Here is a 112,653-nt window from a genome sequence, read left to right as displayed (position 1 = left end):
TACCTTACCTCACATGTGTAAAAAGACATTTTTGGCAGCCACTCTTTGTTGATTTTCTAACTTTTATTAGAGGTTATATGAAATTCCAGATTACTGCCCAAAGCAGAGTTCGAGTATCGCTGGATCTTGTTCCAGGATCTTTGCTGGAACTACAGTAATGTGTGTGTTACACTGGACTGTTGTGATGGTCCTGGAAGTGAATCCTAAAATTTACCAAAGGAGCTATGTTCTAACCCTCATCGTGAGCTCAGGGTGGAAGAATGAGGTCAATGAGTTTCCTCTGTGGGGTGGCTGAGTTTAGAGACTCTGATATTTGGAGGGAGCTTGGGGTAAAGATGCTGCTCCTTTGCATCCAGCTGAGGTGGTTGTAGTTTCTGATTGGGGTTCCTCTTCAGTGCCTTCTTTGGAAAGCTTTCAGGAAAAGCCCAATTGGATAGAGACCACCCCAGATAGACCCAGAATTCCCTGAAGATAGCGGACCTGCCTGCACAACCTAACTTGGAAGAGGGTGGATGGATGGATAGATGGAAATAGTAGATTATCGACTCCAACATTAAAGCCGTGGTTTGATGAAGTTGCAGAAATTGATCATCTGATGTTACAGTGAATTTCAATGTGCAGAGGTGCTTACTAATCACAGCCTGAATATTCCCCTGTTGGAATATTACAGAGACCCAGTGACTTTGACCCAGGGTCCTAGCTCCCCTGATCCTAATTTAATCAAACCTCCATCCACTTGGAATACACCAGAACAAGTCTATCCATCTCCATGACTCATAGACAGAGATGGGCAGTAACGCGTTACTTGTAACGCGTTACTGTAATCTGATTACTTTTTTCAAGTAACGAGTAATGTAAGGGATTACTATTGCAAAAACGGTAATTAGATTACCGTTACTTTCATGTAGGAACGCTGCGTTACTGCGTTACTAACACCGTGATTTTTTGCGAGAACGTCTCATGACAGTGACGTAAGTGTGTGCGACGTTCGTGGCAACAGCTGTGTGCAGATCATAATATATCGAGTGCGGGACAGAGTGTAGCATGCAGCGTTTAAAGCGTGGAAGTACTGACCTTATTTTGAGTTTGATTCCATAAAACGTGACAAAAACATTAGTGTCCGTTGTGCGTGGGAAGAAAACTTCTTTTTACAGCGAAAAAACCCCTAAACTTCCAAGCAAGCACCGAGTGTACTATGACGTAATGTGAAATTCACTGAGAAACTCGCGGATTCTTCCACTGACCGCTGCAGCACACCTGCACCAGGGTAAACCTCCGCCTACCCCAGTCCTGCTGTACAGGTGAAAATAGAGCAACAGGACAGCTGAGTCTTTGATTTTATTTATTTTCTGCTGTGTTTTACTTGCATCTATTTGAAAGAGTGAGTGTAAACACAAAAAAATATTTTATTTTATGTGCTGGAATGTGCAGAAAATAGGTTTAAATGTTAAACAAATTTCTTCCAGTCAGAGAATGTTGCATATAATTAAGTTTTTGCTTGATGCATAAAGTTAAAAGATTTAAAGTTTAAAGTTTTAAAAAGAGACTTTTCCATTTGATTACATTTTGTATGATGGATTATGCAGAAAAAGTAGAATTGGGCTGAAAGATCTATCGCTTTATCACCTATTCAGGCTGTAAATCGTGTTTTTAAAAAGTAACTAAGTAACTAAGTAATTAATTACTTTTGAAAATAAGTAATCAGTAAAGTAACAGGATTACTTTTGGGGGGAAGTAATCAGTAATTAGTAACTGATTACTTTTTTCAAGTAACTTGACCAACACTGCTCATAGAAGCTTTTGGCAACATCCTCATGCCAGTCAGCACATGACACCCTTAGAGGTACTGTACCCATTCTCCAACAGCCCAGAGAGAGCACAATATTCAGTAGGTGGATTTCAGGTTTTGGCTTTAACAGCATCCATCCATTTTCCTAAATGAGCTTCATTAAGCTGATTTCTAATAACATAGTAGTTTCACAACATTCCCAATCCAAATGAACGATTATGTTCATAATACTGGGTCTGGGCAGTTGATCTTATGTCCGACTCAAGGGATTTATCTCCTCTTCTTTTACCCAGTAGCTCTCAACTGCTGGGTGGGCCATAGGGATGTGGATGCTCAGGGGAAACATATGAAGGAAAACTAAACTGAAATGCCCACTGATTAAAAGTTGTGGTGAGTAGGGTGTGGCATTTGAAATGGAGCTTGAAAAGCTTGCTTTAAGCTATCTTGCTTGTGATTGGCTGCCTCTGATAAACAGAAGGTTTGATTAGGAGGTGGGTCGGGCATTCAATGCTCACATATTATCATAACATATTAGCTCTCACTGACATCACACAGATCTAATTAAAGAAAAGAAAACAGCTTCTGGCTCAGAGTAAGTATTTGTACACACTTAATCTCTGACATGTTTAATATCAGCATCCATCATTGTACCAATAAAAATCATAAAATATACACTTAAACTGCTTCTCTACCAATTAGAATTTGGCAGCAAATGGAGAGAAGAGGAGGCAGTACTGGGGGGACATGGAGGTTATGATGTAGGGCAGCTGCCGTGTTAGTGCCCATATGTGGCGAGCCGGTCGAGAAGTAAAAATTTGGCAAACAGCAGATTTCTGCAGTAATAACTGAACAATACAACAAAACCAGTCCAGCAAACACTGAAACTCTGCAGCAACATAAACTGTTGACTCCAGTAACTTCATAAGTCACAAACCATGGCAACAACAGCCGTATCCCAGTCGTGTCCAGGCACTCCCTAGTTTCCCCTGGAAACAGCCGTTATTTTCTCCTCTGTGCAGGATTTTTAGTAAATGCCATGCAGGTGAAAAGATGGTTTTCTTTCTGGTTTGCCACTGTTTTTACTTTGTGTTCTCTTATAAGTTGCAGTTCTTGGAAATTTCAAGGCCACTGTAAGTTTTAATATTTAGTCAAACTGACATCTTTAACAAGCATCGCAGGAACTGTTTCACAAGTTTCCAGAACTAAACCTTGAATCCAAAACTGAACTCTCCAAAAGAAGTCAAGGTAGAGAGAGCTGAGGAAGCAGAGACAGACACTGAGAGAGAGGGAGAGAGAGACCTGTGTGTTTCTTTTCTCAGGCTCAATGTTTTATTGAAAGGAGAGTCTAACTAGGTCAGCCTGTTCAAACCAAGCTCTCTCTTCCGGCCTCTCTCCCTCCATCTCTGTCCTCAGTTCACTCTGGTCTGCTGTCAGAGCAGAGAGACGAGAGAGGGAAGAAGAAGGGATCACAGAGATGTGCAGGAGGACACACAGCGATGGAGAGAAATACAATGATTCAGTTAAAAGACAAAGCGGTGGATCAGGGGAAAGGTGGGAAAAGAACAGAGTGGAAGTGAAAGTTTAAAAAATGGGAGGGAAGGAGGGAAGTTTAAAGGTGTGGGGGAATGAAAAGATGTGGTTAAAATAAAGAGAGAATTTAAAAATAAAGAACAAAGGTGGATTGGTGTGGTACTGCTTCCAGGAAATAGCCCAAGTGTCTAGCACTGAGCAAGCTTCTCCCTCCTCGTGATGTCTGTGGAGGCGAGGAAAGCAAACCGAAATGACTGACAGCTCAAGGGGAGATCAACAAGATGTTTTTGGTGTCTTAAACTTCATAAAAAAGGTCATGTTCAAATTCTACCATGCAACTCTGAGCTAATGGGGTCTTTATACTAATACACCAGCATGCATTTAAGGTTTATAAGCTCTATTTCTGCTACTGTTTTCGATATTTTTTAAGTTTTCACTCTTCTGCCACAAGGTAGCACAGGGCTATGCAACACTTTCAGCATAGCCCAGTGCCCAAACAGCATTACAATTTCCATCGTTCATCATGTGACTCACACTGGCCACAGTGAGCATTGCCAAACCTGATTATTCCTAATTCCTGTTATTCCACTGCCCAGGAAGCCTATTGCTCCAAAGCTGGCTGTAGTTCATCTAAAGCTGAGTTTAGTTTTCACAAATACAGCATTGATTATTTTACAAATAATAAATAAATAGTGCTTTTCCTAATCCAAGTGTTTAATCTATAATTTCAAACCTATGAAACAACTAAGGAAAAGAGAAATTAACAATTAAGCTAAATATTCATACCAAACATGAATGTATTTTCTGAACTTTTAGTGTAATGAATGATTCATCCAAATATCCTTAGAACCAGTGTTTAGAGAGGCTGTCGCAATCCACCCCCACCCTTCATATCAGCCCAGATGCATTCAAAGGATGAGTTAGAATGAAATCTGTTTCCATAGGATGTAAAGTTTGTGTTTGCAGTAATTTTGTTTCTACTTTTTCTTCTCAGATTGGATTGAAAATGAGTTGTCAGTCATTTTATTTGAGTCCAGTAGTTTTTATAAGATAAGAGGTTTAATGCATTTGAAATCATGCAGGTAAGTAGAGGATGCATGTAGGACTCAAACTGGTACTCTGGTGCTGGCAATGAAATGCCCCCTTCAGCCTCCAAATGTGGCCCTGACTGCCTTTCAAAAAAGAAAAATGTACATATCAGTGTGTACATGGACACTGTTTTTTTGTTTTTTACATATGAGACCAATCTGATGAAAGCAGTGTCCAGAAACACATTTTAATAAAATAAAAGTCATGAATATTTTACAAACTGTTGCCAAAATACAGAAGAAAATACGTTAAATATTAAATCCTCCTGTCAGCAGATTTGTCTCTTGCTATTTCCCACTTATTTTCCAGCAAACATAATATACCTGTACTGTAGAATATCCAGAAACCACATATACAAGTTTTAATGCAAGCCTGCTCAACTTTGTGCTTACATAAATGCATTTAGACTCTTCTCAATTATAAATTTATATACAGAGAGAGCCTTAAAAAAATGTACAGCACTAGACAGCAGAAACATGATGAGCAACAGCTGTAAAAAGTGGTGCTCCTCCCAAGCCAACCCAGCATGCCATATCAGGTGTGGATAATTGGTGACTAAGGAATTAAGCCCATGCAACAACCACAGATTCTTGCAACTGCAAGGCAAGTAGAGGCTAAACAAAGAGCCGATATCCCACAGCATCTACTTGAGATGAGCTATAGGTCATTTATTTTAGCAGCCATCCTCTAAAATGACACTTGTCAAGCCTTGTCTTTTTGCCTCTTTGATGCACCAGGGAAGCAGTTCCACTGGACAGTCTGAGTGCTCATCCTCTGGAAAAGCTGCAACACATCTGTACCAAATAAAAGCTGGAGGAGGAGAAAAGGACACTTTCACAATGTGACACCCCAAAAGTTGTGTTAATGAACATTTTACTCTCAAAATAAAACTGCAGTGTGAGTAGTGGCCTACTCCAGCTACTACTAATGAAGAGAGTCTAACCTCTTTGTTCACACGGAGCTGAACAAAGGGAATTACACACTGACACATTTCAACGCCTATGGAGAGACTTTTGTCTGTGTGTGTGTGTGTGTGTGTGTGTGTCTGCAGGGTGCAAAAACAACACACACACACGCGCTCTCAGAGTCTACAGGCTTGAAATTAATTCAGAAAAAAAGCGAGTGAGAAGGAGGGATGAGGAGGTGGAGCGGTGGTGGTGAATGCATCGCTATCCTTGGAGCCTGCACGCGCGCGTGCACACATCATCGGGAGCGTCGCTGGGCTTGCGTGCGCGTCCTCGAGAAATAAAGAAAGGATCAGGAAGAAGGTGAGAGAGAGAGAGAGAGAGAGAGGTAAAGGCGCCGTCTTCTTCTTCTTCGCTCTCTGCTGCAGTGTCTGATTCTCCCTCCACCATCTTCATCAACATCATCATCCTCTTCTCCCTCCTCTCTGTCTGTCTGGCCCCCCCTTCTCCTCCTCCCCCTCCTCCTCTTCCACCCCCTCCTCCCCCTCCTGTGAAGGCATGGCCAGATATCACAGCGACAAAAGAGAGAGACAGTGGTAGAGAGACCTTTTGAGAGAGAGAGAGTGAGAGTGAGGGAAGAAGGCTGCAGACTTTCAGACCTGAGAGGAAGAGGAGAGGAGGAAGAAGAGATAGAGGAGTCTCCATCTTCGCCATTTCAGTATGTTTTCCTTCTCTGAGGTTTCTCTCATTCTCGCTCTTTCTGCGGCTCCGGTTACGTTGAGCACACTGCTGTAATTTTCCTATAGTGTCACGCTCGCGTTGTTTCACAGCTCAGTTGTGTTGACAGTCCTCTTATTATTCCCGTTAGAGCGCGAGGCTGTGGAGTGTGTCTGTGCCGCTCTCCGTGCGCCTTCGCGGGGACATTGTTTCGCTGTGGCACCTCTGTAATCTCCCTGTAGTGAGTCAGTCATGCTTCTGTTGTTCCCATGATATTTTGCACATGTTTGTCATGTTGTGCGCTGTTTCTATGGTGCCGTGGCGCTTTGCCTCACTGTGCCTTTTGTCACGCGTTGTACTGACTTTAATATTCCTGTGATATTCCCATCGCAGCGCCACAGTGTGCTGTTTGAGCCGCTCAGCCTGTGGTGACCTTATGCCACCTCTTTGATTATGTTTATGCTCATTGTCGTGCTCGTTTATGATTTCACTTTTATTGCTTAGAGATGTGAGTGAACAGACCCGGGGCTCCGTAACATCCCTGTAATATTTATGTAATGTTCCTACTGGGTGCCATGAAGCCTGTATTGTTCTGTATGGTGAGTGTATAGGATACCTCTGTAGGATATAATAATCTGGGTTGAGACCACTGTGTGTAATGTTGTTTATTCCTACTGGGTGACCAAGTGATCCTGTAATTTTCCTGTAATGATTCATGCAGAGCTGAAGTGAAGTCTGCGTTGACCTTTTGGAACCTTTAACATCTCTTTTTTCAATTTGACATGTTTGAACAATCTGCTTTTCCTCTCCATAAAATTAAGGTAAATTGCTTAAATCCTTAAGAGATTATTGACTTCTACGGTAAAAATAAAAAAGTAGTTACATTTTTAACACTTAAAGCAACTTAATGCTGCATTTTCATTGTTAACTTTTAACAGCAGGCAAGAATGCAAAAAAGTCATACAATAACATAAAATACATGCTAAAATTGACTAATTTAGATTATGCGACAGCATCACATGAAACCTGGATTACTTTTACACTTCATCATCCAACCCAACCATCAGTGGATTATATAGGAAAATCTGCCCTGGCTTATCTTCAGTCTGCTAGCTGTGCAGGAGCCTATGCTGAGGTTATTGTACATATTCATGTCGAACCCAGTGTGCAAATTAAAGTTGCTTAATTTTGAAAAAAGTGTTAGTACAGCCGTGGGAAATTACATCACTGAAACTCTTGAATAAGAACCACCTGATTTCCCTGCAGGGGGAAATTTTGGGGGGATTGGAAGCTCTGAAGCAAAATCAGGGCATCTTTAACATTTATGACTCGTGTCTTTACTCAGATATTAACTCTTTTTGTTCTTCACCTAAAGTTTCAGGAACTTTCCCAGAATTAAGGTTCCTTGAGTGCATTTCCACACAAGGGTCAAATCCACATCAACATCACAGATTTCAAAGGTCTTTGCAAATCTGGACAGCAAAGCCAGTTCTTCATTGGTATGAACCCTCCCGTGCTTCCTGATTATCATCTGCTACAAACTACAAATAACAAAGAACCGGTATGCAGTTGAAAGTTTTCCAAAAAAACTGGGTGAATAAAATTGCTGTTAAAGGCGCTAACACAATCAGTCCATTCCCGACAGGTACAGTACACGTTTATGTTTCCCCTAGGACCAATTACTGGACCCCGAAGTAACCATGTGTTTCTTCTTAAGGTCCTCAAAATGCACATAGAACCTCTCAAGCAATAATATTTGTGCAGCTGTTTGGCGAAACAGAAAAAAGAAATATTATGATATAAAGTATTAACTTTATTGTTTCATTAAAATCAATATATATCCTTACAAGCTTCCTTCTTTTTCGTCTTGCATATCAGCAGCAGAGGTTTGCACACAAGAAGGTCCTGGACTTTGAATCTTCTGGAGGTCTTTGTGATTCTAAATTGGCCAAAGATGTTAAAAAGATAAAGAGTTGTGAGGTGAGCAAGGCTAGAAAAGTGCCTCACAAATGTCATTTCCACATGTATGAATGAATAATAAAAAATAAACTTGTAAAAGCCCCTAGGTCTAATTTTTCCTTTTTTAAAGGGTCCGTTTCTGTGCCGTCACATTAACGTGCAGAGTTCTTACCAGAAGTTCAACACCGGCCTCTGTAGGGAACCAACCCTGAGGGTGCAAATAAATACCCCCACTCCAGGGTACAAAGGCAGGTTGTTAATTAGGAAGTTCATAAGAAGGTTTTGTTGCCGTCATGAGCATCCGATCAGAATGCATTTAATTAATAAGCTATTAGATTATTATCCAGTGAACAAAGGTTTATTATCTGACTTAAAGTTAATTGCAGCCACGACGAGAAATGTGAGAAAGATGCACACTGACTGCTAAATTGGAACCGCCGACGGTGTGAAGGTGAAAAAAGTGAGTGCCCTCAAATAAGGTGTGACAGGTGAATTCAATCAGGAAATGAGCAGGTGACAAAGGAACAGGAGAGCGAGTTAGTGATGAGGAAAGGATGCGAGGTGAAGAAAGTAAAGAAACATTAAAGCCTTTACTCAATTAGATAAATATAATATTCTACAAAAAAAACATGCACTAGCATAATGGAATTTAATTTAACAGATTATGTTTGTTTGTTCTTCTTCTGTAGTTTTCTTTGTTCTTATATGGATCTTATAGTTGGGGCTAAAGAAGCTAGAAATCTTCCCTGCAGCAGCACCTTAAAAAGTACTGCTCAATGTTGTTGTAACTACTGGGGAATCATTCTGGGGGTTAAATCAGTCTCACTGGAAATGGATTTAGACCTGGCTTCAGGTGGACTTGACCCTTGAAACTGGACAGGTGGCCTGCTGTCTGGACGTACAGTGTAGTCAGAGTCAGGGACAACATTCAAGCGTTTCCATGAATGAGTTCCGATTTAATGCAGGATTTCTTTAAACTGTCTGAGGTGTCCACCAGTGAATATAAAAGAGAGCTTCTGAGGTCAAAGGCAGGCCGTCTTAGCGTAGGATGAGTGTTTTCATAGACATCCTTTATATATAAAATATACTTTATTCCTTGTGTTTGTCTGGTCCCATTCAAAGCAGAAGCTCATAGTTTTGCATGGATAGCAAAGTGTCGAGACTGTAGTCTCGATCAGGCGTGAGGATTTTTGTCCAGTTTCCAGTGGCTTTATTCCCTAAACGTGTATTAAAAAAGAGAGACTCTCAGATGCTTCTATAGATGACGAAAGATTTTATAAATTTCATGTGAATGCGCTCTGCAAAGTAATGAAGTATTCTAGCTCAGGTGTTTGTTAAAGTTTATATTGTGCTTTTAAGTGAATCATTCGCTGCGTTAGCATCCGTTCCTGTGGAAGGTCCACCGCATGCTTTTTCTCCACTAACCGACCTTAAGTGGATTTAGGTTATAAAGCCCTCCAACAGCAAGTCGGCACACTATTCATGACAGTTTGTGACGATACAACTGTTTATGTCAAATATCAGGGAAACTCCACCTACTTATGAATTATGAGTCATTAGATTTTTGTGAAAAATGTCTTCGTTTTTAGATGATTTTGTGGCCTTTTTTAATGCATTTTTTGATTTTGTGTTTGAAGAGTGTTTTAAGTGTTGTTGCAGATGCTGAAAGTCGATAGTTTTCTAAAACTTGCTGCTGTCCTACCTGCTAATTTAGAGCGTGAGGTTGTGTAGGGTGAAAGGCCCAAAACTTTATTCACTTTTTCATCCTAAGACAGTATGCCTATGTCTGTATTCAGACATTTATGTCTATAGATGTCTGTATTTTCACCTTTTGTCCTCATTACTGGGTGATCACAGTGTTCTTGGCTGAGCGAGCTTTGATCTTTGACCACGTCGCTGTTGTTTGTCGTATCGCTGTTGTCGGAGGGAATGAAGTGGACTTTAGTTCAGTGATGTCAAACTCGTGCTCCAACCCGGACAGACGGGAAATTTTCCGTCAAAAGGTTTAGGATCACGCTTCTCGTTGATCTCAGCATGTGGTTTTGCGTAAACGGTCTTCTTCTCTGCTGCGATGAAGAATGAGAAAAGACCTGATGAAATATAATCTTCCTGTCAGACCGGGTGTTGTGGCTCTGCATGAACCGTAGGAGATTTCTCTCCTGGCTGTTTTGCTGTGTAAACAAAGACACCAGGTGAACTCAGTTGAGAAGTAATGAAAGAAAAACTCCTTTATTTCCTGTCGGCTCTCTGCAGAGTCTGAGTCAGAGACAGGCCAGAGCCCGGCGATCGTTCATAACTGCAGAGGAAAATAAACCTGCCTCATCTCCGCAGCCCAGCACCACCTGTGTGTGACAGAGGATATTAAACACAGGTTCAGCTTACACTTGACCAGTCATAGCAGACTGCTGGTCACAGATAAATTCTCCATTCACACCTGTGGGTCTCTTCACATCACAGATAAAATCATTCCTGCTGCTGCTCTCCGTGCTCAACGAGCTGTTGTGTTTCAATTTGCAGCATTTGGGAAAGTTCAGCTCAGTTTCTTTACAGCCGGGATGAGGATGTCACTTTGAAGATCAGGCTGCCATTCACATTTGTTATGCTAAGCTTTTACTCAACAACTGACTTGCAAATCAGTGGTTGAATGCAGATTTACAGCAGTAAGGTGGGGGAAGTTGGAGGAATTTTGATTTTTGCAAACTACAGTTTACAACGTAGTGGTTTACACATTCATCTGACACATGAGAGATCTCGGGTTCAAGTCTTGGAGGAGACAAAAATGCCTGGGAGGGTTGTTTCGGTAAAAATCTGCCAAATCAAATATGTGGGTCCATCTGCTGTGGGATCCCCTCGTGAATAAGGGAGCAGCCAAAAGAAGTTTTAAACGATAGTTTGCAACATGAGAAAGTTTGGAACATTTCACCAAACAAACCAAAGCTATACTGGTTACCCAGACACGAAAGAGCCCAGTCATTTAAGAAACAAAGCATAATACTGTCACAAACTAATTTTTGGTAGTTATGACAACCAAAGGGAAACTTCCTGTGTTGGAAGTACCAAAAACTGCAATTCCTCTAATGGCCACTTGAGGCTTCCTCCAGCAGCTCGTCAGTCTCGCTGACATCTAAATGTCCAACTTTAAAGCAGAAATAGAGGAAAACAGTTCGGAGCTCCTCCTAGTTCCCTGTTCTTAACAGCTGAAACACCTCCTTCATTCATGTGTGTTTAGTTTATTAAGGCTTAATTTAGGGGCATGGATGCTGTAGCTTATTGGTGTATGGGCCTCACTTCCACTAATTTAAGTAAGTGAACTGCCGTGCAGGTAATTGTAATTGTAGCTGTTGCAAGTGAAATCCTGGGATTTAATTAGTCTGTCACTTAGTAATAATTAGCAGGCATTGTTGTATCGCTATGTCATTGTGAAGTTCGGAACTTCTTAAATCAACCCATTATATAATAAAAACTACAACTAATACCGGAACTGAAAAAAACAAAACAAAAAAGAACTTAAATGAGCTGAAATTTGATTTAAAACTAAAACTCTAAAACTGCAGAATTCTTACAGTGGACGCTGCAGGTCAGCAGTCAGACTGCTCTCATTTTGGGAGTGTAAAATAATGCTGTTGTGTAGCAGCTAGTATGCCGTTGGTTATGGTATCAGTAAGATGGTGCAGTCAACCTGCAGTTTTTCAGTGTGAAGGATTACAGGGTGTGTTATAACCCAAACCATGATCTTTCTGCTTTGGCGCTGGTACAATTCCACCCAGAGACTTAAATTCCTATTGGGGTGGGGTCAGGAAAAGCATCCACAGAGCTACCAACTGTGGCAACTCCTTGTGGCAAAGGAGCAGCCGACAGTTGCTTTCTAGTAGCGACTGTGCAGGATTCAGCTGTCGAAAGCAGACATGAAGTCACGTTGCCTTGTGAAAATGTGATAGATGGCAGTACCACTTGGATCTCTGGGGTTCAAAACACTCTGCACCCACAGAGCTGATGAAGACTGGAGGAGAGGCTGAAATTAAATCTCAACAGGCCAAATGTTATAGCAAACTGTTCCCTGGTTATAAAGAACATCACATATCAGAATGTCGGTCGTCATGTCTGCAGACAGCTCAACAAATGAGGAAACACATGAGGTGGTCCAGGGGCAGCGCTTGATGTCATTTTAAGTGGGCCAAAATGGCTTTTCCTTCATAATGTAGGACATAGCGGCACAAAACATGACAAAATGAGCTCTTTTCTTCAAATTTCACTTCTTCCCTTATAGCCATCATGAAAGACTATGCATTCTTAACACATAGACATGCAGTGCCATTTCAGTAATGGTGTATGAACTGTAAACGAGTACAAAAATGACTTTAGCCAGCCTAAAACACCATCAACCCAAAAGATATGTTACAAGGAGCAACCCGATTGCTTTTATTGTTCTATCAGTGGCTCAAATAACGACACTGCTATCGCCATTTTACCTTTTTAGCCTTCGTTCATGTGGTGGATCTCTAAGTCATATCAACTTTGAGAAAAACTGGCCTAAACACAACCAGCAAGAGAAAGTGGGAATATAAGAATCAGCTAGTGGTAAAACCCAACATGTGATGCAAACTAAAGCCTCCTGGCTGGTGAACCTAACACTTCCAGCTCTCCAAAAACAGTTGTAGTATCTCTCCATGGCCAATATTTCTAGTTGGTGCACCAACACCAGAAGACGCCTTGTGTTTAACAAAGACAGAGGAAACATTATGTGATGCTCTGTGATTAGAACGCTCTGGGTCTGTGCTGGAATTATAATTGACATCGTTCCCGGTTTCCAGAAAATTCCAGCTCAGGAAGAAAAGCACCTTACGAGACATTGGCGTGACACCGACATTTGCACGTTTACGTAACATCTGAACATCAGACAGTCTTTCTCTGTGATGTCACACTGTCAAGTCAGACCGACGCGACCTCGTCTGAACTGCCCGCCTGCATGTCTGTCCGTCCGTCTGTCTGTCTGCGGTTTATTAAATCTAAGCTGCTGCCAAGACTGCCATCAATCTGATTACCTCACTCTGATCAATGGAGGTCACACACACACACTCACACACTCACACACACGAACACACAGACACGATGCAGAAGGCTTCATCACAGTCTATTGTGGAGCCTCGAATGACTCATAGTGTAAAAATCACACACGCACACACACACTCTCTGGATAAGGACACACATTTTCGGTGATTCAGTGTGGGTAGATTCTGTTCTCCATGAAGAGTGTGTGTGTGTGTAAAATCATTCATGTTAGCAGACCGACAGCTGGTTTCTGTGGAGTCCGACTCAGAGTGTTGATTACTGGAAAACTTAGTAATATTTTTCCATCTTTTATGACCTCTGACCCCTGAAACATCTGTAATCCTATCTCACAGCTGGAGTCTGTCTGGCTGAAAAACTCAAATATCTTAATTGTTAGGCTTCCTTTCATAAAAAAGGTAAAAATGATTCAGAGAGTCACCTCAGATTCGGTTGGATGTTTTCTGTACCTACACACACACACACACACACACACACACACACACACACACACACACACACACACACACACACACACACACACACACACACACACTAATTCAAGCAGGAGTAATGATTGTGGATCTCTGTAGCCACTCACGACCTGCTTTGTCTGCTTGTTACAGATCATTAAAGCTTCACACATTGACCGCATCCACTCATCATCCTGTCAGTCACTCAGCCCCGCCCCGCTGCTCTTTGCCACAGAGGTGAATGATGGGAGGTGGAGGAGTCGTTAGCGGCCAAATCTGTGTCTACATGATGAAAAATGACAATTCGATTGAGATTTGTCCACGTGAGCTGGTGTCTAACACATCGGTTTGTTGCTTTTAGAAGCAAAGTGTTGTTTTTGCTCCAGTAAACCTGCTGAAGGTTGGATAAGATTTCCTTACTTTTATTCATTTGTAATTTTTATTTACTTTAAACCTTTTGTCCTCTGTTTAGTTTTTGTGGATGGGTTTCTTTGTTTCATTTGAGTGCTTTCTGTTCTAACAAATGTTTAGTTTCACTTCAGTTTGTAATAGTTTTAGTTTTTATATAATTTGCATAGTGTTTGTCAGACACGCCAGTTGTCAAATACCAGTCATGTAGACATCACAGCCTCAATAAACAGAAGCACCAAAACCTCCTCATGCTTGTTTTGTTGAAAGGCATCAGCCCAAACAGTTTTTTCTTCTTTATTTTTTTTTTTAATTTATAAGAATACTATATTATTACATCTGAGTTTTATGTCAGTTAACAGAAACTTTTTTTTAAGGGTCCACCATCCCAACTTTGTCCAGCTCCTCCTAAGTAAAACAAACAAACAAACAAACAAACAAACAAACAAACAAACAAACACTATAATTTGACACTGAGTCACATTGTAATTAACTCTATGGAAATACCCGATCCAATACCAGTGTTTGATCAATAAGCCGAATTCCTCACTCTGTGGAAGAGACTGGGAATCATTCTCTGACGTTTAGGGCAAGGTTATTTTACTACAAGTACAACAGTCGTTTTCCAAGAACAGGGCACCAGTTCAGCTCACTGGGTTAAATGGGCGACCCATACCTGGGTCCAAGTCTGCTTGGATACCATTTACTGAATGTCTTTCTTCCAGCTTTCCCCGTCTTGTCTCCGCTATCCTACCAAACAAAGACTAAAATGGTTGCAGTCATTGGAGCTCTTCAGTCGTGTTGACTTACTTAATCACAGTTTGTGTTTAAGCACAAAAAAATTGCAGACATACAAAGAGAAGCTGTTGGTGTAGCACAGCTGAAACGCCTCCAAACTGCTGCCACTTTGCTGTTAGGCTTCTCGATGATTTCTCTCTGTAGAAATCGCTGCATTGCTTTTGAGGTGCTGCAGTGAAAACAGAACAGCATGAAACTGAATTCGATAGATCGGGACATTGCCACAGATACTCAGCTCATTGGTGCATTGCAACCTATAGTGTAGTTTTATTGAACTACAATAACAGTAGATGTCACAATAAAATTCATTTTCACATATAAACAATTACAATAAACATTTATTTTTAGAAGTTTGGTCAGTCAGTCACTGTAATCAGGCAACTAACATGCGAGCAAGTTTGCATCATCGCTCTCTAGGCTCTGGTCAGTGCCAGTCTTTGATACTTTTTAGATAAAGTCATTAAACTACATTACACTCTGTAATGTACACTCTGTAATTACACTCTGTAATATAGTGTAATATCTCATATAGGGGACATTTTTTAAGCTGGTTCAGCTTTCATAGATTTGTTTCTGTCGCTGCAAGCCTCTTTGCAGCCCACATCAACTCCTCCATTTCATGCTACATTTGACTTAAACATTGTCATATCTATGGTCACTGATGACTGCTCTCTCTTATTTGTTGGTCTTGGTCATGCCTTCCTCACTTTTTCATCTTTTCTTGTCTGAATACGTAAGTACTGGAAGTTTCAAAATAGAGCCAGGCTTTCAAATCCACCTTACTGCAGACAGAACTCCCGTCTTGCATCTTTTGGAGAGCAGTTCCTGCTCTAACATCCAAATTTGTGTTCATCAAAATTGACTTGATGCATGCTCAATCATCCAGGTAAGGAAATCCCAAAAAGTTCATTCTGTTCATCTGGATGTAGGTGAAGAAGTCCCTTGGATGAGTGACGACTTGTTTCTCCCACTGAAAACAGTCCAGATGAACAGAATCAACTTTTTTGGGCATTAAAATGTTTAGCTTTGCTTCCTTTTTTATGTTCTGGAGTGTTCATTGTAAGAAGCACAAGTTACTGTACATGTTCTTTACACTCACGCTTATCTTGTTATTAAGAGCCAAAAAAAGCACAGTTCAAATGTGTACTTTGTTACCAGAAAACACAGCACAGAGTAATGATTCAGACTGACACTGCTGGACTGGGTTTGGAAGTAGTTTTGTTTCAGTAAAGTTGGAAGTTTAATGTCAGGGATCAAAACTTTGTGCTGAGCCTTAGCAGGAAGTAAGAGCCTTCCTTAATTCTTCCATATCCCTAAGTAAGCTTTAGAGAAGACTAAACCTCAAGATAAAGTTATTTGAAAATGAAGATCCTGAATGTCCATCGAGCCAAATCCTTCCCGTTCAGTACATTACCCTGTGGAGTTTTTTCTGCATCCTTCAAGCCTCCTCCTCCACACGAACCTGAAAGAAATCGAGCTCATGTTACTGGAAAAAAAACCAGATATCGAGAAGCACGACTTGTTGCTCACAGTCATCCTGTTAAGGATTCATAGCATGTTAAGATGCTGACTTACATAAGAGTGCTGCGAGTTTCTTTGTGAGATGAAAGCAGGATTATAATATAGTGATCTGATGACTCACTGACACCCATGAATTAATGTTGGCCTTTAGCCTTTTGGCATTTTACGACCTTCTGCTGTATCTCTTTTATCAGTTTTTCAGTTGTCTAACAGAAACAGACACATACCTGCATATCAGTGATTGACAACCGCTGCTGTATGGGATCATTTGAGGCCAAATTCAGCTTTTAAAACTGTGTCCGTGTGTGGATCTTCACAGTTATGAAGTGAATAATGTTTGACAGAAGCTGTTCCGAGGGCTGAGGAGGAGTTTTATCTCCTCTGAAGTGCTGACGTGACACCTCAGACCTGGTCATCTAACTGGAAGAAGGAGGAGGCCAGCGGGGTGTTTGTGTCCAGGCCTGAGGATATGAAACATGGCACTTCAGATTCCCACATTTACAGGAGGGCACATGGAGTGCACCAGGGTTAATTATGGCCAGCACACCCTGCAGGAGAGTCAGGTCTTTGGCAAGCCCATGTGTGAAGTGGGCTCATGTATCCGTACATTTATGGAAAAAATTACGCCGAGGCAGAAAACGGCATTTATTTCCGAGCTGCACTTACCAAGAGCAAGCGTAACAGGCTTTTGTTCATATTTTGCGAGTTATAAAAGTGATTTTACTGAAAAAAAGTAGCTGGGAAATTATGAAAATAATAATGAGCTTCAGTCCTGTAAAAAGTCATTAAAATGACTCCACTGTGAACAGCAGAAACAGCAGAAAATGACTCTCACAGTATTTTTACTTCTTTTAAACTTAATTCTCCTGATTAGCCTCTCATACTTTTACTTAAATATCTCAACAGCTCAACCTCACCTTGCAGCAGAGTGATTTTACGCTGTGATATTTGCCTCTCACGCGGCGCCGAACGCTTCTCGATCGACTCGAGAAGATCGTTTTTTGTTTGTTGTATTTCGCCGTTCGAGCTTTTGGATTCAGCTGTGACTGAACCTGCAGCTTCACAATGAGCTGCTGCTGCTCAGCCTCACTCTGTGATTGGTCAGAGGTTAATTGACGCGGCTAATCACCCGATCAGTCCAGTCTCCATGGAAACCAGAATGGAATGAGGGAGGTGATGAACGAGGAGTCGAGGCCTTCACACCAGGCTTAAATGCTGCAGCTTTTTTTTTTTAATAGTGTCTGTTTACACCACAAACTGTACTGCAGTACTGTTTGTACACCAGTGTAACAGAGTGAGGGTCTGCTCTGTCCTTCGTATCAGCTGTCAGTCCTAATAGCACGAAAATATTTATCTCCAGCAGGCTGTGAGTGCAGAGGTTGAGTAAATGTGGTCGTCTTTTGTAGACACCACTTCACTGTGTTAATATGAACTTAGCCAAAATTCAGAAAATACAATGGTTCAGGCGAATGAGCAGGTGGTTACGATGCAAATGAGAGCAGTGGATCTCTACTTGGCTTCTTGCTATCTTTCCTTTATTCCACTGTCTGTGTCAAAATCAAGACAAAATTCCTCAAAATAAACCTTAAAATAATAGAAATAGCATGGAGTGAAATACCTACACATAATGTAATCTGCTTATGCACAAGATGTTCTTTGACGTTAGCGTCCTAACGCATTGCCTGCTGATAGGAAATGATCCTGTTATTGCAGGTTTGTCAGACTCTGAGATCTTCTCGTTGGGACTTTTGTCTTCTCTGGCCTTTTCTCACTTCTTACAGAGTAACCCTGTTCGCTAACCGTTGCATCAGGGTACAGATGGTAAAGGAAAGCTTATGCATCCATGAGCCACAGAGAGCAGCTTGAACAAATGGCACTATCTGATGCCACAGGAATAATACGGACTGCAAATATAGCCCATTCCAATGCCTGGACGCCCTTTAGATAAGCAGAAGTTTTGGCATCTGTGCCTCGATGAACTGGAAACTCAATGCAGGGACACGACGGCCTCTTTTAACAAGCTACAAAATCCTCATTAGGAGGCTTGAAGTGTGGCGGTGGAGTAGGTTGCAAGTTCTTCACCTTCGACACCTCGGTTCCCGTCTCGTCGTTTTATTTTTCAGTCGCTTTGTTTTTTTCTCTTGATTTCACTCGCTGATGTTTGAAAAAAATAAAAAAAGGGCTGGTCTCGCAAGTGAACTCGTTTTGGCGGATGTCCTGATTATCACAGGTTTAGACACAGAAATAAAAAGATTGTTACAATGAGTTAAGAAACTAATGTGAACACTGGCTTTATGGTACTTGATTATTATTGTTGTTAGACAACTTCTGGGACTGACTCTGACTCTGAGAGACACTGGCCATTATTTTTTATGCCTATGCAGGATTAATATGCTTTTAATTGCTGAGGACTGTCTTGCTGTGGACTACGACTGTATGGCTGCTCAATCAGGCTTTAAAATATGAAAAAAATAGAACAGTTCATTAAGATGTTCTGCAGAACTTTCATGCCAATCCATCAAACAGGTCCACTGATATTTTGGCAAGACCGTAAGTGGTCAAGCAGCTGCCATCGGCTCTAGACTCGCACGGCTCACATAAATAATATTTTATAGGTCACCAATAAAAGCAGTTTACATCTAGAATAATAAAAATATTCTGCCCTGATATGAAGACAAACACGAGGCAGCACTGCACCGCTCTCTCTCTGTTCATTTGTGCTGTTTGGTTTGTGCACTGCAGCATCACATCACACACCAGGTGTTTCTGTTTGTTGGGTTTGATAAAAGTTCTCTGCTGTAATAAAACACAGAGCTGCTGTCTGGCTCTGGCACAAACACACACCTCACCTGGCTGCCTGATCTGTGCGTGTGTGTGTGTGTGTGAGCTTGTTTGGACTCACAAACATTTGCCTGTGAGTGTTTGGATGTGTGCAGCAGATTCTCTGCTCCAGCCTGAAACTGGAGCAATTTTAGGGAGCGATGACAAATGATTTACAATCATTTTTAGGTATGAAAGTGGGTCCTCGGGTTGTTGAGTGATTTCTTGTCCGTCTGTCCATCCATCCATTTTCAGCTGCTTATCTGCAGTCGGGTCAAAGTGGCAGCAGACTAAGCAAATTAGTCCACACGTCCATCTTCCTGGCAATATCTTCCAGCTCCTCCTGGGTGATGTGGGCGGCGTTTCCAGGCCAGATGAGATAAATCATCTCTCCAGCGTGTTCGGGGTTGGTTCTGGAGTCTCCTACCAGTTGGTTGGGTCTGGAAATCCTCCAATGGAAGCCACCTAGGAGGCATCCTGAAACACGTAAATTGGCTCCTTTCTGTAGCTCCTCGCTGTGTGAGTCCAGCCACCCTGTGGAGGAAAATAATTTCAGCTGCTTGTACTTTCTGATCTTTCTTTCAGTCACTACTCAGAGCTCATGACCGTAGCGGAGGACTGAAACATAGATCGAAAAGTTAAGCCCCTCCTTTGACATTTTTGAGCTTGAATTCCTTGTCTTCGGGTTGTTCTGTCGTTTTCTTTAATTGCTGGGATTACTTTATACACTCTATGTGGAAGTAAGGGTGTCATTACAGCAGGAATTTTCCATTACTTGTATCAAAAATCCGTCAGCTTGGAGCAGAACCCTGGACTTCAAACATTTGGCTTCAAAGGTGGTCCCAACTTCAATTTTAAAGCACTTTTTTGTGGTACTGATTGATTTTCAGTCATACGCCAGGCATGTAAAACTCATCAGTTTTCAGCCCACTCCTGTGTACTTGTATATGTAATGAAGCCTCTATGGCTTCATTACATATACTACAGTTATTGTACAAAAACATCAGCTGATTCAGGTAACGTCACAGTCTCTTTACCAGCTCAATCCAGGGTTTCCACCTGATCAGGGGTCTCTGGCTCCTCCCACCAGGGTGCTGAACAAATGCAGTTCATGTTATGGATACAGTAAGCCACATGTTTCCTGCAGTACAAGGTTAGCATGCATACAACCCTCATAAATCTCTTTTGTGTGCATGCATGAATGCCACAACGTGACTGGTTCATGTGTTTCAAGGATCGGTTTTTGATTGGCTCGTTGGGGGACAGGCCATCTGTAAGTGCCATGCCTCTCCTTTTTAATGTCTATGACATTGCACCCCATGGTGTCTCGATATAGAAAGTAAATGATTTGATGGTGCTTGCTCCGCCTCCTTCATGATGTTCTTACATTGTATTGAACTTTGGCACAGTTTTGCTAAAAAAATAAGCCCGTCACAGATATAGTTATTAAGTGCTGCGATGGCTTTGACCTACAGGGCAATCTGCAGCCACCATTTCTTTTTAATGTGGCACCTTTAGATTGTTTTCAGGCAAAAAAAATAGTGTAACAAAAATGAGAACACCGGTACATAATGTACATTTCTGCTGTAACCCAAAAGTGCGTGAAACTCGAATGAATTTGTGTGCATTTGCAAGACTGTGTGTGTGTGTGAGGGTACACGCTTTATATTGAAGTGTGTTCCTCAGTATAGGGGAGCTCTGCATCATATTGTACCAGACAGGCAGAGTGCTGGACTGAATACTAAGCAGCAGGAAGCTCCTCTTCACACAGCGCCAATCCAGCCATATAGGACACAGTGACACATACACTCGCTGGCTGAGAGCTTCTATTTCTTTCCATTTTTCACTTCACTAATTCAGGTTGGTCTTTCATAGCAAAATTAATGAACATCTAAGAGGAGCACCGTATTATTACACGGTAATTACTACTCCATAGCTTAATATTGCTTATTATTAGACAACCAAACACATATGTTTGTATGCTCTTCTTGCAGGGGTTTCATGAACATTATGCATTTTCTAGCTAATAACCTTATTAAAACCACAAAATAGTGAAATGATGAAACTTTTTGTTCCAAAAAGGCTGCTGTTTTAAAATAATATACATTTGCAAACCTACAGTGTATCCCATGAAAACAACACACTCTTCCTTCCAGCTGAGTCTTTTCAAATGCCGTGTGACTTTCAGAAGTTTCTAAGAAAATGCAGCAAGTTCCTCATTTTCTAATGTAATTTGCCAACTTGGTGTCATTGTAAATGTTCCTATTTATACCATAGCTCTCAAAAAATACATTTCTAATGATTTCAAAAATGCCCTTCTTTTTGAAAATGTTTTTCCTCACTCACAAACGTCTATAACAGCCTTTCTTTCTCCGTAATTTTACTCTCTTCACCAAAAATGATGCTATATGAAAAAATCCTGACTGAAATTTTTGAAAATTATCCAACAACATATCAGAATTTCCCCATTTTCCCAGGAAGTCTTTAATATTATCTCTTCTCTCCAAAAATATGATAAAATATAACTAAAAAAATCACAATTCAAATTAATTTTCAAAATGCTGTTCACCAAAATCTGTTTTCTTTCCAAACACAGTCTGTTCTGACTCCAGAATATACTGCAGTATACTCAAAATCTCCCTAATTTTTAGAAATGCTCTCACTTTTCAGAAATAAGAATAATTTATCATAAGTTAACTTAAAACATTCTTCTTTTCCCCCTTTCCTAAAATGTTTTTTAAATGTTCTGATTTTTTCAGAATTAAAAATCAGTTTCTACAAAATCTCCTCAATTCGTTGTTTTCAAAAATATTTTTCTTCTCCCTGTTATAAAGAAGTCCTTCATAAGTGTCCTCACTCAACAGAAGGCTTCTCTTATTTCAATAAGTCCTCTTTCCAACAAAATTTTCATTATCCTTGACTTATAACAATGCCCTTCCCCTTAAAACAAACAAAAAACAAAACAAATTTTAGTTTCCCAAAATTTGACATTTTGTCTCATTCTTTTCTTATTTACCAAAACATGTTCTCGATTAAAAATACAAAAATATTACAACTTTCCTCACATATTTTAAAGTCTCGTCATAGTTTAGCATGTCCTTAATTTCTAAAAAAGCTCACACTTTCCACTTAATGTCTTTCATTCATGTCAATGCCAAAATGTCTTTAATTCCTCTCTTTACAGTATTTCTTTCATTCTTCTCGTTATAAAGACTTGCTGTTTAACAATTCCAGATGTCCTCCCTTTTCAATAATGTTTTCCTTTTCCCAAAAAAAATCACTGACTTCCCCTTCCTCTTATTATTCTATTTCACAAAAGTATTGTTATTTTGTCCCAGTTTTCCTCACTTTTCAAAACTACTTGTTATTTCCCCCTTCATTCTGTCTAAGAATATACCTCTACACAAATCTCCTCACTTTCCAGAAATGTCCTTGCAATCCTGAAAGTCCTCGTGTCCAAAACCTGAGCGCGTTCCTCAGAAAGACAAAGAGAACCAGAAAGAGGACGCAGCCTATAGAAGTGCACATTCATAAAGACACAGTAGTGAGGTTAGCGCACCCTCTGCACGCGCTCAAACTCACATTAATGTGCGCACATTAAGCGTGCAGCCCACTCAGTCGTATAGTTTCCAGGGAGGTGGAGGAATCTTTTTTTTCGGCTCAGCTCTTCACAGCAGAGGGAGGGAAGACTGTGTTTGATGTAGGGCGCGTTGGAGCGCGCTCAGTGAAGTGGCGGCCTTAGATGCACCCAGCCTTGGTATGCTGTGGAAACATAATGGGAGCTGGTTGAGAGTTCAGGCGAGGCTGTCCAGAATTTACATTTATATTAAGGCTGCAAACCCCCCCGAGCTGCACTGCAGCCGAGGAGAGACACGCACTCGGAGCTGCTGTGTTCACGTCTTCATGATCAAACTGTTGTTTCACTCTTGTTTCGCTCCGTCTTATGTTGCTCTTTGCATTGAAAACCTCGCAGCAAGATTCTGTGGAGATTTTTGGGGGGCTCATTTTAGCCCAAGATGTGGTTTTTGCGTTGCTTAAAATGTCGAAAAGATGCAGTGCGTTGGTTTGGTTGGGATTTTACTGATCTCAGCGCTGCATTAATGGTTTTTTAACATTGCATCATATTTCACAGAAGCACATTATGAGAATCTTAAACAGTGCCCTAAATCACTCCCAGTTTCATTTATCATAGTGTGTGCTATAGTCACACTATACTTTCTCTGGCATCTAAGTGGCCCTCAACAATTCCCACAGTGGACAAGTTAGTGTTGATGTCATGCACTCAGCTTTCTACTACCTATTTAAAAATGCAGTACATCATATAAGAGATTTCTTCCTTCGGCTGCTCCCTTTGAGGATCTCCAGAGCAGACCATCAGCCTTCATCTCACCCTGTCACACCAACCTCTGTATGTCCTCCTTCACTACGTCCATGGGTCTTCTCTGTGGTGCTCCTCACAACAAAATAAGATCATTAAAAGGTTTATGGCAAAGAACATCACCTAAAATGAATCTATTCTGATATTTAACTATATTTAACAATATACCTGTGCAATCATTGACCTGCTATGATGCACATGAAGATGAAACTAATGAGGAGAGGTAGTAGTTTTGTTACATAAATGTTTAAAGGGTTCAATTTAATGGATTCTGACCAGATGAAATCTACTCAATTGGTAATAACAAACATATTTTTCTTAATAATTAATAATTTCAATTCAATTTTATTTATTCAGCACGAAATCACAGCAACAGTCACCTCAAGGTGCTTTATAATCTAAGGTAGACCCTACAATAATACATACAGAGGAAAACCCAACAATCATATGACCCTCTATGAGCAAGCACTTTGGCGACAGTGAGAAGGAAAAACTCCCTTTTACCAGGAAGAAACCTCCGGCAGAACCAGGCTCAGGGAGGTGCGGCCATCTGCTGCGACCGTTTGAGGAGAGAGAAGGAAGACATGATAGAAGACATGCTGTGGAAAAGAGACAGAGATTATTAACAAGTATGATTCAGTGCAGAGAGATCTATTAACAGATAGTGACTGAAGAAGAAATACTCAGTGCATCATGGGAATCCCATTATTCCCATTATTTCAATAAAACTATAAAAAAATATATATATTTCAGTTGCATTTTACTAAAAATGTTTTTGCTTCAAGAATATTGTTTTTTCAGTGTGGAACAGGAAGTGGAAACAAGGGGGGCAAGCAAAAGTACCACATGTTCAAAACAGAGGGAGACAAAGTATATAAACATCAGAAACATGAGAAGGAATAACAAATCAAAACAGTGACCAAATTTGGTTTTACTGTCAAACCCTAACAGAATATATTTACTGTGAAAGTGTAAAAATAAAAAATAAATCTGTGGGTTAGTGTAGGACTTGAAACGTGACTCTGGTGTGATCGATCTAATTATTCTTGCCTCTTGCCTCCGAAACGTGGAGTTTTGAGCCCTGCAAACTCTCAGCTTCGTCTACATGTGCAAAACTCAACAGATGTCGACGCGGCCTGATGAGAAATGTGTTGATGGGAAGGAATTCAAGCCTCGAAAACACATAAATACCACGACTGTTTCAGGAACACAAATGTCTGCCTGCAGACGCCGATGCCGACGTGTGCAAAGTCATTAGGAGAAGACCTTTCGTGCGCAGTTTCAAAGTGCTTTTCTTCTGCGGTAAAAACGGGGAGGCTCTGACCCTCTTTTAAAGGTGATCGATGTCGAGGCGTGGGGGAGTTTTGGGTTTTTGTTACTTGCTGACTAAAATGCTGCTTGTGCTCAGATGCTCCTTAGGAGTCATAGTTTTGTTATGCTTTTACATAGACTTGCACCTTTTTTAATCAAACGTGAAGGGAGATGCTCTTCTTTTATGCTGATAATTCAGTCAGGTATGTCTTTGAAGCGCGTTATCCTTCCAGGGGTAAGATTTCTGTGTAGATGGCCTTATTATCCATAATTTGCAGGTCATGCTACGGGTTTCTGAAATGTGTTTAGCAGTGACTTTCAAGGACCTCTCATGAGAAACACCTAATTGACTGGATGAATTAAATCTCACATTTGTAAATATCAGTGAAATGTTTAGACTGTGTTTGGCACCAGTCTCTCAAGTCTTGAAATGTCATTAGGCTTTATAATTATACATTTCACAGAGACAATGAAGTTCCCCACCTTTCCGCACACAGTGTCTCGCTAAAGGAAACTACCTCAGAGCAAACAGCTGCAGACAACAAACTGGCAGCAGAACTGAGAAAGTGGTTTTTTTTTTTTTTTTGCAGATCATGACTCTGGAAGATGGTGTCTGAGATTTGAATTTGAAGTCTAAAGCTACAGAACCAACAGCAGATACAGAGGTGCCACACTGAGCTACAGCCAGGTATTGTCACAACTGACTGGTGTTTCTATTCTTTTTGGCTCACAGTATGGCGGTGGTTGCATTTTTATAGTTGATTTGTTCTGATCCTGGGACAAAAACCTCAAAAATTATAATTCCAGCAGCCATCTGATAATCTGATAATCTGATAATCTGATAATCGCTGCAATTAAACCCTTTTTTGTGCACAAACTCTGGACAATTTCAAGAGAGTCAGGTCAGGTGGGCTTTCTCTCACCTAGTATTCAGCAGGAAACAGGGAGCTCCAGAGCTAACGGGTTAAAGACTGACTGATTAGTAAGTCTACAGGGGGTGTATGGTTGTAATGGCTTCAGTAGTCCATATAAAGAGTTGTTCAGAGTGGTTTCCAAGTGGTGGTTTAAGTGGTTTTATATCAGCCACATGAGAACAAAGAACCTAAACCGAAATCTTAAGATAGAGTAATGCATTAAATCCTTGCTGTAGTCGGTGATATCATTATTTGCAAACTTGTGCACTGGTGTGTTTGGGTTCCTCTGCAATCATAAGAAAAACTAAGCTGAACAACAGCTGCAACACAGGAAGGAGAGAAGAAATCAGGGCCGATTGAGTCTAAATGTTCAGCAGATTGTCACACCGCTGCACTATTACATTTTCTTTCAGGAGGTTTGGTCTTTGTGGTAGTTAATATACCTTAATGTGTTTACACAGACAGACCTATTAGGATTCTTGGGGTGCAGGCCAGGCTACAGTTTAGGCTGGGGTATGGAGCGACGCCGTAGCCTTTATCGCAGGTTTAATGCAGAACTATAAATCACGCATTCAGCTGTTTTACTGCAGAACTGTCTATATAAATTAAATGTTACTTTAACATATCCACATTAGCTTTTTGTTTGCACTATTTAGTCTAAACAGTATCTGTCAGAGCTTCTGGAAACTTGGCTTTCCCGCTTGTAATTAATGACTTTGATGCTGATGTGAATGCTGCAAATGGGAATTAAAGTCCTCATGTCTCCAAGGACAGCTTAAAGCAGAGGTGGCACAGTGCCTCACGGAAATATGAACACAACTACTTCTGCCACTGCAGTTTCAGAAAGCTAACTTGTTTTCCCTCTGCAGATGGAGGTGAATGCAGTTGAAAAACGCCATCGAACACGATCCAAAGGAGTCAGAGGTATGTGTTTGTCCATCTGCCTGTCAGGTTTTACAAGGGTTTTTTTTTTTTGCCAGCGTGGCTCAAGATCGCTGAATGAATCACCATCCATTAGGAAAAAGCCAAATTAGACATCTAATATGTTAGCTGCTCCTGTCCCAAAACCTTTATTCACACAAATTTGAATGTAACAAATCTTTCAACATCTGTTCCTTGTGAAAAGTCTCCATGTCAAAGTGTCCCTGTGCAAGGTATTGAAATCCAAATTGCCTGTGATGCATCCATTGGAGTGTGATTGTGTGCATGATAAAGGACATATAATAAAGAGATGTATGAATGCATGTGTGTGTGTGTAAGCGGGTCAATGTGGCTTGTACCTTAGAAAGATCTCTAAGGGCTCAGTTAAGGTAGAAAAGCACAATGACGCCTGAAAGCAGGACCCAACCTGTTAACCTCTGCACACAGGATTAGGTTTAAATATCATTTTTAGCGTGGGTCGCTTGAAAAGCCTAAGTGACTCTATTATAAGGTTTCTCTTATAATCCTCGGTGACCTGTTGCATTATAAAAGGTGAAGGTAAGTTTGTCTACAAGAGTAAAATTAAAAGATACCATTCTAGTGATGTCCAGTTAGTAAATGTGGAAATTTTAACATATTTTACAGGTTGTATTTCTGCCTCCACTTCATGCTAACAACAGTGGGATCATCTGAAGCACAATTACAGTGGATGTGTTTATTATTGTTGGCTCGTGACTGTTGAAAGCGTTAACATTAATCTTTGTTGTTGTGTCCCTGTCTGCAGCCGCCGTGGAAGCAGTAACACAGGAGTTATTCAGGTAGGTAAACCTCTGCTGATCTCGTGCATCCATCACTGTACTGCTCTATTTTTTCCTTCTTTTTTTTTATTGCATTTTGGCTTTGTATTGAGGCAGCTAGCATTCATCAAAGAAAATATTACTGAGAGACTTTTCCTGTATAATCAGTTATATGTCATTTCGATCCATCATCTCGCAGTTCTTATTCTCAGGCCCACCACGTCTGCTGCTGGGGTCCAGCCTGTGAAATACAGGAATCGGCCTGATGCAGTGCACCAGATTTTTGAGCCTGAGCTGAGCTCGAAGGCGATAAATAAATACCGTCGGTCGCGTGTTAATTTGTCCAACGCTGTGTATTACACGAACAGCTAATTTAAATTAAATGCAGCCAGTAATTCATTAAATTTTGATGACTGACTAGAGAGAATCAGCAGCAGCTCCTGACAGTGAGTGCTGAATACCACTGCTACCTATGTGTGTGTGTAAATGTGTGTGTGTGAGAAGGGCAGGTTTCTGCTTCACTTAATCTCATTTAGTAAAACTGACAAATATTGGTGTGTGCAGCAGATTATGGTCGAACCCGGTTTGATCCAGGTCAGCGCTTTACTGTAAACAACATGTCCTGCCTGTGCCGTGTGAGCCCGGAGCGAAGGAGCAGAAAACTCGGCGTGATTCACCCGGAATTTAAATCTGATGGGTGCTGGTGAGGGCCAGACATGGACAGGGCAAAGTCAGCAGTAAATCGTGGAAATGATTCACAGAGTAAATACTGCAAAATATTATAAGAACATCATGACCAATCACTTAAATGTGTTCGTCGGTTTTATTTTTTCATCACAGTCGCTGACTAATCTGACTAATCTTCGGGGATAAACATGTACAAATAAATTTGTCATTGCAGTGTGATGCGGCAGATTTGGGGGGGGGGGCAAGTGAAATTAAAATTCTACCATGACTTAATTTAAATTGCTAAATAAATACATCACATCTGTCAGCTCAGTGGGAATCAGAGCTGCAGCTAATGCTGCACCACAGCGATGAATTTTAACTTTAGCTGCAGTAATTTCTGGGATGACTAATGAGTACAGCTAATGGTGGACATTTACAGTTCCCTGCGGATGGTGTTTTGGTGGCCCCCTTGAACTCTCTTCTGGTGTAACCATTGGGCTGCAATTTCAGCTTGTACCCAGGAAATGTCAACATTTGATGAGCACGCTGTGGGGACAAACTCTCGTCTAAATCCCGGTGTGCCTGATATGTTTCTGGCTGCAGAAAACAAAAGGAAAAAAGCAAAAATCATACCTGACTGTAATCTAGCTGTTATCCCCTTCAAGGTTGTCTCCTTTTGCAGTCCATTTCTGAGGCGAGAACATGTGCTTTCATGATGTGATTTGGATTTCCTTGTGTGCATAAAAATGACCTTTAATTTTAAATTTAAGTTTGGGGAAGAGGACAAAGGGTGCATAACGTCACATGACCCTGACCTGATGTGTCGGATCAGTTTTGGTGTTTCTTATGCAAATGTCTTAACTTTGTTAGCTTTTTTTGCATTAACTCAGATCACGCTCCTATTCTCATCTTAGAATGATGAAGCATAACTGAAATTTAAATAGGCAATGTCACACCTCTTATTCAGGTGTTTTCAGCCCCATTGCCACACAGGTATAAAATCAAGAATCCAGCCACAGTCTGCGTTTACCAACTGTGAGAGAATGTGTGGTTGAAGTCGAGGGTGGTGCTTTAACATTACGCCAGCTCAATGTTTCATGATCAACTGATTTCTGTGTTATTAGCAAGTGGAAGCATTGCTGTGGCAACTCAGCTACAAAGTTGCAGATAATGTAAAGTTCCAGTGCAGGATTGGGGAGCGCCAACCTGCACAGAGCCTAAAAGTCACCAACGCTCTGCTGACTGAACAACTGCAGAGCTCTGAACCTCCTCTGCCATTAACATCAGCACAAATACTGTGTGCCGGGAGCTCTGTGGCCGAGCAGCTCCCTTGAGAAGAGCCTGCCAAACAGAAGAAGGCTGAATTGGATTGAGGAGATGAGCTGACTGAACTGACAGGATACGTAAAGTACAACTACAAGATAAAGAAGAATAGTTTTGAGGTATGAATCATGCATACTCCAAGAAAAGTATGGAGCTAGTATAACGAGTCCCCTTTATATAATATTATAATGCACGACTGGATGTTTGGTGGAAAAAAAACAGATTGGGTGAACATTTTTCTGTTTGTGTGTCCGCTTATCTGTGACATACTGATAGATGATAGGAGTGGGAAAGCAGTCATTTTCAATCAACTTCAATCAGTAGATTTGAATAATTGCAAACAATAATCAGAGAAACAGAAGATCAGAGGCTGCAGATTTAAAGAAAGCCGTTGTATCGCGTCACATGACTGTGTCTAAACTTTAGCTCCGGGAGGTTTAGCACACAGCAAGCCTTTCAGTCTCACAATGAATCTAAAAAATGCTCTTCAGATGAGAGCGACTTGAAACTGTTTCAATAGTACTGGATGTCACTGTGCTGACATCAGTAAGACTGATTATTGCACTGTGATCGGGAGAATAATGCTGAAGTCAAAGGCATATTCAGCTGCTGTGGAAACAAGTGGAAATATCTCACCGCAAAAGAGAAACAACATTTTGTAATTTCAAACTCGGGCTCGTTAAGGTTAAGGTCTAAAGCGCTGATGCTTTAAAAAAAAAAAAAAGTTTTACCATGTGTGTTTGGCTCTAACCACACACACACACACACACACACACACACACACACACACACACACACACACACACACACAAAGCTGTGCTGGGATCAATAATGCAGTGCTATCAGTCTCAGCTCCCACACCGGTTGATGAGCTGCCTCACCTTGAACAAACCATCTCCTTCTCCTCCTCTCCTCTTTCTCCTTCTGTTCCTCCTCCATTTGGCTTTTTCCCCTTCTTCTTCACCTCTCCGTCACTCTCTTTTTGTCTTCCTACTTCTCATTTTCCCTCTCTTTTACTTCCACTCCTTGTTCCAGTTCCTCTCATTTACCTACCTGCAGTCCTACTCTTCTTCCTCCTCTTTAACCTCCTCCCCTCTGTTCTCCACCTCCTCTGCCTCTCTGCGCTCGTGAGCCTCACCTCTATTTTCGAGCAGCTCTCATTTTAGCCCGAGGTTGCAAAGCATATAGATCAGGTGATGTCGGGTGGGTGGAAGGGTGGGTGGAGCTCTGCGGTGCGGGGTCAGAGGTCGTGCTGGGTGTGGAGTCCCTGAAGGCAGGCGGCGTGATTTGGCTGCACAGTCTGCGTGTCTTCACTGCAAAGAGGTCTGAAAGCGTGACTCAGAGCTCGGGAGAAATCTACAGCCGTGATGCAGAAATAAAAAAAATAAATTAATAAATACATAAAGAGACAAAAACTATTAAAGCTGCTGCTGACAGATGAAAATGTTCCACATCTGTCTTAATGAACCAGAACAAATGCTGATAAAAAAAGATGCAAAACATAATCCAGGAAATCAAAATTGGATCACAGATGTGATTTTTAAGGTTTTGTCCAACAGCCTGTGCTTCACAGGGGTTTATGATGCTGCAAGGGAAGACTGATAATCAGAAAGGGAACAAGTAGAGATGCATGTGTAAAGTAATCTGCAAACAGTGCATGCTTGTGTGTGGGTTTTTTCATGTAATGAGAAGACAAACAAACTAAATCCCTGGGACAAAAACATCATCTCCTCTTGCTGCGCTGCTTTGCTTCCAGCATGACTAACAACTTTACATCGCTCTGTCAAAGGCTGCTCTCTGACCCAAACACTCGCGCTTCTGTGATGTCCGCTGGATCCCTTAAATTTGAATTTCATTTTGGCAAAGAGGACAGTGTTGCACGGAGCCAAGTCTTGCAAAATTTCCTGCAAACTGCACATGAGGTCCATGCTGAAATCGCAGGTGCACGCGTGCAGGCGGTCTGAACGGGATATCCATGAACAAAAACAGCAGCCATAGAAGATGACTCTGAAAGTGATACTGTTAATTTAGATAGGGCACTTTCTTTTCTTTCAATGGGAGGAGTGGTCCAGTGGTTAGCACTGTTGCATCACAGTAACAGGGTCTGAATCCACCACACTGGCTGCATGGAGTTTGCATGTTTCCCTGTGCTTGTGGGTTCTCACCAGCTCCTCTGGTTTTCTGCCCCACTCCAAAGACGCGTGTGTTAAATTAACTGGTGATTCTAAATTTTGTAGGTGTGAACTGTGTTTGTCGTTAAGAGGATGGATGGATCCTTCTGGTGGGACCTTCTAAATAAGCTCATTTTTCAGCAGACAAGTCTGAGTCTGTGGAGTTTTTCTGTATCAAAACAGACCATTAGGTGCCGTGGGTCCCTAAGCATAAAATTTCAAAGTAGACCTATTATGGTTTTCCTTATTTTCTGCTGCTACAATGGAAAACAAATATAGAAACCAAATAACAATCTGTTCAGGACATGAAACCCAAAGAAACTCACACTGTGAAAACAAAAAGTCCACTTCACAAAAACAGACAAATATATCAATCATTAAAAAAATAATCCCATCCCACAAAAAAATCAGCAGAAGGAAGTTTTGACATGATTAGATCTATGAGTTACTTTTCCAAAAAGATTATCTGTTATCTTTTTGGTTCTTAAAGAACTGAGGTTCATTAATGAGGTTCATTTTCCTCTGTAGAAACAGCTTTGGTTCTAGTGGAATTTCCTTTGAGATAATTTTCTCATATGCCATGCTGAACTCTTTCCAAAAATTTTAATCTTTCTGTGAAGCATCTCAGTACAACTGTTATTAGTACATAAATATGTCTTTATTATAACGATTTAACTGGGTAGAAGGTACACTTGTTTGCGATAACCAGTTAAAATGTATTAATCCGTGCAAGCAATGAGCATGAACTGATTTTTGATCTGCTACTGAAATTTCAGTTTCCAAATCTTTTGTTGTAACCTCTCTCGGGAGACAGACACTATCTCTACTTTTAAGATTAGGCTTAAAACTTTACTTTTTGATAAAGCAGTTAGGGCTGGATCAGGTGACCCTGATTCCTCCCTTAGTTAAAGTATGCTGCAGTAGGCCTAGGCTGTGGGGGATTACAATGATGCACTGAGTGTTTCTTTTTCAATCACTATATGTTTATACACCAATCTGCATTTAATTATTGGTTATTATTATCTCTGGCCTCAACCACAACTGGCTGTGGTAGATGGCTTCTCCTCCCTGAGCCTGGTCTGCCGGCTTCTTCCTGTTAAAAGGGAGTTTTTCCTTCCTACTGTCCTCTGGTTGTTGGGGTTTCTCTGTATTATTGTACAGTCCTTATCTTACAGTATAAAATGCCTTGAGGCAACCGTTATTGTGATTTGGTGCTATATAAAAAAATTAATTGAACCTCTTTGATGAGCAGGATGTAAGGTGATAATAAAACTCAAACATTCGTTTGTCATCAGTATTCCAGTCAGTGTTTCTGGGGGCCTAATAAGTGAATTATGCTTTTATGTACAATTGCTTGTATTTGATTGGCCAGCACTGCACAGTTTTGCTGGAAAAGGTCATCATATTGTGCTGAAGGAAAAAAAAATAACTGTTATCCTTGCATTTTTGGCTGAAGCCTTTTGTATTGGTGCCCCTGTGGATTAGAAATGAATGAAGAGGCTGAGTTGAAGCGCTGTTGTCTGTCTGATTGCCGACTGTAGGAATAATTCAATGAAAAGCAGGCAGTGGCCTTGAATTTAGAGGAACTACAATGGAGTCCAAAGGTGAAAAAAAAAAAATCACAGATAGAGAGTCCAGATCACAACAAGCTAAATGTGGACAAATGTGGGATGTTACTAATGCTGAGTTTACACCAGCTTCACACGGTTGTGAGTAGTTTTCCATTTTTACCTTTTCTTTGTGCTAATGTCCACGTTATTCCCTTTAAATCTGTATAAATTGTGACTTTGTGGTAATTCACATTTATTCCCAGTTGGGCTGCTTTTTTCAACGTTCAAAAATAAAACTATGAAGACACTCAAAATACATTTCCTGTGCAACTTTTTCACATTTACAGTTTTGAGGGATATCCCTCTAAAATTTCTCTAACTAGAAATATGTGTAAAAAAAAATCAAAACAATTTTCAATTTTTCATAGTTTATTGCACTTTTTTGCAATTTATGTAGTTACTATAGACTTAATGCATACATATTATTAAAATTTGGGATATAATGGTTGTATTGATGTATAACAACTTGAAATACTCCCCAAAATGGCACTACAGCATGTAAAATTATACAGATGAGCTCTGGCGCACTTGGTTCTATGGTAGGTCTTAAAGGGTTAAAATCCTTCTCTCTCTGTATTTAGTGTCGTTTTATCCCAGCGCTGGTCGGGTTGTCGCTTTCCTTCATTTTTTCACTTCTTTGTTGTAGAGGAACTATTCTCAGAAGACAAACCTTAGCTATGATCCTTCATATCTTGAGTCTGAAGGTGCAGGCAAGAATTAAAATTTTGCCTCCACCACAAATAAAACGCCTACGATTTCTCCTCTCCTACATGTTTTCCGTACTGCATATGTGTCTTTAGCCACATACATAAAATGTGGTCCAACTCGGCCACTGTATTCAACATGGTGGGACAACATGGCAGCTTCCACAAAGTGGTGCCCACACCTATGTGTTTTTAATGTATCAATTCTGAGTTTATGAGAGTGCTTCAGTTTATTACACACAAATCAGTGAATATTTATGTGTACAAGATTTTTTCTATTAAATAACCTCAAAAAATAACTCACTGTACCTTTAAAATGAACAAATTTCATGACCATTAGAGACTGCTTTGTGTACAGAAGTTACTGTCTCAGATTAAAACCCTTGTAAGTGTAGATGTAACAGGTAATACCATGCTTATAGGACCTAATAAGCATCTAATTAACGTGCATTAATCTGACTGTATGGTAACCTTTATGAGGATATTTTCTCTCGATACATCTCATAGATGCAAAAAAACATACTTAACTGTTAAAATGTGCATAACAGTATGTACACAAGGAGAACAGAAATACTAGGAGAAGATAAAAAATTCAGAAAAGCACATGTAAGAGCAAGTCTTAAGAAGATATACAAGCTAAAAAAAAACTACAGCTGGGCATGAATGATAGATATAAATATGCTGAACGTGCAGCCCTGGATGAACCTCAGTTATCATTATATTTTGCGTGCTGGATTGAGATGGTCTGCGTGCGGTACAGGAAAATAAAATCGAGACTTGCTGAAGGACAGATGATGTGCTGCTTGGTTTTTTCTGACGATGTGTGTTTCCTTCTCAGCTGTCCCACCCCCGGCTGTGATGGCAGCGGTCATGTCAGCGGGAAGTACGCCAGACACCGCAGGTACGAGATGCTCGACATATTTTCTACAGTGTAAATGACGCTCTTAGATACTCTTAGAATAATGTTAGGTGTTGTAATATATTGTCATGTCAGTGTCTTTGAGCTGGCGCTGGTCTCTATTTTCCTTGTGCCTGAGCTATGAGGCTGCTTTTAATGAAGCCCGTGCAGCCGAGGTCTGAGGGAGCTCTAAAATCCTGTATATATGAAGGATTGGGATATCGTCCTAATCAGCACACGTCATCGGCTCGGTCCTGCCGACATAATCATCTTTATTTAAGCTCTTAGAAAGGGCTTCACTCTGGACAGCAAATAAAAAAAAAAATCTGTTACAAGGTCCTTTAAATTGAGTATTCAAATAAAATGAAACTGATGACATGAAAAGTTGTAAGCTAAAAGACAATTTAAAGAAGGATATGACCTGAAATAAAGTGGAAAAAAATGAATATAGTCAGGGAAATACTTGCATAAATTTTCAACAGTCCGTTTTAAATAGGGGTTTAGGAGATGTTAATGACACCACCAGCTGGTTTCCTCCGTTTCAGAGCCCCGGAGCCTCGACTTCAAAGACCGCTGAGACAGATAAAACACCTCAGCCTGTGAATTGTAAACGACATACCGAGTTGTCTGGTATTACAAGGTCATGTAGCTGAGAGAGGAGGCTTACTAGTGAGCCATCAACAGGAGCTTAAAGTGAAATCTTAAATGCACTAGTTTACTCAGGAACTAAGATCAATTTAGCAGCAGCTGAGAGAACGAGGAGGAAACATGTAATGGCAATTTTTTTTGACAACTTTTTGACTGCTTGCTTTTGCCAGTAAAGCTCATCAAGAAGTTGTTTTTGGTCCACATAAAACTCAAGGCTATTTTTTTGATTGACAAAGAGTAAACATTCATGTGTAATCAACTTCTTTACTTTTGCACCTCAGATGATTAGAATATACTGATAATTTGTCCAACACAAAAAGCATGAATGTTTTCTATTTTGGGTGCTGACTGGCTCTTAGGGTGTGTCACATCTGACATCTTTAGCATTCAGAATTCTTCCTGTTCAGGATTCTTTTAAAATGTCACTGAAAATCTTAAGCTTGATCACAATTGAAGATTTTTGCATGGTCTCTCACATGACCCAGTTACTAATGGACAGCACTGGCTCATTCTGGAGCCATTTGGGTAAATGTACACATACAGATGTGTGGGCTGTGGCATTTCAGTCTTGTGTGCCGCTATGGCACAATCCTGCCGTAACGATCAGGGTAAAATTGATTGCATTGGAAACAATAGCGCGAAATAACAGACCTTCATTTGGATGGAGTGATCCTGTCTTTCACTGACATGTTTCGGTAATATGGCTTGGCAAAGACAGAGAATTTTTGGAAATATCTACCACTGACAGACTGTATTACCAAAGGCTAATTTATCATGGACAAGAACCCAGTGAGGGAATTTTTTGGATTCTCCTGAGATGGTGCATTAGGCAGCTGTGTTTTCTAAAATATTCAACCAATTTAAAAATGATGCGTTTAATAATCCGATGATCATTTGGCAAAAGGAACATAGATACATTGTAACTATGTATTACATTTTATTTTTTCTCCCTCTAAACTTCATAGTAAATGGACCAGTTCATATGATGCTGTTCTGCTCTACTTGAGCACTTGGATACAACATGCCTCACACAATGGGGAAAACTTGGGGTTTAGTATCTTGCCAGGGATTGAACCACCAATTTTCTGATTAGTAGCTGACCTGCTCTAGCCATAGCTGCCCCCAACCTTACAGCACCTGGTATTTCCCAATGGTGTCCCGTCTGAGATCAGACAAGATCGGGCTTGCTTACACTTGATGTCCAGCGACATATGCTGGAAATGCAAAGCAGATACAGGAATATTTATACATTCCAGTCAATCTTGGCCACATAATGCAACAGTTGGAATTGTTGATCCTATGAGTAAGGAAAGACACATCCTCCTCAAACATAGAAGCTACATTAGAAATTATATTTAATGAAAAAAACATGTTGGCAAGAGATGATAACGGTATTAAAAAGCTCAGCAGATCTTTGGGATGGATTTTTATTGCCGTTTGAAGTTGTAAGACATGGTTGCTGCCTTCTTTGTATCTTTCTGTTTCTATGCCATTCCCCCCTCTTTCTTTCTGTATTCATGTACTTAAGTAAAATAATGGATACAAATTGTGTATTTGTAACAAAATACAGTAAGTTCATCACTTGGGAGGTAAGATAACAGGAAATATGACAATACAGGATTTAAACAGATAAAATGGAGAGAAGAGTGAGAAAGAATAACAAAAAAGTTACAGACTTTTCTTGGCTGTGGCTCACAGGCTTCAAACGTCTCACTCAGCAGCTGAGAAAACGAATCCTACCAACATTAAATGGGCTCATGTCACGGTTTCAGACCTCCTCGATTGGCAGGTCACAGCCTTCATCTCAGTAAATTCGTCCCTCTGTCACAAGGCTGCAGATAGAAAAAAACCCCCAATCTGGTGGAGTGTGGCGCTGCAAAGTCCTCAGGTCACATCGCTCGGGCTGCAGGACAGATGGTTTGTGCCTCAGATCTCTATCACCTCTGGAAATGGTGAATTACCAACAAAATTAGAGGAGCTCTAAAATTTAAAAAAAAGCATTAAAAACTTTTTTTTTCTTGCAAAAAAGACAAAAAAACAAAAACTGAGGAGGTTACGTATCCACAAACATAGAAGTGAAACAACATGAAACCACCAAACTTTTTCTGCACAAATCCTGGTAGAACGCGTATGAATTATAAAAACCAGGTGAAATATATATCAAAGCAAGTCTGCTGTATCTCCATTGAAGTAGACATGGATCACAGAGGTTTTCCCTCAAAGAAAATCTATTTGAAATCTGAATATGAGAATGAATATATATATATATATCTATATATCTATATATATATGTATACATATACATATACATACATTTATTATGAAATCCAAGCACTTGTTCAGATATTTTATGCTTATTTTGGAGTATGTCCAAAATAAGCATAAAATCTCTTTTTTAAGTGTAGGTGGTTGGTCTGTGTGTGCGTGGGGGAGGGTGGCATGCAGAGGGTGCACAGCTAAGGACAGCATTTCTTTAAAGCCTGGGGTAACAAAGAGATAATGAGGAGGGCACGATGGTGAATCGCTGGCAGGGCAGACGGATGGTGCAGCGAAGGGCACAGAGGAAACTTGGGAATTTCAGTGTTGGGCGAAGAAAGAGTCAAACAGGGGGGAGAAAGAGTGTCAGTATAGGAAACACACACCTGTTTTTAAGAGATTTCATGTTGGTGAGATGACAAAGATGGGATTTGCTGTAGTAGTGCCCTTACATCCTTTTTTGTTGCTCTGGTTTTAGTGTTACTCCAAAAGTGTTTATTCAGGCTTAAGGAGTTGCGATGTCGATGCAGTTAAACTAGATTAACTCTATTTTGCTGTTGCTTGTTGGTAGTTCAGCTGCGTTCATAATTGCACAGTGATTCAGGTAGTTCAGTGAAAGGGAAAATATTTATTTATTTTATTTCACTGTTTTTTTTCTCTATGTAATTAAAGACTGTTTTATAACATTGCACAACATTGTAATGATCCTGAGTGTGTGACATGGACCGCAAATGAAGGCTGCATGTAGTTTCTGGGTCTGAAAAGTGAAGTTGGGGCAGAAGTGGCAGTCATGTGTTATCCTTTATTGTTAATTTGACTCTAAATGGGATCGTAATTTACAAAACAACCATCTTTTTAGTTAGAAAATGAGATAATATTCTCATTGTCATCATTATCTTTTTACTGATAATGAAAAACCATTTGAGCATAAGGTTCATTTACCAAAGGTCTGCCTTTTATTTGGAACCAGAAACCTCACTCCCTGCTGGCCACTGGAAAAACTGCAGCTTGTGGTACTGCTATATTATCTTGACTTTGCAGAACCAGAGGATTTGGCCTTCTTTGTATACAGTCTACTTTGTTCTGTCAAGAAAATTAGATTGGATTTTTTTTTGGCAGCAGCAATAAGAAAAGAACCCACATTTTATTAATTAAATCAGTCAATAATATTATATATAATTTTCTTATCTCATGGACAGACTCCAGTACAGTGCTGGACTGCAGCAGGCGATGGCAGTCCTTGTTCTGCTCTGCAGCCTTGCTTAGTTGCAAAGCAGTGGCAGCAGCTCTCCAGCTGCTTCAGGTTTTGGTTAGAGTGGACCTCCAGCTCACAGCGCATCTCAAAAGAACAAGGACTGCTGTTTCCAGCTGCAGTTCAAGATGGTGGGACTCGAGACAGCTGAATGACATTGAATATGAAAAACTCACCAGCGTTCTTGTGCAAGACACGTTGCTGTTTCGTGAGGGACTGAATTTCAAAATAAGAACAATGGTATTGTCCACCAATCCTTCAGTTGTCATAACAGATAAAAATACAAATGAATTGCAAATTTTAATTTGGTGGCTGACAAACCCCCCCCTAAGCAACCTGTCCAAGTACAGTGTGCATTAGAAACCCTGGAGTGTGCATGTATATCACTGTAGAGAATACTACATACCACAATGTGTTACATTAGTGTGCTGTTTATGTGCAGTTTGAGTTTCCCATGTGGAAGATTTTGTGTGTTTATATGGGATTTGTTGGCAGTAAGCTTTATCCCTTTGTCTCGTCTTATTCCCCAAACCCAACCTCCTGCTTTGAGGATCCATTCACAATTTCTCCCTATTTCTCCCTATTGTTCTGCTGGGATCAATAACTCCTTGAGGCAGAGACACAGTTAGTGCTTTCAGTGCTGCTGAATGAGTTTGGGGAGGAGACAGTCAGGTTCAGAGTCACTGTCTCTCTCCCTTTCTCCATGCTTCTGATTCTCCCTCCTTCCCCTACCTCTCTTTCTCTCTCTCTTTACCTCTCTCGCTTTCTCTCTGGAGGATGTCACCATGGCGACAGCACTGTGCGGATGCTGCAGTATGAGGACCAGGAGGGATGCAGCCTGTCTCCCATGGCAACTGCTAGTATACGATGTGAACATTGTGTCGCCCACACCACCTCCCCCCCACCAACTCCTTGTATCACTGTCACCACCCAGTCTCTTATAGATCTCCTCTGTCACCTCTGGCACCAGAGCTGGGGGCACTAATCCCACCGAGCCACACATGCTTGGATATAATTATCACACAGCTGCTGGTGTATTAACATAAGTAATAGCAAATGGAAAGCTGATTTTAATAAACAATAATTTATCCTCTTAATGGGGAAAATATATAAATGTTAGTCTCACCTTAGCAATGTTTAATAATAAATGAACCGCAGTCATGTTATAATGATTTCTGATTTTGCTGACAGGTGTTAATATATACGATTAAACTGAAGCTTGTGCTGATGCTTTAAGCTCAGATAGACTGACTGCAGGGTAAACTGAAATAAACTGACTCTCTTTGTTACTTTGGTAAGTCAGCGTGTTCATGTAGAGACAGTAAATCCCTCACAGGTGTCCTCAATGAAAAAAAAAGTGACTCTTGTACTTGTTTCGCACCAACACTTGGTGTCAATGCTGGTTGGGGCCCAGTTCTTCCTTGGTGCTTTGAGAACCAGCAGGTTTAGTTTGAAGAAAATTATGGCAAGCAGAATCTTGTTGGATCCATCTGTTATTTATCGATGAATTGATTTTGACAGATTCAGCATATTTTTGGCCAGTTTTGTATGAATCCATTTCAAGACTGTTAACGTGCATTACTTTGGTGGATTAGAGGTTTAAGAGCTGAATGAGAATACTCTCTAAATCGAATAATGGAAAATATTTTGGATTTTTAGGCATCTATTCATTGACAGTAGTCGACTTGTATGTTCCCTTAAGGACTCTTGAAAGTCCACTTTGAGGAAAATGGACAAAAATTGGACACTAAGGAAAAAAATCTTCCCAATGGCTTCATAGAGACAGGTATTTCAGGTATCGTGATGTGGATATAAAAATGTGTAAATGCAAGGTGTGCTTAAAGACAGGTATATATACTGCTAGTTGTCACACACAGACAATATAAAGCACTCCAGCTTTTGTTTCAGCCTTCCCATTCTGAGCTTTTTGGCCATTGGCATTTTATTTTACTGCTTTGAAAAAGACACTGCATGTTCATTTGCTATAGCAACTCGATGGCATGAGAGTTAAATCCTAAAGCGAACCCTGCTTTAATGTCTGTTTGACTTTAAATAGGGCAGAAACCTAGACAGTGAACAACATGAGGAATTTAAAAAGACATTAAACTAGAGATTGAGACATAAACTCCTCAGAAAGGTGTTTAATTAAGTACATAATCAAGAGCAAACTATCAATTTTTTCTCACAGACTGCTGCACAATGTTACCTCTATTTGCAAATCGCCCCCTGCTGGCCATTAAAAAGACAATGAGACAAAAAGGAATGTCAGGTGCAACTTTAAGAGACCAGAATACACTGTTCCTTTCCATACAGAAAAATAATGCCCTGTAAACAATTGATAATCTACAGAAGTCCTCATAGAAATGATGACAAATATGTGGGTGTCTTTGTTAGGCACCTCCAGTCGTCCTCATAGCCACAAAAATGGACTGCAGTTTGTGTCACAGAGGCAGTAACGGATTCTGGCTCTCCACAAAAAGAAAATAACAGAGAGTGTCCACTTAGACACAATAATGGATAAGCTGTCATGCAACACTGTCCACTGTTGCGTTGCGTTCTTTATTACAAAAAAAAAAAAAATCTGATGTTGGTTATTCTAAACTGCACCGAGATCCAGATCCTCATATAGATAACCAATAAATTATTAAGTGATTCAGCCCACAGTATGTATTCAATCATAATGCTTCAAGACTGCAGCACACCAGTTTAGAATGAAGAAAAAATGTGGTGTGTAAACCCACCCTCTCTCGTTCCCTCTCTCTCTCTCTCTCTCGCTCTCTTTTCCTCCACGTAATTACCATGCGTAGTCTCTCGCCCTTGTCTGCAGTGTTCCCTCGTTTCTGATCTGCTTTAATTACCACTGGAATTTTAATTGGCGGGAGACAGCAAGGTGGCCGAGGTCACACTTGCACACATGCACAGACAGGAAGGAAAGTTGGCAGCCTGACAGCCTATAAGGTAAAAGACGAAGGGATCATTTGAGGAGAAGCGTGTTTGCATGTGTGCGCGTGTCATCTTGAAGGAATATTTACTGCAGTGGTTTATAGTGAATGAGCAGCTTTTAATCACTGTGCTCGCTCTGTTCTCATTCTACACTCAAATCTGAGTGTTGCTGAAGTATTTATGCAAAGTATTTAGTAAATAAAGAATAAAATAATGGATGTCTTTTGTTTCCCAAACCAGCGATTTTATCATAGAAACATGATAATGCAATTTTATACATAATTTCTTGCAGACTAGACATAGATTCATCTGTATATTAATCTATATTAACTTTTAAGATGGTGGTAATTAAACCATTACTTGAAAAGCTGTCACATGACTCAGGCATCTTAATTAATCTACAGACCTCTGTCTCAAAAAATCTTGAAAAAGCAGTCATACAAGAGCCAACTGATGGCAGTTGATTCAGAATTCATCACAGTTCATGAACAGTCCTAAAAGACCTGAATTCAGTGTTTTATGCTGTTGACCATAATATTTTATTACAGCGATTAGAGCATGCTGTGTGTATTACAGGTACTGTGCTGCAGTGGTTTGCATCATATCTATCCAATAGACTCAATTTTATTCATGTAAATGGAGAGTCCTCTTCAGACACTAAGGTTACTTATGGCATTCCACAGGGTTCACTGCTAGGACCAATTCTGTTTACATTATACATGCTTCCCTTAGATAATAGTATTATAATAGTATACATTTTCATTGCTTTGCAGATGACACCCAACTCTATCTATCCATGAAGCCAGATAACACACACCAGTTAAACTGTAGGAATGGCTTAAAGATATAAAGACCTGGATGACCCTTAATTTCCTGCTTCTAAATTAAAATAAAACTGAGGTTATTGAACTCGGTCCTAAAAATCTTAGAAATATGGTGTCTAACAAGATGCTTGCTCTGGATAACATTACCTCCAGGAACACTGTGAGGAACCTTGAAGTCATTTTTGACCAGGTATGCCCTTCAATGCACATATTAAACAGATATGTAGGACTGCTTTGTTGCATTTCCACAATATCTCTGAAATTAGAAACATCATTTATCTGGGTAACTTTGAAAAACAAGTTTATGGATTTATTAATTCTAGGCTGGACTACTGTAATTCATTACTCCCAGGTTGTTGTAAAAGTTGCCTACAAATTCTAAAACTTTATATTCTAATGGATAAAACAAGGGGGTAGAGAATTTGTGAGAAACAACTGCTAAATATCAAGATATTAAGGGATATAAGTGGGTTAAAGGGAACCTGTCATACAGTGATCTATTGAATATGACCAATACGAAGTCAAGCTCAGGCTTCACTGTTGAACATCAGTTACGGCAGAGGACGCTTTAAAACATGTATTGTTGAAACATTTATTCAAAGTTTCCCTGAATGTAACAAAGGGAAAAAAGGGACAGGTCACATTCTTGTATACTTTCAGAAAGATTGGATTTGGCATTTTCATGGTGCTTTTAAGGACAGGCTGACGGTACACACCTACCTCTGCAGATTTTCCCTCTTTGTCAGTTTTTTGAGAGCAAAAATTGGCTGAAGCTACAGCGGGAGATCCAGATTCAGCTGCCTGCTTTGTTTTTCCACCGTCAGAGTTTGAGTTTCAGACCGTTCTGGCAGCTCATATAAACAAACTGCAGATTGGAGAGCATCGGGTTAAGGTTATGTACACTGGTCTGAGGTCAGTGCATCAGAAACCTGTGCCAGCAGAGACAGAGTGCATCTGTTGTGTTAATGCTAATAAGCATACTACTGATGAGATGTTTCAGAACTAGCATGACTCTGACTCAATTTGGTAGAAAACAGTGTTTGCATGTGGGACTGTTTCAAATGTCTTCATTCATGTAGCCAGATGAAAAGAGACAGAAAAGCAAAGAAGTAAACAAACCCATTTTTTAATAGACTGCTCGTGATAAAATGAGCTCATTATCGCCTAATGAGGCTGATTCCTTCAAAAACTGTCTGACTGACTCTTGGCCCCCTATTTTCATTCAGTTAGGAAGTGTAGCAGACAGAAGCACTATAATGTGCTAAGAGTTTGCAAGCTACAAATGTGTGTCACTACACCAATTATGGATTTTATCTGCTTTAATCAGATGATTGATGTCACTCAGGTCTATTTTCAGCAATTTTGTACACTCATTTGGTCACTTCTGAATGTTTCTTTTAGCATAACAGATTTACTTCTTGGTCTTCAGATTATAAGATAATAGGAAGCTACTTACTCCTGCTTGAGAAACAAAATATATGTAGTCAAATAAAGTCACTTTTATTTGTGCAGCTGTTTGCAAAACAGCAGGAGTTAACCCAAAATGCTTTCCAGCTGATTGTACAAAAGAAGCATACAGAATAGATAGTGACAGCACCGAATAGCTAGTGCTAAAGACTATGAAAGAAACGACAAGAGAAACATGACAACCACAAAATGTAAAAACCACAAAAACATGGTGGCAAATAGCGTAAATAAAAGAATACACTGCAAAACAAATCTGTACAAATATGTCCCGGTAAGTTTCCTTCTTTTCTTTTCTAAACAGTAATGCATTATGTGCATTTCAAAGCAAAAAGGAAAAAAAAGAAATCATTATATGTAACTAAGTGTAAAGTAAAAGAAATCTTTAAAACTACAGATCAGTGAACTGTTTTAAGATAATGAAATTTACAGTATTTGATTTATTTATGTGTTCTTTTATACATTTTAACCACACATTTAATTTTACCGTTTAGGGAAACCTTTGTTAGAAGAAAATTACAAGGACATTTGTTTTTTTTTTAACAGTGTAACTTACTAAATACATAAATAAATGTAAACAGAGTCCAGTAACTTAACAGAATAACATAAACTAAGTAAAAATAGATGGCTTTTAAGACCTAATTTAGTATTTTTAACACCTGGACTGGACTTTATGTGGGATGGCAGACTATTGCAGTGCCTGGGGGCAAGCACAGAGAAAGCATGGCCACTTTGGATACATGAGGACTGAGAAATGTTGGTGGGAGGATGACCTAAGAGACCTGGAAGCAGAACATATAGTCAGTACATCTGTAATATCATCACTGTGTTACTTATCCATGGAAAGCATATAGCAGCATTTTAAAATTATATATAATACAGTTTCATAACATTTTAAAACCATTAGTGTATTTCACTGCCAGCCTATGTAGTTCAGCCAAAACTTTCGGTACAATGTGTGTGTTGTCTTTTCTAAACTCTCAGAAAGTAAAAACTTATTGTATGACTTGTCATTAGTACTTATTTGTACCCGTGTTGTGTACCTGTGGTGACAAATTTTGTACAAACTTAATATTATGGTGCAAAAACTGATATTAAAAAAAAAAAACTTCAAAATTTGACATTTTTGGCAGTGGTAGGGGTGCACCCATTATTATTACTATTAGTATTATTTTTATTTTTATTGTTCACACACTTAGAATTGGCATTTGTGCTGCAATTTTTTAGTCTTACTGTCACCACTTATCCTAACATGCATGTCATTTGACTGTGGGGGGAAACAAGAAGAACGGAAAGAACTGAACCTGGAGCCTATTTGCTGCAATTCTGCACCACCTTGCTGCCAATGTACAAGACTAAAATAGAATTAAACTTAAATAACTTACAGTTTGGTCATGCATGTCTCTTACTGCTTCACCCTAAAATCTAGGATCTATGTACCTTTTACTACATAGAGTACATATTTAGTTACTTGGCCCTCAAAAAAGGTTCATATAGTTAACTTGAGGGCCAATATTTAGCCCTACAGAGTTTGCGTGTTTGTATCTGTAGGGCCAAAATTGGACTTTTACTATACCTATTTTTTTGACAGTACAGTGAAAAGCCTAGCACCTGGTTTTGAACCATTTCAATCAAGAAATTAAAACAGTTTTAGATACTTTGCCTGAATATAATAAACATTACACATATTTAGCGTTATTCTTTGATTCTTTCTTTGTGATCCGCATGTTGCCCAGGTGCCCTTCCCTACCTGACCCTCACCATTTATCCTGGCTTGGGAAGCGACTTGTTGCCCGCTGTGGCTGGGTTGCCGCTTTCTTTAGGGGTCTGTGGTGAACTCTAAAGGGAACCGCCAAGTAGAGGAAGAACATATGAAATGTCACATTTATTGTTGTTTTTATCATTAGGGAGATAAATATGCTTAAGGAGGGGTAGATTTTTGTTGTTGTAGCAGTTGCTGCTTGTTTGCATCACCCACGCTCGATCCCTCATTTCTCAAACTGGGATTTTTTGGCTTCGGTGGCAACAAAACCTAAATTCTAGGCTTCAAATCATCCCTTCGGAAAACGCAGAGGGATCACAGGAACACTATAGACGTGTTCTTTCTAGGTTAAGAAACTCTCTCTTAATGAGCTGCTTGCACTTTACTGCTTTAGGAAGGTTGCAGAATGATCTCTGAAAATTCCTGGGATGGTTTCTTCTTGGGCAATGATTTAGCAGTGAGTTCAGTAATATAGACCAACGCCGACAGGCACTTTCCTACATTGTTGTTGAGCCGGTGAAATTAAAAGAAGAAAGTCTTTTGTGCAGGTTTGTGCAACAAACACGCAGCGGTTTTTGTCAGAAAGACACAGCCACCTCCTCCATCTCGCCCTCCAAACATAAAATAAGCTCTTTCATATGGAAATGGACTAATTGATTTCCTAAAATCCACATTAAAGCCGTGTATAATTGTGCTCACTGTTTTGGAGCAATTAAAGCAGAATTTTCCCAACAGTTAATGACTATTATGGGATTTGCGTAATTGAGGCCCCGCTTGAATAAGCTTTGTTTGGGTTTTTTTTTTCTCGCAGCAGATTCTGGGCCTCAGCGAGAGCGAGTGGAAATCCACTGCAGTGTCTTAACACATGAGCACACAGCAGTGGGAGTCACAGCTCTTTGACCTTTGAACCTGGTGCACACAAAGCCTTTCAAACTCATGACCCTCACGACGTCCACACACATCACACGATTGGTTTATATGTTTCTTTGAGCTAAAAAGAAAGTTTTCAGGACAAATCTGACTTCTCACTGTAATGTCACGTTTGGGGGAGATTTGGTAAAATGAGTGAGATGGCAATACGTTTTTAACAGTGTATATTTATATATATTTTTTAATACTATATCCTTTGAAAAGGTCTTGGAATGCAGTATAAAGCTTTTTGCTCAAATAAGGAATGCCAACGTGTCCAAAAAAGCATTAGATAATGCCAAAAAATCATTATAATATTATTTTTTAGTTGCTGAATTAGAGCAGGGCGATATGGCCCAAAACATTTATCACAATATATATTTGAAAATTTGCGATAACGATGTAACTGATGATATAATTGATGCGAGACAAAATACAACTCCACAGTTTTACTAGTGCAAAAAAAACCCATCCATTAATTTTCACTTAAACAAGCAGCTCTTTTTTATGTGCATTAAAGCTATATAAAAATTTAACAGTGCAAATGCAAATTCCTTGCTGAAAGTTTAACCAAAAGGCATTTCCAGTAGAAATGGGCTGACATATCCTGAGCATAACCATGTATAATATCCACTGAAGTTAAAAAGAGGTGCTTTGCAACATTAAACTGCAGTGTGCCAAATAAAAAAGTCAAATACGTATTTTTCAGACCATAAGGTGCACGGGATTATAAGGCACATTAAGCGAAACAAAGCAGTCAGATAAATCAAACTTTATTCAACTCATTCTTCTTGCTTCCTCCACTTCTGTTTCATTGATTCATTAATGCTGTATTCTATCACAGCTGCTCTATTCCCATGTTGTTGCAGTATATTAATGACTAACCTTCTATTGTGGATGGATTATCTCAGTTGTTCTCCTGACTGAAGTTTGGTTCGTTTACAGCATCCTGCCATGAGATTGCATTTGTCTGTAACCATCGGGAACCTTCACATTAACTTTTATCGAGTGGAAAAGTGTTAGCGTTCATCCTCCAGCTTCACTGTTTATGTTATGCTAACATAGCTGTGTCGCTAGCAATCACATAGCACATCATTATATACCAGCTAGCCCAACTTCAGTAACCTTACAAACTTCACTGCTGTTTAGTTTCCTGGATGTTAAACTTCATAGTTACACCTGGTAAAGCAGCAATGCTGATCGTTTTATTAAAGATGAAAGAATTTAGTTTTTAACTCTCAGGCTACGTTCACACTGCAGGTCTTAATGCTCAATTCCGATTTTTTGATCAAATCCGATTTTTTTGTCTGCTTGTTCACACTACAAATAAAATGCGACAGCAAACGCACTCTAGTGTGAACGCTCAAAGCGGCCCGCATGCGCATAGGAAGATGTCACACACAACGCGCTCTGTTTAGACCCAGAGCAAACAACATTGTTTGACTGATGGCCCTTAATATAAAGACTTCGGACTTTACATTTCCCAATTTTTGCTTTAAGTTCTTTTGTTATTTACATAATAATGTAGATAACCTAATAATTATCCTTATCGCTGTTTTAGAGAGGAGTGGTGATTCAAAGGATAGTTGCAGATTTCTGTCAGAATCTGCAGATTATACAGTACAAATAAAATGTTCACATTGTCTTCCCAACAGTTTCACTAACATCTACACTGGATGGCCAGGAAGCGTTCGCGATGTCTTCTCGGGCGCTTCTCCGGTGCTGATAATTGGCGTCTGTCTTGTGTCAGTGACGTAAAAGACGGATTTAATGCGACATGACCGTTCAAACAGCAGTCGCTTTCTAAAACATCGGATATGTATCAGATTCAGTACCACATACGAAAGTGACCCAGATCGGATTTGAAAATATTGGATTTGTGCCGTTCACACTGTCATACCGTGATCGGATATGGGTCGCATAGGGTCAAAAAAATCGGATTTGATGCGCTTTCGCCTGCAGTGTGAACGTAGCCTCAGTGATGCTTCAGTGTTCGTTTGACTTTGGGACCTGAAGCGGACGGAGTTCAGGAGCCAGATTATTCCCAGATTTATGAGCACCTTAGTCCGACAAATACGGCAATAACGACTGCCCGCTTGCATGTTCTACAAAAAAATGTGCTTTGTTGTGTATCTGACGGACAAACACCAAACCAGTTCCACATCACTGAAGTTGCACCATTTTTACAAACCAATTCTGGTTCATCCGTTTCACTCAACAATCTGCTTTCCCCCTTCTCATTCTCCGTTGCCGCCGTACTTTTTCGGCCATGTGCGTATGAAAACAAAGGCATTGCGCGTTTTACCCATATTCTGTCGCGATATTTCATTTTCTTATCGTTGCCTAACATGTACCGGTAATACCGGCCCAGCCCTATGCTGAATCCAAAGCAAGACTTTGCTTTGTTTAAATGTGTCATTGGTATTGTTTTCTTTCTTTTTTCATGCTTTAATTCCATAAATGCATGAATAAATAAATGTTGCACTGGTGCCTACACAGAGTAAGTAAGTAGTCTGAATACTTACGTGATTAAAAAGTCAAGATGCTGTTCATCTGTGTCCTGTGAGAGTAGACTAGACTTATCCAAGCAGGCCAAGGCTAAATATTCTTCTGACAATGAGACCCAGTGGATGATTCTCAGTCTGAACTGAACATTTCATTCGTAATAAGTTCAAAGATGTATAGAGACACGAGGTATTACAATTTAACATTTTTCCAAGGTAGATTTCTCTTGACTTTTTATATTTATGTTTTTTATATTTATTAAATTTCCAGTAGGATTTATGTGTTTCTGATTAGATTTTGCTGCTGGAGCAGTTTCTGTTACATAAATGTTGGTATGTTGCTCAGTGTGTTAAAACATTCATCTGAAGACTCCTCGTGCTGTTCACCTTACTAACAAACACTAAACATTTTATTAAAATTGTTTTCTACCTTTTTTGAATGTTTTTGTTTGCGCTCACTTGTTATCAATAGCATAATAACTTTTTGTGATAATAGCTTTTCCTAAATGCCGTGCAGACGTGTTCATGCCTACTGTACATGCATGTATAATTTGTCTGTGGAGAGGTTCACAACAAAAAAGCAACGCAGTGTATTGTCAGGAAGGGAATGAAGGAGGTATGTGCTATTGCAGACAGCAACTCTTCAAGGCCAAAACACAAAGAACTCATTCATTCAGTCATATGTTATCTCACGGGAGCAGAGATGTGTGAAAAGCTTCCATCACAGATTTCAGAGAGAGGAGGAAGGATCCAAATGCAAGACACATAAAGCGGAGGAAACTTTACAGTAGACATATAATCAATTTCAATCTAAAAGACAAAGCAGCAATCATCAGTAATAACAACACAAATAAGCAGTTGTTCCTGTTTTTGGAGAGGCTAGAGGAATGTCTCTGTTTTGTTTACAAGCACATTTTCAAAATGAATTAATTGAGACATAAATTTATACCTAAAGTTTCTCAGCACAGTGTGAAAGGTAGGAATATTGCTCATCACAGGTATCTGAGTTGCACTTGCCCATCTTTGAAGCTTGTGCATCAAGCTATATGCTACACATATATAACAGAACATTCCTGATGATGTGACAGAATGAGGGAACAATGTGGTCAAAGCGATCAATATTACAGGACTCTTAGATTTAAACTCAGTGTCACACGTCGACATCCACAACTTGAGCAGCTGCTGCAGCTGCCACTATACGGAGACAAATGAACTAAATCAGCATGCATCATATGATTAATAATGCTCTCTGCATTCATACTTTCAGTATTCTGCTTGTTAATGTTTTTAGAAAGTTTATATACCAACTGAACAGAACAGGTTACAAGGTCCCACCTTTTCAAACCCTGCTCCTTACAGAGTTTGATGTAGATACCGGTGATATTTAACATCCTTTCCAGATATGAGCCCGCGCTCTTGTAACTTAGTCAATAATTTACAATAATTAATATGGTGAAAAGCTTTTGATTTTGAGGAAGCACATAAATATAGTTGTGTTTTGTCTGTTAGACTTGTAAACATCTTATGTGCACAGTTAAACTATCTTTAAGTCAGACAGAGGTCATACTTATAAAACAAACACTTCTGACAAAAAGGCAAGAGGCACAAACAAAAAGAACATTAAGAATTACTCTTAAATTTCTCTAAGAGGAAATCAGGTGGTATTAATTATAAATAACACACCTGCCTCCTGCATCCCTTCACCTTCATTTACAGTATGACTCTTCTGGATTCATATTTCATGGTAAATTTGGAAGTTTACCTGCTTCATCGGTATGAGAGGCCAAATACGAGCGCTCTGTCCGGCCAAACTGAGCTGATTATGGCTAAGTGCCGGTATGTGTTCTGGCTCAGCAGGATCAAATGTGTTTGTCAGATTTGGCTGTTTTTAAACGTATTTATCTTCTGAATCTGTTGCAGTTTACAGCGAAAGGGCAAACAATCAAAGAGTAAATAGGAGAGCAAAGATGGATACTGATCATGTGTGTGCCCTCTGTCCCACCTCAGCATCTACGGCTGCCCGCTGGCCAAGAAGAGGAAGGCTCTGGAAAAACAACCGCTGGAACCGGCTGCCAAGAGGAGGCCCTTCCTCACCTCCTGCCCGGGTGAGTTGGAGGAGGATGCTGGCAGCTATGGCAGCTATGGGAACGAAGCCATGGAGGTGGGGCAAGAGGGGAAGGAGCAAGGGGAGGTAGTTGAAGAGGACGAGGAAGAGGATGAAGGGGAGAGGGAAGGAGATGAAGAAGAAGAAGAAGATGGCGAGGTGGAAGACGAGTTCTCGGAGGACAACGAGGAGCAGGGAGAAGAAGAGGAGGAGGAAGAGGAAGAAGAGGAGATAGAGGTGGAGAGAACAGATACAGGAATGGATGGTGAGCAGGTGGAGGAAGAGGAAGACGGGATGGATGAGGAAGAGGAGGAAGACGGCTATGACGAGGAGGACCAAGATGATGAGGGAGAGGAAGACGAGGAGGAAGAGGAGGAGCAGAGTCGTCAGCAGGGTGAGTGTGCGGTTTGTTACTTTAGTTGCTCGGATGAGAAAAAGATGAAGGACACGAGCCACGTGAGTTTTGCTTTGGTTCAGGCAGATTAAACGAGTTGCTTTTGCAGGAAGAAGAGTTTATCATTTCAGCAACCACGTGGCCTAATGTATGACTTCAGCTGTTCATCAGTTTGAGGCCTTCATTGTTGTGTTTTTCATTTCAAAATCTGCCAAATGTTTTCATTTAGTGACAGGTCGAGACTGCCTAACTGCCAAATGGTCTGACGGTCACGACCATTCAAAAACTACAGCATTGCCACACAGTGATTTTTGATCCTCTGAATCTTTTAACAGTCTTAAGTACGTTATGTGATAAAATTTCCTAAATTCTAGAGAATTTGTTAAAATTTCAGGTAATAGTACAGGACACAATACAGGACACAGACAAAATATGTTTTCATAAAAGTGAACTTTTTTTAGGTTGAATGCAAAAGTCCACAAAAGAACACAGGCTTAAATTCATGAATAGCAAATGTGAACAAAGACTAGATCACGGAACAAACAGACAACTAACAGAGTGTAGACAGGTCTATATATACTCTAAGGGTAATCAGGGAAGTGGGAAGACACAGAGGAGGAGAGAAGAATACTCAAGGAAAAAGTCCATAACAAACACAAACACCTAACACACAGAAAACTAACAAAATCCACAAATAATAAATAACACCTAGGAAACTGTCGAGACTAGTGAAAAAGAAAAATCAAACCTTGAGGAATAGTTAAGCTCAAATACAAATAAAAATTCAAAAATACATGAAAGTCAAGAACCAAACTGATCATAAAAACACAAAAAGAATTCAAAATCCCAAAACTCAAAAAGCCTGCGTCCAAAACCCACAACCGTGATGTGAATTTAATTTTTTTTTTTTAATTGGGTTACTCTTTGTATATCTAATAATGATACTGACATCTTCCTACTTAGTTATGCAATGCACCACCATTTGTTTTTAGTATTACACAGCTTTTCCAGTCCTTTGTTCCAACTTCTATAAAACACATTGCCTGTTTCAAAATGACAAAATGAGTTTATATTTGTAAAAACGCTGTGAAATTTTTCACATTCAACATCTGATGGGTTGTCCTTGTGCTCTTTTCAATTAAATATAGGACTTAAATGATTTTCAAATCACGACTTTCTCTCTTTATTTTAACACAGCGTCCTTACCCCTTTGGAAATAGGGTTGGAGAATAATCAACACTTGAGTCATTTAAAAAAAAAGGAATGTACAGCAGTGCCGTGCTGGCACTTAATTCATAAAGTGAACTGAAAATCAAGGTGGAGTGGCAGGTGGTTAAATGAAAAAGTACTGCAGTGAATAACTGAACCACTGCTGATGCATGGTTTATCAGTATAGCACATTTCAACAACGGTGAAATTCAAATTGCTTTACATAGAATACAAAAGGCCTTGGGGTAAAACAAGCAAAACGAGACAACACAGATAAAAAAAATTAAAAGGAAAAAAATTTGCAGTTTGGAGAAAAGCAACTTTTTGTTTTAATCAAAAACTGCAAGAGTTGATCCAGATGTCGAGTAGACAGAGATTGACAAGCTGCAGACTAAAGACACATACCGGGGAGTGAAAGACAGTAAGACACAGGTGAAGTCAAGATTATAATGATTATAGGAGAAGGAACAAAGGAGAAACCAAACAAGGAGAACCTTTAAAATAAAACAGAAAGTAAGTTAAAAAAGGAGAAAGAACAACCCAGAAAAACACAGAGAGCACATGGAAGGAAAAGACAGGCTCAATATTATAACTAAGCTTAGAACAAAGCGACAGAAAGAACACATGGACTTGCTAAACAAATGCTGTAAACATTTGTTGTTGTTGCACTTTTCATGAAACCGGTGCTTCTGGCCGGGACATGCCTTCAGTGTTGTGTGCCAGATATTCTGCGAGCACTGCAGCTCGATCCGTAACGGGGCCACCGTGTTTGTGCAGATTCGTGGAACTTTTCCAACCTACAACACGTAAAGATGCCAAAAAGCTGTCGAATTAACAGATGGATAAACGCAGCAATGTTGCAGATATTCAGGTCTTGTTCTGTGTCGCGCTGATGTCCACTTTTGCATGCGGTTTGCAGAAGGAGAGGACTAAGTGATGAGCGCTGCTGAGGAGGGTTTGGTAGACCAGATGCTCTGCGCTCTCCCTCCCACTTCGCTTCCTCCTCTCCCCCCAAACACCCCCTGTGTCCTCAATCGCTTCTGACAGTGCCTCACGAATAAATGGGAGAGGAGCTCTGCTGAGTTATTAACTCCCTCCCTCCCCTCCTCGTTTGCCTCCTCGTCTCGGCGGACGTGTCACATGTGCTCTGCCTCGGTTTCTCCTCCTGAGGATATTTATGGCTCCTGAATCGGAGCACCTCACACGCCTCCCTTTTCAATTTCTCTGCTCTCATTCGACGCCTCTGTCCCCAAAATCAACAGCGAGGCTTAGCGGAGAGAGCGACACTGCCGCGCACCGCTCTGGGTTGTATGTTTTTTGTGAGTAAACAGTGGATCATAATTGGGAGGGATGAAGATAATACGGGCGAGAATATAGCAGGAAGAAAAAAAAGAGTTCATCAGCACTGCTGACATGATTAGAGGATAAGGGTTTCATCTCCACTTCATCTGCAGGATTTTGATTCTATAAATGGACTGATAGTTGTGTTACCTGCAAAACAAATCACTTTCCCTCACATTTTTCACAAATTACCTGCTGTTTATGTTGAGTATAGTGTGGGTTATTGCTGGAAACTTTTCTTGGCTGCGTTGTGAGATTCCTAAACAGTATCAAAACAAAGAGATTTGTTTCTTGCTTTCCTGATTGCAGAGAACCACTACAAACCCGGTGGACAATCAAAGCTCATTCCAATTCAGAAGGACGACAACAACAACAGCTGTACCATCAGCGCCGGTAACGGGACCGGAGAGGAGTACGAGAACTACGACGAGCTGGTTGCCAAGTCACTTCTCAACCTTGGCAAGATCGCAGAGGATGCTGCCTACCAGGCCATGACCGAGTCCGAGATGAACAGCAACTCCTCCAACAGCGCCGGGGAAGACGATGACGATGAAGAGGACGACGGCAGCGAGCAGGGCGAGAGGAAGGGTGAGCTGAGCGTGGACTTGGACAGCGACGTGGTCAGGGAGACTGTGGACTCCCTGAAGCTTCTGGCGCAGGGTCACGGCGCCATGCTGCCTGAAGACGGCTACCCTGAAGACACCATGGTGAACGACGGCAGCCACGCAAATGGGCGGCCCGGCGTGGGAGTCAGGGGTCAGACTGAGGAGAGCGAGGAGGAGGTGTGTCTCAGTAGCCTAGAGTGTCTGAGGAATCAGTGCTTTGACCTGGCCCGGAAGCTGAGTGAGACTCAGCCGTCTGATCGTCCTGCCCACCACGTTCTCCACCACCAACTCCAAAACCCAGCAGACCAGCAGGGGGTGCACCTCCTGAACAGGTAGATAATCTCTTAAGAGTTCACAGATATGATTTTAAGATTAAATTAATATGCGCATTACCTCTGCCTGCCTTTGAAATATGTTGACCTCATTATTGAAACCTTTGGTCACGTTTAACATGAGCATCTACAAGTAAACAAGGAAAAACATAGTAGGTAGCCTTTAAAGATTACATAGATGGTCCTGATGGTACTTAAACATTACAGCAGTAATGCAGTAGTTCTTATGGAAGCATGGAAAGGTTAGAGGGCACTCTTCTTCCATAGACAACGGCAAACTAAAATTTGTAGTCCTTCTCATGCGTGTTTCTGTTCATAAATGGTGAGACAGAGATATCACTAGCAAAGAAAGCATAGATAAAAGTGCTTCCATGAATGGGTGAATGAGGCAAGTTGCATAAAGTGCTCTGAGTGCTCACAGTAGAAAAACGCCATAAAAGAACCGGTCCATTAAACATTTACTATCAGTAATGCATGAAGTGTGAGGATTTGCATAAACAGTGCAATGTAAAAACTGTTATGTTTTCAGTTTGGCCTGTCTCCCCCTTCAAGGCTGTCTTCCTGTGCATTTCTGGATCTCTTCCTGTATTCCTTTAATTCTTTGCCCTTGCAGCTGTCATGCTGGATCTCTTCCACTGACTCTAAATGCGAACTTCTAAGTTTAATTCCATTTTGATGCAAAGGACAAACCACAGGGATCTTGTGGGTAGCTTGGGTTTTGGGTGTGTAGGATAAAGCAAACTAAAGCACTACTCCTCAAAAATTTCAGACTATGCTATACTGAAAAATGAAAATTGCTGTTTGCTTTCTGAGCTGTAGCCTCAGACCCGGCTCTCATTTATAATGATGATCCTCAAAATAAAACTCAAGGTGATACAGAAGTCAGACGGTGAAGTATCAAATGTGTATCTGCAGGGGATCGTTCTGAAAATAATGCTCTGCATGGTCCAGAGGTGCACAATGAGACAGCCTTGAAGGGGAGGTCACATTAATCAGTTTTTTGTGGGCATGGTCAGAAGACCTTTGATTTATTTTTATATTAGTCCTCCTTTTTAAATGTGAAAATGTACTTTCACAAACTTATTAAATATTACATTTTTATATTTATTAAACATTCAATTACAGGTTTCATTTGTAAGGTTGCAGGATCTCCTTTTGACTCCTTTTAAAACATAACTTTATCCTTTTTAATATTTGATAACATTTTTTACTTTGACTGTTGAGCATACATTGTATAGGTAGCTTTGCCTCTTAAACCTCAAGGCAGCTCAGTCCAACAACAACAGTTCCTAAATTATTTCAGAAAGTTTTTTTTTATAAAATCAAAACTGTAATAAACTTTTTTGTAGAATACAGCTGAACTGGCAAAATTGTGACCCATCATTCAAGTTCATTTAGTTGAACAAGTTAGAAAGGAGATATAAAACATCCTTTTGATAGCCTTTCCACATATTCGCATCTTTTGTGCAAACGCTCAGGTATGACAGCTGCCAGCAGGGTGCACAAGACGAGCCCCGGTCTCTGGAGCGCAGCTACTCCGACATGGTGAACTTAATGAAGCTGGAGGAGCAGCTAAGCCCGGCGTCCCGAGGCTACCCGACCAGCTGCAGCCAGGAGGGCGACGAGGACACCACATCTGTGGCCTCCGACCGCTCGGACGAGACCTTCGACATGGCTAAGGGAAACCTGTCGCTGCTGGAGAAGGCGATCGCACTGGAATCGGAGAGGGCAAAGGTCATGAGGGACCGGATGGCCTCGGAGCACGCGATGCCCCGTCGGGATCACCACCACCATCATCATCGCGGCCACGGCGAGCACAGCCCAAGGCTGAGTAGCGCTGCAGAGGAGCGCAGGTCCAGGATGCAGCAGGATGGGTTGAAGAGGGCATACTACCCTAAAGGTAGGCAAGAAAAAACCCACACACTGACCCTGTCTGTATTATTATCGATCTGCGCTCGGCAAACTTGGAAAACTATACTGTAGTATATGTTGATTTTCCATGTTCCATGTGTCAGGTCTGTTAAGTAGTTTGGAGCCAACTTAAGGATATCTTTTAGGTGTTACTGCTGTTTCGACTTCCAGCGTAAGATGTTGTGTAACACGTTTAAATTGGAAACATTCCTTCATGTTCACGAGGAGTCTTTTCTTCATTCACACAGTCCTGCATCTGGTTTTTCATGCCAGGACTATTTTTACCACAAAAGCCTGGACACTGAGAAGCGAATTTAGTTCAGTCAGTCCTCTGTAGCTCGACACGATCACGCTGCATCTGATCAAAATAACTTCCTAAAAGAAATGTGGCTTTAATTCAGCAGTAAAGCTTATATGTGATGGTAATGAATAGGATTCATTATGTAGTGGTTTTACTTCCATGTTTCCTCTTTTACTTAAAACTGCTGTTTTGCTCTTTGTTCTACAGTAAGTTTATCTGCTGTGTATGTATGTAAGCACTTTGTGGCTCCTGTCTGAGAAATAGATATTGCTTGCATTCCTGCTTCTTCTAACTTATTACTATATTCACAAAGTTGTCAAATGATCATGCTTCTCTTTAAATTCTGCCAGTTTCCCATCACCTTTTCACATCACATTTAACCATAGCCATATTTAACTCAAAAATGTTGACCCCGGGTCAGCAGAGAGGGAGTTTATCTTGTCTGTCTGACTTATTGAAACCCTCAGTACAGCGGCAGCCAGGGGCTATTAGTGCTGCAGCAGGAAAAAAATAATACATAAAAGTAACTTTAATGTCTTTTCCTCCCTGATTTGAGCATTTCTACGGACACTGTTGGACTGAATGAGTTTTCTGACCTCTGGGCTTGGTTAAAATCCCGCTGTGTTATTTCAGAAATGTTGTACATGGCTGCAGACGAGGTAATGGGCACTCATTTTCTGCATTCAGGGCTATACACAATTTTGTCTTTTTTTTATTTTGCAGATGCATGGTTTTCCACTGACAGCAGCTTATGTTGTTAAAATAGGCCGGTGTGGGAACATCAGACGGCCAGCTTGTCAGGCATGAGTAATGGCAATCTGCACGGCCCGTTAGAAGAGCAAATCTCATCTGTGGGACGCTATCTGCGGCCTATTTCTCCAAATCCACTCATATACAACCCCACCACCACTGGTAGGGAGTCTGCACTGTGCAGTTATCATCCTCACTACAGACTCAGATGGGCTTCAGACTGTTTCATTAGCACAGGGAGAGTCTTTGTTAACCCATAAGAAGCTGTTATTAGTCCAAAGGAAGGCTTTTATTATGATGTCTGGATCTGTGCAAGGACAGCAGACCTATCTCTCGCTTCACCTATTCAGCCTGATATTGTGGTTTCTTGTTGGGAGGGGGCCTATTTTGTTCTGTTTGTCCCGACTTAGTCAGTGATTTGTAGCATGCACACCCAAGTGAATCTCATCCGTGCTTGCTAGCTGAGGTAATGAGTTATCTATGTAGGAGGATGATGCTTAATTCTGCATGATAAGCTCTGATTGATCAATTGTTTCTTGAACCAAATGAAGCAGCCATCAGTGGGTCCAATATCACACCTACAGTGTTTGCCTTGCTAAACAAATCTGAGTTGTGGGTGGTTTTTAAGAACCAGGCTACTGGCCAAATCCATGAGCCATATATGATCCGTGTTCAGTCCTTTCATGGCCAAAAACTGCTCCGACACTTGGACGCCGATTACCTGTTGACTCAATTCCACCTCCGTCTAATTTTCGCTGCCCCTTGTCTTCACAGACTCTTCCAGGGGAGAGAAGAAGGAGAGCAAGTGTCCGACTCCAGGCTGTGATGGAACCGGTCATGTGACGGGGCTGTACCCGCATCACCGCAGCCTTTCTGGGTGTCCCCACAAAGATCGTGTCCCACCTGAGAGTAGGTCCCTCTGCTTGCATGTTGTGCTGCATTGACAACACAAACTCAGTAGCAGTCGACAAGTCATTTCACCCAGAGCGGTATTTCAGTCTTTTGGTGCGGGTGGTGGTTTTAAGTGTGCAGACATTTCTCAAAGCGCTCTGGAGGCAGGAATCACCTTATTGGTTGAGTAAAACCTCAGATGACAAGGACACATTTACTGAATCTCCAAACCGTGGCCTGAATAATAAAAGGTACTTTTATAATTATGCAGTTCATTTTTAATGTTCTGCTCTATAAAAAGAAGGTTTTCTTGAAAATCCTGAAAAATGATCAAATCACTGAACAAAACATTCTTGGCTACATCAGAAGCACTGAAATATCGTCATAGCCTAAAATGTCTTTGTAGATGCTCAATCACCCAGGCCACAGTGGTCTTAAAGCTGGACTTGAAGGCAGTTGGACTTCTTTTCAACTTCATAAAGACATCTCACCATTTCTCAGAGAGGTGTCTGAACATACAGTGGAGTCCCAAGTATTTAATATTAGTCACACTTTGGCTCATAAGAGGATGAACTACATACATGATGACAGGAGAGGTCAGCAACTCTCAGGGTTGCTGACGGTAACCATAGACCATAGGTAACAGTGACCAATGTTTATCCCATAATAACTTGTAATGATAAGAAATGGTGACAAAGAGTCTGCAAAACCAACATGGTATCAAAAGAAATCCAATAATGAGTCTAATTCTTAAATTTAGTTAAAAAGAAGTAAAAAGATTCTCTGCATCTGCTGTTCACTGCCACATATTTGTAATACAACATGAATAATGAATTCTAGTTTGTTTGATGCTTGATGTGACTACAAAGTTGGCAATAAAGGTAGCTGCGCTTCAGTGTCACAAACCCCTTTTTTCTGTTGTGTTACATTAACGATTGAGCTGAATCGTGTTTATTTAGCTGCGCACTTTGAGGTTTTACTCATGCAGTCAGATCATTTCTGCCTCTCTGAGAGTTATATAGAACTGAGAGCACAAAAAAAATTTCATATCAGACATCTACCCCACAAATTTGCCCTTTAATATCTTAGAAAAACAAAATCCCATGTCTCTGGGACCAAATGGAAATAATTTACTGTTTTTGTTTAGTTTTGCTTCTAATTTGAGGAGATTTAAGGAATAAATGCTGACTTCAAATGACTTGTTAGATGATTGCATCACAGTTAAAGTCGGACAGTGCTGGCAGTGTTGGCTGTTCACCATCATGCATCTGTCCTGCATGAGTCTGCATTTGTGTTCTGTCGTGTTGGATGTGTTAGATAATCTGGGTTTGACTTTGTTATGATCACGAAGATTTGTGAACGTCTTGTCTAATCATCATGCGCGACTGAGCTTGCTTAACATATGTTTGATCAACCGAGAAGGTAGACCTTGATTGCTGCCAAACATTATCAAGGTTTTTGAGTTTCAAAACCAACTGAGCTTTAAATGTTTATACATATATATATATTAATGTAAATTTCATTTCTAGCTGTTAGAAAGTCTCTAAAAAAAGTATCTTAATTATCTAAAGCAAACATACTGCAGTGCTGTTGTGGACACAAAGCTGCTTCTGTTCATACTCATGTTTACTGTGGCACCAGAAATAGTATTATCTTTCTTTTTTTTGGCTCAATTTTGTGAACTGCTTTACTTTCTTTTCATTCTCCTCATCGCGTCTGCCTGAAGTCTTGTTTTGATTTCTGTGTCGCTGTTGTAACGTGAACAGCATGAAGAATCAGTTTGATCAACCTACTGACTAAAAAACCTGAAAAAAAGACCTACATGAAATTACTTCTAACCATCTAAGCCTGCTTGAAGCATGCTCACTGAACTCACAGGTACAACATTACATTAGTTTAGATGAGACTTCATTCACCCTTGTGGAACAATTGAACACATAGACTGTATAAAAGGTCGATAAGACATCAACAGTTTGTTAGTCATCAGTGATGCATGCCTAGAGACTGGTCAGTGACCCTCTAGTACCTAACGGTCACTAAGAGAAAAAAAAAAGGATATTCCCAAAGCTGTTTGGGAAGTGGATGCTGGAGTTTGCAGGCTGTAGCTAAGTAAAAAGGATGCAAAGAAGGTGCTGCACCAAAAACCTTCTTGCTTTGGCTATTTGCAGAGTACCACATTCACCCACAGTTTGAATGAAAGATGCCAAGTCTGCAAACACTCAAAACTGAAACTCAAAAATGTGTGATGCAAACTGGAGACAAAGACCATTTCATGCCTTACTGCTGAAATCAACACATTTCACAATGTGCAACTTTTGCTCTGAAGGTGGATGTTCTCTGTTTCCAGTTTTAATCACAGTTTTTTACAATTTCCCAACATTTAGCGATTAGTTGGGGAAGGCTTGCAGATAAATTGGCAATCAAAAGGTTTTCAGTGTGGCACCTTATACCTCTTTGTAACAAATTTCACCCAGCGACATCCAGCTATCTTGACCAGCCACTCGTCAACCGGTAGGGGAATACACATTTTCTAGGCCTGCATGACTGGGCCTCAGCAGTCAGTTTCACAGTGACTAGCAGGAACCACTGACAGCGACTGAGCCAATCAGAATACTCATTTGTCCCTAGCGACCGGTGGTTGGCAGGTGGTTGCCAAGCAGTCTCTTGTCCTCTGTGAACGAGGCCTGTTCAGAAGCCTTGCGCTGAACATTTTGGCTTTTAGCATCGTGTTGTTTTGAGACCAGACACGGTGAGAGAGGACCGTATTTGATCTGTCAGTCACAAGTGAGCCCTTCTGTAAATCATGCCCCGTTTTATCATTCTGCCTATTTTGTGATTTGTAAGTCAGTCTGATATATAAAACAAAAAGAAAAATGCAGCAAAAAAATTCAGCCTGAACCTCCCAAATGAGACTTCACATCCTTTTTTATATAGAGCTTATCTTCTGTATGCAATAAGGTAAAAATGACAAAAAGAAATACCTGCATGGAGAATACAGAAAGATATTCAGACATACAGGTAATATCTAGAAACTGTATATGAAGATTATACATATTTAAAAAAAACGATCTGAAACAGAATTTTAAACCTTCATTTATTACTAGACACATTCCTCTTCCTCCTGCGGAGTCATCATCCGTCCTTAACAGTGCATGACGAACTACTGCATCCAGGACAGTCTCAACTCATGAAATTTCATGACATGACCGCAGTGATCAAAAGGCAAATGAGAGCTGTGTTTCTTCAGTAGGAAGGGAATACTTGGGGCAATCATAACGACAAACGGAGAGCAGTTTAGAGGAAAGTTAGTGGGGAAAAAGGCAAAAAACACAACACATTTACCTTAATCTTTAATGATTTTTGTGACAAAATAAGCCCCATGAGGAGGCATGTTTCTTAAACCGATGCAAAACATGAAGCACAGCTGAATCTGAGGTGGCTACAAGGCAAACAAAGAGGAGAACTGACGACTTCCTGCTGTTGACGCACTTTGTCTTAGCGTTCGTGCCCGTTTTGTGAAGTTTCTTGCCCACTGTCGCATCAGTCGTGCAGCTGTAATCTGTGCATGCCTAACCGTCGAGCTGAACACCCGTTAACTCTCCTGTCTGCTCCTAACCCTGGCTGTCTTTCTCACCTTTTCCTCTCTGTCAAAGTCCTTGCCATGTATGAAAATGTTTTAAAGTGCCCTACTCCTGGCTGCTCTGGACGGGGTCATGTCAATAGCAACAGGAACTCGCATCGCAGGTGAGTGAGTGGCCTTTAGCCGGGCCGCTATCAGCTGATCCACACCTCCATCGTACAGATATCGTCAGTGTGTGTGTGGTTTCAGGAGCACATCTCCAGTCAAGCTACTTGCTGATGCTTAGGTCCCGTACACCATAAACTCTGATATGTTTGCTTTGGCTGAAAGGATTCTGAAAACTCATAACATGAAGTATTACTTATTTTTATTTTTGTTTATTATTATCATTTGTTAGTGTGCAATACGTAAGAAACATTTACAAAGAAACAGGGATTTAAGTAGGAACTGATAACTTATAGTTAATGGTATGATATGAATGGCCTTAATTCTTTGGAAAGTTAAAAACATGAAGTTTTTACATTACATTACTGTACCCCATACACCACACACTCACAGAAACATTGGTTTTATCAGCATTTGACCACCATTTCTGAACAAGTCCACAGACTGGGCATCATTAATCGCTACAGGGGGTTTGGTCATGGACCCCTGCTGTTAGCTAAACCCTAACAGAAATACTGGAAACTAAGAATCAAAGTCTAACCACAGCATAAGCTAAAAAATAGTCACAACACTAAATTGCCTCTGCAGAAGTGTTCATTACTTATAAAAAGTAAGTATATAAGTGAATAAAAACACAAGTATGTGCAACTTTACTCCTCAGTATGAAGAAAAAAAGTATAGATAACATAATCTAAGTAAATAAACTTCAGTGTTCCCTCTGTGTGGTTCACATAGTCCAAAAACTTGGAAGTTATGATGACTGGTAACTCTAAATCACCCCTAGGCGTGAATGTGAGTCTGATTGGTTGTCTGTGCGGTTATTAAAAATAGCTCTCTGATTGACTGGGTCACCCCACCCCTCTCCTAGTATAAGCTGATTTTGGCTCCACCACCCACACAACTCACTACAGGGTAAGAAGATGTAGCTAACAGATGGATGGAAGTATCAAAGTCCTAAATGCTGGAGTGCAAGTGAAACTCAAGTTATAAATAAGTATTTCAGGTTTTGGACGCACATTATGAAACACAAAAATGTGTTGAAAATCCAGGATTAAAAACTGTGTTAATGCACATGCTGCTCAATTTCACCTGTAGTCTGTATATAAAAGATGGACAGAGCTCCTGTGACATCACCCACTTGTTTATAAAGTGCTATTCTGGGGCTTTGCTGACTCTTTCAAGCTGTTGGGTGGCTGTTGTTGACTGTTTGGTGCTATATAAATAAAATTGAACTGAGACTTTGTTATTAGCTAGCTTGGTCCTCAGAGTCCTTATAATTCTTCTTCTAGACTTTAATATTAACAACTTTATTTATAAAGAATGGAAGAAAGTACAAAAGTACTTTAGTACAGTACAGTCCAGAATTACACCTCCTAAAGGGATTATTAACTCTGTTTGCAACATGTATGCCCCAAATGTATAAAAAAGTAAATGAAACACATAAAAATTAATGAATTACAAATCAAAATAACTAAACGAACACATTCTTGGTCTTGATGCTACACTCAGAAAGCAAAGGGCTATAATAAATTGTATTTATAAGTATAGCAAATTCCTGGCTTAGGCTTTTTTCACCCATTTTAGAAACCTGAATATGGAATTTAATATTTTTTTATTTATTTTAATATAATGGAGGAGATTTAGTAAAGCAGAATTTACATTTGATTATATTTAGTTACGGTGATGATGATGATGATGATGACGATGATGATGACGATGATAATATTGTTGACCAGGAGTTCCGTTTTTCAGTATTACTCCAGACTTGATCAGGTGCATCCAAAGGCTGGAGACACAGATATCTTCAGTTGCAGACTATTAAAATTAAAGAACGTCTCTCACAAAGTTTTTGAAGTGTTTCTTATTATCTAATTGTTAGTGGGTTATATTATTTGTCATGTGTTATAAATGCTTCAGAAAGCACTAACAGCACAAGCATCATCATGAGGTCCAGTTGAGTGAGTACTTACCTGTCGCTCAGGGCAGAAACATCCAAAATAAGACAAAACTTTAAGTGTTAAAAAAAACATTAAAAGATTCAACCTTTGTAGAGTTGATTTAAAGGGAGAAAAATGCTAGAAAGAACAAACCCAGTTTTTGTAGCTGCCTGTAAACATGGACATTTTAACATGGGAGGTTATGGGGATTGAACTAATTTTGGGGGGCAGCCTCAAGTGGCCATTAGGGGAACTGCAGCTTTTTGGCAAGGTGGTTTCATTTCTCATTTCTGGATGCTTCTGGTTGGTTATTGCTTTGTCCTTAAAACTTCAGAAATATAAATTAGTGCTCAAAATAATTGTAGAATGTGAAATCACAATTAGTTTTTGTGTGTTTTACCTGCCACTGTGGGAGTTTTTCTCTAAACAAGAACAGTTTGCCAAAACAGTTTTGGCTTTTAACTCAACTCTGGCACCAAAAAAAGTCAAATTTTCTTTCAGCAGCATGCAAAATGTTGTAATGTATTCCGGTTTAGGTGGAATTGTGGAGAAGGGACTGGAGAAGGAGAACCTGCATCACATCAGCGGTTCAGCTGTTTAACAGGCACAGCAGAGCATGAAGTGCAGGCAGCACACATATGCACACACACACACACACACACACACACACAGATACATATTTTTGAATTATGTAAAGTGATTTGCTCACACATACGTAGAGCTTTAGATGACACACTGTTTCATTCACACACACACACACACACACACACACACAGTCAGACACTTACAAATTAGCTCACAGACAGCAGCACACGTGTGCTGGCAGACAGAATACACACACACACACTCAGACGTGGCTGCAGGGTGTGTTATGTAGCACAGCTCCACTGGGAAAGGAAACAAAGCACTAGCTAGCTAGCTTAGCTACTGTTAGCCACCAGCTTTCATGTCTGGCAGTCACCATGGAAACGCCTTCATAGCAGCAGCAGTAGCGGGCACTGCCGTGCTGATCTGTCACACACTACTCACACAGTAGCCCTGCCATGCTTTAAAACAAGTGTGTGTGTGTGTGTGTGTGTGTGTGTGTGTGTGCGCGCGTGCGTGTGTACTAACGACGTTTCATAGCCTCTGTGGGTATGAAGCAATTAGGAAAAGCCCAAAGTGGCAGGAGGGAGAAGCCACATCCCCAGCCAATCAGCTTCTCCTTTACCCCTGTTTGCACCACATGAGGGTCAGCAAGTCACACATTTTAATGACTGGTACATCTCAGAAGTACACAGGATGGAATTTTCGGTCCAACATCACAAATTTTCTTCTGTTTATTGCAATTTTAATTTGTTTTTAAAGAAATTTGATTGTTATGATTGTTGATAAAATTTAATTATTTTTCTCAGAAGACCAAAAGCAGCTGCTTAATGAATGTAATCTAATCTATCACACAATCAGTCAATCACTGCAGCGGCTGATGAGCAGGATTAGATTTGTGTTTCTGCTTCCTGTGAGGTTACACTTGGTTAGGGATGAAAAACAAATTTAATGATTAAAAAGGGAGAAGGTGTTACCTTTTAACACTTATCACTGGGAGTTGGTGTGAAGTGACAGTTTTGTTAAGTGGAAGTGTCTTGTGGGACAGATAACCACAAACTCTCCCGAATAACTGGAGAAAACTGTGTGTGTGTGTTGTTAGTAAAGAGGCATCCGCTAAGAACTAATAATTTAGTAACTTATTCAAGCAAGTATTCAGTTGCTGTATAAAGAGTCACGGGAGTAGATCCAGATCCAGATACAAAAACTGTAACAAAACAAATTTCCCACGTGTGGGACTAATAAAGGTTAGATTATTTTATCTTATCTTATCTTAAACTCTAAAGAGCCTGATGTAGAGTGACCAGTGAAATAAAGACAAAGATTCTGGCACATATGGAACATGTTATTAAGGCTGCGAGGAAGTTTGAATTGGTTCATGAAAGAAATATCATCAGTTACGCTCAGTTTGGAGCTTTGCATGCAAATCAATTCATAACTTTTATGAAATGTTTTTTTCTGTATTTTTGATATTCTGTCTATCTCCATTAAAATGAAACTACCACAGGAATATAAACAGTTAATTTCTTTGTAAGTGAGCAAACTTTAAAATTCAGCAAGGGATCAAATAGTAATTTTCCTCACCACCATAACTTAATAAACACACATAAAGTATGCAGGTTAGAGGTTTTGCCGGTGATCGTGTGAAGGAAAAATATGCCAAATCTGAGCTGCTGTTCTGTCAGCTAATCATCTTTGATTATTAGTTGTTTAGTCACTTTTGTAAATTTGATCCAGTCAAATATGTGAAATGGGAGGACAATAAAGAGATAAAAAATGCTGTCACCTGGTCATTTTCATACCCTCACTTAGTTTCTAGTCTCCACTTTTACTAGCCTCACATTAGTGTTTTGGCCATCACTATGTTGATGTTTTTGGAGCGAGAGAGTAGACTGCTAGGACATCAAAGAATGCATAGACAAAGATACCCGGTCATAGCTAGTGCTAATTAACAGCCCAATAAAACAGGAAAATTTATTTTCTTGCAATTTTCAAACTACAACTTATTTTAAAAGGTACTAACAGCACAACCACAGGCAAGAGGCCTGCTCTTATATGGGAGGAGTCACAAACATGTCTGTCTGTAAATTTAAGCAATACCTATTTAGAAAAAAGTCACACAGAAAGTCAACTGGTAAACCAGTTTGTCATCTGGAAAGCAAGTCATAAAGTCAACACAAAGTAGGCCATTTTTAAATCCATAATTCATTTTGAACTGCTGGTACTGACAGCTGAACTGCTCTTCATTGAGAGCCAGATGCTGCATGTGTGTGTGCGTGTGTTGGTACAGTGTGTAACCAGGCCGTGTGCTGTCTCCCCCCTCCCTAATCCTTCAGTCTGTCCGGCTGTCCCATCGCTGCTGCAGAGAAGATGGCGAAGGTCCACGAGAAGACTCACTCAACTGACAGCGGCAGTAAGACCAATCAGGCGTCAGACCGTGTCCTCAGGTACCGCCCACTTCAGTACAGTAAAGCAGCATATTTTGAATTCTGATAGGTTAGCAAGGGATGCCGAATAGCTCACTGAACTCTGAATATGGTATGTTATGGAAGCAGTTGTTTTTCCTTTGCTTTTTCTTAAATTGGGGATGTTGAATGGTGCAATGAAATTCCCACACATACAGCTCCAGATCATATCAGACATAAGGAACTGGGGATGCAGAACAACTAGTAATCCTCCTTATATCTAGGTGCAGTTTAGGTCACTAGCACATTCAACCACATGTGCGACTAGTTCAGATATGCTGGGAATTCCGGAATCCAAAAATATCCTGTGAATAATTAGCAAACACAAACAAAATTTTTTATTAGTTGTTGTAACACTCTTAAATCAAATCTATGGCAGCTTGATTTAGTGTATTTTGTGATTTTATTTATCTCTGCATATTAAATCTACACTAAAAGTTTGCACTTATTTTGATGGAGGGCATCTCGCACCACCTTAAATGATTGGGGCAACCTTAATAGTGTCTTTAAGCTTGAGACTCGCAAAATATTCCATAACAAAGAAAACCTTCATTGTTTTCTATTTGATGATGCCAAATGGTGTAACAATTTCCTGGTATACTTCTGAGTTGTAAGGCAATCTGGGAATATATGTTGCCTTTCTTAAACAGAATGTACTGAAAGCTGAAAGGATGTCAGTTAGCAAATAAATAAAAAGCTGGGATTAAATATTCTTCCACATAAGAGAAACTCACCATCTTCTTTCACTAATTACCATTCGAACAAGTCACTTTTTTTAGGGATATTGGTTCTTTGAAAAAACAAAACAAAATATTAAAAAAAAAAATCCACTTTTTAATCCGAAGTAGGGATGCTAAATGGTGCAGTGAAGTTCGATCCCAGCCTTATTTACCCTCTGGCTGCCTTTCAGACCAATGTGTTTTGTGAAGCAGCTGGAGATTCCTGAGTATGGCTACAAAAACAATGTTCCCACCAGCACGCCACGATCCAACTTGGCGAAGGAGCTGGAGAAATACTCCAAGACCAGCTATGACTATGGCGGCTATGATGCCCAACACGGCAGCTACGGAAAGAGAGGTCTGACAACCAAGTCCCACCACCACGGGCGAGACACCTCCCCGAAGGGATACGATGGTGAGAAGAATTAACATACACCATTGCAAATCATAGGTCCCACATTTAGATCATGTGACAACAATTTATTGTATATTTTGATTGGTGATTTGTATCTTTTGGTTGCACGGGGTCTGATGTTCTTCTTACCTTTTGAAGAATATTGGAAATATTTATTTGAGTTAATGATGGATCCATGTGTCTAAAAATGTAATTATAGGTAAATTCAAAAATCACCTTAGAAACCATGGTCAGGCTTATTGTGATTCCTTTGTTTTTTTGTTTGTTTGAAAGGAAAAAGAAACCTTCCAGATCCCACTCTTAGGGATTACTATTCATTTTCCTGTTCTGAGGAGAACATTTTGCATCCGATGTTAAAAGCATTATAACGTGCACAACGACACATGCTCTGTGCTGCTTGTCTTCTCTTTGTTGTAGAGCTAAAAACACTGATGTTTTCGGCCTCTCCACATGGCTGGAGCAGAGTTATGGAAATGCCAAGCTAAGAGCCTGCCTCCTCTGAGCAGAGGATGGAGGGATGGAGGGAGGGAGGGAGGGAGGGAGGGAGGAGGTACAGATGGAGGGATTGTGAAACAGGAGAGAGATAATGGAGGCGAGCCCTGTTTCTTTGGCTGGGAGCCATTAGTGAGAAGCAGGCAGGAGGGAGATTTTTAGACGAGGTGTCTGAGCTCCCCTCTGTCACGACTCCCTCCCTGCCTCCCTCCTTTCCACCATTCTTCCCTCCATCAGCATCGTTCCAGCCTGCCGAGGCCGGATTCACCATCACGCAGCGTCTTTCTCTGGCTTTGCCCAAACATCTGTTTCTCTGTCTTATGTTGAATGACTCTATGTCTCCCTATTTAACGCATAAGGCTGGTGTTCATATATGTTTTCTAGCTGGCAGCAAATCCTTTAAACAGACCAAAAATGGCCTCTAAATACTTTCCTTATTGTTCCTGTGGGTCCATTTTTACGTACTGAAGATACAAATATTGTAAGTAGTTACTTTAAAAAAAAAAAAAAAAAAAAGGTCAGTTACTTTCTTGGACAGCTGGGGACAGCAAATGTTAATCACAAAGAAGGAAATGCTGCAGTTCTTAGAATTTGTTCCAAATAAGAATCAGATGTAGACATCCACTCCAAAGCATTTTCAATTCAGTGCTGAGGCAGGAACAGACTTAAGATATGTTATCTTGATTTACGAGCTCTGATTTTGGCAAAGTGACCAAAAAAGTTGAACAACTTCATCAATCTCAAGCACTGAGCTTGTTTGAATTTTAGTTTGGAGTGGATTCTTGTTCTGGTCAATTCATTGTTTCCCCACTTAATCCTAGAAAGCCTTAAATTTCAATCTGTTTCTCTCGCTCTTTCCCCCCACCAATCTGTCTTTTTTTATTGCATATTCTTAAAAGCTAGAGGATCCCTCTGCAATTTTAAACCCCGTGCAAAAAACCCATCTGCTGAACAGCTTGGCCAAAAGCCAGCATCAGCCTAACAAACCAGCCATACTTGTGTGCACCCCTGCAGCTAAGCGCTACTGTAAGACGTCCAGCCCAGCCAGCAGTACGACCAGCAGCTACGCTCCCAGCAGCAGCAGCAGCCTGAGCTGTGGAGGAGGAGGAGGTGGAGGAGGAGGGGGAGGCGGTGGAGGTGGAAGCAGCGCCAGCAGCACCTGCAGTAAGAGTAGCTTCGACTACACCCACGACATGGAGGCGGCCCACATGGCGGCCACGGCCATCCTTAACTTGTCGACACGGTGCCGGGAGCTCCCGCACGCTCTGGGAGGGAAACCCCAGGACCTGCTGACACAGGTAATCTGAGGCGGTGCAAGTAAAAATGGGATGCCTGCCTTATTACATCACATTCTTAAACAATGGCAGGAGTGGGGAAAAATAAGACAAGGCAGCTTTGTCTAGAGAGCGCAACTCAGAGAGGAGCATTAGGAAGACATATCTAAATGTAATTATGCCTAAAATTGTTCATACCCGTGACGAATTTTGGGGTTTTAAGTTATATTATTGACAGATCAAATTTATTCTCGTACCATTTCATAAAAAAGGTGACATGAGGCTATAAGAAGAACATTCAAATTGATGTTCGATATTTTTAACAATTTGTATGATTATATTTGACTGATTTCCAAAAAAAATCTCATGTCCAGAATTATTCATACTCTTTCTCTGTAGCCAGTGGTATAAATGCCTTTATTTGTAGCTACAGCCTCCAAGCACTTTATGCAGTTGAATATGTTTCTGCACATCTCCACAAGGATTTCGGCCCAATCCTCCTTAGTGAACTTCTCCAGGTCCTCAAGGTTTGAGGGTTTCTTTGCCATGATCTTGGTCTTTAGTTCTCTCCAGAAATTTTAACCGGGTTCAGGTCAGTGCGCTGGCTTGGCCACTCCAAAATATTCAGATTGTTGTCCGCAAATTGCTCCTTGACTAATTTAGCCATATGTTTTTGGACTGTAATCTGGTTAGACGGTCCATTGCTGCCCAAGAATGCTGGATGAATGCCGGTCCAGTTTAATGATTCCTTCAACTTTTAAAAGGTTCATCTGGGTCCATCTGTGGAAAAGTGACCCCAGACCGTGATGTTCCTGCCTCAGTGTTTGACCAGTGAGACCGTGTTTTCTGGGTGAATGTTTCACATTCTTTCGCCAAACAAAAGCCACATCTCTGTGCCTGAAGAGTTCCCATCTGACCATAACACTGACAACCAAAATCGTAGCTCTGTCACGGAGCTACAGAAACTAGATGAGCTTGTGTTTGCCTGTGTTGGAGGACTGTCCATGAAAAGCCCCCTTGGATAGTGTTTGCTGCTGTATCTTCTTGAAATCTGTGTTCTGGTGTTGCTCAGATTTTGTAGAATAGTCTTAGTTGTGATTTGTGGGTTACTGCTGACCATAACACACTTCTTCCCAGATGGCGTGTAACTTTGGGCTTTGTCTTCAGGTTCTTGACTGTGTGGATTATCTTGTTCTTGTTAATAATGCTCTGTGGGTACAGGGACCTGGAATCATTTGGAAATGGCTTTGTAGCCCATGGCATCCTTGACAACAATCAAAATACGCGACCGGAGCTCCTCACTTAGTTCTTACTCATAGCACATTCTAGTGCTGACCATGAACTGGCAGCATTTTTACCAACTCCCCTCAGCTTCTCGGCTTCTGGACTTTTCTAGAAATCGACATGGATTTCTTGCCTAACATTGCTGAAAATACCTAAAATACCTACACTGTAAAGAAACAATAATCCCAATACCGGCAGGTGAAGAGTATGAATAATTTTGGACATTTTTGGGGCGATCGTGGCTCAAGAGTTGGGAGTTCGCCTTGTAATCGGAAGGTTGCCGGTTCGAGCCCCGGCTTGGACAGTCTCAGTCGTTGTGTCCTTGGGCAAGACGCTTCACCCGTTGCCTACTGGTGGTGGTCAGAGGGCCCGGTGGCGCCAGTGTCCGGCAGCCTCGCCTCTGTCAGTGCGCCCCAGGGTGGCTGTGGCTACAATGTAGCTTGCCGTCACCAGTGTGTGAATGGGTGGATGACTGGATATGTAAAGCACTTTGGGGTCCTTAGGGACTATTAAAGCGCTATATAAATACAGGCCTTTTACCATTTACAACATGTACAAATTATTATAAGTATTAGTATTTTTATTGTTATGCCCATTGTGTAAAATCAACATGCATCTGGAACATTCTATCACAACTACAATAAACTGAATAAAGGCAAAATTTCACCAGCTGAGCTTTCATGTAAAAGATAGTTTTTCCACAGGAGTACGAATAATTATGGGCATTACTGTTGATACAAATAGAATAAAATCATTTAGGGTAGCATATAGTAAGATAACAGTTAGAGTGCAGTGATAGTAAAAGTAAAGGTGCAAAAAAAGAAACAAATCAAAAGTAGTAGAAAAGCAGAGGTTTGCACAGTGACATGAGTCACATTTAAGCATCACCTGCAAGTCTAAAGGAAATGTAACTGGATGCCAGTGGAGCAGGAGTGTAGTATGGAGAAGGATATACACAGGTCGTCTGGTTTGGCAGCAGCTTTTTGAATGACCTGAAGACTAAAAACATTTAAAACCTCTGTGACCGAGACTATGTGTATACTAGCCTGTAACCTCCTGAGAGCTTGTTAGAAATGATAAAATAAACTTTTTGAAAAAAAAAGCAACAATAAACACATAAAAAAATAAGCCCTCTGAATACCTCACCAGTATTCAGATTCCTTTGCTCTTCAGAGTCCGGTTGGCGATCTGGATGACAGCGGGGCGGTGGATGTGGCTGGTCAGCCAGGTGGCCCTGAGGGCAGCGGGACGGTGTTAACCCCCCTGCAGCCGATGTCTCCCCAGCGGCAGGCTCTGCTCAGCAGCCGCTGCTACCAGCTGAGCGACACCGACTGCTGGGACCTGCCCGTTGACTGCAACAAGATCAAACGTCTGGGAGACGAGCAGGACCACAAAGAGGTAACGGGAAGGTCTACACTGTGCAGCACTTACAGAGCTTAGGATGAGCATTATGAGAATGAGGTTAAATACAACATGCTGTTATTACAGTTTATATAGTTAATGAATACATTATTATACATACAAACAACAAAGTTTAACTCTGACATCATACTTTTACTTCTAGAGCTTATCATTTGGATGTTATGAACAAAACCTCAGAATTCCCAGTTTGCACATATTATAAAACTACTATAATATAAAATATAATATTTAATACAACACAATATAATATAAATATAATATAAAAGCACATTAACACCTAAATGTTCATAGTTAGAATACATTTCTGTGATGACAATGTTTCCAGAAATGATCATTATTATTATTTTTTTTTTTGGTATGCGTTCAATCTAAAATGTTTTTTTTTGCAGTACTGTTCGAATGTGTGTTTTTGGTGCTGTTTGTCTGCCTGCAAGGTTTTTCAAAATCTGCCAAATGAAATTTCAAGAAACTTGGTTGAAAAGAAGAGCACTGACAAAGCACATCTAAAGGTATTTCATTAAAATAGGTCATGGGCCTTGGTGGAAGGTGTTTTTGTAGTTATCTGAAAGTTTCCTATGAATACTGACTTTTTATTATAGGGCGGTTAAAAAGTCCTGACACTGTTGAGTTTATTTTCTGTTAGTGTTTCCTCACAAAAGGTCTCCTGATTCACTGATATCTTTAAATAGACTTTGATGCCCTTTTACAACTTGATGCTTTTTATTATTTTACTTTTTAGAGTAGCTTTGCATAAGTCACAGATCAAAATGAGCCTTACAGCCTTTTTCTAGCTTTTTTTCATAGCCTCTATGAAAAAAGTGTGTTTAGCTCCTTCCCCTAGCCTTCCCCGAGGTGGAATAGTGGAATAAAATCGATGGGTGGATGCAAATTCAGATATTCCTCTACAAATAGTGACACAGTGTAGTATGGTGATTAAACGATACTGCATCTGTGACATCTGCTTGCAGTCGAAAGTGGTCACCTAGAGGTTGAGTGTGCAACACCCTGAGGCTCTGTAGTAGCTGTGGCGAAGAAATACTTACAAACACAAGGAGGTTTACTAGTGCGCCTTTGCCATTAGATGACCATATACGGATACCCCCTCCCAATAACATCATACAGAGCCAAGAGTAGAAAAAAAAAGTTTGAAACTGGGTGTTTAGAGCAGTCGAAATCCTGAGCTTTCAGCTCAAAGGGACTACTTGCACATACACTGACCTCATCATTTCAAACTTTGGCCATGTTTAAAATGGGCATTCAACACTTTGGCAGTATGTATATGACAGAAAATAAGGAACAAATTCAGCCTTTGTTAAAACTTTGTAAGCTTGTTGTAGATATTGAGCTGACCTGCTGTGCACTGACTTACAGACTAAATTACTGAAGCAACTCATTTAAATTTACGTGACTTGTAGGAAATAAACAATTAGATTTATTTGTATTTTGTATTTATACTTTGTTCAAAGAGCCTTCATCGGAAATTATAAACCAGTTATGAGGAATTTGCTGGCTGTCAAAATAAGTGTTATGTGAAGTTCTGCAAAATACTTTTCAGAATCACTGATCCCATTAGCAGCATCTACACTAAATATTTGAAATCTGAACACATTAAAATTACTGATTTAAATGCAGCAAAGAAGACTAGAGTTTGGTGTGTTTAGTACTGCGTCCTTACAGGAGGTTCTGCACCACTTTAAGTAGTTTATATTCAAACTTAGCTCAGCAGGGAGCAGATTAATATTTACACTGACACAAACTAATGTAGAGAGTAATTTCTGTACTACAGTATGCTTGATTAAAACTTAAAATATTTAATGATATGGGGGCAGAGACACCTTGAATTTTTTATTTTAGGATTAAGGTGACAAGTGCTTTGAATAAGTAACCCAAAGAGGTGGAAGTTAAATATTTTTTAGGCCACGCTAAAGCTCTAAATGTTGCTCTTGCTGCACTCTCTGCCCTTACAGTTATGATTAAGGGTTTTAAGCACTTGATTTAAGATTTATTTAGGGCCCTAATCGTGCAAAGTAAGGATAATTTCAAGCATGAAATTGAGAGATTTAAGGAACCCAGAGTTTATATTATGTGTTCGTGCATAGATTAGAAGATGATCGGGGTTTATAAGCTGTTAAAAGGGAATCCTTATTCTGCGGTGCAAAGCAGAAAGGGCCATAGAGAAGTTCTGGGCTTATTTTTTGCGAGGGCGTACTTCTGGTTGCCGGTTGTTACGCATAATTTTTGCATCACTTTACATACGCAAGAGGAAATTTTGTGAGTTTGGAAGGGTTTATTATGTTTGCATGCACTTCTTCACCAACCCAAGGCATTGAAATGGCACAGAACGATGGTGCTTGCCAAAATTGTACATCGCCGCTCAGTTCCTCCTGTTTTCCCCTCACCCTGGAGCCACCAAACAGAAACAGTTCAACAAAAGAATAATAAAGAAAGACCGCTGAAGAGAGAGATTGCAAAATCATATAAAAGAAGAAACGCCATGTCTCACACAAGAGACTTACAGCGAAGTGTATGAGTGAAAACAAAGAAACAGAGCTTTATTGCTGTTAGCTGCTGAGTTACCTCAGTGATGTTATTCTGCCAAAGCATAAGTAATTTAAACTGTTGAGCTGTCTTTTTTTAAGCCTTTAAATAACACTTTATAGTAACCATCACATATAAACTGTAATCGTTAATAAAACATTAATAAGTAATTATTTAGTTATTATTTTTTTTAAATAGATATTGCACAATGCATCAATTTTTTAAAATATTATTTTTGGTGATAAAAGTTTCATTCGTAATTCTCGGGGCATCAAATGTTGTTTGTGTTGCCGTTCTTATAATAATGTGTCTATTTTGGTGAATCTTTGACATGCAAAGAGCAGATGAGGAGGACAGAAAATCAGACACAAGAACGGGATAAAGAATAAGTTAAACTTTCAAAATAAAACACATTTTTTTAAATGTTATTTAGAAACAAAATTTACTTTATTGTTAAACATGGCAGAGAAGTCCAATTTATTGATCTGAGTTTTGGCCTGGCAGCTGTGTCAGAGCACCTGTTACTGAAGATGGCCACGCCCCTAACTCCATTATATAGTTGGATGAATTAAATTAAAAAAAAAAAAAAAGAGGGGGAAAGATACTTATTTCTGCTGTAAAGTTGGTAAACATGCGAGTCTGGGGAATGATACGCTTTCAGAGTCAGCCTCAAGTGGCCATTAGAGGAACTGCAGTTTTGGTGCCTCTGCACTGGCTTCGTTTTTCAGCTCTGGAGGTTACTGCTTGGTCAGCAGAAACTGGGTCTTTTATTTTGAAAATGTACTTCTTTTTTTTTATCCAGCTCCTTTGTGTGGTCTCCTAAAAATAAGTAAATAAAAAAGCAAGATCTGACTATTCTAAGCAAGTCAGCATCTAATATATAATCCAATATCTATAACATTAGATATGTTAAATATCTCAATATCTAATAAAAATCTGTATCAAATATGGAGTAAAATACGACTTCAATAGGAATATGACTTTTACTTCTTCTTTCACCCCTTTACATAACAGGTAATCCTTATAAAATAATTTCAGGCTCACACGCAGCTCTGCTACTGCATTGGATTTTTTTGTTGGCTGTAAAAACCTGTAAAGTTTAATTAATAATCCACTCTCCATTTATGAAGATTGTTGTTATTGTGTTACCAGTCTTTAATAAACTACTGTGAAATTAACTTTATATTACATACATAAAAGGGAAGTCGTTCGTGCTGCGGAGATGCGATAGATCAGAGAAAATCTTACAATGTGGCACGGAACAAAAGGATCAATCGGCTTTAGTCTTTTAGAACAAAAAGTTGTGATACAATACAAGCATAAATAGGGTTACAGCTATTCATCACAGCCGTTACAGTCCATCCACGTTGTCGGTGCACTGCAACACTAATCTAAGATCTAAGTGAACAGAGACAAAATAAGTTTGATAAATGGGTTTTAATCTAAAGTTTCTGGGGAGTAAAAGTCAAGAATTTCCATTTTTATCTCATGCAAGTTCAAATTTCTCTGTGCAGTTTGATAAATAACCCTGGCTGATAGGGTGGATGCCGACAGGCTCTCCGGAAGGCTCAGTGCGCTCCCATGTGGCCAGAGGCAGCACTGCATCGTTCAGACTAAATGAACGCTTCAGGAGCTCGCACACGATGCATTAAAATACTGAATTACAGCACTAATACATAAGTAAAACACGATAGATCATCGGCACGCTTTAAATCCTCACAGATCTGATATCACACAGAGCAACCCATGCAGCAAATTGCTACATTTGCCTCGTTGGATTTAGAGCGCTGGAGTGAAAGGTTTTAATCAGGAGAGTAATTGCGTTTGTTAATGAAGCACGACATTGCAGAGGAGGCCGGAGCCCAGAGCGAGGCGTCTGATGGGATTTTCTCCAGACAGTCCACAACGATTTCTGCTCCCGACTGAGGAGGTGTGATGTGTGGACTGCAGAGCAGACTGCAGTGTTCTTAGAGCCACAAAAGCTTTTTGTTCACCAACTGCTGCAGAAAGAAGCTTGACCTGGTTAACAAGCAGAGAGACACGCCTCCGACACCTGTGCTGGGAACACATTTATCTGGAAATGATCTGGCAACCAGTACAGATCTGCTCATTATGACCAGAACTTCAGGGACACTAAATCGATATGACTCATACAGCTACATTAAAAAGGGACTTAAACGCTATAAATCAGGCTCTTCTTATTAGTTATTCGTATACACATAAATGCCAAAGCACTCGATTTATGTCCACAATAATTCCCTGGTATGTTTATAATTTTTTTCTTAAAATTAAATTTATATCAATATGTTTAAAAGTATTCCACCACACAGAGAAAAAAACACAATATATATACATAAAGCACAACTATATAACAAACCTGGAGGTACATTTAGGCTGTTTATATGTAAACAGCCTAAATGTATTTTTTTAGACCTTATGCTTCGTAGCTCTCCGGGCACTGACACACTAGGCTGATTCAGGTTTATGAGGTTCTAAAAACAGGTCAAATGTTTTCTAAAACACTGATTATAATGCACTTTTTTAGATTTATAAGCAAAGATCTATATACCAAATACATTCTCGAGGATTATAGAACATTTTTTAAACTTAATGTAGGGAAACACTCCATATTTTATTCAACTCATGTAGAATGAATCAGGTTTACTTCTGAATTTTTGAGATAAATGTGTTGTGTGTAACTAATGTGAGAATGGTTCCTAGTCATTTTTTTCTCTCCTAATCCTGGTTTTAACTGTTTTATATATAACACACAACATTTGTACATGTTGTAATCTGCACATTTTTATAAGTTAGCCTTTAAAAACTTTTTGATTGTAACATTTTGGATAATGCCTAAAATGTTTTCACTTTGTGACATATTGAATTTTCAACATAATATGAGATGAAGCCCTGTTGTGGGTTAAAATCAGCTGAACTACAGTGGAGGGTAATATTCTTACTTACGGCAGGAAGCTTACACATATGAATGACAATAGCACATATTCTGTGAGATGACATAAAAGCTTTTTATACATTCTGATATTAAATTCACAAACTTAATGTCTGACTTTTTAATGTTATTTCTTTACATATAACCCTCTTCGTTTGCATCTGTAATTATTTTTTATTTCGGTAAATTAAAATGTTCTTTTGATTCTGACTTTTTAATTTATTTGAATTACTTTTAAAGTTGTTATGGAACACAAATTAATTTAATATATCATAGCAGTGTCTTCAGACATGAGGAATGTCTAATTAATGTTACAGGAAATTTAACCACTGTTTCACTGAGGATAACATTATCTTTGACTAAGGAAAACCTAAGATTACCTGATAATGCATGCTGTTTTCACATAACCTTGTTGTCTCCTGTGTTTGAAATGGGAATGTGTTGTGAAGTTTGTGTAAATTTGTAAACGATGAGCTTTTAGTGACGCGCTGTAGTCGGCTTATTTCTCGTCCTTACACCAGAGCGACGAGCTGGATCCCTTCCAGGAGCTGCTGGACGAGCAGCACTACCCAGCCGAGGTGACCATGCCTAGCCCCAAACACCACAAATACCTACCCTGCAAGGAGAGCAAGAAGGAGCTCATCACGTAAGTCGTACCTCTAATCCGACTGCTGCACGCTGTTGCCCAGCAGCCTCTGAGCCAAACACTCCCACGTTCAGGTCAAAGGATGGCGAGAAACCCTCAGTCAAAGGCAGCTGAAGTTCACTATGCGCTATATGTCACTTCACTTTCCTGTCTCATTAAATTGATGGTGCAGCAGTCTTACAAAAGTACATAGATATAGACATAACCCCGAAACATCAGCAGACAGCAAAGACAAACAGGACGAGTCGGAAGCGGGAAAGAAACTAATTAGCAACCTTGTAAATTTAGAAAGGGAGATCGGCACATTAGTGCACGTTTTAGTCTCGATGGTGTTTCTGATCTCGTTGAGAGGCGTCATCAGATGTGACACAGGCGTTCGCACCATCTTCTGTCGCCAGCTGCTGAAGAGCCAATAAGACAAATGCTAACAGCTCAGGATGAGTAATGACAGAAATTCACAGGCCAAAAGAAAAAAAAATAGTTCTCATCATTTTTTATTGATTTATTGCTTTTTCCCCTCACTGTAGCTCAATAAGTGCAGACACTTCACAGCGCACACATATCAGAAGATGTGTGTGATATAAACAGCTAACTGTGGAGGAGCTTACTTTGAGCCTTATGGGGGATCACTTCTTTGCTATGCACAGCATGTGTCCTGATCGAGCCTTTTCTTTGGGGTTTGGGCAACTGGCCAAATTGTTTTTACTTTCATCAGCTTGTGTCACGGGCGCTCGTGCGAGCAAATAAAATCTGAAACTCTTGACTATGAGGCAGGCGTCTGAGTTATCGGAGGGTCAGACATCAAAATCATCCCAGAGCAGTTTCCCTTAATTGATCTGGTTAATTACTTTGAAGACTGCATAACAACCAACAAACAAAATAACTAAGACTTCAGGCTGTGAATTTTTTGCATGAGTGAAGCAGGATTCATGTGAGGACAGAGGAAATCTCTGTTATGCGTGTTTAGCCTAATCATTCCCTTACAGAGGCTTATCACTTCTGCGCTGCGAAGTTTACATTTTACTTCTGCTTAGATGTTATTTGACCTGTTTCAGCAACTTCAAGTTTCTTTCAATTCAAACATTTTAAAGAAAAAATGTAATTCTCATAGAGATTTTAGTATTTCCACACTTTGGATTGTAAAATGTGGAAATATGGTACACTCAAAAAAAGATTCTTTGTCATCAGAGTCTAAGGAGCTTGGACGGAAGTGATTGGACTTCTTTAAGTTAAGAGTCCCAGGTATTTAAAATATAGTGGGGATTGTCCCTTAAGAGGTGGTTGTTGATCCGTAATTAATCGTCTGTGTGAGCAGATGAGCCAAGGTGTGAAAAACGGCATGGGTCATTACTATAAAGGGTTTAGGGTGAAACTACTTTGAGACCTAACCTTATTCTACCATGTGACCTATAGAGGTCACCTGACACCTGGGAAGGGATCTTAAGACTCCACTGTAGGTAGCAGACAGTCTGTGTTGTAAGCCACCTCCTCTCTTCAGTGATGGACATTCACAGTGGACATCGACGGTCTCTTTTACCCTGCTTTCAAACCATCTGGCTTCCCGTCCAAAATGTGAACACTGGCATCTTCAAAAGACTGAACAGCTTAACCCATAGTATAAAACTACATGTAATCAGATTACTTTCATTCAGAATTTTTTGGCACATTTTGGCTGTTACTCCTGACTCATCATGTTTGGTGTGAAGAATAGTGTTTTGTCCCAAATCCCAATCTTTTTCCTAAACCAGTTACTTCAAAAAAATTAATCAGCCATCAGTTAACATAACACCATCAAGAAAGAGGACTTCTATCTATGACGTGTATGTTGGCTGCAGTGTTTTGTACACTGACCGTAAGGCTGTTGTTTTCCAAACATGAATGAAATTCCAACGGGAGGTTCGTGAGGTGGTGGAGGATTCTAATTTAGAGATACACCACAAATGATGCCCTTTCTTCTTGTTCCTTGTAATCAAACTTCTTTAGCGGAAGGTGTTTGGTCTTTGGGAAGAAGGGTGTTTATCGTATCCAAGTCCTTTTTCTTGTGCTTTTGTGTGCTGTTTTTGTAACCAAATAGTTGAACTTAAACCCAACTAATGAGTTAGAAATGAAACAAACTGTAAAACTCAAAGTTCTAAAGGAAGCGCAAATCTTGGTATCCTGGCTAGTAAGCCTTTGGCTTATTGAGTTCATTTATCCAGGTAAAGGTCTTAGAGTATAGTGGGAAGCTCAGCAGTCAATCTCCTGTAAGCGACTACTTGGCAACAGTAGTGAGGAAGAACTCCCCTTTAACAGGAAGAGACCCCAGATTTAGTGGAGCAACCAGAGGAAATCACAAACAATAAGCAGGACAAAACACAAAATACAGAACAAGACAAACATTAACAACACATGGCGTGAGTGGCGCAGTGCTGCCACAATGCTGGTGATGAGTTTCGCCAGCACCACCAGCTTGTAGGTCTGTAAAACAGGATCTTTATCTCACAGTGGCCAATGTTCCTGCAGCCAGTCCAACAAGGCACCGGTGCTAAAAAAAAGGAAAAATAACCCTTGTGTGTAATGGTGAGACACGGCCGTCATCGGAGAAAACCACATTATGTGTCACCCTGGGATGAGAGCATGTTTGTAAAACTGTCGGTGGTGTTAAAGTAATAGTGGCTCTTCTCCTCCTGCAGGTTGTCAAGCTGTCAGCTGGCCGACAAGAACATCCGCGGGATGATGACCACTAACTCACAAGAACTCAAGTGAGTCAACAGGATCAGTGTATCACTGGTGTGTTGTTCTCAGCAGAGTGGAAAGTGTGGGAAGGAAAGAATATTAAAAATACCGACTGCTGTCCATTCAGTGTCCTTTCATTTTAAAGTGTGTAACTTTTACTATGGTTGGATTTAGAGCCCGCTCTCCTCTGGTTCATCCGTGATCAGTTTTCCTAAAACCATTTCTTCCTGTCTATGATGCTTTGGGTACCACTCTAATGTGTTACTGTAATTGATTTGTGAGAACTCTGAGTGTCTGATGTCAGACATTCACGGAAAAAGAAAACATACTTGTGGATGTAGCCTTACTTTTGTTTGTCGACACAGGAACCATTATGTAATAATACAGTTGTTTGATCTCGTATTTACTCCTCAGGTGTCCAACGCCTGGCTGTGACGGATCTGGACACATCACTGGAAACTACGCCTCCCACAGGAGGTATATTCGTAAAGAGTATAATATACAACTCTGTGCATGAAATCACAGACAAACAAACAGCGACAGTAAACCATGCTTCACTGAACGCACATGTTTTAAATAATGTTCTGTTCTGCAGTCTGTCCGGTTGTCCACGAGCCAAGAAAAGTGGCATAAAAATCCTCCACAGCAAAGAGGACAAAGACGATCAGGAGCCAATCAAGTAAGGAGATATTTTGGAGATATGTCAAAGCCTTAATGTTGAGAATATTGGGAAGTGTCAGGTCCAAGATTAAAAGTAAACCCGAGCAATATCAGGGGCAAAGACAGTGCCACTCAAAAAACTATCAAAGCTCTGTCATTGAGACATTTAAAGATCTGACTATATTCAAGGTTGTGCATTCATGTAAAGTTAATGCACTCCTTAAATAATGTCCTATGGTGTATGAAACAGTTTTTTCCATATTCTATCAGCCTTATCCCTGGTGTTGTTAAACTGTCTGAGACAAAGCAAAGAACAAGTAAAGAAAAACAGATTTCAGACCAGTAAATGAGATGTTGTTCATAGATTTTATGTAAGGTCCACAAATACAGGGCTTAGGTGTCCTGTTTTTGGATCCTACCACTATATTAAAGCTTATAGAACAATAACAGCGCTTTAGAAAAGCAAATTCTAGTTTCTCTTAAAAGTTTTTTTGTTGCTGTTGGTTTTATTCATGCTCGTCAGCAAAGAAACCCCCAAACTTTTGGTCATCTTTAAAAATCCTCCTTTAAATCTTTATGTTCCTCTCTTGAATGTAAAATAATTATTTTAAGGCAGATATTGGATTTTAAGAGAATAAATCTTTGAAACAACAACTTGCCAAAAAATACAATAAGTCAGAGAGAACAAAACATTTAGTGATGTCAGACTCTGAGGGGGGCATTCTTTGGGTTGTGCAGGTTTGTTGGTGAGGTCGGTGGGATTGGAATCTGGGGACTTCGGAGGTGTTGTGGAGGATTGCCGCACATGCTAAGAGATGTTAGAATAGATATTATAGATATATTATTATAGAATTAAAATAACAGGTTAAAATGTTGCCGTATATTTTAAACAGGTAGGACAGGATTCTCATCTTTTGACAGACGATGCACTGAAGTACAACTTTTCTAGAGAAAAGAGAGAATGTGCATCAGTTAAACTTTTCAAATCATCAGCAAGGAGGAAGGACTGGCTTGTTTCGTTGCCTCTTAAAAGCACATTCCAGGTGCCTTTATTATGCATTTTTTTGCATCAAGGTCAAAGCACTTTGTTAATGACAGGTTCATCCATCATCTCTCTCTTAAAATGCTGCCTATGTAGACTGACCTTTCTAACTTTTGCGAAGAATATTGCAAAAGCGGGGAGCCGCGGTCAGCGCTGCACTCCACCTCCGGCTCCCAGCAGACCAAGTCCAATAAAGGTTAGCGCTAGTGAGCCTTTGACATTTGTGTTAAAGCAGAGCCATAATGCTAAGCCAATACGACCTTGTGAATAATCTAAAGTTCAGCTGGTGTCAGTCTGTAGCCAGCTGCCGCCGCCGCCTCTGTTCCATCCACCATCATCATTAACAGTAGAATCATAATTAAGCTTAACCTGAGCTCGGCTGGGGAGCGGCCCGTGGACGCTCGGCTCATTCTAATCAGCCCAAATGTCACAGCGAAGGGCGTTTTGGGATGCAGGAGGCAGAGCCGAGTGTCTGGAAGCTGAGGAGGTGATAGGCGTTTGTCTTGCTCATCGTTACGCTGCTGTGGCCTTGAGGCCTTGGAAGGGTGGGGGAGGATTGTAGATGAGGAAGTGAGTCGTGACTCAATGTCCTCCCCACTTCATCAAGAGTCCTACGGAGTGCTGTGGACAATTTCTAAAGCAAGTACCAATTGTTTTTCATCTCTGTGCTCATGTTTCTGTCCAGCTGATCAAAGAGCTGATGATGGTTAGCATGGATGGCCACGTTAGTCTTTTCTTAAACTAAAGCTCTTTGGAGGTGACAAGACTTCACTTCAGGCTAGAACTGTGGAGTGTTTTTTTTTTTTTTTTTAAAAGCAAACTGAGGCCTTTATACTTGTTTCTCAGGTGTCCAGTGCCAGGTTGTGATGGTCAGGGTCATGTGACGGGGAAGTACGCTTCTCATCGCAGTGCATCAGGCTGCCCCCTTGCGGCAAAGAGGCAAAAGGACAGTTACGTCAATGGCTCGCAGTTTGTCTGGAAATCTGGCAAGACAGATGGCATGACCTGCCCGACCCCAGGCTGTGATGGCTCAGGGCACGTCAGCGGGAGCTTCCTGACTCACCGGAGGTAAGATCTTTCTTACTTTAAACAAAGTTTGTCATCAGTTCCAACTTTTTATTCAGTTTATACAATCTTGGGGTTAAATAATGGCCAATATTCAGGTCCTCTCCTCCTGCTGTACATGCTGCTGGTTTTTGGTAACCATTTTTCAAATAAGGCAGCGATTTGTATGACGTTATCTTTACAAAAATAAGCTAACATAGATACATTTTTTAACTTGGAGAAACATTTGGTGTGTTATGTTTTTTTTTTTTTCCAGTCTCTCCGGTTGTCCCCGCGCCACCTCAGCCATGAAGAAAGCCAGGATGAGTGGCGTGGAAATGTTGACAATCAAGCAAAGAGCAAGCAAAGGTCAGAGCTCAAGAAACAGAAGAAGCTTTAACCTAAGTGAATTATTTAATCTGAAAGAGTGAAAAAAAACTAATTTCCTTATATCAGACATTTTACATGTGATAAAATGCGGTGATGTTGCTTTGACCGTTAAGTCGGGGGAGATGGATTTTTTTGTTTTTTTTGTTTCAGGTATCGAGAACGATGAAGAAATCAAACAGCTGGATGAAGAAATCAAAGATCTGAATGAGTCCAACAGTCAAGTGGAGTCAGACATGATAAAACTGAGGACACAAGTAAGATGGTCTCTGTTTGTTAATGTAGCATTAATACAAATAAATAAGTAAGACACTAGTTGGGTAAGAAACTAGACTGTCCTGTCATAGACAGAGATAAAAATATCCAGTAGAAATGTTTTTGTCACATTATTTGACAAAAACATTTCTACTCAATATTTGAATTATTTGATTATTTGAAGATGATGCTGTTTTTTTAAGTTCATGAAAACCTTCAATGTTTTCTTTTTCTTCTAATAATTTTTGCATAGAATAAATTTTGCACCTTAACTGCACTCGGACTTTAAATCTGAAAGGGTTAGAGGAACTTTTGGGATTCATAAAAAATACTTTCATAAGGAAATCCTGCCCTCAGCAGCCATCTTGCTAATGCTTGGTAACACGTGCTAAGTTCTCTTCAACCTTTTTAGGAGGTTGAAGAGAACTTCTTTAAGTTTATTGAAGATCAATGTTAGTTCTAAAAAATGTTTAGAATTGAAGAAGCCTCTTGGCTGAGAGCTGCCTTCTTTTTAAAATCCCAAGATGAAGGAAGATGCAGATGTTATGTGACTTGGATGACTGAGAACCTGCACGGACATAACATCTGCATCTTCCTTCATCTGCAAGACTTTCCTTCTTTACCTGACAGATGTGCATGTGTCCAATGCAATGGGTTTAATCTGCCACCTTTGAGTACAACAATCCGTGCGATCTTTCAGCTAATGGTCAGTCAGTGCATTTACCAATAGCAGGTGGGCATCGTGGGTTTTCAAGGAGGCTCCCTAACCCAGCTCCAGTAGTGCTGTGTGCTACATGGGAGAGAGGACATCTGTGGGCAATATGCTGACTCAGTTCTCCCAAAATTGTCCGAAGTTAATGTTGGTTGATTGTATGCACGCTTCCTAGCCATTTTTTAATGTCACTATTAACACAAAAGGTCTCCTACTAATTTATTTCCTCATCCGGTAGATAACCACTATGGAGACCAACCTGAAGTCCATCGAGGAGGAGAACAAGGTGATCGAGCAGCAGAATGACTCCCTGCTGCACGAGCTGGCTAACCTCAGCCAGTCGCTCATCAACAGCCTAGCTAACATCCAGCTTCCACACATGGTAAGAAAAAAATCATCTGTGGCATTAAGAAGTAAACCTAGGGTGACTAATAATGTGACAAGTATTCTTTTACCACAAACATAAGCTTCCTTAACGTGTAATTTAAATATCTAGAGACTTATAAATGTCAATTAAATATTTGAAATTTTGAATTTACTGGTTTGAAAATCTTATATGTTTAACATCAGTATACAACATGCTTTAAATACAAAGACAAATATAAATAATTGCATCTAAGAACAAATATACAGCAGTTTTAGAGCAGAGTTAGGTTTTTTAGCAATTTAAAGTGGATCTTATTTTTATTCATGGACTTTGCATCTTTACTTTGCATGTGTCACAGTTAAAAAAATTCCCCTAATAAACAGAAGGTTTTAAGACCAGGTGGGTGGGGCTTCTGTGCATGAGATGACCATATTTGGGTATCTCCACTATCCGACATCATGCAGAGCCAAGACTAGAAAAAACAACTGTCTGAAACTGAGTTTTTAGAGCAGTGAGAGTGTAGTAAAGCCTAAAGCCAGCATGCATTATCAGATGAGTGTTTTTTTTTTTAATTTATGCAAGAGCAAAAACTTCCAAATGGACTGAAATGTAAATCTATGTATTTTTTCTATGGTCTTTGTCTGACATGACCTGTTATATCTGTTACAGTTTGTGTAATGCCACTTAGAAAATTTTATGATTGTGTTTTGAGTTTTTGTTTGAGGCTTTTCTGTTTCACGTGTTGTAAATGAAATGTAGATCTGAGGCCAGCTGTTCATGATTTCAACCCAGGGATTTTTAAAAAATCTTCTCCAGCTTCTTCCCCCCTTAGCAACACTCAGGTTTTTCTTCATCTGCTTCTTTCTGTTCTCCACCTTCTTCTTCTTTTTTTTCCTCCCAGCAGTTCATGCTGTGCTTCTCCTGTGCTTTGAAACGCCTCACAGATTTTCACATAAAGAAACGGCCCCGTTGTTTTCTTTCTTTTGTTGTTGCTTTTTTGTTTTTGGATGACTTTCAGTGAAGTTGCTCATGGCTGTTTTAACGTCATGTTGTCTCAGTGTTGGAAGAAGACTGGGGCTAATTGGATAATCTCTTAAAGCAGTAAAAACCAGAGTTGCTTGATAACTGGACTCTCTGCTTCCTTTCCTTCTTCCTTTAATGGGTGGGAATGCTTCATATCACACTGTAAGAAAAATATCCACCTTAACAAGGAATTCTCAGAAAGATGCGATCTCATTACCAAAAAAATACTGAACTGAATCCAAAGTTCTGTTCACACTGCAGGACTTAAAATTTTTGATTCTATTTTAGCTCGCAGTGTAAGAGTTTTTTCTCTCAGTTGTCTCTTTATTGTTGGCATTTTATACCTTTTTCAGTTTGTTCTGACTTTAAAATTATTCCGAAACTGGAAGCTTGCTGCAGTCTGAACAGAGCTGGAGGGCGAAAAGACTTGTTAAGGTGGACATTGTGTTTTTTTCACTCCTCGGTGTAGCTTATGAAGCTTTGTGACCGCCGCTGTGTGTCTAGCGGGCTAATAGACTTCTCTGTACACCCTCTCCTGTAGAGACCGCTGCCACAGAAAGAGGCCCCAGTAAAGCATAACTGCTGTTTACAGATGCCTCCCAGAGTAAGAGATCCATTTATCCTTTATCCAATTATCCTTCTCTTCTGCACTGTCATCCCCCCTTCCTATAATTCCTGTAGCTCACTGTGGCATAGGCACATCCTAGCTATCCATTTATCCTGCAGCTTTTTGTTGATAGTGACATCAACTGTAGATAACCGCTTTTCCTCTTTATGACAAAAAATATATTGAGAAGCTAAATCTATCTTTAAATCAAATTTAGCCTCAGCAGAGAGTGTGAGAAATTCTCCTGCTTTGTTATTTCTGACTGCACTGAAATGCTGAAATCATAGATAGATCATTAGATAACATGACATTAACTGCAATCCTGCACCTTTTTCCAGTTTCATCAACTTGAGAACGAGAAAAATTTTATAAAATAGACTTAATATTTTTTTCACTTACCTATAAATTGACCCTATAAAATCATCAGGAAAGTACTTATAAAGGTAAAATCCCCTTGACTACTTTATGAAGTCTATATGTAAACATAGGTATCGCCCCCTGGTGGCCAGTAAAAAGAAAGTTGGTTTACGCTTCTTTTTTTCAATCCCAGAAGCCAAGTCCTGCTTTTTATGGTGTCTATAGTTGAAAGGTATGAGTATTATTTGGTGGGCACATACACTGAAACCAGATTCACACACATCTTTTAACTGTTTTCAGTCCATTAAACGACTCCTGTCAGTCCCATAGATTTGCCCGCAGGCAGCCTCTTCCATCAACTAGTAAGCTCAGTAGTCTATTATCACCTCATTTATTGGTGGTCATGTCACTGGGTTATTTTTTTTATCCTAGTGATTACAGTGGATGATAACAGTCTTCTGGCATACTAGTATTAAAGGTAGGTTGCCTAAGATCTAAATTGACTTATTAATTGAAGAGCACACATAACTGAAATCTTTCTCAGCCCATTAAATGGACAATAGAAATCACCGGTTGGAGACCTCTTAGTGGGCTCAGTTGATCGCTTCATTTAAGGATTACAATGATCAGTGATTAGAATGGATGATAACAACCTTCCTGGCTCCTCTTAGTACAGGAGGGCATCTAATGGGGGTATTATGACCAGTCATGACCATTAAAGAGGCCAATAACAATGAAAGTGTGTGAATCATTTAACTTGAGACGTGGATATTTGACTTTTATGTGCCAATTAAAGACGGATCATTGGCTTTTTGAGGCTCTGGACTCAAATTCTTTGATTGGCTGAGTCAGTGTGAAGTTAGCAGAATGCAATGACAGCAGTGCAGTTAAGTGCAGGGCAACTGGCAACATAGTCATTTGTATTACTGTTCCTTAAAACTTATAAATGGCAAGTATTAAAATGAGGTCAGTGAAGACCTCAAAGGCTATAGTGACACTATAACATAATGTGACATTTGGGGTGCGCAATCATCAAATAACCCACCAAAATTCCTGAAGCCAAAGCTGCACTCACTCGGAGAAGTACTTGAACCACCAAAACTCCCAGTTGGCAAACATGACTTTCCAGTTATGTCTTTCCCATCTGCTCATTAGCATCCCATTAGTTTTTATCATCACAATTTTGTCTCCATGTGCTAAACATTAACCTTTCATATACCCACCAGCTAACCATCTCTCACCTGGTTTTTGCATGGTTTATACAGATATTACATCAAATATCGTACATTTACTTTTTAGAAAGGGAGTATTTTAGTGAAGCCATGCTTTCCCGATGGTGTCCCTTCCTCCCCCTTCCGCCTGCCTGTCTTCCAAATCCCCCCCCCCCCCAGTGTCTGAGTGAAAATAAACCGCCACCTTTATCCCACCTGATTGTGTCTACATGGGTTTCTTTCCCCTCACAGGAACCAATGAATGAACAGAACTTTGACACTTATGTGAGTACACTGACAGACATGTACACCCACCAGGACCAATACCAGAGCCCGGAGAACAAGGCGCTGCTGGAGAACATCAAACAGGCCGTGCAGGGCATCCAGGTTTAACTCTGACTGAGGCCGGAACAACAAATGCAAAGCAAAAGCAACAAACGGGGGGAAAAAAGTGGAAATAGAAGGGAGTGGGTTGTTTTTTGCTGCTGTAATCTATCATTAGTTCTTTAATTTCTTCTGCGGTAATGCTCTCAACTCCATGGGTATCTCTTTTTTTATTATGTTGATTGTTGTTGCCTTGCTTTGAAAAAAAAAGGTTTTAAATGAACATTCACGTTTTGTACATTTTCATATGACCTAATATAATGTGATGTACTGTTTATAGCTGCTAATGTATGCACATTCTAGTGTATATGTATGTATTTATTTATTGTAAGCTTGAATCATTTTTTATTTTAATGCGATTTTTTTTCATACATCAGAAAAAAAAATACAAACTGGGCGTCACGGGTTTAACAGGGAGCAGAGCGGCGACTGGAACAAGAAGAGCAACCACTTCTGAAAAGCTTCTCACGAGCTTGGAAGTTGCTCATTAATTCTTTTTTTTTTTCCTCTTAATGTCTGGAAGCAGACACTAATGTAAATCTTTAGCAATTATGAGAAGAAGCAATGCTATGAGCAAGAAGATTTCAAACATCACGACACGGAAACTTTCTGGTGCAAAATCCCATCATCCCCTTCGGAGTTGTTCTGTTTCAAAGCTGTCCTGTTCCGCGGCCCGCTTTTTCTTTGTTCGTGGGAGGGAGTGCGAGTGGAAAGACCAATGGCTGCAGAAAATATAGGAGACAATCTGCCATTGTGAATTTATTTGAAATCATCAACCTCGACTAGCTAATAGGACAACGTGTCAGCAATATTGGTATGATAATATTAAAGCGTTTGTTTAGATATGGGATGCAATCTATATGAAAAAAAAGTTGTTTGGGTATATGCAATTTCTTATGAATAAAACTAGCAAAGAGCTGATAGATCTTTTTACTAACTATAAATGTATTGCGTTTTGTATAAACCTTTTACTACAATCATGTTTTAGGAATCTGACACGGGTGAGAGGACTTTGGTTCTGTCATGTTCGACTTTGCACAGGGACACCTTTGTTTCCATGTTTTGATGTTTTTATTGCCCGTTAAGAGGCACTTAGCAGGCAAACGGATCTGTAGATATGACTTTTCTTTCTCGAGGCTGACGGCTCCGCTGGACTAACAGGGTCAAAGTTCCCATCCTTCATTGTATATTGCACTCGTTCTGTAGAAAACGTCTTTCCAGTCATGCATCTTGTTGTCTGAGCCACAATGGGACATGATGCCAGACGACGTGATGACCAAGCACCGCTTTCCTTTTTTTCTTTTTTAAGTCTTTGTAATTGAAAAAGATGAATGAAAACTAGAGCCAGCAGTCGTGACGTCTGTGCACTGAATTTACCGACTGAGTATTTGATCTGAATCGGCCTTACTGATGACATTCGGTCTGAAATCACAGTACTGATGGAACATGTTTTCTCAACACCGTCGATCATGCATGCACTTTATTGGAGTATGTTAAAGTATTATCACGTGGTAAATGAAGCAAAAACTGTACAGCGAGTTTGTGGAAACTGACTTTGATAAGACTTTGTGCTGGAGATGCCTGTTGGAAAGCAACTTGAAGCAAATTTCACTGAGTTGATTTAATTAAGGGAAAACTCCCCCTGTGGTCTCTCCCCAGTCTCCTTCATTTCACAGTCCAAGATTTAGCAGAAGAAAACGTCTTCACAGTCAAACTTTTGTCTGAAACATCACAGTTCAGGATCTCTTCTTTGGTATGCAGACACATTCTAAAACCTGTTTGCATTGGATAATAAGACAATAATAATTTTTTAATATGTCTGCCATCTTTTCCAAAATATGGTGTCAACAGAGTGGAAAACTGTAGTGCCCTTTTATTTTCTGCATAGACATTGTAAGATGACTCCTGGAGCACTTAACCTCCTGAGACTTGGGCTCATGTGTGGGTTGCTTGGGATGTAACAGGCCTGTGTTGGGCAGAATGGTGTGCGGTTCCAAAATGAGTTCCAAAATATTTGGATCTTTTAAAGGAAAAATTCACATATGTTTTCTGTGTGTACATAAAAACATGATTGTATGTTGTAAGCCGATTACAACCCCCAATGTTTGCAGAAGATTAATTCAACCGAGTGTAACTTTAGGTTACCCACTAACAACGCTAAAACAAGCATAAATCAAACCTAATTCTTTTTAGAACCAGTTAATATGATGGGAAACTGTGTAGGCAATGCAAAATATTTAAACATTTGCACATCTGATGGGCTTCTCTGCATACACTGACTGATATATTACTGTAAAGCCACTCTGGACCAAATTAAGACACGAATAGTATCACTGTATATGATCCAGCAGCCTCGTGAGAATCTAAGGTGGAAACGTTTGAGTATATTTTTAAAATATATTTGTTTGAAATTGTAATACATGGATAGAGACAAATTTTGGAACTTGCACTATACAGCTTAGTAATAGCAGTTATACAGTTAAAGTGATGAAAGGGTGAAATTTTCCTCACTTATACAAGCATAAAAGTTCAATTTAATGTTTTAAAGGAAAGCAATTTATTGGATTGTTTCTAAATGATACATAATTACACCACCATAATTACCAGCAGAAACACTTGATACAGCTGGTAGCCATATGAACGTTTTTAGACAAGGGGTACTAATGAAAACTGATACTTCAAAGTACAGAAATGTTGATAAATCTTTTATGGAAACTAAACTGCATTTCTGTGTAATCAGGTGCAGCTGATATATTTAAACCAGCTTGTCTAGGTATGAATATAAATGAGGGGAAAAGATTTACTTGTGTAAAAAACTACAAATTGTCTCATCATACAAAAATACATTTTTTAATGTATTTTTTTCTTAATTTTTCCACACAAGGGAGAAACAAACTGCAAAGGGGGGAGTTTTCTTTTAAGACTTCTTTGGACATTTACTGCAAAGTCTCATTCCCTGACTTTTACATCTTCGTCCAGAACTTGGCGTCTGCAGCTTCCTGCCAGTAAACTTCTGCGTTAGATAGACTGACAGCTTGTATTTTTTATTTAGTCAGTTATTCTTACTGATAACAAAGGAAATGGGAGTAAAAGCACAATTCTGCCATTTAAAGACAGTCGATAGACTAGATATTGTAATAACAGATGTAAAAGCTAAACTGTAACTATTTACATAGAGAATCTCAACACTAACATGTGACACGCTAGAATGCAAAAGAAAATCCATATGAATATTTGTGAAATCATCAATTTATGAAGATGATCGTTTCTTTTCAGCAGTGCACAGATAAGGGGTTTTTATACAACATTCATTTTCTCTCCTTTTACCCCTTTTTCTCTGTTACTTGCAAAACTTTCGACAGCAGTTTTCTTACCACATGGCATGGGTTTCTGTTGATATTTTTGCTGTATGTTTAAGGTCATGAGTTGCTATGTGATATTTTAATTTGACTTGTGAAGTTTGTACAATTTTTATCATGCTGGTGTTGGCATCTCTTGCTCTGAATAAATCTTGTGTTGCAACACTGATTATAACCTTCACTTTGTTTGTCATTTATAAAGCTGACAGTTAGTTATGTTAATAGTGTGCAGTCGGCAGACATTTAGTGATTTTTATTATTTATACACCAATGAAAAGAGATCCAGTTGCCCAGTTATCTTTGTAACTGAAAAATAGAATATACACCAATTTGCCAAAACATTAAAACCACTATGATGTAGGAAAAAGGAAAATGCAAGGATCTGTGTGACCTTGACAAATGGTAGTTTGAGTCTGAGACCATCTCCAATAAAGCAAGCCTTCCCAGGATGCACTGGCTAGTACTAGTTTCAGTACCAAAAGTAGTTCAGGGATATCTACCTGGGTACTGGTGAACTCATTAGAGTTAAGGCTGGGTTTTTGTGTTAGCCACATCCTAGACAAGCATATTTAAAATTTTTATTTGGTTTAGGTGGGCAAAAATTCTATAAAGTGGGGTGCACATTAAATCGACCCAATCCCTAACTCTACTGTAAGTCCTAGGTAGTTTATTGATGGACTTAACAGAAATGGGATAGCATACACAGCTTCTGCAGCTGGTCAGGATCTTACACTGAGCTATCTACTACTGGTGGCACCTACAAGCACGTTAGTGTTTGATCTGAACCAGTGATTTTCTACAGGTTACCAATACCTTACTAGTACCAGATTGGATCCCTTTTGTCTTGAGAGCTGCCTTAGTTCTTCATGGCACAGTTTCAACAGGGTGCTGAAAACAATCCTCTGTGATTTATGTCCATATTGATGTGATAGCATCACACACTTTTTGCAGCAAAGTCATTACCATGATCAATTAACCAGTTTGAAACCAGCTTTCTGACATGGTGCATTATCCTGCTGGAAGTTGCCATCCGAGATGGGTATACTGTTCATACAGGAATTAATATGGTCAGCAAAGATACTCGGGTAAGCTGTAACATTTAAAGGATACCCAAAGTTTGGAAGAAAATATCCCCCATGCCATCACACCAATAACACTATCCTGAAACACTGATAGAGAGCAGGATAGAGCCAAGCTTTCATGTTGTTGACCCTACCTTCTGAATGTCAGCAGAAATTGACTCTCATCAGACCTGGTAATGTTCTTCCAGTCTTCTGATTCTCCAGTTTGGTGAGCCTGGGCGAATTCTAGCCTCAGTTTTTTGTTCTTAACTGAAAGGAGTGGTACTTGGTGCGGTCTTCTCCTGCTGTAGTCCATCTACTTCAAGGTTGAACATGGTCTTCTGCATACCTTGGTTGTAAGTACTTATTATTTGAGTTTCTGATGCTTTCCTATAAGCTCAAAGCAGTCTGGCTGTTCTCCTCTGGCATCAAGATAAGATAAGATAAGATAAGATAAGATAAGATAAGATAAGATAAACCTTTATTAGGAAATTTGTTAGGTTATGGCAGAAAGTGGACAGTACAAAGCTACAAGCAGCAAAAATTAAGAAAAAAAGGAACAGAATAAGATAAAATAGAATAACATACTATATAAAACAGAACAAGATGCTGTATACAATAGAATAAAATACTATATAAATTGAATAAAATACTATGTTGCACTGGAAAATTATACTTAGCAGTATCACACATAAGGGAGACTAGGCAAAGGCTATTGTAGTGTATTGAATGTGTGTGTGTGTGCATCTGTCTGCGCGTGTATGGTCATCTGCAAAGTCTTTGTTGTAGAGTCTGACAGCAGTTGGAAGGAAAGACCTGTGGAATCTCTCCGTCCCACATTGTTGGTGCTGTAGCCTGCCACTGAAGGAGCTGCTCAGTGCCATCAGAGTCTCCTGCATGGGGTGGGAGATGTTGTCCAACAGGGATGACAGCTTAGCCTCCATTCTCCGGTCACTCACGACGTCCACTGGGTCCAGGGGGAATCCTAGAACAGAGCCTGCCCCATGGATTTGCCTGTTCAGTCTCTTTCTGTCCCCAGCAGAGATGGTGCTGCCCCAGCAACAAGGCAGAATTGCTGTTTAGTATAAAATAGAATAGAATGCCTTTATTGTCACTATACAGATGTACAATGAGATACAGAGCATCTCCTACTCAGTGCAAACATGTGGGAGAAGAAAGGAGGGTGAGATGCACAGTTTCTGCAGCACTATATACATATGAACACACACTCCCCGTTGATGTACAAGGGGGCTAAGTCAATGCTGTGCCTCCTGAAGTCAACAGTGACCTCTTTGGTTTTCTTGATGTTCAGTGCCAGGTTGTTCTCTGAACACCATGCTGCCAACTTCAGGACTTCCTCTCTGTAGGCTGCCTTGTCTCCCTTTGAGATGAGTCCGACTACTGTCAGCAAACTTGATGATGATGAGGTTGTTGTTGTGGGTCAAATTGCAGCCGTTGGTATAGATGAGAGGGCTCTGGATATGTTCTACTTTTTTGGCCACTCTCCATTAACCCTAGAGATGGTTGTGTGGGGAAATCTGAGCAGTTTGTGAAATCTGCTCAGATTAATAAGGCTCTCGGAGGAGGCGGACTCATCTTTCACCCTCTCCCTCCCTTATCTTCCCTGCTGCTGCTTCTATGTCTTTGTCTAGTCTTGTCTAACTCTAACCCTCAAAGAGTTTCTCAGTCTTGTTCTCTAGAACCTAAAGAATTATGGATTTGATAAACTGGTCCCATAACGAAATTGACACCTTCCTGGGCTGGGGAGAGCCCGATTGTCCTGCGGAGACGTTTGCTGCCGGATACTCGATGGTCGGTTGCGTTGTGTGTCTGGCAACACTCTCGATGGAGGACACTGAACGACATCTACCAATTCGGAACCACGATAACAGAGTTCTGGCTGATTGGAGATGGCTCGGACCTGGCTTATCAAAGAACAAGAAGCGGCTACAGCTGTTCAAAATCCCATAAGACTGGCCGACATGATAGACGATAGGCAGGGCTGTGAGCACTCAGATTGTGTTTTGAACGCAATATGGATAACATCTTGGAGAAGAAGAACGGGAATTGAGAGAATTGGTGACCAGTGACGGACATTAGACCAACTGTAAAAATTGGATGCAGTTGTTCGCACTAAACCCAAACATTCAACATTGTCATGTACTGATATATGGCTATGTCTTAATGTGATGACTTTTGAACCGGATGTTGTTGTCCGGAAGGAGGCCCCGTTAAGTGGCTAGTTGTCAGATCGACAGTATTCAATAAAGCAAGAGAAAGACCGTGCTTTATGTCCTGATTTAATTCAGAGTGCTCTGCCTAATTCAGTAATAAGGTGGGCACACAACAAACATCTTCACTCATACGGCTATCCCACTGGCACCAGCTGAAGGCCTGCAAAGGTCGAAGCTGACTGGAACAACAAAAATTCTCCATGATAACAGGATTGTTGTCAGAACTCTTTGTCCCTCCTTCAAGGCCATCTGGGTCCACTGGAGACTGTTGACCTTGGCTTAACCGGGCGTGGTGTCACTTTCTCTCAGCAGAACACGGAATATACACACACACACACGCACGAAACAAGTACACTGATACTATCACCCTCCCTCCCCCGAATCCAACGCCTCCTCCCATGCTTGCCTCCCATCCGATGTGGACAGCGGATCAGCTGGAGGCACGATCGAAGATTGCAGCGGTCCCAGATCCAGCTGTACACACTGGAATATTCTCCCATGTTGCTTGTCTGTGTTTTATTGTGTTATAGTGTATTGATATCTGTGCATTCCTGGATTATCCTTTTGTGTTACACATTTCGATGTGTTTTTTTCCCTTGCTACCTAGCCTGACCTGTCTCCCCAATGTGATGTTTGTGTATTGTATGTACGGTCGTCAAGGTTGTGGGCAACTGCAACTGACAAATAAAGGCTATCTCATCTCATCTCATCTCAAATCTGCATATTGCCTGTCTAGCACCAACAACAATGCTACTTTCAAAGTCACATATGTCACTTTTTTATGAAGTTTGAACTTCAGCAGGCTGGTTTGAATGTCTACATGTCTAAACAAACAAACTGTGATATGTGAATAAACCTTTAAAAAGAAATTAAATCCATAAACACATCTAAAACCGCCAGTCCGGGGAGCACGACCAATTGTCCGGTAGAGGGCGCATATTTGGCGCCAACATGCATTATCGCAATCGTTGGCCTGCGTTGTTGTACTTCCGGGTGAAAACGTGTATTTCCGGCGTGGAAGACGACACAAACAAACCAGTCGTGCTGTGGCGGGTTTTTATTCCCCGTGTGCTAACGGTTACAAACGGGCTGCGGATGTGCGCTTTGCCCGGTCGGTGTGTTGAGGCTGGGCGGTGAAGAGACGATTACCATGGTGAAGTGTGTCGTCTCTGGGTGTCCGAACTGCATGGTAAATGTTAGCCGGGGGCTCTTCAACAGACCCAAGAAGAGGTTCTTCAACTTCCCCCAGGACCCTGCGCGTGTCCAGGTAGGGTCAAAAGACTTTGCGAGTTACAACATATTTACAAGCTACATGTGTGAATAACGACCGTTAGCATCGCTTATATATGATTCTATCGGCTAACATGACGCTAAAATGATGCCATTTAAACAGCTGCTGTTTAAATAACCCTGATGACATGTGTTAGCTCATTTACTACACAGCTGGAGTAAATAGGAAGCCATTTCCAAAACATGGAATCAGCTGTGCTGTTTACGATATTTAAAACTAGTTTGGCCAATAGACGAGTTAATACTTTTTTCTTTTTATTTCTACCAGTTAAATGCAGTTTTAATCATAAATAACTACCAGTTCAAAAATACTTTGGTCCTGTATCACAATATCTGTGATGTAGTGAAAACCCAGCCAGTCAAACTAGAGATCAATAAAGACTAACTGTGTAACTGTGTTCAGGTGTGGCTTGCAGCGCTGAGGGAGACGGAGAAGCAGGACTCTGCAGAGCAGCATCTAATCTGTGAAGACCACTTCCTACCAGAGGACATCTCAGATGAAGGCGTAAGCAGTGACGCCATTCCCATAATGCCCCCCTGCCTTGACGGAGCCCTGGGTCTGCTTAGTCAATGGGGGGCCGAGTCGTCCGAGGAGGAGGATCAGTGGGCTGCTGGAGGAGGAGGTGGTGGTGAGGAGGAGGAAGAGGAGGAGGAGGAAGTTAATGTTCCTGTTATACCTTTTGCACAAAGACCTACTCCACATAAGCAGGTAAGAAAATGGCTATCTCTACATTTCTTTGTGTGATGTAAAGTAAGGTCCAGTTCACAGCTGGTTGCTGTTCCCTGTATAGAGTCATACAGGGTCTGTCTGTAAGTGCCATTTTTGCCAGTTTTGTTTGGGGTTTTTTTTTTTTTTTTTTCTTTTCATGGTTGCTGGTTTGAAAGCCCTCCAGCACATTGTCTGCACTAATGTGGAATCACTAACCAAATTACACAAATCAGTAAACACATGTTAAATACATAAAGGCCTCGACCTGTGATTTGGGAGTGAGAATACTGGAATGTATTTGGCCTCCAGTACCACTGTGAAGAACTTTGGAGTAATTTTTGACCAAATTATGCCCTTAGTTGAGTGGGGGGATAAAGGGATGTCACGTTGATGCATTTTTTTTAAGTTAAAAACTTTTTTTTGTTTTGATTTTCTTCTACTTCTCAGTTCCAAACTAGTGACTTACTGAATATATATATATATATTTATAATATATATATTTTTTTTACATTGAAGACATAACTGAGTGTATAAGCAGTTACAATATTGTTTAATTTATTAACCACAGTGTTTGAAAACATGTATTTAAAAAATCAACTTGTAATTGATTGTTTGTTTTTTTTTTGTGTTAATCCTAATCCTTACTTTTTGGTGTGAATAAGTTGGCTTTTTAACACTTTTTGGTGGACATGAAACCATCCTGACTTTGATCTGCTTTGTTTTCACTTTTTGAACTCGAGGAACCAGATGCCAAGACGGATTTAGGAACAAGAAGGTAAAAAACAAAAAACAAACCCAAAATGCTTTTTTTTTTTTTTTTTTTTTTTTTTTTTTTGCTTTCTTACTACATTTTACAAATGGCAGACAACTTAACAATAAATGACAAATGAATTTAGTTTTTTTTTTTTTCTTCTTCAATCTTTCTTTCCAGGGAAATCCTCAGTCATTTGAAAGAGATGATACAGACCAGGATATCCACCCGGCAAGGTGCATCCTTCTTTTATATTTACTATTTATTCAGATTTATTTATTAGGGTTAGGTTAGGGTAGATTTGAAATACGGAGAAGTAGCGGACAAGATCGAGTAAATGTTCAGCCAGCCAACTGGAGACTCACGGCTTGGGACTTTAACAGCCACGTGGAGTGTAGTCCTAACCTGTGCTGTGTTTGCAACATCTTTTAGTGGATAACATAGAAAGATGTAGATTTAAGATGTTTTTATCCCCTTGCTCCACCTTTATCTGAGTGTCATGTTGGTTTCAGATGTGTCTCTGGGAGTTTTGACAGTCCGTTTCCTGGAGCTTCTGCTGATGTCGCCCGATGGCTCGATCGACCTCCGGGAGGTGACGAAAACACTGCAAACCCGCAGGCGGCGAGTTTATGACATCACCAACGTCCTGGAGGGCTTCAACTTCATTGAGAAGCAGACAGCCAATAAGGTTAAGTGGATGTGAGTGAGCAAAAGTTCATTTCTTACTGTTGAGTTTTGAATACTTTGTGTGTTTTAATGTTAAACGCTAACAAAATACATTTTTTGACAGTAGGTCTCTTTGTGGGTCTTCATGAACATCTCTTGGGTTTCTATCAGTAGAAAGAGGTTGCTTAAAGATGTTTTTTGAAAAAAAATTCAACTTAAGGTCCTGTGTGCTGTCTGTGTAACACATTGTAACAGTAAACTTGTCGTCTATCCAGAGGAAGCTGTCCAATCTCCAGCTTTCTGCCAAAGAGCAGGCAGAAGTTCCAGAGAGAGCTGGAGAACCTGAAGCTGGTGGAGGACACACTTGACAGCCTCATCAAAAGCTGCGCCCAGCAGCTGTTTGACATGACTGACGAGTGCCAGAACGCTCTATATCCTTCTGCATTTCTATCAGGGACTCAGGACAGTTTGAACAGAAGTAATGAAAACAATGCTCTCCTGAATGTAAGCCATGATTTAACCACGTCAAAGTTTTTTCTTTCTCAAAATGAGCCTAAAAGCAAGTCAGTTTGCATGACTGGGCCATTTATAGTAAATGTAAAAAGTTTTTTTGCCAATTTGAATGGAAATTAATGTAAATGTTCTATGTTTAAAAAAAAAAAAAAAAAAATGTTATGCTTGAGTAAACAAAACTCCAAGAGAGCTGAGACTCCTCTGGCTTTGTATAAAACTTCTGAGCACCAAAACTTCTTCTCTTCATGCATGAAAAAACCTGCAGTTTAATTAAATGCCACTTGGTGTCACACCTGCTGATACAGAAACAGCCCCTGGTTTGCAGAGTTTGCCTTCAAGATTATAAGAATACAATTATAATTGTATTCTTATTATAATTCCATATTTGTGCTTCCACTGCCCCCTTGTGGCCATTACATTAGTTACTGCAGGTTAAATGAGAGAACAGAAAATCTATCAATGATTTACTCTAGCTGCACATCTGAGAGCATCACTCCTTACACTCTATAAAGATTAAAATGTCACTTTTGGCATTGGCATGAAAAGAAACCGTGAGGTCTAAAACCACCCTTTAATAACTGTTAAGTAAATAGAAGATAGTTTTCTTTAACTGTCCTCCTGCACATTGGCCTACGTGACCCATGAGGACATCAGCCGGCTCGAAGCTTTCCAGGAGCAGACGGTGATCGTCGTCAAAGCTCCAGAGGAAACCAAACTGGAGGTTCCTGCACCGACAGAGGTAAAACAACATAAAAATACTAAAATATCACAGACTAGGATAAAGTTCATTTCCAGGATGATCTGGTCTCTTTTATCTGAGTTCAACTCCAATAAATGTAGCATGATTAAAATAGTGTGTAAAATAATCATTGTTTTTGTTGTTTTTCAAAACCTGATGATAAATTTTTCTAAACATGCGCTGAAACTCAGGTTACATTCATGCATGTGTGTTGGTGCAGGACAGCATCCAGGTCCACTTGAAGGGGGGGAGAGGTCCCATCAGGATGATGACTTGCGATATCGGGACAGGTGAAGCTGTGACAGAAGAGATGAGTGGCTGCTTTGTGACACTGGAGGAAAGCCGGATAAAGACGACCACACTGCACAGAGGTAACAGAAAAAAACAGAGTAACACAGGGTGATACTGTGTTGATATTTAGACTGTTTAGTGTTGAGCTACACACCGTGTATAAATGAGCTCAGTGCAGATGACCATCAGGACCTGTATTTATCATTGCCAGTGGGTTTATTATGTCACTAGTTTTTATACCTACATATTTAACTGTGGAGTGTACTTTAAAGAGGGATCAGTGGGTTAGTGAGGCATGTTGAGCCTAAAGTCATAGCTTTTAGGGTCACATTATTGGCTCTTTTACTAGCTAGATCACCATGGTAACTTATGCCGATTACATAAACCTTTCTGGATCAAGTTATGTTCCGTTTCCATTTAAAGTCAGCCAGTCACGCCTCTTTTACTTTCAGTATGCCTTAAGTGCCATTTAGACATGCAGCCTATTGAGCCGTACTTTACTGGCATTACTAAAGTTGAGCCTTTCTGTCCATCATTAAAGTTTCAGAGCTCCAATGTGCAGCTGATCTGTTACAACAATAAATGGGAGCACTCAGTAATAAATATATTCAATTCGGACATCACAAATGTGTCTGACAGAAGCAGGCGGCTCTCAGTTGATCCATTTTCCTCTTAAGAATGAAGTGATGCATCAAAGTTGTCCTAAAGCAGAAAGCCTGAGTCACCAGAATGTCGATAACCACCGTTGTGATGCATGAAATATTTGACTGAGATTTTAGGTTTTGTCAAAGCAGCTAACATAAACAAAGCTTGGATATGTTAAACTTGCTTCGTAGTATACCCCTCTGATGGAGGATGCATCAGGCCCCTTCCTCCTCATGAGCCTCTGCACTAGATTGAATAACATTTCAGTGAAAGCAGTGGGCCAGGAACAATAAACATGATCAGATCTCAGTGCGCTCAGAAAGCTTGATTATGTAAAAAACTGTCTCTAAATGACCTCGAGCATATTTTTGCACTTGGGTTCTGCAGTTTCTTTTATGGGTGAGCATAAACACTAAACGTAACTCAGCTGATGTTTGTAGTCTGAATTCATGGTTGTGGTGCTGTTGTTGCTGTTGTTGCTGTTGCAGAGACCTCGATTCCACAGAGTCCCACAGAGTCCCACACAGAGCACGTAGCTACCAGCTGATCTCCAGAAGATATCGTCTGATTTCAGGGTTCAGCACAAAGAATTTGAAAGCATTAACAGAAACTGCAAAACATTTCTGAAAACGGTTTTGACTGGAAAGATCCAGAAATGAACTGTCAGCTGAACGTCATCAGCTGAGTCCTGGCATGATGGGGACTTTATTTATGGATCATTTGGCACCACTTTTCACGTAACTGATGTGGATGAGGACAGTTTAACCCGGATGTTTGGAGATTCATTTTTGTATGAAAGACTTTGGGGGGAATTGAGCTGCTGAGCCTCCGTTCTGCAGATGAGTGCAGAGATTCTGGAGGCCTTGTAATACACATAACAGTTATTTACTGACGAACATTTGCTGTAAAATATTTTACTTCTTTGTATTTTGTGTTTGTATCAGTGTTTATGTCCTGATATTTGAGTATTTTCATCTTGGTTTGAACTTTCATTTAGAAACGCACCTCCAAGATGCTGTAATGAATAAAAATGAACTTGTATAAAGATGAGGAGATGGCTCATTTCTTTCACCAGCAGCTGAAACGATTTAAATATGTGAATTTTGTGACCTCTGACCTTTTCTTCTCTCTGATGAGGTGTGTCAGAAAAGAGAAATGAGTAAGTGTAACCAAAGGCCTTATGGTTAATTCTCGTGTTTATTCAATCGAAATCTGCTGATCAATGTATTTAAAAAGATTCATAAAGAACTCCAAAATAACTTTTGAATGAAAATGCCTGTTTCCGTGTGAAAAGTGGAGAAGTTTTTGTAGATTTGATGAAGTAAAATGAATGAATTGCAGACATGAATTAGCAGTTCCTTTTAGCACCTGCTCAGGTGATTCATGAGACAAAAATAAATGAAAAACAACTTTCTGAAAACGACATCTTTTAAATAAACGAATTGCCTTTTTGAGTGTCTAAGCTTGTGCATCCATCAAATCGGACTTTCTGCTGTAAAATACTACAGTCAGGTGAGCCCTCATCACTTCACAGGTCAGTAGAGGTGTTGCCACATTATACATATATTATTTCTGAACTGTAGTCAAAGTAGGTGACGCAATCGTTGGTTAACTATTCAGGCTGATCCACACTCTGTTCATGGTAACTGTTTCTCATCTTACTGTGCAGCTTGTTTTTCCAACTACAGTCTGCTCAAATGACTTTTTCATATAACTATAATTCATAGTTCTAAATCATGGCCAGACTCTGATGGTTTTTCTGGCAGGTCTTGTGCGTTTCAGCAGGGATGTGTACGTGGGCAGCAGCATCACAGTAGCATGGTCGGATGAGCTGATGTGCCGATGCACCGTTGCATGGTAGGCCCCGCGCACATTGGTGTAAACTTTATCCAGGCAGTATTCCCCTCTGGTTGGAAAGTTCACGTGTTGATGGAATTTGAAGAAAACTGACTTGAGATTTGCGTGGCTGAAGTCGCCAGCTACAACAAAAAAACCTTCCGGGTGTGCAGTCTGGAGCTCGTTGATAGCTTGAGACAGCTCTGCTTGTGCCAAGTTAGCATTCCGCAGTCTATTTACACCTACAGGCCAGTGGACACTCTTTCAATGATGAGGATGTACACATCCTGGACAGGGAGAAATGCTGGTTTGAGTGAGGAGTCAAGGAGGCCATTTACGTGAAAAGGGAAAGAGCGTCTCTGAATGGAGGAGGAGGGGGCCTAGGGGTAGATCTTTCACCATCTTACAATGCTGTGATTGCAGCCATTCCCTAACTGTCTGTGAGTGGGACTCATGTCCACTGAACAGTGGTCACTGATCAATGATCAATGGTCTTTGATCAATGGTCATGACAATTTGCATATTAATGACCAAGGAACTGACTACACAGACCATTGTTCATTCAGTGGGCTGGTTTCAGCTGAGACTGAAGAAGTCACTTGAATGAGTGAAAAAATGTTTCTCCCACTGAAAACGTTACATCCAGATGAACAGAATCAACCTTTTGGGACAACCACAGAAGCTTACTTTGATGCAAACATGTAGCACAGCACACAATATACTCTGGTGCAGACATGAACACGGACAGCTGGAGACCCTATGGCTGAGTTGTCATTCCTGGTAAACGCTGGTAAAAACTAAGAAAGTTGAAGCATTGATTCAACTTTTTTACTCAAGTAAAAGTGAAAAGGTACAGACTCTGCAATGTACTCAACATAAGAAAGCAAAAAGTAGCTTTTTGATTATTTTCTGATATGATGTCATCATATTCCGTTGACCGTGTTGAATTTGAACCGAGTTGTTCTTTAACTTCTCTGGAGTCTTGAAACAGTTTGAAATGAAGCTCTGCACAGATGTTGAGTAGATGAGCCAGAGGAGGATGAGGATTTCCTATAAAATATCAAAGATGATTTTTAATAAATTTTTGATAAAATGTGAGCATATTCCTTAGAGCTTGTTGAATTTCAACATAATTGTCCTATAGTTTCACATTATAGTGGTTTGAAATGAAACACATGTATAGTAGACAACTCAGAGGAGAGGAGGAATCTGTTGAGAATTTCATGTCAGTTATTAAAGTTTTTTTAATGAGCTCTTGATATGATCTTTCCATGTTACATTAAATGGATTTAAGCACAAGTGTTTGTTATTTACACAGTAATCCTGCAGTGATTCAAAATGAAACTTGGCACAGATATTGTGTGGGTGTTACAGGAGAGGAATGTGTTGAGAATGTCATGTTAACCACCAAGGAATATTTTCTCAGCAATGGTACAAAAAATACACAGATCATTTTGGTGCCAATTTGATTGACTTTGTTCAGTCAGTCGAATTGTCTTTGTACAGTGTACCTCTCTCTACCTGCTATACTGTTTTCTTTTCATTGAGCTGGATTCAGTGAGGTTGAGAGAAAGATGAGTTTCTCACCTAGAGGAAAGATGTACAGCTTTTTGTGCCAGCGGCCACTCAGGATGATACTGATACTAATAGAATATTATGGTCAACAGTTTCGACGCTGCACTGAGGACAAGCACAGAGATGAGTCCACTGTCAGAGGCCATAAGAAGATCATTTGTGACCTTCACTAAAGCTGTTTCTGTGCCGTGATGAGCTCTGAAACCTGACTGAAACTCTTCAAATAAGCCATTCCTCTGTTTACGTCCTATGTCTAATACTTAAAGTTATTTATAAAGTCTTCCATCCAAACCCTGACAAAGATGAGCTGTAAGGGGCCAGCACAGAGCAGCAACCTGAAGATGAGGTGGGATTATGTATGTTTGCAGCTGCAGAAAACATGGCAGACCACTGTCCGTCTGCCCCATCAGCACACTGCAATAAAAGAATGAGGAAGCTGGCCGAGAACTTCTACTCCTGATGTGCACTTGACATCCAGAGGACGACTAGAAAGAGACCGAGTCATGTAGAATGTTTTCATCTAGATCACGTGGCTGTGTTTTGTAGCACTCCGAACTTTTGTCTGATTAGCCACAGATATAATGTCTGAAGTCATTACTCATCTTAATGTGGAGATTCATTTGAATATGCACTTTCTGATGTGCATTAAATCATTTCACTGTTTGGCATTTCACTATTCAAAATTAAAATAATTAATTGTTGTCTGAAAATAATATTGTTATGAAGGCTAGATGCATTTCCAGGAGTGGGGAGCTTTTTTTTTCTTTGCCAAGGTCTTTAATCTTGAAAACTGCATGGCACACTGACAGGCAGAAAAGACCATTCGTTGAAAATATCAATTCTGGGGATCTGGAACACGGAAAGTAGAATATCTAAACAAATGTAACCAGCTAACCTCAATCACCGGTTATACTTTGAGTGTCTCCAGTGTTTTTTCAGCACCGGTTTATACACACATACAGAAAGACATTACTATGACATCCACTTCAAATTGAACTACAGGGTGATGCTATGATACATGATATTGAGACACACAATTCTAATCTTATATGACATTCTTAGCAAATTTACAGCAAATAAAACAAAGCACAAATTCAGAGTTTTTTTTATTTTAAATTTTTATTTTATTTTGTTTTATGGTTTGGCGCTGTTTCTGAACTCCAAATGTCCTGTTGTAATTGGACATTTTGATTTAGGAAACCGCACCAAACTCCAACAACACTTCCCTCATGGTGGTTTATATTGTAAGGTCAAGACCCTACAATAATGCACAAAAACTCCAACCCCCTAGAGCAAGCACTTTGGCGACAGTGGGAAGGAAAAAGTCACTTTTAAAAGAGAGAAACCTCCGGCACACCCAGGCTCTGGGATGAGGTGGCCATCTGCCTCGGCCAGTTGGTGATGAAGGAAGGAAGTTGGGAGAAGAGTGTTTCTTTTTAACCACTCTGGTCTGAAAATTTAATTTAGATGCCCAATCTAAATGAATATTTTAACCCCATTTAAGAGTTTTGTCACATAATTACATGCACGTGTCAGTTCAATTTTAGCGTGCACACGAGAAAGCCCTAAAGATGATGACACAGCGGCCAGGGAGGCAGAAGAACAGCACATCAAGAAGGCCCTGAGTAAATGTGGTTATCCCAGCTGGACTTTTGTCAAAGCTGGGAAGGCACCTAAAGAAAGCTCCAGCCGATCCAGGAGAGAAGGACAACCGCTGCCCAGGCGAAAACCTGTAGTGATCCCATATGTGTCAGGAGTATCGGAACAGTTGAGACGCATTTTTTCTAAACACAGGGTCTCTGTGGTTTTTAAACCCCAAAAATACGCTGCGCCAAAAACTGGTCCACCCCAAGGATCGGGTCCCCCGACACAAACAGAGTAACATAGTGTACGCTGTTAAGTGCCAGGAGGATTGCCAGGATTTATACATCGGGGAAACCAAACAACCTCTAGCGAAGCGGATGGAACAACACAGAAGAGCTTCCTCATCAGGCCAGGACTCTGCAGTTTATTTACACCTACAGGCCAGTGGACACTCTTTCAACGATGAGGATGTACACATCCTGGACAGGGAGGAATGCTGGTTTGAGCGCGGAGTCAAGGAGGCCATTTACGTGAAAAGGGAAAGACCATCTCTGAATCGAGGAGGGGGCCTAAGGGTACATCTTTCGCCATCTTACAATGCTGTGATTGCAGCCATTCCCCAACTCTCTGTGAATGGTACTCATGGCCATTGATCAGTGTTCTTTGATCAGTGGGTTTTGGTCAGTGATTGTTGATCAATGGTCATGGGAATTTGCATAATTATGATTAAGGAACTGACCTCACAGCCCATTGTTCCTCAGTGGGCTGGTTTCAGTCATTATGCAAATGTACTGTTTATAAGGTTTGGGGAAACCTGCAGTCAGCTGAGACTGAAGAAGTCACTTGGATGAGTGACGAAACGTTTCTCCCACAAAACGCTACGTCCAGATGAACAGATTCAACTTTTGGAGATTTACTTTCCTGGATGATTGAGAATGCATCAAGACCCCCTAAAGATGATGTTTTGTCTCCTCAGTTTGGCATGTTTTTTGAAGGTTGCCATGATTAGTTTGTCAACCAATGAGTTGCTTGACCTCAGTATTGAAGGAGGCCACGTTTCTTGGAGTTCAGTGTATATTGTCAGGCTGAGTTGTTCAATGTTCTCCAAGGACATTTTGTAGTATTTGGACACAATTTTGCTCCACATCTTACTGTTAAGCCTCTGTATAGTAAACTCAACTATATCTGGATCTGCTGACTTATTTCTTTGGTTCATAGTGTGCATTACCACATCTTCAATGACATTTTTCACCACTTCCTTGTACTCTTCCCTGTTTTTAGACACACTGAGTACTTTTCTTGGTAATGCAAACAGGTGTTTGGTGAAGGTTGGGACAGTAAAGTTATCAAGCTGTTCCCTCAGATTAAAAATCAAATACTTTTCCTTGCAGTTGTGTGCTACGCAAAGATCCTTGATAATGGCCTTGTCTAGATTTTTCAGCCGTTTTGGCGACAGATCCAAATGTTTCATTGTTTCAATTTCAGGCCAGATTTTCTGAATCAGGCGATCGCTGATGCAGTCGGGAGTGAGGCGCTCTGTGAAGAGCTTGTATTTAGAGGAGACTTTTTCTATGGCCTGTGAAACCACCAACTGGATCAGTCTGTTCACACACAACTTATCCTGCATTTTCAGTGTTTTCTCCCATGGTGATATTTCAGCCTTTGTCTCCTGTATTTGGTTGATCTCATCTGTGCTCAGATACATCTGGAGGATGTATCTCTCTGGGGTTACCGTTTCTACTGTCTCTGTCTTTGCCTCCTCTAATTCTTTTGTCTGCTCGTCCATTTTTTTTCTGCATTTCTTTTGTGTCCTTCACCACTTTCTGCTCTTCCAGGACTTTCTTATTTTCTTCCTCCAGGACTTTCTTCTCCTGCTCCAGATTCTCTCTGTGTGTTTTCTCATTCCACAGAGTTTCTTTCAGAGAGGCCTCATGTTTCTGGAGCTGTGCGAGCTCAGCAGACAGACTTTCCTTCTCCTGTTTGAGGATCAGGATTTCGCTGTCCCTCTGCTGAAGCTACTGTTTCAGACGGTTCATCTCAAGGTCAAAGGTGATGATCTTTTCCTGATCTGAACAAGTCTGTTCCTCTTTTTCTTCTCCAGCTTGGATCTTATATTGTTCCAGCTTAGCACGCATCATTGAAATTTGGGCCATCAGCTGTTTGATTTGCTCTCTGGTTGTCTTTGAATCCTCTTTTAAAGGTCTATTTTCAAACAGAGCTTTTAGGAAGGCTTTTCTAACCTTAATAAGGTCGTCCAGTGTACTCTTTGGCAGAGTGCACACAAATTTTGGTTTCTCGCGTGTCTGAAGCTGTGCGAGCTCAGCAGACAGACTGTCCTTCTCCTGTTTGAGGATCAAGATTTCGCTGTCCCTCTGCTGAAGCTGCTGTTTCAGACGTTTCATCGCAAGGTCAAAGGTGATGATCTTTTCCTGATCTGAACAAGTCTGTTCCTCTTTTTCTTCTCCAGCTTGGATCTTATATTGTTCCAGCTTAGCACGCATCATTGAAATTTGGGCCATCAGCTGTTTGATTTGCTCTCTGGCTGTCTTTGTATCCTCTCTTAAAAGTTGATTTTCAGAGAGAGTGTTTTGGAAGGTTTTCCTAACCTGAATAAGGTTGTCCAGTGCACTTTTTGGCAGAGTGCACACAAATTCTGGTTTTGCTTTTTGGTTGCTCATTTCTGACATTTACAATAATGCACAAAAACTCCAACCCCCTAGAGCAAGCACTTTGACAATAGTGGGAAGGAAAAAGTCACTTTTAAAAGAGAAAAACCTCCGGCAGACCCAGGCTCTGGGATGAGGTGGCCATCTGCGTCGGCCAGTTGGTGATGAAGGAAGGAAGTTGGGAGAAGAGTGTTTCTTTTTAACCACTCTGGTTTGAAAATTTAATTTAGATGCCTAATCTAAATGAATATTTTAAGCCCATTTAAGAGTTTTGTCACACAATTACATGCACGTGTCAGTTCAATTTTAGTGTGCACACGAGAAAGCCCTAAAGATGATGTTTTGTCTCCTCAGTTTGGCATGTTTTTTGAAGGTTGCCATGATTAGTTTGTCAACCAATGAGTTGCTTGACCTCAGTATTGAAGGAGGCCACGTTTCTTGGAGTTCAGTGTATATTGTCAGGCTGAGTTGTTCAATGTTCTCCAAGGACATTCTGTAGTTTTTGGACACAATTTTGCTCCACATCTTACTGTTAAGCCTCTGTATAGTAAACTCAACTATATCTGGATCTGCTGACTTATTTCTTTGGTTCATAGTGTGCATTACCACATCTTCAATGACATTTTTCACCACTTCCTTGTACTCTTCCCTGTTTTTAGACACACTGAGTACTTTTCTTGGTAATGCAAACAGGTGTTTGGTGAAGGTTGGGACAGTAAAGTTATCAAGCTGTTCCCTCAGATTAAAAATCAAATACTTTTCCTTGCAGTTGTGTGCTACGCAAAGATCCTTGATAATGGCCTTGTCTAGATTTTTCAGCCGTTTTGGCGACAGATCCAAATGTTTCATTGTTTCAATTTCAGGCCAGATTTTCTGAATCAGGCGATCGCTGATGCAGTCGGGAGTGAGGCGCTCTGTGAAGAGCTTGTATTTAGAGGAGACTTTTTCTATGGCCTGTGAAACCACCAACTGGATCAGTCTGTTCACACACAACTTATCCTGCATTTTCAGTGTTTTCTCCCATGGTGATATTTCAGCCTTTGTCTCCTGTATTTGGTTGATCTCATCTGTGCTCAGATACATCTGGAGGATGTATGTCTCTGGGGTTACCATTTCTACTGTCTCTGTCTTTGCCTCCTCTAATTCTTTTGTCTGCTCGTCCATTTTTTTCTGCATTTCTTTTGTGTCCTTCACCACTTTCTGCTCTTCCAGGACTTTCTTATTTTCTTCCTCCAGGACTTTCTTCTCCTGCTCCAGAACAAAGCTACGGTGTTACAATGAATCCGATATTGAGATAAGACTGAGGGTAGCAGAAAAAAAGTTCATCCAGTAATCGCTCGTGACTGTAAGTAAGAAACGTGCGACAGTGTGCGGTTTCACCTGGCTATTTATGGATTTGGGTTGACTTTGATGTCAGCCCATGATTCTCTTGCCTTTCGTCTTTGAAACTAGCCCCGCCCACAACAACGCTCCCTATTGGCTGATTGAAAATAGGTAACGCGCACAAAGAACATTCTGTCAGAGTTTCTGACGTCATGGCCTGATGCCCTTGCCTTTCATGTTTGAAACGGGCCTTAATTTGCTTAAGCATTTGGGTCACTTCCAGTGACTGTAGAAAACAGTCATTGGCTTGAACAGGAAGGGAGTCACAGTGGAGTTTACCACGAAGGGAGAAGAAATAAACATCACAGATAAAAAATAAATAAATGTGAAAAGCACAGAAAATTTCTGCAGTTGTTTTAATGCTGTGTTTCACATCATTAAAAAAAAAAAAAAAAAAAAAAAAATGTAGCAGAGGAGTCAAACAAAAAGTCCACTTTTTTACACCTCTCTCTGGTTTCAGTACACAAGTGCAACTTAACAACTGTCTGCAAAGCTCTATGTTGAAACAACCATAACGGTCAATGAAGCCATCATACATGCCCGACACACCCATGTAGTTATTGGATCTTATGTTATAGTTAGAATATTTAACTGAGAGAAGAGGTGTGGGGCAGTTTGGGAAGTGTAGTGTGTGTGTGTGTGTGTGTGTGTGTGTTTATTTTTTTTTTATGCATCAGTATTTAGGATGTCTTGGAAAGAGTGATTTTACAAGATATATCCATAATCAAGTACACGCATAAGAAGTGATATTTTTATAAACTGGAAGTGAAACAAAGCATCACTGATGAGAAAGTACTCTCATTATCTTCAGGATAGGTGATTGTAACTTGTCAGAGAAAGGTTGTGAACTCCCAGTCTTCTTTCCTCAGAGACCTGGACCTGAATGATAATGATTTATAGGGGTCAGGAGTGCAGTAACAGTTGCAGTGTATGTGCAACTGAGACTATATAGAAGGATTTCATG

The 112,653-nt window shown here is 40.2% G+C and overlaps 2 protein-coding genes across 3 annotated transcripts; both read left to right on the top strand.

Annotated features, from left to right (window-relative positions):
• Nucleotides 1-5,502: 5,502 nt before the first annotated feature.
• On the top strand, nt 5,503-93,927 carry myt1la (myelin transcription factor 1-like, a). 2 transcript variants are annotated; one of them, XM_039599391.1, is made up of 24 exons: nt 5,503-6,031; nt 25,335-25,432; nt 26,528-26,582; nt 27,364-27,397; nt 34,692-34,754; nt 51,321-51,811; nt 54,671-55,298; nt 56,777-57,198; nt 59,035-59,169; nt 62,805-62,895; nt 67,755-67,865; nt 68,794-69,017; nt 70,524-70,807; nt 73,241-73,465; nt 79,499-79,623; nt 82,296-82,364; nt 82,753-82,815; nt 82,934-83,017; nt 84,887-85,108; nt 85,362-85,453; nt 85,625-85,728; nt 86,677-86,820; nt 88,370-88,432; nt 90,256-93,927. In XM_039599391.1, the coding sequence occupies exons 3-24, from the start codon at nt 26,528-26,530 to the stop codon at nt 90,394-90,396; spliced, it is 3,870 nt and encodes a 1,289-aa protein (XP_039455325.1). In that variant the 5' UTR covers nt 5,503-6,031; nt 25,335-25,432; the 3' UTR covers nt 90,397-93,927. The 2 variants fall into 2 exon arrangements, with proteins under 2 accessions (XP_039455325.1, XP_039455326.1); XM_039599392.1 differs by lacking the exon at nt 88,370-88,432 and having other exon boundaries at nt 73,217-73,465; nt 79,472-79,623.
• Nucleotides 93,928-98,026: 4,099 nt separating this feature from the next.
• On the top strand, nt 98,027-103,690 carry e2f6 (E2F transcription factor 6). Its single transcript, XM_031751625.1, has 9 exons — nt 98,027-98,308; nt 98,735-99,040; nt 99,781-99,815; nt 99,972-100,027; nt 100,304-100,490; nt 100,733-100,888; nt 101,595-101,709; nt 101,930-102,080; nt 103,134-103,690. The coding sequence occupies exons 1-9, from the start codon at nt 98,192-98,194 to the stop codon at nt 103,190-103,192; spliced, it is 1,182 nt and encodes a 393-aa protein (XP_031607485.1). The 5' UTR covers nt 98,027-98,191; the 3' UTR covers nt 103,193-103,690.
• The last annotated feature ends 8,963 nt before the right edge of the window (nt 103,691-112,653 follow it).

This window comes from Oreochromis aureus, linkage group 15, assembly GCF_013358895.1.
Source record: "Oreochromis aureus strain Israel breed Guangdong linkage group 15, ZZ_aureus, whole genome shotgun sequence".
Classification (NCBI taxonomy): domain Eukaryota; kingdom Metazoa; phylum Chordata; class Actinopteri; order Cichliformes; family Cichlidae; genus Oreochromis; species Oreochromis aureus.
This window is presented reverse-complemented; position numbering and strand designations above follow the sequence as displayed.

Bases quoted from the DNA above. Each gene is read 5' to 3' on its own strand.
- e2f6 (XM_031751625.1), top strand. From the start codon at position 98,192: ATGGTGAAGTGTGTCGTCTCTGGGTGTCCGAACTGCATGGTAAATGTT. The intron at 100,889-101,594 runs ATATCCTTCTGC...GTCCTCCTGCAC, and splicing joins GACGAGTGCCAGAACGCTCT to ATTGGCCTACGTGACCCATG. The intron at 102,081-103,133 runs GTAACAGAAAAA...TTGCTGTTGCAG, and splicing joins GACGACCACACTGCACAGAG to AGACCTCGATTCCACAGAGT.
- myt1la (XM_039599391.1), top strand. From the start codon at position 26,528: ATGGAGGTGAATGCAGTTGAAAAACGCCATCGAACACGATCCAAAGGA. The intron at 62,896-67,754 runs GTGAGTGAGTGG...CTAATCCTTCAG, and splicing joins AACAGGAACTCGCATCGCAG to TCTGTCCGGCTGTCCCATCG. The intron at 79,624-82,295 runs GTAAGTCGTACC...CTCCTCCTGCAG, and splicing joins AGCAAGAAGGAGCTCATCAC to GTTGTCAAGCTGTCAGCTGG.